Source organism: Sipha flava, unplaced genomic scaffold (assembly GCF_003268045.1).
Source record: "Sipha flava isolate LNK unplaced genomic scaffold, YSA_version1 107_pilon_pilon, whole genome shotgun sequence".
Lineage (NCBI taxonomy): Eukaryota > Metazoa > Arthropoda > Insecta > Hemiptera > Aphididae > Sipha > Sipha flava.
Window position 1 is genome coordinate 290,206 of NW_020271724.1, and position 144,179 is coordinate 434,384.

The 144,179-nt window shown below is 27.2% G+C and overlaps 11 protein-coding genes and 1 pseudogene across 14 annotated transcripts in view; 5 read left to right on the plus strand and 7 right to left on the minus strand.

Annotated features, from left to right (window-relative positions):
- Window positions 1-4,229: 4,229 nt before the first annotated feature.
- Window positions 4,230-9,085, plus strand: LOC112685621 (mpv17-like protein 2; the record flags this gene model as incomplete). Its single annotated transcript, XM_025557562.1, has 6 exons — window positions 4,230-4,329; window positions 4,953-5,383; window positions 7,744-7,982; window positions 8,536-8,664; window positions 8,739-8,799; window positions 8,931-9,085. Coding segments are annotated over exons 2-6 (756 nt in total), but the record flags the coding sequence as incomplete, so codon positions are not given.
- A 10,687-nt stretch (window positions 9,086-19,772) lies between these two features.
- LOC112685865 lies at window positions 19,773-22,100 on the plus strand. The gene has a single exon (XM_025557891.1). The coding sequence runs from the start codon at window positions 20,022-20,024 to the stop codon at window positions 21,621-21,623; it is 1,602 nt and encodes a 533-aa protein (XP_025413676.1). The 5' UTR covers window positions 19,773-20,021; the 3' UTR covers window positions 21,624-22,100.
- A 2,414-nt stretch (window positions 22,101-24,514) lies between these two features.
- LOC112685594 (ubiquitin-like modifier-activating enzyme 1) lies at window positions 24,515-28,212 on the minus strand. The gene is made up of 2 exons (XM_025557527.1): window positions 24,699-28,212; window positions 24,515-24,625 (listed from the first exon to the last, which is right to left on the minus strand). Exon 1 carries the CDS (start codon window positions 27,831-27,833, stop codon window positions 24,702-24,704), a length of 3,132 nt encoding a protein of 1,043 aa, XP_025413312.1. The 5' UTR covers window positions 27,834-28,212; the 3' UTR covers window positions 24,515-24,625; window positions 24,699-24,701.
- A 3,192-nt stretch (window positions 28,213-31,404) lies between these two features.
- Window positions 31,405-38,449, plus strand: LOC112685947 (DNA ligase 1). The gene is made up of 14 exons (XM_025558023.1): window positions 31,405-31,538; window positions 31,610-31,684; window positions 32,358-32,462; window positions 32,526-32,834; window positions 33,232-33,442; window positions 33,561-33,746; window positions 33,824-33,952; window positions 35,265-35,404; window positions 35,467-35,668; window positions 35,741-35,947; window positions 36,010-36,226; window positions 36,677-36,912; window positions 36,997-37,287; window positions 38,258-38,449. Exons 1-14 carry the CDS (start codon window positions 31,420-31,422, stop codon window positions 38,333-38,335), a joined length of 2,505 nt encoding a protein of 834 aa, XP_025413808.1. The 5' UTR covers window positions 31,405-31,419; the 3' UTR covers window positions 38,336-38,449.
- A 2,833-nt stretch (window positions 38,450-41,282) lies between these two features.
- On the minus strand, window positions 41,283-46,787 carry LOC112686003 (apolipoprotein D-like). Of its 2 annotated transcripts, none has more exons than XM_025558106.1 (5): window positions 46,240-46,787; window positions 45,801-46,180; window positions 43,947-44,080; window positions 42,251-42,453; window positions 41,283-41,976 (listed from the first exon to the last, which is right to left on the minus strand). In XM_025558106.1, the coding sequence occupies exons 2-5, from the start codon at window positions 45,951-45,953 to the stop codon at window positions 41,837-41,839; spliced, it is 630 nt and encodes a 209-aa protein (XP_025413891.1). In that variant the 5' UTR covers window positions 45,954-46,180; window positions 46,240-46,787; the 3' UTR covers window positions 41,283-41,836. The 2 variants fall into 2 exon arrangements, with proteins under 2 accessions (XP_025413891.1, XP_025413881.1); XM_025558096.1 differs by having other exon boundaries at window positions 41,837-41,976; window positions 46,249-46,787.
- A 1,384-nt stretch (window positions 46,788-48,171) lies between these two features.
- Window positions 48,172-51,835, minus strand: LOC112685736 (probable cytosolic Fe-S cluster assembly factor AGAP009023). The gene is made up of 9 exons (XM_025557707.1): window positions 51,681-51,835; window positions 51,529-51,624; window positions 51,032-51,175; window positions 50,843-50,951; window positions 50,442-50,600; window positions 50,125-50,373; window positions 49,840-50,056; window positions 49,611-49,768; window positions 48,172-48,496 (listed from the first exon to the last, which is right to left on the minus strand). Exons 1-9 carry the CDS (start codon window positions 51,792-51,794, stop codon window positions 48,264-48,266), a joined length of 1,479 nt encoding a protein of 492 aa, XP_025413492.1. The 5' UTR covers window positions 51,795-51,835; the 3' UTR covers window positions 48,172-48,263.
- A 338-nt stretch (window positions 51,836-52,173) lies between these two features.
- Window positions 52,174-73,658, plus strand: LOC112685995 (dynein heavy chain 6, axonemal-like). The gene is made up of 38 exons (XM_025558087.1): window positions 52,174-52,269; window positions 53,899-53,953; window positions 54,779-55,143; window positions 55,637-55,867; window positions 56,288-56,707; window positions 56,780-56,949; window positions 57,021-57,247; window positions 57,346-57,520; window positions 57,591-57,720; window positions 57,793-57,894; window positions 57,955-58,104; window positions 58,808-59,617; window positions 59,738-60,391; window positions 60,453-60,563; window positions 60,654-61,097; window positions 61,159-61,583; window positions 61,641-61,779; window positions 61,845-62,381; window positions 62,470-62,721; window positions 62,793-63,228; window positions 63,302-63,974; window positions 65,035-65,475; window positions 65,539-65,711; window positions 65,779-66,673; window positions 66,739-66,984; window positions 67,224-67,461; window positions 67,526-68,014; window positions 68,078-68,250; window positions 68,329-68,509; window positions 68,572-68,751; window positions 68,815-69,582; window positions 71,228-71,468; window positions 71,533-71,835; window positions 71,903-72,054; window positions 72,125-72,478; window positions 72,536-72,628; window positions 73,015-73,333; window positions 73,409-73,658. The coding sequence occupies exons 1-38, from the start codon at window positions 52,195-52,197 to the stop codon at window positions 73,636-73,638; spliced, it is 12,057 nt and encodes a 4,018-aa protein (XP_025413872.1). The 5' UTR covers window positions 52,174-52,194; the 3' UTR covers window positions 73,639-73,658.
- Window positions 73,659-74,231: 573 nt separating this feature from the next.
- Window positions 74,232-75,482, minus strand: LOC112685550 (RNA pseudouridylate synthase domain-containing protein 1-like). Its single transcript, XM_025557470.1, has 4 exons — window positions 75,254-75,482; window positions 74,879-75,125; window positions 74,471-74,747; window positions 74,232-74,403 (listed from the first exon to the last, which is right to left on the minus strand). Exons 1-4 carry the CDS (start codon window positions 75,422-75,424, stop codon window positions 74,271-74,273), a joined length of 828 nt encoding a protein of 275 aa, XP_025413255.1. The 5' UTR covers window positions 75,425-75,482; the 3' UTR covers window positions 74,232-74,270.
- Window positions 75,483-75,555: 73 nt separating this feature from the next.
- Window positions 75,556-76,114, plus strand: LOC112685566 (dolichol-phosphate mannosyltransferase subunit 3). The gene is made up of 3 exons (XM_025557502.1): window positions 75,556-75,813; window positions 75,879-75,956; window positions 76,024-76,114. Exons 1-3 carry the CDS (start codon window positions 75,676-75,678, stop codon window positions 76,075-76,077), a joined length of 270 nt encoding a protein of 89 aa, XP_025413287.1. The 5' UTR covers window positions 75,556-75,675; the 3' UTR covers window positions 76,078-76,114.
- On the minus strand, window positions 76,074-79,425 carry LOC112685556 (adrenodoxin). 2 transcript variants are annotated; one of them, XM_025557493.1, is made up of 5 exons: window positions 79,204-79,425; window positions 78,621-78,733; window positions 78,413-78,545; window positions 77,466-77,549; window positions 76,074-76,180 (listed from the first exon to the last, which is right to left on the minus strand). In XM_025557493.1, exons 1-5 carry the CDS (start codon window positions 79,293-79,295, stop codon window positions 76,174-76,176), a joined length of 429 nt encoding a protein of 142 aa, XP_025413278.1. In that variant the 5' UTR covers window positions 79,296-79,425; the 3' UTR covers window positions 76,074-76,173. The 2 variants fall into 2 exon arrangements, with proteins under 2 accessions (XP_025413278.1, XP_025413268.1); XM_025557483.1 differs by lacking the exon at window positions 76,074-76,180 and having other exon boundaries at window positions 77,116-77,549.
- A 5,333-nt stretch (window positions 79,426-84,758) lies between these two features.
- Window positions 84,759-86,461, minus strand: LOC112685630 (annotated as a pseudogene).
- Window positions 86,462-91,739: 5,278 nt separating this feature from the next.
- Window positions 91,740-144,179, minus strand: part of LOC112686015 (adhesion G protein-coupled receptor E2-like) — a 170,363-nt gene continuing 117,923 nt past the window's right edge. The window contains exons 1-4 of one of the 2 annotated variants that reach the window (XM_025558124.1): window positions 123,717-123,756; window positions 98,081-98,186; window positions 94,313-94,590; window positions 91,740-93,558 (exon numbers count right to left, since the gene is read on the minus strand). In XM_025558124.1, the coding sequence (XP_025413909.1) occupies window positions 93,066-93,558; window positions 94,313-94,590; window positions 98,081-98,164 (855 nt within the window). In that variant the 5' untranslated portion in view covers window positions 98,165-98,186; window positions 123,717-123,756 and the 3' untranslated portion in view covers window positions 91,740-93,065. Of the gene's footprint in view, window positions 93,559-94,312; window positions 94,591-98,080; window positions 98,187-123,716; window positions 123,757-144,179 lie in introns of those variants that run through there. The other variant, XM_025558117.1, reaches the window with a different exon arrangement.

The window sequence follows — 144,179 nt, forward strand, 5'->3', positions numbered from 1 at the left end:
TGAATGATTAATATCGATGTGTAATATCATAAAACGGATTTGATTTCACAGCAACTCAACATAATTCTTTTTATGTGACACACAATTTCAGTCGTCCTGTGATCAGTAAATATTTTATAATGAAGGTATAAAAATTCTTATATAATTACCATTACCATAAATGAAAACAACGTAATACGGGTGTGTTATGTACCTAAATGTTATTAGCTGTTCGATAGGTAATGCAATTATTTCTATGCGCTCTCATAAAAAAACTAAGTGTTTAATTTATATATTATACTAAAAATACTAATGATTTAAATTTAAACTTCAAACTGTGTAATGACTTTAATTTTCATACGATTTCAATAAAAAAAAAATATATATATATATATATTTTATTTTAATAATATTTTCTTAATATTTGAACTCACTAATGTTTGGTTAATTATCAAAAAATAAGTTAGTCAACATAAAATATATTTAGTAAATATAAGTCAAGCATGTGCAACGTTATCGGCTACACAAATAAAAAAAAAATTGTATACGATAATTATTTGATAAGAAATGTTAATATAAGTCCAATATTATTGAGTATTTTTACTTTAGTGTTAATTAATAGAAAACTTTTATTTTTAAATGTAAAAAGAATACTTTGATATTCGTATTTTATTATTAAATACTTTTATACAATATGTAGTATTTTAAATATATCTGCGAAGAGCTAATGAATATAATAATAATAATAATAATAATCTAAATTGATTGATGATCAAATTGTAGGAAATTATTTTATTATTGAAAATTAAAATTAAATAACTTTAACTATTTTACCAACATTTTATGAAAATTCATTTGAATAATACAAAATAACTATATAATTCTGGAAAAGAAAAAGATTATTTTTTTATGATAAGTAAATAATAACGATTCCATAATATGGTTTTGGGTTTTATTATCAGTTAGAACTACTTAAACAATTTAATGTTTTAAAGTAGGTACTTATTGTTAAAGTGTAAATTTATCATTTTAAAACGATAAAAGAACTATAAAATAGTAAAACAAAATATATTTATAAACATAAACTCACTTCTAAAATTAAAATATATGACTGTACACGCGTGTATACGTCATGAAATCTATTATCGATGTAATTTGTTTTTTGAACAATTAGTGATGGGCATATCCAAATTTGACAAATCCGAATCATAATAACAATTATAAGTTATATAAAAAGCAAATTCATGAATCCTGATAATCTGGATACTTCGACAAATCGGGATAAGAATTTTATTCATATTCGGATATTCGTATAATTCAGATCTTCGGATTTCATGCACATCCCTAGTGCCAAGGTCGGTGTTAGGAGGAGGCAAAACGGAGCATTTGTCCAAGGCCTCACACTTAAAATTTTAATTGAAAAATATTTTGTATGGAAATCTCATAAAATAAAACTTGAAACGCATGGATCACCTGGTGAGTGCGATTTTTTGAGAAATCCATTGGCATATAACAAAACAATAATATATTATATTTAATATGTCATAAATGCATCAACGACGATCCGTATGGCACGCCGCACGGTATGAAGGCGGAAGGTATGATATGGCGTGCAACTGTTACCGAGTCTGATTACATAATATCGTATTTAATTACGGTCTACAGGGCTACAGGTGACTATGATTATTGGTAGGCCTAGGGACTTATAGCTCTAAAAAATACATAAATATGCATTATAATATGCATTAAAAAGAAATTACCACATAATACACAAAATAAAACGTGTCCATCGGATGTAAATGTATCTTTAAACTCCGAAACAAAACTTTGTAGTAAGCTACTCGTAGACTCAAAGCCGAAACTAGACACTTTTATTAGGTCAGGCCAAATGAAAAATATAAAAAGTATTATTACATAAAATTAACTATTATTTCCTGTAATATAATTATAAAAATAAACGTCAAATGTCTAAATTAAACAATAACTAATAAAACCGATTATGGTATTTACTTGGTTATATTTTTAAAAATATATGAATTATTGAAAATAAATAGACCTCGTCAATTATTATTTTATGTTTTTATGGACAAATTGATGTATTAATAGTTAGTGACGTCATTGTTATTCTTTATTGTATCATTACATTACATTATCATACACAATCCAGAATAATTTCCAAGGTAAATATATAAAATAATTTAATAATAAGTACATTTTTATAAATATATTTTAGTAATTTAACATTTTTGTTAACAGTTTATAATTCAACCAGTCCAAACTGTGTCTATGAGTTAAAAAATTTGTAAAATTACATTTTGTTTCTAATAAATTTATAATTTTTTCAAGTTAAATGCATATTTTTTTATTTTTCGTGCTATTTATAGCGCAAATTTTAGAGCTTTTAAGTGCATATTTAAGAACTAAAAAAATAACATTATTAGTGCTACAACTTCCGAGCCCTGCTTATAAATTTATAATACTGTAATTCAATGTATCACGAAATAAAATAAATTAGCACACAGTAATTACTTACATTTAAAAACGTAAGTGGGCATAGGTTTTGTGTTAAAAAATCATACCAAAATAAGTTATTATTAATAAACTTCGTTGTAAATAGACAATTGTAAAATATTTATGTATAGAAACATAAAAAAAAACGGTTTAAAATAAAAATGACGAAAACAATATTGTCACGAATCAAACTTATCAAAAGTGATTGGAATAATAGTAAATAATTAAGGTACATAAAAAATATAAATAGTAAATAATAAAATTTACAATATGATACTCAATCGCTAAAAGTCCATAACAATGAAGATTTTGATGAGGCGTCATCGAACAGCAGGAAATAATTAACACATTTCGCCCAAATTTGAATTTTTATCATTACTTGTTTACAATTACATAAAAATAAATATTATGACTAAATATTTAACAGCATATCAATAATCAAAAATCCAATCCATCTCTTTTATCACTTATTGATAATTATGTATTTATACCTCGATGGTATTGAATGTTTATGTTTATGTGTACAGTTTTCGATTGCGTCTTATTATTAAAAATTACTTTATTTCTGGCTTACTCTGACGTTGCCACACACACACACGCATGCGCACATGCACTTCTCCCCGCACCAAACGAAAATTAGAATAGTATTGCTTCAATAAAAACGTGTGCGCAATAAACATTTCCCATGTGGATGGGTCCCAAATGATCTTTTCTAACTAAATTGGATCCAAAAAAAAAAAAAAAAAAGGTAGTGGGTAAGTTGAGTTCCGGAAAAAAAAGATTGTAGCTAAATAGAATCCCAGCACAAAACAAATTATAAAATACGAACACTTATATTGTGTTATTTATTTAATACGTAATAATCTTAATTAGAAGTCAAATCTTACAATTATGGAATAAATTGCGTATATTAATATATCATTATTATAATTGAAATAAAATATATCATATATTTTTTATAATATTCTTGGTAAAAACTTAAATTATATGGATTTATTAAACTCAAATCGGGTTATCGTATATTAGAGTATTTTGACTTTTGTTCTCTTAAATATTATTCTTTATCAAGCGCACTATTCTTTTTTCGTTTTGTACTTCGTAATTCAAGGGCATATTTGATTGGGGGGGGGAAGGAGGCATTCGCCCCTATAGCTCGTATTTTATTTGAATATAATACATTGCTTTATTTAAAAAATGTAATGTATAAATAATTAAGAATATAAATTACCAGTATAATATGATAATAAATTCAATACTATGTCAATTTGATCACGGGTATCAATTTATGTATATCTTCTTACATCATAACATTTATGGTTGTGGAACGAATAGTGTTAACTTCCACGGATATTGTTATGGTTTACAACCGTAATCGAGGTATTTATCAGATAGTCCTTGTGTTCCGAAAATCATCAACTAATCTAGCGGATTCTTCAGTGGATTGATTGGAGTTTAAGAACATCTTTTTGGTGCATTACGTTATAACAAGTTGGGTAATACGTTTGACCGCCATCAACCGCTATGATGTTAACAAATTATCAATTATATTCAAGCAAGATTGTTGATTGTTATGAATTAACTAATAAAGTACAAAATATAATTGAATAAAATATTAATTGAAAATTGTAAATTAAATATATTAAATATTAAACATATCTCATTACATATTTTTTTTAAATCATCTTTAAGAAATGAATACATATTTAGATAAGAAAAAAATGTTATTGTTAAATCAACTTAAAAATACTAAATCCCGTATTACTAACTTCATGTTAGTTACGAGTTTGTACAATGACAGACTTTAAAAGTCATTTAAGACTTAACAGGAATTCAGTTGAGGTAAGCATTTTTAATATTAAAATAATAATTCATTTTGAATGTTAATTAATTTTGTATTAAATGAATGGTGGTACGTCAATAGAACGTCCAAAAAACTTAAAATTCGAATAATTTTTTTTGAGAACAAATGGTGGGAAGAGATGAAACTTCCTTTCTCCGGATCTGCTACAGAATAGAATCAATCATATCTTTTTTTGACTATTTCTGATTTAGTGATTTTTTAATTTGATCATCACATCGTTCTTCTCTGTTCGTCTCTATCATATTCTGCCGTTCTTCAGCTCTTCAAACTTGATTTAGACTCTAATGTCATTAAACATCACATATTAATAAGAATATTTAAGGTGACGGTTATTGATTAAGAAAAAACTAATTTGGTAAATTATTATTACGCCCGGTTATTAAATATTTTCATTTTATTATTAAAAAATAAAATATCGTAAAAAACCAATGTCATCTCATAGATATAATGTTCTTTCCTTTAAGTTTGATGATAGATCAGGCCACTCGGATATTAAAGCCAACAACGTATTATTGTTTATCGAAACTTGCACATATGTACCGGCCCCGCCGAAATCACTACAGTTGCGCGGCACTGATCGCGTACCCCATGTATGTTGCAGTTGTTTTTGCGTAAAAATTGTTGATTGGGCAGACGGCCAATATGGTTTTGCGGCCGTTGGTCGAGCGAGGAAAAATCGAGGTGAATACGGACGGTCCGTCGTACAGATCGTGTGCGACAGCCGACCGATTTTGAACACAAGGACACCGATAAATATACATACCAACACAGGTTACGAATCGTAACCGACCGTCGTCATCGGGCCAGTCATTCCGGACACTAACCGATCGTCGTGAACGTGTGCACCGTATCGCGAGCCGATGTCCGCAGCCGGGAGAAGACTGTGCGCCGCGGCCGCGTACGTGTTGGACAAGCATTTGTTCGCGACCAACACGTTCAGCGGTTCCGCGATCATGTGTTTCGGCGACGTAGCGCAGCAGTGCGTTGAACGATACCACGGGCTGTCCGACGGCCACGACAACGAAAGAACAGGCGAGTAATATCATTGGTGGCGGGGGTTACGGCACGAGAATGGTTTCTCGGACTTTTTAACGTGCGCATAACCGAGGGTACTGCAACTCGGATTTTCGGGTCTTCGACCGTTGCAGTACACGAGACATATGGGTGTAAGATGTTGGGCTAAGTTCTAATTGAAATGTATACATAATATTTGCTTACATTGGTCTAAAAAATAGCGAATAATAATATAAAAATAATACCCACTCAAAATAATATGCAAAAACCTTTTTAACCTACCTATTTCTTTAACATTTACATTTTAACTAACAAAATTAAAATTTAATTTATTTCATAAATCGCCTATTTAATTTAATTTTACTAATATTGTTTAAAGATATCAAAAAAGGTAACTTAAATATGTATTATTATATTTATACTCCATGACTGATTAACAAATAAAATAGATATATGGGCTGATATGTTTGTATTTATTAGTTTATCAACAGTGGCGGATTTAAGGAAGGCCATATGGGTCTTGCCCTAGACCTAGGACAGGAGCGTATTTAAATTTTTTTTGGAGGGGTTGGGAAATTTTCTCTACAAAAAATTTCATAATTCAACCAATTTAAAACAAAAATCAGAATTTTAATAAACAATTTTAATTTTTATTGTATAATCATATAACTATTTTTACAAAATTATTAAAATTAAATTAAATGAAATACCTAATTATAATTATAATTTACAACATTTAAGAAATAAAATTGAAACAGTTTTTAACACAGCTAAAAACTACTAAAAAAAATTCCTAAATCGATTAACCACAAAATCTATTAATATCTAACTTAGCCAGCGAATTCATCTCAGACAACCCTCCACGTCGATTAAAAAGACATTGGAGTCGAAATCTCTTGTATCTCGACTTACATTAATTAAACAAGCAAACCTCTATTTCCCTCAAGTCGGAAGGTTTCCACACTGGTAGGCCTCCCTCGTCATGTCATTTCAAGTTGCTGTATACTAGTTTGTTATCAAATTTACTTATTGTATATAAAAAAATTACAAATTGTAAATACACTTAAATGTTAATAAAATAAATAAATAAATAAAATAAAATACCTACATAAGTACACTAGGAAACATGAACAATTTGAAACTAATAATTGATAAAACAATGATAATATGAACTTCTACGATTTACATTTTATAGGGCAAAAGCAGTCTTCAAATTATTATTTTTAAATTTCGGGGGGAGCCTTGACTACTCTTTGAACCTTCCCTCCCTCACAAAAATATTCAATATTATCACAATAATAAATAACCATATTATGTTCAACCACTTCAAAATGTCCGTAAAGGGTAAATAAAAGTATAAGAATATTTGAAAAATATAATAAAGTTAAATGGAATAATTAATAAAGTTACTTCATCCGAATTTGTTGTTAATATTAAATGTTAATGTGTTATACCCTGTCGGTAATGTCTGTGCACGAGTATGGTTGGAATGTCAGAAAAAAAGATGCATTTGCATCAAAATCCCAGTCCTATTAATCACCAATAATTTGTAATATATGTCGTAATTACTCATTAGCAGGGCTGGACGAAGGGAGGGCTGGGGGGGGGGTTTATAGCTTCGGGCCGCTAGTTGAAAGGGGCCACAATAAGCTACCATTTATTTTTTCATATAAAACTGCATCAAATAAATATGTTAAAAAAATAGTGTTTTTATAATTTTCAACAATATACAAATATATTAAATTTATTTTAATTAATATTTATTACAAATTGCAAAATCTTAAAAAAAAAATGGAATGGTTTTTTGTAAAAGGGCCTCACTAAAAGTAATAGTCCCCTAGTATTATGACCATAATCCGGTCCTGCTCATTAGGTTAGATACATATATGAATATTAGCAGTAATAATTATTATTAGTTTTATATCAAGTTTACTTCCCATTAGTAAGATGTGAATAGAGTCCTCATATGTATATGACTTGATCCCAAAGAGTGAGTTGCTTCATCTAACACTCATTACATACCTATATGTTATTAAGCTACCCTATTAAGCTTCCCTCCCTTCTCTATACGTCTATGAGTATCAGAACTTATTTTTTTTTTTATAGAATTCGTATTACTGACTTAAAAAATTTAATTTCATTCAGATATGCAAATAAATAAAGTTTACTATATTTTTTAACATTTCACTTATTTTCTAAGCTATCCTAACTCTATTATAATTAATAGTGTATTTGGTAGTAAACTAACTGCATACAGTAATCAGTAAATTTAAATATCTAGTTAAAACCTTTTTAGCATTTTTTTAACTTAAGTTTGATTTTCTAATTAGTTAATATTTTCTTTTGTTGTGTGTGAATGTATGCAAATATATGTTTAGCGCGAATTGCTGTTGTGGGTTGTATACTGGGATCAATACAACATTTTTTCTATCAGTTATTGGACAAACGGTATCCAACTAGAGACAATCTAACAATATTCAGAAAAATACTCATCGATCAAACTGTATGTACACCCATCAACATTGCGATATTCATTTATGGACTGGGTATTTTAGAAAATAAAACTTTTGCCAACATGAATGAAGAATTTAAGAACAAATCTTTAATGATATTTTTGGTAAGCTGGATCAACATAATTCCATGGACAAATAAGATTTTAATTATATATATTAATATTTATACATAATTTTTAATTAATATAAAATTAATTTAACAGTTGAAAATAATAATATAGTTGTAAAAGGTTTGGAGATTACACTAGTGGCCATTAATTATAGAAATAATATAATAATTTATTTTCTATAAAATAACTTAGAAATTTGTTTAGTCTGTTATTAAAATAAATAATACATAATTATTATAAAATGTCAAACATTTGTTAAGAAATGTACGTGTTTTGATGAGTGAACTTAGACTAATTAGAGTTGGCTAATATTCAAAACTATTTCAACAATGTAGTTTTATAATACAAAGAAGTTCCGCGCCAATTAACCGACTAATAATAACTTAGAAAAATAAATATAATTTAATTGATTTGTTCTTAAAATTTATTTAGTGAAAAGTTTGCATTTTTACTTTATAACCGATTCTATTTGAAAATTATTAATATTTTTCTTAAGATTTTTATAATTTTATATTTATCACTATTATCACTAAATGAACACTTTTAGGTTGACTGTGCTGTTTTTGTTCCATCACAATACATAAATTTCAAGTTTCTAGATCCAAAATATAGACTTCTATTCACAAACATAGTTTCTATTATGTATGATACTTTTCTCTCTTACATTAAATATACAGTAAGTAGTTAATTAAGTTAAATCTCTTAAATGTATGAAATACTAATTAATGAAAATATTTAAAATATTTTCAGCATGATATTCTCAAATCAATGGAAATACAAAAAAAATGCAAAAAAAATAAAATCATTCAATGTATGAGCAAACTGTATAATAAATAAATCTATTTTTAAATTCGACATAAATAATAGAATAAACGGAGAAAAAAATAGTATTAAACAATTATTAAATTTATAAAAATCTAAAATGTTGTATTATTAATATAGATAATGAACTCTTGAAAAAGTATAGCTGCAAGCCTATCAAGTCTGCCATGAAGATCACCACCACTGTATACACAACAATTTTGTACATGCTTATATACAATTTCATAATTTATACAAGCCAAATAATTAGGCTATTGTTTAAATATTTATACATCCAAGAATATTTTTGAAAAACAAACAATTTAAAATTAAAAAATGTTCAAATAGTAAATTTGATTTGTAAAATAAGTAAACTATACTTGTTTATTAACTAAAATGATTAATGTAGTATATTTCAATTTTTATTTTGTAATTAGTTTAGATAATTAAATTAATCATTACAATAATATATTAACTACCTATATGTAATATTCTAAAAAAAGTATTATTACCTTGAATGGTTATATTAAGGTTAGGTTCAGAGCCGTACCGAGCCATTTTTTATCCTGAGGCAGAACTTTAGAAATGCGCCCCCTTGATGGGGGGGAGGGGGTGACACACTCACAGTTTTTAATATTTTTCAATAAAATAATAAGATTAGGAAAATCAGTAAATTTTTAATTAGGTTTCGAGCTAAACAAGAAATTATATTTTTAGCCACAAGTTTATAATTCTCAACCTTATATTATAGGAAACAAATCAATTCAAATTTTACAAATTTATTTATAAGGTATTTCAAAATAATAATTAATAATAATAAAAATAAAAAATAATCATTATTTATAACGATATTTTCCTTGCTTTTGTGTCGGCAAATTTGTCAATAACTTCTTCGTAATCCAATTTACTAGCGATTTCTGTTTCTATTGAAATGATGGCCATGCTTGATAATCTCTCTTGAGCCATTGTAGATCTTAAGTACGTTTTTATCAATTTAAGTTTGCTGAAACTCCTTTCACATGAAGCTGTTGTAACGGGCATTGAAAGAAAAATCCTTATAGCAATTTTTATTTAGATACGATTCTTTAAGCTTATAATCGTGAATTATTTGTAATAAATCCAAAAACGTAACTGATTCAATACTTGGCAAAATTGATAAAACTGCATGTTTAAAATCTTTAATTTCTTCAACTATTTCCGCAGTATTTATATCTTCATTATATTTTAATCCTAGATCAGCAGCTGCTTTTTGCAAATCGTGTGAATTCATATTGGTTAATGAATGACCGGAAAGAAATTCAAAATCGTTTGAAATTTCCATAATTTTTTCATACCGCCATGTCATCTGAGTAAGAAGAATATCTATTGAGTCTATAATAGTAATTCGAAAGTTTTGTTCTGTAGAAATATTTATTACGTTATCATCTGTTTCATAAAGTTCTAATCTTTTTTCTTTTTTTTGTTCTTGATTCCTTTAAAGTTGTCGATATTTGTAACTCTTCTGCAACTTTTGTAGCATTTGTAAAATTGTCTTCCATGGTTGTGTCACGAATTTCCTGCAAAGCATTTTTAAGCCCGAGTAGCAAATTGGAAGCTTTTTCCAACGATAAGCTTTTGTTTTGTAAAGCTTGATTAACACGATCTATACTACTTAAAATTTGATTCCAAATATTAAGTAAGCAAAGAAAGTCAAAATTGATCAATTGAAGTAAATTTTTAGCTGCTGATTTTGTTTCCAAATTTAATTCTGAGTCAGAAATATTTTGTAATACCTTAAATACTTCTTTTATTTGGGAGTTCATGGCCTTAACAGCTTGTGCTTTTGAAGTCCATCTGGTATCTGAATGACCTTTCAATGAAATTTTTAATGTATCCATTAAAATTTTCCATCAAGTAGTTGATTTGACAAAATACGTATATATTTTCTGAATCACATCGAAAAAAAATTGTACCTTAACATTAGCTGATGCTGCATGTACGCCACTTAAGTTAAGGCAGTGAGCAGCGCATGGAATGAATTTGGCTAAATTGTTTTTATTTAATATGACTGCCTGAACGCCACGGTATTTTCCTGACATGTTAGCTCCATTGTCATAACCCTGTCCCCGTACATTTTGTACATCAAGTTCATCAGCTTTTAATTTTGTTAATATTTCCATAGCCAACCCGTCCCCAGTTTTTTCCTCCGTGTTTATGAAATCTATAAAACTTTCTTCAATTGTAATTTTTCCATTGTCAATATCAACGAATCACTTCGGCCATTTGTTCAATATGTGACACGTCGGGAGTGCAGTCAAACAGCAAAGAAAAATATTTTGCTTTTTTTATTTTAGATAATATTTTATTTCGAACTGTTTGTCCTAACAAACAGATAAATTCATTTTGTATTTTTGGAGATATATAACTGATAGCTCCTTTGTTATGATTTACAAGATGTTGTTTTAGAATATTATCATATTTACTAAGTAATTCTATTAAATTTAGAAAAAATACCAGAATGTTTATTTCCTACTGTTGTGCTCGATCCTCTAAATGCTAAATTATTTTTTGTGCAAAATAAAATTGCATCTAAAATTATACGAAGTATATGACGCCATCAATCTTTTTCTAGCAAAATCGCCTTTTGTAATTTATCGTCAAAGCATTGAAAGTTTTTTAATCTATTTTCAAGAGATTTCCATTGTAAGAAATGATTTCTATGATCAGCCGATTTCTCGTGATCTAAAATACGATTAATATTTTTCCAATCCGAAAAACCCTCGTTTGTACATGCAATACTTCCTGTTTTTAAGGTATTTGATTTAAATAAACAGCATGGAAAACAGAATACGGCTTTACTATTTTTAGAATAAATCAACCAATTTCTGTCTATAACTTCATTGTTCGGTAAAGTTTTTTTTAACCAATAAGGGGAAAATCGACGACCATCGACTGACATAGATTTGCTAAAACCAGCATCTTTACCTTAATCAGGTTCTTGCGTTACGAGGTAAACTCTAATGCTATCCGTAATTGGGGGCCAAGAAGGTGGATCGTTACAATTTATAAGTTGAAAAAATGTTTCAAAACTAGTTGAAGAAGATGTAGGTTCACGAATATCTTGAATTATTTCATTTGATTTTGTTGTAATAGAACTAACACAAGTTTCAATTTCTTCACCTACTAATATTGTCTTATTATTAAATGAGTCATTTGAATCACCGGAATTTTCTTCTGAAATAAAAATTAATGATTATGAATACTATTTATTTCTGAATAGATCTCGGTTTTGCAAACGTACATTTGGTACAACGGTTAACGCACGAGGAACAGACAACAGTAACAATTATTCACGATAGACAAATAATAATAAAATTGACATAATATAGATAATATATTATATAAAATCACCGAAATTGTAGAAATCGTTTAAATAATTATAAATACTAACTACATCTTTTCAGTGGCGGTTTGAAAAGGCAGTGGCGGCGCCTCACCTAAAATTTTGTAGCAAATAATACTCTAAAAATATATTTCTTGGTTCACCGACAGCAAACATTCGCTAATAATTTTTAACATTTTTATGATTTTATTTGAAAAAAATTCTTCTTTACGAAGTTTAATAATATGAATTATCATTTATTTTATTATAGTATAATATTATTCCGTGTTTATTACCAAAAATAGCAACAAACCGATAAGAAATGCACGAAATAATAATTACGTAAACAAACGCTCATATATCAGCTTTTGGTACTACTTTGAAGAAACCGCCAACCTGAGTAGTTTTACAGTTTACTACCTTAACTTTTAATTAGAAAATAAACTAACCTTTATCTTCTTGATATTCTTTCAAGTTTGACACTAATTCAGTCGATTTTTCATCTAAAACAGAACCTTTAGAAAACCAGTCTTTCATTTGTTTTGACAATTGTACGTCTTCATTTGCTTTTTTTTTTCTTAATACTTCGATTCTCTGCTCCACTTCGTTTCTTTTTATTATTCATTATTATTTTTTAATAGTTAAACTATCTGTATTGTTTAAAAACACATTAATTTGGTATAAATAATTTGTACCTGTTTCTTGTTCGAAAAAAAAATAGAAAGCTACACACTTGCCGAGTGATCAACAAATACTAAGTCAAATTATTAAAATAGTAATAATTACACAAAATTTGTTCACTATTTATAAACTGATGTATCGTACGTATATCAACTGATATAATATAGATATTAAGCATGTACGTCGATTGATTCGTCGATTAAACAGAAAATAAAGATAATATACTACTGTCTACTATTAACAAAATACCCATATAAGTTATAATGGTATACTATTCTTATCGGCGATCAACGTCGTCATAATTTCGGGGAAAAAAATAAACATTATGTTTACGGATTAGTGCGTAGAAATGAAAAATATTATTTTGACAATATTTTTTCATAAATTAATCATTTAATATTTTTGCGCCCCCCAGCATTAGGCGCCCAAGGCAAACGCCTCGCTCGCCTCACCCTAGTTACGGCTCTGGTTAGGTTATACTTAACTTAATTAAGCATGTCTACCAATATTCCAAATGGTAAATTAAATTGTTTAATCAATGGTTTCGACAATAATAAGCAATTTTTCTGGACTAATTTCAGTAAATATTTAAGCTTGACTAATATTTTTATTACCAGATATAACACTGGATTATTTATATCTGTTTGTTCACATTGTATACATATTACAACAACTGGTGATAATTAGTGATGGTTAACGGTGACTAAATTTGGTCACCGCGACAATGATGACTGCTACTTCAATGTCACAGTGACTTTTAATGATGACTGGTCACCATTCGTTTGAGTGATAAGTATTTAAGTTACTCAGTTATCATCATCGAGTATTATATTGGCTTAATTAGGGTGACCTCAAATGTGGTTTTGTAGTCACTAACTTACAGTTATTTTTAATGGTGAATCGACATTACCTATAATATTTTTTTGATAATTATAAAATATTATTGTTGCTAATCAAAGGCATAAATAGAGGACATAATATATATTCAGTTAGCTTAGTAGTTTACTAGTTACTAGCACCTTGAACATATTTTTTAATATACCTACGAGTTACGATGGCTACAGCTTATAAGTTAGTTTTATTTTTACTTTTATTAATATTCAGTTACTAACCACCATCGCCGCAAATAATAATATAATGTTAGTGTAATAGTCTTACCTGTTTGCTATTGTTCACGATTAAAGATAGTATTAGATTAGAATTAGGACTGATAAAACTGATAACAATCACCACAGTCACAGTTATTGATACATGAGTTCTAAGTCACCAAAGTCGCTAGTCACCATTTATTTTTGAAATTATCGCAGTAACTGACAGCGACACTGTTTTCGGGGTGACAAAGTAACGGCGATATGATTTTACACTCATCACTAGTGATAATGATGTTGCAAAATATTCTAACAAATTTCTTAAAGAATATTCTATTCCTTATGCATGTGTATCTTAAAGCAGCAACTGTATGAACTTAGAATGTTTCCCATAGATATTGAAAATACAACAGAAATTGAATACAGAATAGATATGTACCAGAATTAGATGATTCTTCATCAACTAAGCCATTTGTAACCTTCCAAACATAACAATAGGTACCTGATATAAAAAAAATGTATTATATTTATTAAAAATAAACCATAAAAGTGAAATAATTTGTCTACATTTATTTTTATGAATCAACGAATCAATCTTCCATCAAATTATATAGGTATCTATTGTCTAGCACTTTTCACTGTTGATCTAATATTTCCTGCTTCTACATTTTTTAAAGCATTCTGTAAGTATGTATGGCAAACATAATAATCATATTTCATATAATAGTAGTATATTTATTGATTTTTTAATACCTTATGATTTCTATGAGTCCCATAATCTTTATGGACAAAACACACAAATAAAGGGATAGTTGATGTCAACCATGTTTCAAACAAGTGAATCAGATGTAATGGATATAAGGTTGTTTTCGTGGTTTTTCTTATTAAGGAACTCTGCGATATTTCATTAACCTTTGTGTATTATAAGTTTATGTAGAACAAAAAAAACATACATTCATACAGCATACATGAGAATAAAGAACATACCTATAAATAATTATGATTTTCATTTTAAATTATGTATAACTATGATAATGTAAATTAAAATATTAGTTAAATAATAATATTAAATAATATATAATAATAATATTAAAACATTTACTTGTATATCTTTAGATATATTTCAACATTAAAATATAAGTTTTTATTCATAACTAATTTATTTCTCTGTTGTTTAAATTCTAGGAAATCAAATATTGCAAAATTATTTTCAAAAAATACAAAATATATATTTATCTAAACCGTGTATTAAAATGATATTACTTGAGGTAATGATAACTAATGATTATTACAGCTTTAGTAGTACTTAAAGAGCTTTGTAAATAAGGCTATTCTAACATGTTAGAATAGCCTTATTTACAGAGCTATAATGGTTTTAAAATTTAACTGCAGTTAAATTTTAAAACCATTACGAAAATTGAAAACAGTCCGGTTAATCTAAAAAGACAACTTTTCGATTATTTAAGATGGGCAGATTTCAATTCTTGAATTATTTTACTACTTTATTAGGTTATACTGGAAATATATTTTTAATTTTATTTTTTTCGTATTAGTAAATGACGCTTTAATATTGAAAATGTTTCAATTATAACATTTTGAATTTCGAGTTTCCGATTTTTTAAATAGAAATTGATTTCCAACACAACCTTGTTAAAAGCCCGACAAGCTATATCTTTTTACAGAATTGAAACGGACCCATCGTAAGTAGTCAAAAAGTTGTCTACCTATTGGGTTTTATATGTATTAAATAAAATAAAAACGTCTCTTGCGAGTGTCGCGGCGATGACATGTGCATGTGCGATGAGACACTCTATAATTCTTGGAATCACGAACGCTCTTCTCGACATTACGATAAGAATAATCCTAACAAAATCATGCTTACTTAGAATGATTGGATTTAAATTCTGTAAAAATATTTGAGCTTATTGACATACTTTCTAGGTTGTTGTGGGAATCGACTTTGATAATATTCTTTAAATATATGCTTATATGCTAATTTGTTTTTTCAAATTGTTTAACATTTTTAGATTTACTAATGAGTCTTTTTTAAGGAAGTTAAACACGTATTCAAAAATCGGCTTCCACAATAACTTAAAAAAATAACGATGAGTTCAAATACTTTTACGGATTTCCATATACTCTGAATTTTCGTACTTATGTCAGACTTTTAGGTTTAAATAAATAAAAATTAGTTTCTCGTTGGATCAAACAGTTTTATTGTATCAAACTCAATGACGTGTCCCACTCCAGGATACGGTCGAGAAAAAAAATTAAAGCATATGGGTATGTTTGAATTTGCTATAACTCAAAAACAAATAATGTTTTTGTCCACCATAGTTGACATGACATCATACACTCAAGAATTTTTGTCCAAATCACCAAGTTGAGAAATGTCAAGCCGTTAAAATAACGCTCATATGTTGCCAGTCTTAAGTAGGTAATCTGAAATTATTTCGTAATTGAGTATTCAGAATCTAGTTGTTATCGCCGGTCTTCCTCATCATCAAAAATCATTTACTACGCACACGTATGAAGACCACGAAGCAACAACAAGACATCTCCAATTTTTCAAAAGGAACAAAAAATTGCTTTAAAAATTAATAAATAGTTTTAAAAATTTACAAAAATTAGCTATACAAAAGAAAAAAAATTATGAGATTAAGCTATATAATATTATTCCTTACAACATCTTTAAAGTATTCATTTTTTAAATCAATATATTAAATATTTACTTTGTAAGAAATAAATGATATCATTAAACTCTTTATGTTTAATTCTGAAATCCAATCAATTTATTATAAATTTATTTTATTACAATTTATTATAAAACAAAATTAAAAATAACATAATTTCAGTCACTTAATAACCAATGATAATACTTTATTTGCATAAAATATTAAAAAACAAAATTAAAACTAACACATATTTATGCAGTGGTACCATACAACCAGATATCTCCGTTTGTACAAATCTCTGTATTTAATGATCGGATTTGTCTGGTTGTTGCACCAATCGCCGTAAAATATTTTTGTAATATTAAAAACTGAAAAAACGATTTTGCCAAAAAATGGAGATGTCTGGTTGTTGTTCCGTAGTCAATTCCAAATGAACTATGGTAAATTTACTCTATGATCTTTATGATTCTTCAGTTAATTAAAATTAAATTCAACATTTAAACAAAAACAAACATTTTTCAAAAATTGATGATAAATTACTAATGTACATATTCAAAATGAATAAATTGTGATTTCATGACGATTAAAATATCAATTAGTAATATAATATTGCTTACTTCGCGTCCTTTCCATCATTCTTAAACCATAAACTTACAAAATCTACAAAAGAAGGAGTAATGGATGAATCTCCCCGCCCCTTGTGATTTGGTTTTTTTAAATTTAATGGATGATTTGATAGTAAAATATTTTTCTGTTTTAACTACGGATAATATATAAAATTAACATTTTAATATCATTAATTTTATATATGTATTATACAATATTTTTTTAGCGGAAAATATTATAAATAATGGGCTAACGCTCTAGTTTTATGTCCAGTATCAATGTTTCCAAATATTCATTATATTGTTAATATTATATGTTTATTAGATAGCTATTAGTGTTGCTTTAGTAAGACGCATCTTTCCTAGACTTAAAGGGTACCTTCTAATTATAAGTAATGTAACTTTTATTTAAATTTAACTTTTAAGTATTCTATATTACTCAATAAACTTTAAAAAAAAATCTTAAACTTTAAGGTATATTAGTTTATATTATTATATTTAGTTTAATAACTAATAATTAAGTTGAACTAATAATTTAGTTTAACTATTTGGTATTTATACCTAGTGGTATATAATACAAATAATTTAAAAGTTTACTCCTCTAGTTTACTTCACTATACTGAAAATAAAATTATTATTTGTTTATATTATGGAAAAATAAGTACCTACATAATTTTCTTTGCTAAAGCTTTTTATAATATTCTTATATGAGTATTTTCATAAAAAATATGCATTAGTCTTACAAAATTGAATGATTTTAAGTAGAGATCCTATACGTACTGTATTTTATGGGGTTGACCTGTGTTTGAATGAAGTGTCCGGGTATCCCGACACAAGTTTAAAAATTATAATTTTATCCCATATTTTGAATAATCCTTCTCGTATGTACCTTATTTTAAAAATTAAATGTTTTCACATAATGTAGCTTTTTAAATTTTAAATTATTCATAAACTATAATATCTATATCAAATGATAACTAATAATATTCATTTATAAAAATAATTTGAAAAACAAATTAAAATCATGATTTTTTTATTATAGGAAAGTTACCTATCTTATTACTTTTTTTTAAATTAAATTTATATTTGTTTGAAGTATCAAATATTGTTTTTAACTTTATTTTATAGTATAATTAGTAACTGTGAGAAAAATTTAATGTTACATAGAGGCCAAATGTAATTTTAGCTACCAAATGTTTACAAAGAATTTGCATAACAAACATTTTGTAATATGGTAATATGTTAATTGCTAACATAAGTCCCCTCACCATTCCACATATTAACACCAATGTAAATGACAAGTATAGGTATGATTTAAAATGTCCCGTATTTTTAAAAATAAATCTGGGATCCCTAATTTTAAGTAATTCTTTGATTAAAATTTTTTTTATTTAAAATGTTCCAATGTTATACATATATTTTAATAAGCATGTGATTTACTTTATATATTTAGATTGAAGACATGGTTGAGATCAACAACTAGCGATGACTGATTAAATGGACTAGCACTGCTTTATATCCATAGACTATTTATTTAGGGTTGCTGTCCGTCCCGATATATCAGGATGGTCACCGTTAATGAGCTCTACGTTCCGACGTCCCGACAAAAGACTAAAATGTCCCGATCAAAACTGTTCATTGAAAATTTCTAATGTTTTGCTTTATTACTTACGAATATCCGATCGAAAATAAAAAATTACGTATGTTTTTAAACTTCTATTACTAAACGTATGGGTAAAAGTATTTTCGTTAATGACGACTTAGTGAACTGATGAATGAAATCGCCAGCTCCCAGAAACTATGGAGACAATTTTACAGAGTCAAGAACTCGGAGAATCTTCGGGACACTAAAATGTCTCCGATTCAAAAAGTAGTAAGAAATAAAGATGGACAATTGTAATTTTTTGATGAATTAAGGTTTTTATTATATTTAACTAGTATGTGCAGTGGATATTTTAACTAACATACTGGGCGACATTAATGTCGCCCAGTGAACATTTTTTGTCGCTTAGTAGATTGTAATATTAATAACTGGACGACAACAATTTTTTGGTAGAAATATAAAAAAAACGATAACACATCAAGTAATAATTAGAAATTTGGAATAATTATATTTATGTGTAATGCTATAAATTGCTAACATCACTATAAGTTGCCCATATACTGTCGAATATACACACCAGCGATCGGCTTCATTATCTATTTTCATTTATATTGTTTTGTGGGTATTTGACGACGTTATCGCGGCGCCGTATCGCAGCGTTGACGTGTGTAATAACATGTCTATTTTTATTTCAGCCAAATTTCTTAATATTTAATTTTGTTTTATCGTAAATATTCTGGTATTTTCTGGCATTTTTCCGGCATCCGACGAACATCGAGATCGAAGTGGATTAATAAAAATCATAAGGTAAGAAAAAGAATATACGTATTAACTGTAAAAACACTTATCTAATTTTAACTTTTTTAAGAATTTTATATTAAAGCTTAAGTTACTAGACTTAAGTATACTAAGTCAATAATTTATTTGTTTAAAACTTAACAACTTAAACGGATTGCAAACTAGGCGATTCAAATGAAAATTGAAAAATAAATTCCATCGCAAATGCGATGTATAGTAACAACTTGACTAGTAGTTTCATAACCTATCAATGTTTTATAATAGAAGTCTCCCGAGTTGGTATTTAGTAAATACTAATCACGACGATTCGTAATTATAGGGCTCTTTATATTGTATGCTACCTGGGCTTATCCGTGTCTGAAAATCACCCTAAATTAAACACCCATATAATGATGTTACTTGGTTATTGCAAACATTTTCTATGCTCAAAAAAATTAAATTGGGGAAGCGATCAGGATTAAAATGCATGGTTTGCTTTGAGCAAATTTCAGAAGCTATAAAGTTTTCTCGCAATGGGCATGTCCCAATAGCTGATGGTATAAGATGTGATGGTAAAAGAGAATTGATGAGGATTGTTGACCATTTGCATAGTGACGCTCATAATGCCGCTCGTAAAGCTGACGAGAATCAGCGCCTATGGCTAACACAGGCTGATAAACATCCATGGGTGAAAATTCTTAAAAACCATGAGTCGGAAATTATTAAAAATTTAATTGAATTAGCTGTCGATGTCCATAATGATAGCAAAGTATTGACATTATCTGCTAATTCTTGGCCATCTAGATCACTTTCGAAAATGCATGCTAATGCTCAAATTGCTAGTTATGGAGAACATGGTTTGGATTCTAAATTTGCTTCTTTTAAACAATCCTCTTCTGCAGTTCACTACAAAAATCCTGTTATATATCGTGAAATGTTAGATACGGTTGCTGAAATTACCATGGAGTCAGTTACAAACGAATTGAAAATTGCAGAATGTTTTACATTACAAGTTGATGGTTCTATTGATAAATATTCGATTGATAATAAGTTCATAACAGCCCGTTACCTTGATAAAAATAAAGTTATGAAAAATATATTTCTCGGAGAAAGCCATTCTTCTAAGCGTGGAGCAGAAGGCTTACTTGATTCGGTTATAATCGTTTTAAAAAACCTTAATTTAGAACACACTGCTACACAAAATATGACTGGATTAACTACCGACGGTGAGAGTGCCAACACTGGTAAGAAAAGTGGTCTCTGGGTCAGATTTCAAGAACATTTGAAAAAAGAGATACTTTGTATTTGGTGCGTAGCACATAGGTCTGATTTAGCGTTTGGAGATTTACAAACATCAATAGTGGAAGTAAAAAACTGGAAATCAAATGTGAAAGCTGTGGCTACATTTTACAGAAGCTCAGCAGTACGAATAGAAGAGCTCCAATCAATTTCTAAACAGTCAAAAAACAAGTATTATCGATCTCCAGAACATTTTGAAGTACGATTCGTTCAACATCTTATAAAATTAAGTGAATCAGTATGGAATAATTTAAAATCAATAAGAACACATTGGAATTCAATAATCACCAACACGAGTGGAAATAAAACTGAAAAATCTGTAGCTAAAGGATTTTTAAATCTGTGGAAAGAAGGCGGAGATCAAGAGTATTATACTGCATTAATGATGGATATACTTTACCAGTTTGAAAAATTACAAAAAGAAGGCCAAAAATCGATGACCACTTTATGTGATATAGAAACTACGAAAACGGCAGTACTTGCATCGTTGGATATAATTAAAACTAATTGTTTTCCTGGTGGAAAAGAAGAAGGTTTACAAAACTTGCAGTGTGATGTAGAATTAGAATATGAGGATGACAACGACAATAATATAAGAACACGAACGATAAGAAATTCTTATGTTTCGACAAAACGTTGTGTTTTAAGTGTTAAAAACGAAATTATCCTAAGTTCCATTGAATTTCTCCAACAGCGACTTAATTGTGAACAAAAAAGTAAATCAGTCGACTCAAATTATTCTTAAATGCACAGAATGGTACAGAAATGATTGCTTCTGTAAGATGTGATGTTGAAGGATTATTTAATAAAACTAACCTGAGTCAGTTCAGCGATGAAGTCATTGGGCTATATGCTACAGATAATCTCCCAGCACCACGCAGTATAACAGATTTTACTGGAAAACTTTATTATTTTTTAAAAATAAGTACACCAAACACTTTGTTTTCCAAACTCGTGCAGACATATATATCCCTTACTCCTCACAGTTGTGGGCCTGAACTCGCTGTATCTTGCCATACCATTTTAAAATCAAACAAGCAGTCTAATTCCAGATAATCAATTAATAGCCGTCTTTACATTGCTTTAAATAGCGGTGGTACAGCAAACTTTGATCCTAGACCATCAGTAGCTAGATTTTTACAGAAAAAAGAACGTAGATTTAAAATACCGGATGAAGAAGCCTACAAAGACCATGTCTTTATAAAGAAGTTCTTTGAAGAAGTGTGAAAAATAATTCATTTTAAAATATTGACAATTAAATTTGTTATTTTTTTTTTTTTAAATTATATACTTTTAAAATATGTTATGAACCATTATTTATATTATTATAAATAAAAAGGATACATTTAACTAACAAGCTATTTGTTCTTATTGATATATTACGGGTTTGGACAGTATATTAGACTCTAACAGTTAGAGTTTCCAAGGTTTGTATCTTTCTTTTTTTTTAGGCACATAAAAAATGATAGGTTAATGTTGATTTTATTAATTTTGCGTGGATTTTTTTTATGTCGCCCAGTGAAAATGTCTTAAAATATTCACTGAGTATGTGTGTAAGTGACGTTTATACACTGTATGGTGGACGATGTTGAGTGGTGACAGCGAATGGCAGAACCTGGGATAAATAACTACACTAATAAAATGTATTAATATTATATTCTAATATTCAAATACCGCAATATTAGTGCAAATGCAAAATCGTCGACCATTTTCTTATAAGTGTATATATTTTAAAAACGTTATTTATAGTAAAAATGAGTTACTGATGAATAAGTGTAATTCAGACCCGTATTTAGGGGTAGACATACGGGTAGGCACATGTCCGTTTTGACTAGAAAAATATATGGTCACCTTAATGATGGTGTCACTCAACAACACATTTTCATAATGATTATAACAGACGTTATATTATATAATATACGTTATGACAGAAGTTAATTTTCCTTGATCTTAGATTATATGTACAATATATTTAATTTATGCTCATGAAGTAATAAATAATTGCTGACAGTTGATTGGTTTGAATAATAATATTAAGCAACAACATAAAATAATTTTTATTCATTAAAGGTTTTTAAAATGTTGAATACTATTTTCTTCTTTTTTTACTAATAGTATAATATTTATTGTTAATTCATAAATAACTTAAATAAACAAAAATTTTTATCTATGAAATAATGATGACATCTAAAAAACTTAAATAAAATAAAATGTATTTACACATGTGTAAATTATAAATTTTCTTCTATTTAATATATAATATACTATAGTAAGTAGGAAATTCAAACAATGAACATTCAACACTAAAATGATTTTAATAGCCTTAGATTAAAAATACATTATACCCCTGTTGTGTCCATTAGTTGGTTACCAGTACATAGTTATAATTATTTGGATTACATTACACTTATATTAAACTTTAAAATTTAAGTATTTAATAAAGATTCGTACTATACATATAAGTAAATAAATAAAAACTTTATTTAAAAATTTAATTAATGTAGATCTTTATTTATAAGCATATTCAAGTCACTTAATTATTTTTAAATTATACTTAAAATTATAGCTAAGTGTTTAAGAAGTAAGTTTAAGAACCAAGAATTTTCCACGCTCAAAGTGGTTTAATCACAACTTTTTATTTTTATATTAGTATAACAAAGAAAATTAAAGTGAATTTTTCATTTTTAATGTTTCTATAGATGTTTAATAGATTTTTATTGTTACATGATTAGAAGGTAACAAATTTACTTGTTTGTATTCTTGAAAATATTAATGCAATTCATCTATTTTATTATATAAGCTATCATTACTTTTTATTACTTTACTATCATAAGCTTTTTTAGTTTATAGCAACTTGTTACATTAAAACTTATAAACCAATAACAGAAAAAAATTAAATTTAATCAAGGTTATCCATTATTAACTAATAAAACTATTAGATTAAGATTTAATTTAAATTTCAAAAAATACAAATTAATAAAATACTAATTTATATTTTATAAACATAATGACAAATATTAGAAAGAATTATTTTGATATTTCACAAGTTATTATTATCATAGAGTAGAGACAATTATAATATAATCTCACTGCTTACCAAACTTTTAATTGCATATATAATAGTGAAGATAACAATACCACAAGTTCACTTAAAATAAGTCTAATATTGTAATTGTAGGAATATATTAGAATTGAAATCCATTATGTATGTAATGTATTTTTTTTTTATATATTGTTATATTTATTTACATTAAATTTATTAATACACTAAGATTTGTATGCAAAAATATAAATGCCTCATATATAACATCATTAGGTAGACCAAACTTATTTCATATTACATTATTAATATAATTATGTGTTTTTAATAAATTTAAATATATGTAAAACAAAGTTTCTAAAAAAAAAAAAAAATGACACTTTTTTCTACATTATTCATTTATTAATACATAAATGTTATCTTTATAGTTAGACAGAACACCAGAGTTAGAAAAAAAATGATATATATAAATATAAAATTGTTTTTTGACATTTTGAAAGATAAATACATAAACTTATAATATATTTTTAATTGAATAAAAAAAAACACATTATATATTTTTTAATTGTATAATAAAAAAAACACAATGATTTTTAAATTATAAAAAAGTAATTACAATATAATTATAAGGCAATAAATTACTCAATTGGCTTGACCTTTTATAACCAATATATGCTTCAACAATTTAACTGAAGCTTTGACAAAACCTGAAACAAAAAGTAAATAAAATATTTTAGTCATTCAAAATAACTATTTTATTTTATTTTGAAATTAACTTACATTTTAATATTGAAAGTCTGATGGCAAATTGTACTTGACATAAGGTACCTCTACATCATCACCATCTGCGTTATTGCAACATATTTCAAAGACTAATGATTTAACGTGTGATTCAATCTTTTTCTTTGATATATTACGTACAATTTCAGACATTTTAGTGTTGATCCGTCCTTCTCTTTTTGCTTTTGGCATAAAAAAGGAATATAACATACAAACTCCTTGAGACAGCATAGTGATTTCCAATGCATGTTTTTCTTTAAAGTAATTTAAAAATTCATTTAATGTTAATTCGCCTTCCACTTCAAAACGATCCCATAAAGTCCATTCAATATCATAATATTTGGATTTTGGAGCCAATAAAGGTTCAGAAAAACCAAAGAATGGTAAAGCTAAATTTACAAATCCATTTTTGTATTTTTCCAAATCTTTAAATCCCCAAGCTAATTTGATAAATTCTTGGCATACAAGACCAGCAACAACTGAAGTTGTAGTAGCAATTGCTGGAATAATTTTTCCAGCAATAAGTTTACTTCGATGTCTATCAGCTGGTTGAATTTCATAATTAGTAGCTCTAAGATTTGATGCAGCTACAATAAAATCAATATGCAAGTTATTATCATCATCTTTTTCAAATTCTAAAGGAACTATTTTTATATGTTTTAATGAGTCAGCTGAAGGTAAATCCTTTTGCACCTTAGTCAGTTTACTTTGGTCATAATTTGACGATCCATTAGTAATTTGTGAATCATTTTCAGCAATTCTTACACCAGATTTAGGAATAAATTCAGGAACTTTAACCGAAGACACAACATTGGCAATATAGACGCGATCCCTAACCTGACTTATGTTATAAGTTTCTGCCCTTAAATTAGCTGCTGCAAAGATATAATCCAAATGTAATGGATTGTTCACATCAAACACAATTGGTTTAGGACAACGTTTAGGTCCCGACCAAAATGGTTGACCACTAGAAGTAGTTTGGTCTGGTGGAAAATTGAATAAAAGTTGTTTGATTTGATTAGTAAACTGATCTTCAAAGTGTATTCTAGCCCAAGTAATACAGTCATCAATATTTTTAGGACGTTCAGTCACACATACCCTGATGCTTTCCATAATTTCTATAGGTTGTAATCCAGGTAAGCGATTTGTACGTTCAATAAATGTAGGATCTTCTAAAAACTGTTTAACATTTTCTGGAGTTTGTTTGTAAAGTCCTTCAAATAAGTCTCTAGCCCACTGCAATGTATGTTCAATAGCATTTGGAAAATTTTTAAGAGTACAAATTGGTATACTTTTTTCTGGAGGATCTTGAGATGTACTATATGATTCAGTCAAATTTGGTATAACAACTTGAGTATTACCTTTTGTTCCCAATGTTCCAGATTCTAAAAGAGGTTTTTTATAGAAAACACAACGTCTGTCCATATATATACGAGCAGTAACATTATCCAAAGCATTTGCCACACCATCCAAATTTTCAAAAAAGGTATCATTATAAGTCTGTTCAGTTTCTGGACAAACTCTATTCGTCTGTGGTTCTACATTTACATTTGGATTCATAAGTTTTATAGCTTTAGCAGCAGTTTCAGATTTTGATGTTTGAACATCATGTGGTCTAAACAAAAACTGCCTGTTTAAATTTGATTTTTCAATCAAATCCATATCAGTAACATAAATTTTACCATTGCCGCATCCAACACCCATCATTGCAAAATTTTTCAATAATTCACATCCAATAGCTCCAGCGCCAACAACGAAATATTTTAAATTTCCTAAAATAGATTGGAATTTTTGTCCATAAATAGCTACTTGACCATCATAACGATTACCAATAGGCTTTGCATCTTCTTCTAAAATTTCTTCAGGCAAAGATTCTGTAGCATCAAAGTAAAGCCATTGGAAAATTGGACTAAATTTACCAGAACATGATTTCATAACTTCTTGAGCTACAATACCACCAATAAAAGATGTCATTGGATTAATATTACCAGCACAAACTTTTGAAAAAGTCTTCAATAATTCAGCATCAAGTTCTATGGAATTAGTATTTATACTTTCAGCCAATTTCAAAAATGAATTTGCATCATCAGAACTCCAAGGAATAGGCAAACGACCATTAACCGAAACAAATTTATGAAAAGCTGTGAAAGCTAAATGTAACTGGGAAGGTCTGTCAAACTTTCCAAAATCAGAAACTAGATATTCTGGTTCAGCTAATGCATTTTTTAGAGATTTGAAACATAATTTTTTTGCCATTTTTACTTGAGTAGCAATACCACCTTTAACATAATCTGAATAAGATGTAGTATCTCCAATGCTAAATGTATAAGGCCCTAATACAGTTATCTTTTTTGGTTTACAGCCATTAATTTCAGACATACCCTGTACTTCTTGAAATGTTACATAATCTCCATCTTCAAAACCATGGCGAGATTCATCCATACAAGTTACTACACCTTGTTCTTCTTTTGTTATACCAGCCACCATGACGGAAATTGGATTTTCACCAGTAGCATCAATTACAGTGAAATCTTCGCCAAAGTCACAGAATACTTGAGAGAACACACCTCTTGTATCAGCAACAATAAGAGCAATACCATTTGGATGAGTAATTTCCGATATACGCAACTGTTCATCCAATGTAGATTCAGTTAAAACAATTACTGTAAATTGTTTGATATATGATTCAGACAGAGGACCGGTGTAAGCGGTGACGGGTACATATGAATTGAGTTCAGCCAACTTAGGACAACTGACTTCAGCTCTGTTTTTGCCAATATCATTTTCGGTCAAATAAAATTGAGATGACAGGTCTCTGAAAGTGCATGCGACTGAGTCGTGTAATGTAACCGATTTTACGCCACCAAGTATGACGTTCTTGGCAACTTCGACACCCAAGCCACCAAGACCACTGATCAGAACGTCAGACGAGGCCATTTTTCGCATGGCATCGTGACCCAACACATACAGCTGCCGCGAGTACAGACCTTCGTCGATTTCACCCACACCGTTTTTAGACATTGTTAGATTGCTAGATACTGAGTCGACTGACACTGTAGACAATTCACCGGAAGCCAGTTTACGCTTCTTGGCCGGCAATTCACAGGTAGTGTCTAGTACTTCAGCACCAGACATCGGACAATAAAAAACCGAATCGTGGAGTACACGGCCTTTGTATTATTACGGTCAGTATGATAACGATGCACGCGTAGTGAGTATTCAGGAGTCCGATGACGTTTTCACTACAAATCAGATATTAACGCGAGGTAATTTAAAAATAAAAAAATTAATAAAAATAAAAACAGCACCGCCGAGGTAATGACAACGACGATTTTAACGATGCGAAATGTAAATAAGTAAATAGTTCAGCGGAATAAATCGCGACGGAGAAAATTAACCGCTCGAAAATCAGCGTTCATCGACGATGACAATTAATTTTATTGAAGACGGCGTAAATGACTATGATGATGACGGTGGTGGAGAGGTGACAATCGGGGGCAGATAGCGAGTTAAAAGTGAAACAGTATGACCCAAAGGCAGCGAGCAAGAGTGAGAAAACAATGGTGGCGGTGCAAGATTATCCGGCCAATGACGTCGCGGCATTCGGTTATCGGTTGACCGGCGCTTGTTGCCGTCGCCGTGCTAGTGTGTGTACAAAGAGACCCGTTCGTCCAATCGCGCTCGCTGTTACGAGCCATTACTTTGCCATGATCATGGTACTTGGTCACCGGTGTAGTGTCTCGGGAATATCGGTATGTGCAGTGTGTACCTCTCAACTGCTTCCTTGCTATAATCATCAGCTGACCACGACTGTTGGCGACACTGTTCTATAATATTTTCGCTATCGAACTCATAATTCCCCTTCAAAATATTTAAAATAATGGGCCTACTAATGTTCATTCTGCATATAAATAACTTAAGTTGTTTTTGGTACTTCTCAACAATTAATTATACGAAATGCAATTTTAAGCAACCTTCTAGTCTTCACAGTACAGTTTGGTTTATCATATGTCATCCATATGTTGATATGAATGGATTTCTTTACGTAAATAAAACTTTCTAGTGGTATTATATTAAGTTTTTAATAACACAATTACCACTTATTATTCCTTTTTTAGAGCTTTAAAAACAAAGTCGAAAATTAATTATTATATAATGATATGATAAATAATATTATAATATTACAATCATATACGAGTTTATGACTAGAAAATTAAAATTAAAATTAAAAATTATGTAATATGTAATACTCGTATAATTAAATTAATTTAGTTAAAAACAAACTTAAGTTTTTGCATTTTCTGCAAAAGAAATAGTTTCTGAGGCTTCAGAGAAAACCCCTTGAAACCATACCTGTCTAACAACGTCGAACCGTTTAAAAATTTCAGATTAGATAAGTTGGAGACTAGTTGTTCTGGAAATACAGATTTTTGAACTATTGACACATTTGGAGGACCTCCAAAATTAGGTTTACATTTACGTTTCTATGCCTTGCCAGTTTAGTACCATTGTTTATATTTTATGGCGGCAAATTAATTCGCTTACTCCATAAGATTTTTTGTTCATTAGTTGATGGAAATGAATGAAAGTTAGGGCCGTCCCAAATGTGGGTCTTGGGGGGATGTCTCACACCCCCCCCCACAACCCAACGAAAATATCAGTCGGCAGTCGGACTTGTTTCATTATAGCCTAGAAGAACCTAACTTTATTTACGGAAAACAAATATTACATATTTCGTCATACAGTGTATACAGGAATAAAATTTATATAACCAGTGGCGAAACGTCATAGGAGACAATGAGACAATGTCTACCCACTTTTAATACGGATACATAATTTGGTTTTATTATATTTTATTTATTTTAATATAATATATACTTCAATATTTATCATAGTTTTACTTTTGTGCCACACCGTATTAGTATTATTAAAATAGATTAATTGCGGATCGTGCACGGAAGCTGTCATCCGTTGTGGCGTAGTAGTTAATTTAATAAACATCCAAATACAGATATAAAAATTAATATTATGAGACGACCCGTTGCAGCATCTAGTTTTTCAAGGCACGGTGTGCAGGGGGAATACATAGACCTTATAAGGTCTATGGGGGAATAGGTTATTGAATGTGGATTACCATTGCGTTAAGAGACATGTCTCGCGTCCGTATTTATTATTTCATTTTAATGTACATTATTGTAACCGTCATTGCTTTTCGCGTTGATCCAGTGGCGTAGCCAAGGGGGGGGGGCTAAGGGGGCTATATCCCCCCCATCGGCCGTTTTTATGTGTATAATGTATCTTGACTATTTAATAGAATCAATGGATGTTCGTTTTAATCAAAATACTATTCCAAAACCGAATTCTGCTCTTGATTTATTTTATTGATTATCTTTGATATTGAGCAGTAATTATGACTTTTTTTAAACATTTTTTAACAAATGTACCTTTTCAACACTAAGGGGCTTACATTTTATCGTAATAGGTGATATTTGATGTGTCTGAAATACATTAAGTATTAAAATATGTAAACGTAATAAGTATAAATCAACGATCATGGAATTGATGAAGACAGTGGTGTATCAAGGGTATGGCTAACTGTGTTAACGGCAGGAGCGCGAATTATAAAGGAGTGCAAATTTATGCTAAAATCGTATTTTTATTCTATTATAAATCAAAGTTTTTCCATAATATTTTTTAAAATATGTATATGTTGTTTAATTGTACACACAACGATGAATTTAATGATGAAATTATGAAAATAACATAAGGGAATTTATATAAAAATTTTTTTATGAAGAAATTATTGATGAATCGAGAAAAGTAAATTTTAAAAAGTTTAAAATTAACATTGTAATAATAACAAACAAAGCCGGCGTGAAGGTAATGTGACTCAGGTGGACGTCTAGGGCACCATTTTCAGAGGGGCGCCGAAATTGATTTTTACAATTTTGCACATGTGTCGGTAATGTTATTTTTTTTTTTTATATATATATAAAATACCTATAACTTTGTATTGAAATATTGATAATTATAATGTTTTATAAAGTCATTTCGTTTAGCCATGTATTGAAATATTATAAGTATATTTTGAGTATATTTACTATGGTTACTATGGTTTAGCATAGAATGTTTTATCATATATGTTACTCTATAAATATAAAAATTCACAATTATTCGTTATCGTTTAATCGGGATCGCGTCAAGCCATTATGACTCGTGATTAAAAAATTAGACGATAACAAAATATGTACAAGTTGAGCATATTATATAATTTTTCTGTATTTCTGTCCATGAACAACATTTTTTTCTTAGAAATACTATATTACGGGTAGTTGTATGAAAAAAGGTCAGTTAGCATTTTGGCCTGGGGCGTCATTTAGCCTTACGCCAGCTCTGATAACATATAAATTGTATTCTTAAAAAAAAATAGTAAAATTAAAGGTTCTAAGCAATATCATAACATCAAATTTTTTATTGGTAAATAGGCATCAATTTCTAAGTTTGCCAATGGTGCTAGTGAGTCTTTTTTCGCCACTGGATGAAAATAATAAAATATGAACTCATGAACTAGGTAGGTACCTATTTGTTAACATTTCACGTATCTCGTTTGTCCTGAGATTTCTGGGTAATTAAGTTTAATATTTTTCAGCCAGAGCGCGTTTTGTACATTTTGAACCATTATAATCAGTGATAAAATTTAAACACCAACAGATTGATAATAATGAAAACATCATTTTGGCGGATTTTTTCTCAAGTAATACTTAGTCGTTTAGGAGGTTATGATATGAAATGTCAAAAGATTTTATTGATGAACAACAAAATGACACAAAGGTCGTTAATGTAAGTAGTTTTTTAATATATCATTTTTAAAACATAACAAATATTTAATTATCAAATAATAATTTGATTAGGTCTTATTTCGGTCCCTTAAATGGAAATAAAAAGGAGAATACTCAACTAATTCCATCAAATAGTACATCTCCAGAGTAAGTCAATATTTTGAATAATTAATACTAGATTTCAGGAATTAATTATGCTTAAAAATACAAATTAATTTGAACTGAAAACTAAAAATTTAAATAAAAAGTAATTAATTAATAAATAATATAATTGACTATAAATGGTTTTATTTCTATTTTTGTATTGGCCATGGTGTATATTTTCTACAGTCTATAAATTGCTCTAATTTATTCATATTAATTTAAGTTTTTAATTTTAATAACATAAATCAGGATGATAAAAATATTTTTAACTTATATAATCTCAATCGGGGGTCAGTTCAGATTTTTATATTGGTATTTCAAGCAAACTTGATGCTGGAGTTAACCAAATTTCAAAAAATGTATGTATGAAATAATTTTATATTTTATTCTGCTAAAATGAGCAAAACTCGAAAATTAAATATGTCAAACCAAAGTATATAACTGCCCTTAATTATAAAAAATGTCAAGAATTACTACTGATTGGAATAGTCAAATTTGATACAAACTACAATTACATTTTATTCAATTCTTATTAAACGACTTAGTACATATTATAATAAAACAATTTTTTTCTTTTGTAAAATTATTGTAAAATTAATTAATTTTTATCAGTCTAAACAATTTTGGCCTTTAATCCAAAGTATATCTTAGATTTGATCTAACATTTATATCTTAGAGGTCTAGATGTTGTGCGCGATAGTCCACTAAAAACCTATGGCAAAAGAAAGAAAAATACAGTCCTGTTAAGTGATAGCAGTGATGATGAGAATACTTTTGACAAGTAAAATTATTTTAGTTATAATTACTTATGTATTATTTTTGTATTTATATTTTTTTCAATTAGATTTAGTAAAAAAAAAAGTAAAGAAAATTCTCCAACAAAACTTCAGGTAAAATCTACTATTTTTGAAACCAGTAAATCAGATATTAATGAAAAGAACATTGGACCAAATGATGACAATACTAATAATAAACAATCCCCAGAAAAATCACCGGAAAAATCAAAAATATCGCCTAAGAAATTGTTTCTTGTTAAAGATGAAGATGAAGAAAAATATTCAGAATGTCATAATAAAATATCTGAAATGGAATATGATCCTTCGAAAAAAAATTACCACCCTATAAAAGATGCCTTTTGGAATCATGGTCAACTGTAAGTAAAAAGTATAAATTTGTAATTTTTGTAAGTAATTTTATGTAATATTATAATTCATACAGTTTTTGAAAATAGATAAATTATAGTACTAATTAACATATAAACTAAATCCATTTTAATATTTTTTCTAGATTATAGTTTGATGATTTTCAAATTTTTGGATTTATATATATTTTTTCTTGAATATATTATTTTATTTATAAGGAAAAATCTTTAGAATTTAAATTTACGTTTATTAATGTATTGCAATTAAAATAATTAATATTTTTACCATATATTTGACTTATAATATGGTTAGAAATAATAAATTTAATTTTGTTAAATTAAATTATAATTATTGAGCGATATTATATATTCATTTTACAATATATACTACACATTGTTCTTTTTTTAGGACTCCATACTGTGCGCTAACAAAAACTTTATTATGTATTGAAGAAATAAGTGGTAGATTAAGAATGATTGAAATACTTGCAAATTATTTTCGCTCAGTAATTGTACTTAATCCGAATGATCTATTACCTAGTGTTTACTTATGTTTAAATAAGGTTGTTCCTGATTACATGGGTTTAGAACTAGGTATTGCTGAGACTTCACTTCTTAAGGTATTTGTATAATTATTGTTACATATAAAATTATATAGTTATATTAAGTTAACTTACACTGTTTAAACTTTAATTCAATTAATAATATATATTCCATATTACTTTTTACATTAATTAGGCCATAGTGCAAACAACTGGAAGAAGTATGGCGCAAGTGAAATCTGATGTTATAAAAACAGGTGATTTAGGAATAGTTGCAGAAAAAAGTAAAAGTAATCAAAAAACAATGTTTAAACCTGCCAGATTAACTGTGAAAAGTGTTTTTGAAAAATTAAAAGATATTGCAGGAATGACTGGCCATGCAGTAATATTAATAAGATATACTTTTTTTCATGTGATAAAATATTTGTTTTTCTTAATTTTTTTTTTTTTAAATTATAGATACTTACAAAAAAGCTTGATAAAATCCAATCCATGTTTATTGCATGTCAAGACTCTGAAGCAAGATTTTTGATTCGATCATTAGCTGGTAAATTAAGAATTGGATTAGCTGAACAATCAGCATTACAAGTAAAATATTTATATTAGTAAAATTGTATTATAAACAATTTATTTAAAACCATACTTGTTAATAAATAGTAAAATTTTGCTTATATCCTTACATCCATACTTATCATCAAGGCTCGTGATTTCATGCTCTAAAATATGCATAAATAAGTATGCACTTATGCACTATAAGCTGGGAAAATATGCATTGAAATATGCCTTAAAAAGTTCAGAAATATACATTTATATTCACTAAAAATCTAAAAATATGTAGATTAAAAAATAAAAATACGAAAACTTTATAAGTTTATTAAAAGTCATACTTTATTAATAATAATAAAATCTTTAAACTGCGGATTGTTCAACTTGTTTAACGGAATATTAGCTCCTAACATAGCTTTTTAATTAAAGACTTTTAAAATTAAAGTCTAATTTTTTCGGAGTTGTAGTTATAAGTTATTGTAAATATTTTCTGTCCTTAATTTTTTGCAGTCCGTGAAGTGATGTTTTGTTTCTCAGTATTAATATGTTGCACAACACTAAAGCGTTTTACACTCGCGACTTTTACTTGCAAACCTTACAAAATAATATTTTTTGTCGGCCGAGAATATATTTTCACCAAATTAATTTACTAATTGTCTTAGTTTACAGGCTTAGATGACGGTTTTTCTTTCGGCATAATTGATAATTTCAAAACGAAGTTAAAAATATATAAGATTTTCGAAATATTGTTAAACTGAAAGAACGTCCGCACACTGTCACAATAATGACTTAAATATAGTCTAGAATAACTGTAAAAGTATCAAGAAGATAAGAGTAAAGACATATAACATAACATGTTTTCCACTAATTGCTTAATGCGGGCTACGTACTTATACGTTCGTATACGTACATTTGTACTCGCTTTATCTGCTCTATACATCTTATTTTTTATAATTTGATGTTGCAAAAACTCCCATATATTTTATACTGTGTCAAAATATAAATTATTGCATTTTAATCAAATTTCCATAAAAATATGCACAATAAAATAGAAAAACACATAAATATGCCAAATAGTTAAAAAACCTCTAAATATGCAAAAATATGCATCATAAAATTTCACATACTTAACCACAGTACCTTGAAATGGATTTCTATGTCACTTAGCATTAAATACGACTTAGCTAAATTGATATCCAAATGCATAAACTCATGAGCCCTGCTTATCACATATTTATAAAATTGTATTTATATTCTAATAATTGTGTTTCAGAACATATTATCATATACATACATACATATATATAAGGTATCTTAAAAATAGAAAATAAATATTTTATTATATTATTTTTAGGCTCTCGGATTAGCTTGTACATTAACGCCCCCACCTCAAGATTTCCCTCCTAAATTACTTAACGTTGCCAATAATATGAGTGAAGAAAAATTTAAAAAACTTTATGATTCAAATTCTTTAATCATTAAAACAACTTATTGGTAATCAAATCATTTTTATTAACATTAATATTTATTATTATTAATTTAAAATATATTTATAGTGAAAGTCCAAATCTTGACATGATAATACCCATTATATTAGAAGTAGGTGTCAGTGAATTACCAAATAAATGTAAATTAACTCCTGGAGTACCTTTAAAACCAATGTTAGCACACCCAACTAAAGGTGTACAAGAAGTGCTTAATAGATTTGATGGATTAAAATTTACGTGTGAATGGAAGTATGATGGAGAACGAGCTCAAGTACATTTTTTTATATACATATATATATATTTTAAACTATTATAAACCATTTAATTTTATTTAACTTTATAGATTCATTTAACAGAAGACGGAAATATTTATATTTATAGTCGTAACCAAGAAAATAATACTAGTAAATATCCAGACATTATTAACCGTTTAGATTCTGTTAAAGGTCCTAATGTTAAATCTTTTGTGATGGATTCTGAAGCTGTTGCATGGGATAGAGAAAAGAAAAAGATTTTACCATTTCAAATTTTAAGCACTCGTAAACGAAAGGTAAACTATATTAAAGTTTTTCTTAAATATCTAATTTAATATTTAAATGTAAATTAATTTAGAATGCCAATGAAGAAGATATCAAAGTTCAAGTATGCGTGTATATGTTTGATTTACTTTATTTAAATGGAGAATCATTAGTTAAACGACCATTTTGTGAACGCCGTAAATTATTACAAGAAAACTTTATTGAGGTCGAAGAACAGTTTTTATTTGCTACATCTTTAGATACTACTACAATGGAAGAAGTTCAAGATTTTCTAGAAGAGTCTATTAAAGGTAAAGAAAAAAATATTTGTATGAAATTAATTAAAATGCAATTTTAGAATTCTTCTTAATTAATAATGAATATTATATTCATTATTTTTTATTTATGATTATTAATAGTAAATTCTGAATTAATTGACAAATCATTTGAATTTGATGGTGTAAAAATATATGTTATGTTTATTTTGTAAATTTGTAATTTATTTTTATGATGATGGATTATTTATTATTTAAAGAACTACATTTTTATGATTTGTATTATTATTGTATAAGACATTTATATTTTATAAGACTTATTCATACATATTATAATAAAATGTATAGGTTATTAAATACATATATTAAAAATCAGTACTATTTATTAAGTTATATTCTAAATTTTGATTTTTAATATGTTGTAACAGCTTTTGCAATTTTAACTTTAAATAGTTAATTTAATGTTAAATATCTTTATGTTTAAAGGAAATTGTGAAGGCTTGATGGTTAAAACATTGGAAGAAGAAGCTACATATGAAATAGCTAAGCGTTCACGTAATTGGTTGAAATTGAAAAAAGATTATTTAGACGGTATTGGTGATACTATTGATTTAGTAGTTTTGGGAGGTTATTTAGGTCGTGGAAAACGTACTGGTACTTATGGAGGTTTTCTTTTGGCTTGTTATGATCCTGACAGTGATGAATACCAGAGCATATGCAAAGTATATTACATTTTTATATAAATAAATATTAAAGAATATGATTATAATTTAATTTTTTTATACGTAAATTAAATTTTATTCTAGATTGGAACAGGATTTAGTGATGAGGATTTACAAAAACATACAGATTTTTTTAAAAACCATGTTATTGAAAATCCTAAATCTTATTATCGATTTGATCAAAGTCATGAGCCAGATCATTGGTTTGAAACTGTTCAGGTGTGGGAAATTAAATGTGCTGATTTATCATTATCTCCAGTACATAGAGCTGCAATAGGTATTGTTGATCCTGAAAAAGGTATTTCGTTAAGATTTCCAAGATTTCTTCGTGTACGAGATGACAAGTCTATTGAACAATCTACTTCAGCACAACAGGTATCTAAATATTAAAGAATATATATATTCACGATATGAATAGACTTAATAAGGTTTTTAAAATATGAGCAATATAGATTTCTGGTCGTCAATATTTACAATTTTATTGTATTTATTTTTCAATATTTATCAAAATGAATAGTAAAATTTTTATTCATATATTAAACTGTATATATCTTATAAAGTTCCATAAAAATATTTAAAAAATATCAATAATTAATTGTTCATAGCTTTTATTGTATTTACATTAAAATATAAGACAAAGTTTTATGCTTAAATAATGTTTATGTTATACATACATTTTATAATTGTTACATTTTCTTAAATATTAATTATAATATAATTGTTCAACTCAAATAGTACATTTAATATACTATATGTATATATGCCAAGATACATGTGGGGGCTGCATGTTTTGAATTATAACTATTTAAAGATTATTTGAGACAGAAACAATTAATTATTTTGAGCAATTTAATTATGTTATAACTTGATGTGTATTATATGTATAATTGAATCATATTATCAGTGTTAAATATTCTAATAAAAATCCAATAAACAGGTGCTTATTTATCATTTTAATTTGCAATTTTATGTGTTTAAAAAATAGTTTATTTTATCAACATTTTTAATTTAATCGATACTTTTTAAATTATTAATAAAAGAAAGTAATGCAATTAAGATTTTTATAAATTAAAAATATATATTTTTGGTAAAAAAATCAATTACATTTTTTATGATTTAATTTTTGTTTATTCTGCTTTATTATTCTTTTTATTGTTAGTACACTTATAACTACTACTATCAATTTTAATACTCATTAATTATTTAGAAATATATAATAATATTTTATTTAATTTTTTAATTTATCTCATTAAAAATATAATTTCAATGATGTAATTTTTTATTTTTCAACACTTGTAAGTATTTTGCTATGCTTGTCTTAATATTATCACTTTATTATTTTCAGATTGCTGAGTTATATTTTAACCAAGCGCAAATTATAAATCAAGGAAGTATAAATCCAAATAGAGAAGACTTTTATTAAATTTATTTATAAATTTATTATATTGTAATATAATATTTATTCAAGCTATTGCATGCTAAATAGCACCAGTGTTTAATTAATTATTTTCATGTAAAATAAAAAATGTATCATTTACTTGTATTTATTTATTTATTATAATATAAAATAAATGGTAGCTTTTATTTATGTTTAATTTTGTGTGAGCCAAAAGTAATAAACGTGTTTTATTTAATTTTATTTCATACCTGTCAGATTAAATGTTATCTGCCTTGTTTCTATGGAACTTTAAATAGTGGTACATATACAGTTACTCGACCGAAAAAATAACGTTACATAATACGTAATTACTGTTACATATATTAATAGAAGTAATTATGATCATTAATTTTATTATATATGATATTTTATAATATTTTATAAAAGTCTATTATAAAATCAATGTATTTACTATTTTATATTATAATATAATTTTTATCAATGAAAAATTGCTGCAAGGCTCTTTGTGGCCACACTTCCAGCACACCTCTTACGCCGGCTCTGACTAAAGGTTTAACCACAAATTTTATTAAATTATATTAAGTTTTATATAATCTGTGGTTTAACGAAATCAATTGTTTGCCTATTGGAGGAGAGGGGAGGAATTAATGACACTTTAATATTGAAAAAAATGATTTAGATCAGTGGTTCTCAAACTATGGTACGCGTACTACTAATGGTACGCAAAAGACTACATGGTGGTAGAACGGATATTAAAAATTCAATATTTAACTCATATATTAATTTAAAACACTAATAAATTTGTAGTAATATATAAATAATAATTTTATTTTAGTATTTTACTGCCTTTTTATTTCAAATAAATATATTTAACTATGTGAAGTTTGTATGATTCTATTTTTAATAATTAATGGTACGTGACTGATAATATACACATGTGGTACGCGAAAAAAAAAGTTTGAGAACCGCTGATTTAGATTATCTTAATGTTATTAGTAGGGTGTGGATTTTTATCTAAATACATAATTTCATTGAATGTAAATTTTTTACTTCCGATTAAAAATAAACACATTTTATAATACCTTGAATAATATGAGACTTTTTATTTTAGATATTTTTACATATTGTGATGTAAATACATATTTTTAAATATTTTACCAATATACTTATAGGTATTTTGTAAGTATTTCAATATTAAAAGTATTAAAATTATTACATTGAAATTTAATTAAAGAAGTTATTTCAAATCTTAATTCAAATACTGAAATGGTTATTATATAAGTACCTGATATTATGCAAAATAATGACCTCAAAAATCATTTAGCATTTATTTCCACACATTTTTGTTTTTTGATTAAAGTAATAAATAATTGAAAATCTTGTTATAGTTGAAAATGCATAAATCAAATGAAATGAAGTTGAAGGAGAATCCGGAGTTATAATAAAAAATAAATTAAACTACGTACTCGGTAATGACGTTGGTTTTCAAATAATTAAAAATATTAGAGATATTTTTATGAATAAAAATGGCAATACGTTAAATGATATTGAAGTAACACCATCCGACATATATAGTAGAAAATATGTCCCATTATTCTCGGTCGATGTTGAATGCACCTTCAGTCGCTACAAGTCGATTTTGATACCTAACCGCCGTACATCCAAATTTAAAAATCTCTAAGTGTACGTTGTAACCAATTTTCTTAAATAAGATAACAATATAGATGATTAGATGAATAATTATTAATTAATAATTAAAAATTAATGTCAATTAACGATTTTTTTTGTTAAATATTTCACGTTTTTTTATACATATTTTGACAAAAATAAGAACATAATTATTTACATATTTTGACTTTTAGTGCCTAGGTGTCCTAGTTATTAGTTTTAAAGTTTAATGTGACCTATGATAGGTACTGATAGAAATTGAAGAATCCAGGACCAAAATTTAGTTTTAGCCTTTAAGGGTTGTCTGTGACAAATAGCAGCTCACCTTGATTGTGCTTATTATAATACTCTCGTGTCTATACTATACAGACGTGGATACAAGGAGGGAGGAGGCTATGGAGGCTGAAGCCCCCCTTAGACTTAAGAAAGACTTCGTACAAATCGACATGCGCAACGAATTATGGCAATAACTCAATTTACTAGTCCCCCCATTTTTCATTTCTAGATCCGCCCTTGCTATATATATATAATAAATATTGTAAATATGCGTAGGTAAGAATACTATAACGGTAAACAGTTATAATATTTCAGTGCTGTCACTTGATCTTGCAATTTTTTGAAGAACAGAAAGTGATACACAGTATACGTCGTATATGTATATTTCCCTTAGTGACTTGTCGTGTAATAACTTCTCCCATACCTTGCATGTCTAACTATTCACCAGTTACCGCAAATATTTTTTGAATAATTGATACTCATTTTTATGTACCTACTTATTCAACTTGACTGCGCTGAAACTGTAATACCAGCGATATCGTCATTGTTCAACTTATTTTCTTTGAAGCATGTACATCCTACTGTTCGACACGTTAACACAGTTCGCACCGGAAAAGGTTACCGGTACGATATAATGACGTATCCATTGGTCCAACTAGACTAAACGAAAAATTATAGGAGGAAATAATTAAATAGTAGTGTTTACCGAGTGAATACCAAATATAAAAAAATATGAAGAAGTACCTTATCGTAGTAACGAAGAAATATAATTGTGTGTAATAAATAAAATATGTGAACAAATATATTATTTATTACGATTTTTAATGATATAAATTTTTATAATACTACAAAACCGATGTATTTTAAATAAATACGTATGCTCTTGTTTTTTTTTTGTTTATGTTTTATATTTAGGGTCGACTGAGTGATTATGTACGGTATTAAATGTCGAATCGATAGACATAATTTGCTTTAATGTGCTACTTCCACACTGCTACTATGTTTGCATACAAAAGAAATTAACAAATTGAAAAATATTGAAAAATACTTTATTCAAATATCTATGAAATAAAAAAAAAATTTAATGTACAGTAGAAAGGAAAGCATATATTTTAAGCATAAATATAGTTACATGATTATAACCATCTCAATTTCGCTTTCTCAATACACTATATACAATTTAAATTAGGTACATAGGTTACAATATAAAAATAAATATAAGTAACACGGATTTCTAGTACTTTTATAGCTTTACATGAAAAACGACCAAGTTTTCGGCTCGTTAAATGAATATTACTAGAATGAACTATTGTATTCTTATTTCTTATTTAGGTACATTGCATTATATAATTTACTGCAATTACTAGCAAACCAAATAATTCGTATTATTATGAGAATTTTTTGAACACAAAATAACATTTCGTACGTTGTTTTTAAACTATTGAAATCGCTACGCATAAGTTTAGAATAGTATATACGCAGGGCTGCCATGAATCCTTTAGTTTTCACTGTACTGACTAGCATATTCAATATGTATTAAAAGTCAAATATATGTACTTTTTTTAAATAAAATATTTTAAATTAAAAAAAATCGTCACATTTTTCGTGTTTTGTCAATATTAGTCGATCGGGATTGATGTTCAGTTCGTATAATAAACCGTAGAGCTCGGCACGAGATGTCGCCGTGAGATCTCGCTCTCTTCCCAAAACCCAAATAATATCTGCAAACAATATTATTACAACTATATTTGACATAATTAAACACGTCAAGTTTCTACCCATATAGAGGGATGTACACATGTTGGGTTTGGAGGTGCACCATTAAGTTTTAAACAAGCACTATCAGAGATTAGAGTCCCCGAGTAATTTACATTGAAAATATATATACATATATTTGTAACATAATATTATTTTAGCACCCCTAAACACAAAACTTAATATGCGCATGTTTCTAAAATTTTATTGCAATGTATGTACCGGCATTTCATACGTTACCTGTATGGAAAAGTCCAAAACTCGTGCACGACCACAATATTGTGTAGTTATTGTAATCCGAATATATGATGTGATACAAACCAGTGGTCGGTAGCATACGGGAAAACAGACCGGGCAGTCGACTTTCGGCTCGATAGTTGAGCACAGATTTATTTTTCGACACGAGTGTGGCTACCCCAGAAAATATATTGGGATTTCCTGTTCTGTTGAAAATATACATATACATTAGAAATCAGTAATTACAATAATAATAACGCTTGATACCAGCAAATTTCACATATAAACGGCCTGATTTAAAGGTTTCGGGGAGCTCGATACGTTATTTATACATATATGACTATAGGTGTACAGTGGATACCGCTTAATGTGAACATGTAGGGACTAAACCATTTGTCCATATAAACCGATTTTAGTTTAAAAACATCAACGTTATTAATACCGAAAAGTTTTTATTTTGTAGATGTAAGAATAAAATTGGGGAAAAATGTTAAATTAAATTAATAGATAAATAAATATACAAAATAATAATTAATAATATAATCTCTGGACGTGTAATTTTTCAGCGATTTTACGTTGTTAAGTGCCTGGAGACTTCATTTTATTTAAAATCGCGATTTTTTTCCTTGAGGGGAAAATCTTTTTGAGACATCGTTAAAAACGTTCACGATCGTGTTGAAATTCACGATAAATCTGAAATGATTGTTGTCGAGTTAGAGGAAGAAAGCTGCAAGTTTATCTTTTTATTCTTTTTTTTTTTATATAGATTTTGATAACACTCCTGTACATCTAATTTAACTTACAGCAAAATCCCATTAGGGTATAAAATTATTTTTATTACTTTTGATAAATACAATCTCATAAATACGATAAAATGCAATTGTATTCAAGGGTGCCCATAGGAAAATTTCAAGGGAGGGACAACATTTTAATTTATCAATCTATTCTTAAATAGAAATGGCCCACGGTATAGAAAGGGGCTTACAATTTTACATTATACTATTACATTATATATATCAAACTAGAAGACTATAAAATAATAATTATTTAATCAATTTACCATAAAATTAATTTATTGAACATTTTATTTAATTAATAATATAAATTGGACACTTAATACATTAGTTATATTTATTAAAATATTAATTTACAAACATTATATAAATATTACACACACACATATACAAACCGTATTTCTGAAAATACACAATATTTTAAGAATTGATAATTATCCATAGAATAGAAACGAAAAAGCGTATTGTTATTTATAGTTGATAATCTGATTTTCCAAACTAAATAGATTTTTCATAAACAAATTATAGATTTTCATATACTAAATTAAATTTTTAAATTCTATTTAAATAAATATATTCTTATCATAGTAAACAATTTTCCAAGATTTTTGATATTTTCCAGGGGGGTGAAAAGCCCCTCCCTTGCCCTCATATGGGCGCCCTTTATTGTATTAATGCTATGATGAAGAAATATTGCCTACATAAACTGAACCATGGGCCCAAATTAAGCGGTTTTTTTTAACCTTGTTAGTTAGTATACATTGGTTTTGGAACCTATATATGATATTAAGCGGAATCCACAGTATATACTTTGTATTATGATTTACGTTATTATTATAATTTAACGTTGATTGCATGCAAATAGGTTTAAATATTTTCGGATGTTTTGAATAACAAATCCTTACATCCTATTTTTCGTTCCAATCTGAACTTTGAACGACATTCCGTCGGGACTCAAAGTGAAATTAAATGCAGTACAACTAGCAGTCATCTCCATCATGTAAAATGTTTTTTCCACTTCGTACCACTGGCCTTCGAACTGTACAAATTATAAGCATTCGGGTTATCAAATTTAACTATTTAAACAATACCTAATTATCTATGTACAGTGGCGTACAAATAAGGGTGGGTTTCTGGATAAATCTTCAAGGATTTTAACAAGCCGGTTTGATATCGAGATAGTAGTTCGAATGTTCGTCCTTCGTTGTTATTAATATTATATCGATAAATTCGAAAGGAATGATTAACTGTCGTATTAAAAAAAATAGTTCTGGACGAAGGTCGGTCTAATTATCATATGAATATATTACATTTTTTCATTGTAATATTTAATTATTATGAATCAAATTAGTCAAATGTATCACATTCACCCATTTAATCAGTATATCGTGTAATATAATAATTTTATGGGCTTGTATTAATATTAAAAATCTAAGAACATACGATTATTTATTTAAACATTGTATACAAAAAAAGTATTAATAAAAATAACTTTGAAATTAAAAAGTAATAATTTGTCTTTATTTAAAAAAAAATTAATTGTAGTATTATGTCATCATTATTTATAGACATTTTATCAGTGTTCAGAACGTTAACTTAATAATTTAACTTGTTCACGTTTACGTTTAATGCGTAAAAGAGAAACTTGTTCACGTTCAAATAGTATGAAAAAATGAACGCATTTATCTGGCCGTTTATTTAATTTTTTTTATTTTATATTTATGAATTACCTATCTGCATTATGCATAAATAGGACGCTTACAAAATGTATTAGGTATATTTTACTTTACGTACTTTAATCAATAATCATTAATACGTATATTTTTTAAATGGTAAATAAATTTGAAGGCCTCAAAAATCATTCGAATTCAAAATAAAAATGTCGTTTGCGTTCAAGTTATACTAGAAAAAAAATGTGTGATAACACGTGTCGTTTACAAAATATGATTATGAACACGTGAACGTGCGTTCATTTTCATGTTGTTTTTTCTAAACATTGTTTTCTACTGAATCGAATTTCTCGATTTTTTAACAATAGGTAAAATAGTTTATTGTTATTTAGATTTTTGTATTCAATTTTCAAACTATAATATGAATTATTAATTATTTAATAATAAAAAAAAAATACACACTTGATAAGCGAAAGTTGACATTATTTTCGGAAATATTTGAAATTATTCAATTATACTCATACACATACAGACGCTTTCGCTTATTTAATAAAATCTTCCCCAAAAGAAAATAATGAAATTACGCCACTGAACACGTGTTATAACAACAATTATTACAATCAATGTATATTGGTAATATAAACACAGAACCGGATTAAGACATTCTACAAGAGCAATATATTTTTCCAATCCCATGGGAATAAAAACAGTAAAATCGATATTATTATAGTTGAGATTTTAATTCATATCGATTCAATGGTAAATTTAAACAACTATTCATTTTTTTCAAAATCAAAGTTTAGATATTTTAAAAATGAATACATACGAATGAGACATATCAGTAAAATACATAAGAAATGTATGAGTTGTTATTTTTTATTTTCTAAGAAAAAGAAGAAGTGTTTCAAATCAAAGAAAACGACTCTCAAAAATGTACCGCTAATGGGAATAGAAGCTCATTTTGCACCTACATGTATTTAATCCGGTTCCGGGTATCCGTTACTAATATAAATATACAAATTTACCATACACTAAAAATTTCTGATCATAGTCAATCAGCGGGTAGAATCGGTAACAATTTTAACCTACCAATTTCGGGTCGAACGTCTTCATCGTCTCTTTTTTCGGGCACTTCCCTAAACTCTGACAGTTTGCGCGGTGCATCACGGTAAACGTAATAAAAATCAACAACACTCGACACATGTTCGCGCGAACCGTACCGGGTAGAAACGATGTATCCATTGGACAATTACGCGTACAGAATAGGAAGGTGTGTAATGGTGTACGCACGGCTCGCGCGCGCGTTAAGACAACACTAACCGTTCGTTAAGAAACATGTAGGTAAGGTCATCGGTCCATGTGTCTGTCGGTCGGTGTGCACGGAATTAGTCACGGTGTTTTCTCGTATGTACCCGTGTCGCGGCGGGCTCGGAATGCCTACACCTGTTCACGTATTTTCTGTATTACATCTGTAATAGTTACCATATAATATGTATATGTATATAATAATTATAAACGGTGTACATACGGTGTATACCTGTAGCTGAGCGAACAGGTTCTCAGAGCCAACGTTACGAACAATACAATAATATAATCATTCTCTGTTTTTCTGGCACACATTTCTCCTACCACACACGTTCTCCCGAACATTAAATTATTATATTATACATCAGCTGGTCATCAACCAAAAAAAAAAAAAAACTTTATAACACTTTCGCCAGATATCTCAGATATTATTATTATGGTTCTTTTCGCCTTACTCGACAGCAGTGGTTTTTGGTGAGAACTGATACACATACACACACACACACTATCGAAGTATTATTAGTAAGAGTTTTTTTAATTACGGTGGGAATATAAACAGTTTAATCATATCTCATAACACGTATGTAACAATTGCTTAACAATAGTAAGCAGTAATACTATAAAAATATATGTATACCTATTAAGGTACTCCCGGGATGTAATGTATAATTACAAAGAATAATGACATAATATCATAGCTGATAATTGTATTGCAATGAAAGGGTGAAAAACCTGCTAAATGGTAACTTTATATGATGATGAGTGTTTTTATTTTAGTTATTACACTTTTCTCGATGTAGAGATTTTAAAATGTTATTATTTTACAATATGAACTTTAAACAGGTCATTTCTTTTTATTTCTGGTTTTTCTACATTTTAAAAATTATAAAACGAAAATAATAATAAGAATTTTAAATTTATGGTAATCGAGTTTTAACAAAATAAAACTTGTAGTTTTGTTTAAATAATTATCGATCTTGAAGTTAGATTAAGTTTTTAAGTTGTACACAAACAATATAATCATGACGTAATTTTCAATAAAATTATATCATATTTATTTTGAAAATTTAAGTCTTTCTATTTATTTTAAAGTTAATAATTTTTATTTCTATACTTCAAAAGTGTCTTCTTCTCCTTTGACTTTCTTCCAACTATTTTGGGTCTACCATCCTTGTCCTAAACCTCCATTCATCTCGATTTTCTACATTCTCTAATTTAACCTAAGCACACACCAACTCATATCATTCTCGATTGAATCCAACCATATCTTTTTTGGTCTTTTCCCTTCAACGTTCATTTTCATAAAAACTCTTATCTACTGCGTTTGTTTCCTCTCGTCTCATCACATGCCCAAACCATTTCGTCTATTTTCTCTCATCTTGCCCACTATAGACGCTACAACAACACGAGTACTGTTTCTCACACATTCGTTCCTTATTCTATTTTCTCTTGTTACTCCACTCATCCATCTAAACATTCTTGTTTCCGCCTCACCAAACTCAGTTATACTCTCCTGTCAACTGCTCAACACTCTGAACCATATAGCATAGTCGGTTTCACTAAACTCCTGTAAAATTTACCTTTCAGCCTCATTGGAATTCTCTTATCATACAAAACACAGGCACTTCCTTCCATTTCATCCAACCGTACTTAATCCTATGTTATACATCCATACCAACTTCCCCCTCCGTTCTTTTGTACAAATTATACTAAATATTTAAAGTTCTTGACTTCACCTATCACATCACCACTTATTGTCATTGGTCTTCTCATACCCTCAACTTCTTGGTATCTTCTTCTAAAGTCATACTCTATATACTCTGTTTTGTTTCTACTAATTCTCAATCCCTTTTCTTCAAGAACTAACCTTCATTCATCCAACGTAAAATTCAAAAGTTTAATAATAGTTTATTCATATACCAGACGAAAAGTACCAATTTTTCTTAATATTTTATCAAAGTGTTAACATTTTAGAAAAATTAAATTTTTTTTTGTTATAAAAAAATTAACTGTATTATGTAATTTGATTGATTTATCAAGTAATTATTACTTTATGAATAATACAAATGATAATTTAAAAAAAAAAAAAAAGGAAATGCTTTATTTTAAACAATTATTAACTGATATTTTATTATCAATATTATAATAAACTGTACATAAATAATAAAATATTTGGTATAAATATTGATAAACAAATAAAATATAAATGTATTCATATACTGCTTTAAAACTATTGTAGATATTTATCTACCATTTGATACTCAATGGCTGATCATTCTTTTTAATTTCTCGATATGTTGTATATAAATAGTCATTTTTATGGTTTTCATCTAACCAGTTGGAATATAAATATTTAACACTGTTATTATTTGATGGACTACCTTTAGGTAATTTATCATAAGTATTTTCTAAAATATTAATAAATTCTCTATTTGGCTTATATTCCACTGGTTTCATTTGAGCACCACCATTTAGACAACCTATTAAAACCAATTTAACAGTAAATTATTATAAATATAAACATTTTAATAAGTATTTTAATTTTTTAAGACATATAATTCAAAGTAAAGTATAATACACATAGGCGTGCGCACGGGGTATGCAGGGTATGCCGCTGCATAGTTTGCGGCTTCATGTGAGGGGCCCATATTTATTATTAAGTTAAGAAACTTTAAATTTAATTACCGCCACAGGAAATTTAATTCAATTAAAGCTTGATAGTAATGATATTTCAATGTTGAAGGAAAAATTTAATTTGAATACTACATTTGAGTCTGAAATTAAGCTCATTACAAATATGTCTGATAGAACTTCTATTAGAGGGTCATCAACTAAAACAATTGTAGTAGGGCTGAATTGATTATCAAAAAACGACCGGAAAACAATATTTTCAAACTTCAATAAAGCTTTAACACAATTTGCAACAATACCTATGACAAGCTGCTCGTGTGAAAGGGCCTTTTCCAAATTGTCTATTGTGAAGTCTAAACTTAGAAACACTATGTTACAAGAACGTCTTGATTCAATGATGTTAATATTTATCGAGCAAAAGATGGCATCAGAAATCAATATTGAAGATGTAATAGATGAATTCAAAGCATGTGTGCCGATAAAAAGAAGACTTGAACTTTAGATTTTAAGTACTCTTCATAAAATAACAACATTATAAATATGTTAAAATTATTCAAAAGCATTCAATATAGTACATACTTGATCTTAAATAAATAATAAATTTTTTTTTAATAAATATAAATCAAATTTCAAACAACTTATTTCTATAGTGCATTGTTTAATATTCTACTGTAAAACTATGTGTGATTTTAGATTCTGAGGCAAGCAAAGAAGCTAAGTAGTATATATGCAAAAACTTAGATTGTAAATCTTATATGCGTTAAAAGAAAATACAAATAAATTAAGGGAAGATTAGAAAATTTATTTGTGAGGGGCTCTATATTTCTTATTGCTTAACCTGAGAATAAAGTCTGCGCACGTCTATGATAATACATCCATAAATTTATATATATATATATTAATTATTAGTATATTACTAATAGATTGAAATAAGGATAGACTATAAAAACAAAAACAACTTACCTGAAGGGCATGCCATTACTTCAACATAATCATATGGGCATCTTTTATTTTTTAATTTTTGTACTAGGTTTTGTATGTTTCTAAATCCATTAGCTATGGCAAAACGTAGTACAACAATTCCATCTACTTCTAAAGTAGCTTCTTTCATATCAACATTCCTATTACAAATAATTAAAGAAATTGATAAAATAATAATAAAGAGTATACAATTATAGTATTAAATACAAACCTGAGAGGTTTAAATTCAACTTTATCAATATTTATATTAAATAATTCTTGAGCTGCATAGCAAAATATATGATGTGCGTATCCTCCAGATCCAGAACCATTATTTGTAAGTAACTTAAAACCATCTTCTGGAATATTATTTAGCCCACTATCAAAATTTTCAGGAACTATATTATTGAAAACAATGTTTTGTTTTACTAATAATGCATCCACTTCAACTAAAATTTAAAATGAAATAAATAATAATAATTTAATATCAGCAATAATCTTTTGAATTCATACATACTAGATGTAATTACACAATCAACATCTTTAGTTTGAGTGTCTACATCAAAAAATTGTTCTCTGGAGGCTTCTAACTTTTTGTCAAAACAAGGCATAACAGTTAAATGATATATATCTGTTCTAGGTTTATTCTTGATTTTTGAAACATAATCTTTGATAAATGAACCCATTATTTGCTGAGGAGATTTAACACAACTAATATATGGTAATATAAAATTTCCATGAGTTTTTTCTGCATAACATACCCAACCTATAAATTAAGTAAGTTAATTTTGAAACAATATTTGTCTGTCAACATTCAAAGATTAATTACTTTACCTGGACATGAAGATGCTAACATAGGTAATATTTTTTGTAATTTTGAAGCCTTAGCTGATTTATATCTTTCAATAAACTCATTTTGAGATTCTAATAATGCTAAATCTTCTGCAAATTTTAAGTCTAATACCATATCTGCACCCAATTTCTTGAAATATCCTGGTAAATATTTAATATAATTCTTAAATTAGTATAGTAGAATAATAAGATATTAGTGTAAAAATTACAGAATAAATATGTTAGGTTATTATATTCACAATAAATAAAATTATAAAATGTTTCTTGTTTAAGTCTAAATCTTAGCCTATTCAAAGTAAAGTAATTCGTTAAATTCAACTTATATTACTAAAAGAAACTTTTATTGATTAGCAATATATATATGAAAAAAAGCTTGAACTTACCACATAATTTTAAAGCAGCACATTCAACAGTGATATTATTGCTAATTGCAATTGATATACAAGATTGAATAGAAATAGAAACAACTATAAATTTTTTGTTATCAAGATCCTAAAATTGTAGAGGAATTAGTAAACAAATTGAAAGAAAAACTACATATTATGTATATGTAAAAGAATTAAAGCATTTACTTTCTGAGCATCAAAAACTCGCATCATTTCATCAGTACTTTGTTGTTGAACAAGAACAGTTTCAGCTGAAGTTATGCATCCACTGCATGCTAAACAATCAGTCAAAGAAATTTCCACCTGTTTCAATTTTTCACTTTTGCCATTCTGTTAATACAATATTAAAATATAAATTTACAATTATTTGCAATTAAATTCAGTTCCATGTTGTATGATCTTTTTTATATTAACTAAAACTGTCAGTAAAATTTGCCAAAAGGTTTTTGATATAAACATTGATTATAGTTACAAATTACCATTAAATATATAATTAATGATTCTACACAATTCTGATTTAAGTTTTGGTGTCATGCATTCATGAAACAAATATAATAATTTTAGTTCTAAATACAAAGCAATGAAATCATTTAACTCATCAAAAATAATTGAATTTTAAGTGGCTTTAAAAAATGTGTAAACAAATTGGTTCTTTATTATTATTATTTAACTTATACAATTACTTTAGATTCTTGAAAATAAGAACCATCATCTCCAATTTTTATCTTGGCTCCTGTTCCGAGGGTAGACTTTTCGAATTGAACAGGTTTAATACACTCCTATAAAATAAAAATTTTTTAATGATTTAAATTACAAAAATTTAGCATAAAGTTACCTGAGATGGTGTAATAAAATCGTCTAAATCTGTTAATTTTAAAGCACCACTGAAGCCTGAAGAAGTCATAGTAGATATTTTAAACAAAAATATTACATTAATATGAAAAACCATAAAAAGTATTAATTTTAAATCTTATTTATTATTAGTGATAATATTGGTACGTGATAAACTGATAACACTAAATAGATGTGATGATAACAAGGTATGTAATAGGTATACTCGTTTCCACGAGAGAAAGGTACCAGCCGCCGACCGAAATTGGCAGTTGCTCCTCCACAATTTTTACCGTATGAGTTGAGCCGCTGATACGAACCGTCGCAACGCGTCGACCGATGTCGTTTATTTACACGTGACATACAGAGTCGTAATATTAACTTTTAATTTAGACGTATTTACAGTGTAAATTATTTTTTTCATGCTTAAAACTTTTATTGTTGTTAAAACTTATATAATCATATTGTAATTAATAATGCTATTATTTTATATTAAATTGTTTTAAAATGTTTTGAGTATGGATGGCCAAAATTGTGGTTCAGGAGCTATTGCAGGTGTATCGCCGATTAAAAAAAAAAACCAAAAAGGAAAGGTATATGTGGTTTTGAAAGTTAATCACTTGAGCACGATGTGTAACTGGTAAACGTTATTGTTGAATGTCGTCGGCGATTATGTAGAAGGGATTTGACGGCTCAGTACAAATGTTTAATGTTCATTCTACCTAATTAATGTTTCTAATTTGTATATAAAATTTAAATTTAAAGTTAAAAGAAAGTACAAAAATATGAATATTTCCAAGTTCGAAAGTACGGCTAGAACCTGATTGAGCACGGTTGCAATTAAACAATAGGAACCAAAAAAGAACCCAAAAATCACACGATTGAGCCCGAAAATGGGTGCGACGTTGCCGCTTTGTTCCGTAGAATATTATTCGGTGCACCGTATTACTGTGCGTGTAAGATTTTTTTTATACTTATTATGTAATTCAATTTTAGATTCTTAATGATAATTTCATAATTTAAAATTTTTACGGCTCAGGTTTCCCAAAATAAATAACTCTTCAATAGAAAAACGACAAGACACCTTTTTTTTTTGCATTTTTTATATTGTTGGTGTATAGAGCTCGGTGCGTCCATATTATTATTACAAAATAAAGTAAATTTGAATATAATTATTTATAATTAAAAATCTTTTATTGGATTTTAATCACATGTTATAGTTACATATTTTTTTTTTGCTAAAAAATAGCATTCGTACAATTATCATGAAAGAGGTAAAAATTTAAATTTTTTTCCCCAAATACTTATTTCCAACTTTTAATAAGTATTTAAGTAGGTTGTCAGAATTTTTAAATTCAGAGTACTCACGATAAGCCCTTATGGCGGTATTTTTAACGCACGGTTAAGTCAAGGTGCACGCGACAGTTTTCGAAATATCGCGCCATAATTTTACTGTGCGACTCTCGTGTGGCGTTGTGCTCTATTCATTTTAATGTACTTTAACAAAACGCGCAGTAAAATTACGGCGCGGTAAAAATGTTGCGCGGTAAAATAACGCCAGTGTGTTGCTAGCGTAATAGTTTTCAATCTGATAACGTTGTACACTATCTTTTTTTTTTTACCTTGCTCAATCTCGTCGTCAAAAAGGTCGGCTGATAACGACCGTGCACAATCGGGTATCACCGGAAAGTACAACCCTTTATGATTCCCTAATAATAACATAATAGTTGTACAAGTTACGGAATGCGTACAGATGCGTATCCTTAGTAACGACCCCATAACCATTGAATCAATAATATATTATTACCTAAATAAAGAAAGATTAGAAAGCCTATTTTATAAAAACTTGAAACTTATTAGTAAATCATAGTAGTAGAAAGCGATCTACAATAACTCTAAAAATGTGTTTTCTAAAAATTATCCACAAACAAAAACCTTTTGAGATTTTTTAAAAGTGCAACGCTTTTTATATGATAATGAACGTTAATAAATGTAATAAGTATAAATATTTTATGAATATTTTCTAGTGATTTAAAAAATATTAACACGTAAAATCTTTATATTAAATATATAAAATCAAATTTGTTTAAACAACAGCAATCTATACTATTGGTATGAGTTTTAATTTAATTAAAATTATTATTAATACTTATAATTATTTTATAATAAAAAACTTAATAAATTTAAATTGAATCTTTAAATTTTGAAAACATTGTTTACAGACTGGCTATTTACAATATGTGAAAATGGAAGAAGTGATTTCGAATAATGACGATTGTATGTATTTCATTTTCAATTTTGTTGAACATTAATAATTTAAAAGACGTTTAGAGAAATCTAAAATTTTATATTTGGGAAGCTTAAAATTATAAAATATGAATTAAATTGTTATTTTTTAAAAATATTTACAATCAAATATCTTATATTAGAGAAAGTATACAAAATCGAAACATATAAATATGACTAATTGTAACGATAGTTCAATACTTATTGTATGTCTAAGTTCAAGTATGCTAATGAGTCATTAGTAATGACTAATGATTTATACTTAAATCATATTTAATATATAATTTAGTTAATATTGAGTTGTTACAGCATAATTATTCATTTTATTTTATTGAAACAAAAACATTTTGGTGTAACATAAAAATATCACTTAGGTAGTTTAAATTAATTAATTGTCTGGTTATTCACATTCAAATTATATTTATTATTTATATTATGCATTGTATTTATTTATATTTGATATTATATTATTTATATTTATTATTAATTATATTTTATTGAAATTTTCTTTATTTTTTAGATATCTGTATGAACATATCATATTTTAATAATATATTTGTTTATGTTTTTATTACTAATTTTTCATTTTATAAATAATATCTAATTTTTATAGGTATTTAGTGTTATAATACAAAATATCTTTAGTATGGTTGTAAATTATGTTTTATAAAATTGTAACATTGACTCACAAGGTAATAAGCTGATAACATGTGTAGGGTATAGGGATAAAATAATACACAAGAATCTTTATTAGATATATAAAATACAGTTATAATTGTAAAATAATAATTTAATTATGTTGGGTGATATGTTTAGTAATTGAATCGAGCATTATAAATTCCAAATCTAAAACGGGTTATAAATCAGACCAAGAAAATACCATCTACAAAGAAGATATGTGTGAAGATGACTCTCTCGAAATATTCAACTTGGAGACAGCTTTAAAATATTTTAAAACAGCGAGAGAATACAAATTTATTTATTTAGTTTACTCTGTCAGCAAAGAATCTAAATATTTTTCACCATATAGCTTCAAAACTGTGAATTTCAAGAATATCGATAAAAATTGTTTTTTTACTTTAAGTAACAAAGGTATGATGTCAAATATTCAAAATGAAGTAACATTCACACCTTTGGAAAAATTCGAAGAAGATTACAGTAACTATCAAAAACTTGTAAAAGTAAGTCAATATGAACATAAAATAATAATTTTTTTTTCTTGTTTTATGGTCTTTCGGACTACACATTCAAACTTAACTGTCTCCACCAATTACGATTTTTCACTAACATACGCCAATCATCATACCGGTAGAATTCTGCTATATCCTTCTTGATACAATTCTCCCCTCGCAATCGAGGTTTTCTCAAAGGTCTTTTTCCTTTTGGATTCTCTTGTAGAACCTTCTTTATCATGGCTTCAGGTTTTCTTCACTCGTGATCTGCTTATTCCATGAAATAATTATAAACTAAATAATTAGTTGGCTAACATTTTTGTAATAAGTATCATATAATATAATAATATTTGACAAAATATGATACTATGAAGTCTTTACATTAAGCTTAGGTACTATAGTTTTAAAACTTGATTAAAACCAATAAAATATAATTTATTATGATATAACGAATATTTAATGAAATAGGAATTTCCAATATGATTGAATTTATTATTTACAGTTGCGTCTATTTAAAAATTATTTACTTTGGAAATGCTTTTACTTTTGGTACAAGCACATTTCAAGGAACAAGTTTTATTGGGCTCGAGAAGAACTACTAATAGATTATGATTGTATGCATCATGCTACAGTAGATATTTATAATGTCATACTCGAAACTACAGAAATTATTATAATATATGATGGTTCGATTACTGAAGAAAACACTCTGCAAAGTTTTAAAGAACAACAGGTTAGCCATGATTACATTTTATTCTCTTATAAATATACAAATGAATGTAATATTTTTGTTATTTAAAATTTAAAATGTCAGTACAAAATTATTTCTGTTCTATCCTTAGTATATAACTATTAAAATATCACGAATGATCTGTATAATAACACATTTCTATGAAAACACATATATTTTCTAAATTTGTATTGTATATTTTTATATTTTTGTATTTATATTATTTAAGATGTTTACATATCTTATCGTTTATTTATAGAGATATAAATACAATTTCGGTAAAATATATATATAATATAGCTTATAAACAATAAACTATATTATAAAGTTAACAGATAACGATTTATCATTTTTAAAATTTGATGAATTTGAACTATATCATCTAATATGAATTATTTTTATTATTAAACACGAAACTTTTAGGAAAAGAGCACTGAACTAGCTATTCAAAAGTTAAAAGACTTGAGGCAAACAATAAAAGGTCTAGTATTAAATGCATGTTTGAAAGCACTCAAAGAGTCTGGCTTTACTGTAGACGACTCCAATTTGTATATTTCTAAAATGACTGAGGAAGCGAAAATAGAACGTTATAGGGATACTATGTATGCAATGCCGTTTGCAAAACAAAGGGCCAAACTCAAATGTTGCCAAAGAATCTGTCGGTTTATCATGTCAATTGACTTAATTTTACAATCTAATTTACATAAGATCCTACGAAATCAGATTACACGTTTTGAGACCGACGTTCGGAATCATTTCAAGTATATTCCTAGCAACGATTTACTAAACGATACTAACGTGAAAACCATACTAGAAAACGAGAGATTTTCGGAAGATCCTAGGGTATTTATATATTACCATTAAATGTTTTTTATTTAATGTAAAATAATTTATTTTTATTTTTACTCCAATAAGTTACCATTATTTATACTAGAGGTTTCATTAACAAAAACTGGTATTGAGTTCAGTAGTACACAACATGATTTTAACACTTACATATCGTTTTTATTGGAAAGTTGGAAATGGAATATGGTTACACACTTTCCTCCACTTTTGAGCGACGACGAGTTTAAAAGTTTTACTCAGTAAGTTTAACTTTTAGTGATATAAATAAGTAAACATGCTTTATTATTTTTGATAAATGATAATAATTTAGACCAACAATTTGTGGTAAACAAAAAAATCGTATATGCGGCAACGGTACATTATTACAGTTCATGTTTGATATTGACGATATATATCAGAGTTCTACCGAGAAAATATTAAACTACTTTAATGCGAACTATGATGCGATTTATAAATATTTAAAACGTCTAGAATATGTCCACATTATGTACAGAGAAAACGAACACTTGAACCCAGGAACCATTGAGAAAGAAACAAGTAACTATTCGATACATTTATTTACATTTACAAATTATATTAATCGTAGAAATGAAAAATATTATTACATTTTAACATATATTTAATTTTTTTTTTAGATATAATTAATTTCCGAAAAATGTTGGAAAAATATAGATGTCAAAGAAATGATGTGGATAAAATTACACCTGCTCAAATGATAGCTATATTCTATTTAAAACTACATTCATTTAAAAGTGTTGCTAAATCGACATGTGAAAAATTATTGGAATTGGTAGAAAAAACAATGGTTAAGTATGTTTATTCCTTCAGCACTGTAAATATATTGATGATATTAATTATTTCATCGGAGATACATTTTTAGAGTTGGGAAAAATTTGGTTAATGAGCTGTTAAATGAAATAAACAACTCTCTTAAATATCTTTACAATTCCCCATCAACTGCCGCACAATGTGTTGCCTATAAAAAGTTTCTAGAAAAATGTTCTGAAAGGGTTTGTATTAAAATAATACATTTTGTAAAAATGAAAAATCTAATTTTAATAAATATTGTTTCAATATTTTAGCTAGAAGAAATAGATAATATTTTGAATTACATTAGAGACCTTTATGATCTGGCTGATGAATTTGAAGTACACGTTTCTGAAGATGATATTGAAAATTATAATGTAAATATTATAATTACTAAATAATTGATAATTGATAATTTAAATTATATTTAATTTTAGAAATGTTCGATTGTGTTGACTAATTTACATACAACATTTGATGAAATTAACAATGAACAAGATAAACTAATTAGCGAATTTGTGAAAAAAATTGATATTCATATAACAGACATACTTCGAGATGTTAATCAGATAAATATTGAAGCAAATGTAATAGTTAACGTTTGTTTTAGATTTTTGATCATTCAAAAACAATTTTTTTTTATTATTTTTATACCTGTGTTCGGCTATATTTATTTATAATATGTATACAAAATATACAATATAGTAGCAGTAATAGTCTATCTTTTAGTTAAAAGCTTTATTAAATGAAGAAGTAGTATTTTAAAATTATTTTACAATCTAAAAGCAAGTAACATTTAGAGATACACTGAAAAATATTTTTAGGATAAGTGCTGTATTTTTTGAAAATACTTTTTAGTATGACTATTTCCTTTGGACCGTGTGTCGAATCTAAATCTTTTATTGAGATTCATTTTATCAGAAATTTCAGTCATTATTACTAATTGTTTATGCAGAAAAATATGACGGAGAGTACGATGATCTAAAGAATGAATATTTGTTATTAACTGAAACTCAATCGTCTATTTACATAATACTATTATCTAGTTTTGACAATGTGTAAAATAATAAATATGTTACTTGTTCATTTATTTATTTATTATAATCACTATTGAATAATGTATTGATAATGCTCAACATATGTATAAAAATACTTTTTAGAGTTAAAATAATATTTTAAAATTATTACATTTTTATTATAACTATAGTATTATAGTATACTATATATTATTATATTATTAAATAGAATACATAACAATTTTAATTGTAAAGTATTATTAATTTTGTATAGGATTCATGGTTAACTGATATTAATTCAAATAAAGAAGAAGTAAAATTGTTCTTATTTAAGCTTAATAACCGATTAATGGAACACCAGGAAGAAGCAAATTTATATACATCTTACCAAAATTTTTTTGGCGTAGAGGTAGCAAAATTTGATGTGTTGAAAAATGCGAGTGAATCGGTTCGACTTAGAATATTACTTTGGGATTGCTTAGATGAATGGGAAAAGAAAATGTCTGTTTGGGAAGAAGATAATTTTCATAATTTGGATGTGGAACAAATGAATACATTTCTAACACTTAATTTAAGATATGTAATGGAGTTTAAAAAAAGCCTCCCAGATTGTGAGCACATTAGTTTTATAAATAACAAAGTAGAATCATTTAAAAAAAAAATGTCAATAATTACAATACTAAGGAATCCGGATCTTAAATCTTATCACTGGATTAAAATAGAACAAAAGCTTGGGATAAAATTTCCAACTAATAAGTCTCTTACTTTAATTATGCTCGAAGAATTAGGTGCGTTTAATCATGGTCTCGAATTGATGGAAATTTCTGAACATGCAAGTTCCGAAGCAACATTATTGAAGATGTTGAACAAAGTTGAAGATTCGTGGAAAAAAATTAATTTAATTGTACTTCCTTACAAAAATTCTGATGATGTTTATATTCTTGGTTCATTGGAAGAAGTACAATTAACATTAGAAGAAGCAAATATAAATTTAAATACTTTAATTGCATCAAAATTTGTAGTAACGATCAAAACAAGAGTTGAAGATTGGATAAATTCAATGAATATTATGAATGATATCCTTGTAAGTTATCATATCAGATGTAAATGCTTTTTATTTTACTAATGTATGAATTATAAAAATAAGAGTTTTTTTTTTTTTTATGAAAATACATGTAATTTTTAAATACATATATTTGTTTAGACAGAGTGGATATTGTGTCAGAATAATTGGATATATTTAGAGTCAATATTCGCAGCTTCAGACATTCAAAGGCAATTACCAAGTGAAGCTAAATTGTTTAATCAAGTAAATAGCTCTTGGAAAAACATAATGCAAAATGTCAAAAAATATCCTTTAGCTATAAGCACATGTACTGAACCTGATTTACTAAAAGTTCTTATAAAAAATAATCAAGAAATAGAACAGATCTTATTATATTTAGAAGCATATTTAGAATCCAAACGAGTTGTTTTTCCGCGGTTTTATTTCTTGTCTAATGATGAGCTTATTAAGATAATTACTCAAGCTAAGTATGTTAGAACTGTACAACCATATATAAGTAAAATTTTTGATGCTATTTGGAGAATACAATTTGAAAAAGATGACGATGAAGGAAATCCATTACAGTCAGAAAATGAAGAAGATAGTTCACCTAAAAACATCATTGCTATGATATCTCACGAAAGAGAAATCGTTAAATTATTGTCACCTGTTAAAGCTCAAGGAAATGTTGAATTTTGGCTATCTAAAGTAGAAAATGAAATGATGAATACACTAAAATCACTTATGATTATAGCTATTGAAGATTATGAAAAAATTCTAAGAAAAAAATGGGTGTTATTACATGCTGCTCAGGTTACAATATTCAAATATATATTTAATAAAAAAATGTGCCTAATTAAGGTTTTGTTTATAGTTAGTACTCACAGTTTCCCAGTTAATGTGGTGTCGTGATGTACACCGTATTATTAAACTTGATACTAACGTACAAAAAGCTTTAGTGGAATTTGAACAAAAATGTTTTAAATTAAGTATCTTTGTCAACAAAACTAAATTAAATTATATAGAATAATTATCTAACTTAACTATAGTCTAACTTTTTTTTTTTTTATTGTAGGATTTGAATGATTTAGTGGTTATGGTCCGAGGAGAGTTAACTAAACTTCAACGTTCGGCAATATGTGCATTGATTACAGTCGATGTTCACGCTAGAGACATAATATCTGTAATGGTTGAACGTCAAGTCAATAGCGATACAAATTTCGAATGGCTAAAACAGTTGCGCTATTATTGGAATACTTCAATGGACAGTTGCATTGCATACATGACAAATTTTCGCTGGTTATATGCATTTGAATACCTCGGGTCTTCTCCTCGACTAGTAATCACACCATTAACTGACAAATGTTACTTGTGCTTACTAGGTGCACTTCGACTGAATCTAGGTGGTGCACTGGTTGGGCCAACTAGTATTGGTAAAACCGAAACAATTAAGGACTTTGCAAAAGCATTAGCGACACAATGCGTTGTATTTAACTGTTCTAAAGATTTAGATTGCAAGGTTTATGCTACCTGCTTTGATTTGTGAAAAAATTATAAGTAATTATTAATTATTTTTGTAGACGATGGGTAAATTATTTTCCGGTATGGCTCAGTCTGGAGCATGGTGTTGTTTTGACGAATTCAACCACATAGAGATCGAAGTATTGTCGGTCATTGCACAACAGTTAATTACTATTATGAACGCAAAGATGAATAATGCTAACAAATTCATACTTGAAGGTCGAGAGATAAGACTTATTAAGACATGTACAGTATTTATAACAATGAATCCAGGCAATGCAGGAAAGAGTGAATTACCAGATAATTTACAAGCACTGTTTAGACCCATGGCATTAATAGTACCTGACTATAGATTAATTGCTGAAATCGTATTGTATTCCGAAGGGTTTGAATCATCAAAAATATTGGCTCATAAGTTGGTAAAAATGTATAAATTGTGTAGCGATCAATTTTCTATTCAGTATCACTACGATTTTAAGATGAGGTATAATTAATATATTTTTGAATATAAAACATAATCAATCAATTATTTTAATTGTAGAGCCCTTAAAAGTGTTTTGGCAACGGCAATTTCTTTAAAACGTGAAAATCCTTTCTTAAATGAAAATATCGTTTTAATTAAAGCATTAAATGATTGTAATTTGCCTAAATTATTAAATGATGATGTTCTATTATTTCAGGTATTATATGCAAATTATAATATTATAAAATCTATAAAATATAATTAAATAATTTAAATTTATAGGGCATATTAAATGATCTTTTTCCTGGTGTTGTCTCACCTGATCAAGATTATGGAATATTTCTTTCGACTGCTAAAAATGTAATGACAAATGAAGGATATACGATCGAAGAGTGTATTTATATTAAAGTTTTGCAGTTATTTAAGACAATAATTGTTAGGCATGGTGTAATGACTGTTGGTCAAACAGGTGGCGGGAAAACTACCGTTTTAAAAATACTTAGCAAAACATTAAAAGAGCTTTACAACAATAAAATAGAAGGACAATACTATAGACCAGTAAAAATATATCAGATAAATCCAAAAGCTGTTTCAATGAGTGAACTTTACGGTGAAGTAAACCCCCTCACAATGGAATGGAGGGATGGGTTACTTGGAAAATGTATTAGAGAAACCGGTAGAACAACAAAAGAAGAGTTTCAATGGGTGGTGTTTGATGGCCCTGTAGATGCAATATGGATAGAAAATCTTAATACTGTGCTTGACGATAACAAGATGTTGTGTCTAGCAAATTCAGAGCGCATCAAATTAAGTTCATGGGTAAACATTTTGAATATATATTTAAATAAATGAATGTATAACACAGTTTATATTAAGCCAAAAATTAAATTTATTCCATAATTTTTAGGTTAGACTGATTTTTGAAGTTGATGACTTATCATATGCTTCGCCTGCTACTGTTAGTAGATGTGGAATGGTATATATTGATGCTGATGAATTAAGGTGGTTACCATACGTACAATCGTGGGTAAATAAATTTAAAAATGAAGTAATTAGAAATAGTATTGAACTGGAAAACTATTTATTGAAATTATTCGAGACTTATGTTGACGAAGGTTTTTCATTTATTGCCAGACATTGTATAGAGTCTATTAAACAGGTATAATTACGTAAAATATACTAATCTACAACATGTGTATTTATTTTAACATTTAAAATATTATCTTTTAGACTAAAATTAGTAAAGCAACTATGATGTGTGCCATCTTTAAATCTCTTTTATGTGATTCTAATAGTTTTGATGCAGAAACAGAATATACAGAAATTAAAAAATACATTTGCCGGTCCTTTATATTTTCATATCTATGGGCTTTGGGTTCGAATTTAATCGAATCTTCTCAAACTAAATTCGAGGAGTTTGTTTTTAATCAATTTAAAGTCAATTCTGAAGCTAAAATATTACCAGAAATAAAATTATTTGACGTATATCTTAATACAGTCAATAAAACATTTGAAAATTGGAATTCCATTGTTCCCGATTTCGAATATAAAACAGAGACGTCTTATTTTAAGTTATTAGTACCTACAGTAAATAGCATACGATACACCTATATAATACAAAAATTAATTAAAATGAACCAACCAGTAATGTTAGCAGGCGTATCGGGTAAGTTATGAATAACTGTTTTTAAATTATATATATATATAGTGTTTAAATGGAAAGATAATAATTATTTTAGGGGTAGGTAAAACATCGGTGGCTAATTTTGTAATGCAAAATCTGACGATAACAAATGATTGGATCACTAAGATGATAATTTTTTCCGCACGAACCAGTAGTAATAGAATCCAAGAAATATTGGAAACGACATTGGAAAAGAAAAAGCGAAATAGTTTTGGTGCACCAGGAAATAAACAATTAGCAATTTTTATTGATGACGTTAACATGCCTAAACCTGAAGAATATGGAGCTCAACCTCCTATTGAACTGCTAAGACAGTTTTTAGATACTGGTGGCTTATACGATCGTAAACAATTCTTTTGGAAATACGTAAATAATGTAATTCTATGTACAGTATGTACACCTCCCAGAGGAGGTAGAAACGTATTGACTTCAAGATTCACTAGACACTTTTCTATAGTATTTATTCCTACTACGACAGAGAATGCCATGCGTGCTATATTTACATCAATTTTGGATGGATTTTTTGCAGAATTTCCATCAACTATAGCTAATTTAAGTAAAAATATAGTAAAGGCAAGCATTGCAATTTATTCACATATTTCAGAAGATCTATTACCAACGCCAGAAAAGCCACATTATGTATTTAACCTTAGAGACTTGTCAAATATTATTCGAGGTATTTTGCAAGCAGATATTGTCACAATATCAAAGCCAACGCATTTATATAGGTACATATAGTTAGCTTAAAAACATACACATACCACATACATATACAATAGAACCTAGATTATCTGTCAGTCTCGGAACTAGAGCCTTGTTGGATAATCAAAATATGGTTAAACGAGAAATGAACTTTTTATACATACATATTATTTATTATTTTTCAATAATTATGACATTATTGGTTATTTTTTTTTTAATTTATTATACATTGATTTAATACGCATATATCCGTGTATTTAACAATTATTTATTATATATATTTACAATTATAAGATTAAAGTCTGGTAATTTTTTTTGGTTTAATCATACCACGCGAGGTTAAGCATCGAAAAACTCCACAGGGCAGAACCAGAAGCGATTACCTGGATGAAAAACTTAAAATTGCGCCTTTAGATCAAGATGTACTGAACTCATCACTGTCACATCCAGTAATCGTAGTCCGACCACCTTGTTCATTGTCTCATCTTGTATTTATTAATTTTCTAAACTTGTGCAATAACTCATTCATTTCTATTTTTACCTAATTTTACAAAATTTTACCTATGTTATTGTGTTGTTAATCTATTTCATTTATTCCATATATTTTTACATTTAGTTACCTATTTATATACTTATATGCTATTAGCCGAAATTACGTCTTATGCAATAATAATAATAATAATAATAATACCACGCGTTTTTTTTGGCTGTTATATATTTTATTCTTTCTGCACGAGTAGTGGCGTTTCATCGATAAAGACGGTTAATAGGGGTACAGATAATCTAGGTTATATTGTGTATTTATATTTATTGAGTATAATTCAGTGTGTCAATGAGAGAACGCACTGTTTGTTGACCAAAATATGTTCGGCACTGCGAATCCTTACCATCACTTTATTCCGCTGTCAGTTGTAGTAGATCGTAGAGTGACGATTTGACTTATCCGCTTATTATTTTCCCTATCCACACTTAGAGAAGATTTGTTGAGTTGTCTGTTGGAGTCAACCATGGTATTTAGTATACTTGTGTAATAGCCGTGCTTTCTATCGCTATATATTAATAAATTTGTACGTGTTTTTTATTCAGGCTTTGGTATCATGAATCATTACGAGTGTATCATGATCGTTTAGTTTGCCATGAAGACAAATTATATTTTCACAAGCTTCTTAAATCCGTGTGTGCTCAGTTTTTTGAAAACACTGAATTAGAATTTTCTGAATATGATGAAACAGGTGCTCCAATTCTGCTGTTTGGTGATTTTATGAATCCGATTTCCAACGAGAATAGAATTTACAATGAAATAACAAATATTGAAAAATTAAAAATCGTGTTGGCTGAAAATTTAATGGATTTTAATACGGTTTATAAAAAAGATTTGCAAATAATATTTTTTATGTATGCAATTGAGCATATAACACGTATAGCAAGGATATTGAGATTAGAAAGAGGAAATGCTTTACTCATAGGAGTTAGTGGAATGGGCAAGCAATCTTTAACTAAATTAGCTTCACATCTTAACACTTACAAGTATAATACATTTATAAGTATAACAAATGTATTTATTTAATTAATAATATGTAATACATACAGATTTTTTCAAATTGAATTTGCAACATCTTATGACTATTCTTCTTTCCGCGATAATTTAGTGACTCTATATTATAAAACTGGAGTTGAATTTGAAGACACAACATTTTTATTCACTGATAATCAAATTATAAAAGAAGAATTTTTAGAGGATTTAAGTAATATTTTAAGTTCAGGTAAATCGATATATTTTATTGAATTCAATAATGTAATATAGGTAAAATAATTACAGTTTTATCTTAGGGGAAGTACCAAATTTATTTAAGCTTGCTGACTTAGAAAAAGTTATAACTGCATGCCGGCAAGCAGCTATCAATTCAGGAATCAATAGTGACCATCGAGACGATATCTTTAAATTTTTTATACAGCGGGTACAGTCGAAACTTCATCTAGTCGTATGTATGAGCCCAATCGGTGATTCATTTAGACGAAGATGTCGTTTATTTCCTTCGTTGGTAAATAATTTGACAATTGATTGGTTTGATAATTGGCCAACAGAAGCGCTTTTATCATTTGCAAATAAAAGCATAGATATACTTGAACAATCGGAAAATTCGGATATAGTTAAAAGTCTACCAAATGTATGTAATAAAATGCATGAAATAGTTATGCATTATACACACAGGTTTTATGAGCAAATAAAAAGGTATAACTATGTTACACCGAAAAGTTTTTTGGAATTTTTAAAATTTTATGTGAAAACACACGAAATTCAAATCAATAAGATTAAAAATAAATCGAACAGAATTTCAAATGGTCTACAAAAATTGTATGAAACTTTTGATATGGTTGGTGAAATGAAAACAAAATTAAAACAAATGGCACCAGCGTTGTTAGAAAAAAATGAAGTTACATCAAAATTAACCGTAACCTTAACAAAAGAAAAAGCAAGCGTGGATAAAGTACGAGAAATTGTAATGACGGAAGAAGCCGCGGCAAAACTAAAAGCCTCTGCTGCTCAAGAAATAGCTGAAGATGCGCAAAGAGATTTGACCTTAGCAATGCCAGCAATGGAAGCTGCCATAAAAGCATTAGAATCTCTAAACAAAAATGATATTAACGAGCTAAGAGTATTTAATAAGCCTCCCAAACTTGTCCAAATTGTTATGGAAGCTGTATGTTTATTATTAGCAAAAAAGTAATATAAATAAATTATGTATTAATAATAATTGTTATAGTAATATCGTTTTAATATTTCTATAGAACGGATTGGACTTCCGCTAAAGCCGTACTTGGTGATGTTAATTTTCTAAAATCTCTACAAGATTATGATATAAATAATATATCTGATAAAATGATAAACCAACTAAAACCTTATATAGAAAATCCCGATTTTAATCCACAGAAAGTAGCTACTCAATCTAAAGTTGCTAAATCAATGTGTATGTGGGTCCGAGCTGTTCACAGTTATTCTTTAGTATATCGAATTGTAGAGCCAAAAAGAAAAAAGTAAGAATTTATCTTTCATATTTTATTATTTGAAATTCACTACGAATCATTTAGATAATTATCAACAAAGAACTAACGGTTGATCACAATAAAACAAAATTTTATCCTAACATAAATAAATCTCAATTATAAAATCATTCATATATAACCTTTCATTCGATTGAAAGTATAGTTTTTTACCTTCAGCAAAGTTCTATGAAGATTTTATATTTGAATTCGATTTTACATTGTGATTTTAGACAACAAGAAGCCGAAGATGAACTAAATGTAGTATTAAAAGAACTAAGAGCAAAGCAAAAATTGTTAGCTGACGCCGAAGAACGTTTACAAAAACTTGAAGATATTTATGATCAAAGTGTTGCGGAAAAAAACAAACTTGAGTTAAACATTGATAGAACGCAAGCGCGATTAAAACGATCCGATTTACTGGTTGTTGCATTGAGTGATGAACAACACAGATGGGAAAAAAATATTAAAGTACTTTATTTTATTAATTGCCAGGTTGTGTTTTTTAAGTTGACGATATTTTTGTTTTATTTAGATGTTTTCTCAATGTTTATCAACTGTTGCCGGTGACACTTTAATAGCCGCAGCAAGTGTTAACTATCTAGGACCTTTTACGGATAATTATCGTAAAAAAATAACTCAATTATGGTTTGCACAATTGACCGAGCATGGAATAAAATATTCCCCTAATTATTCACTGAGCTCTATATTAATCGATTCGTTTGAATTACGGTCGTGGAATATCTGTGGCCTTCCTGTAGATTCTGTGTCAACGGACAGTGCCATAATTGTGACGAGAACAAGTCGAAGGCCTCTTATGATAGATCCTCAAGAACAAGGGAGTAGCTGGATTAAATCATTAGAAGCTGACAATTCGCTAAGAATATGCAAAAGTACGGATTCGGACTTGATGAACGTAATTGTTAATGCAATTAGACTAGGATGTCCAATTTTGATGGAAGGTCTAGGAGAACACATTGATCCTACACTGAGACTAATATTGGAAAATAATATAAGAATACAAGTAATTTAAAATCATATATAATGTATAAGCTTAAAATTATAATATTTATTATTTAATTATTAGGACGAACGAACTTTAATGCGTATTGGTATCATAGATATAGAATATGATAGTCGATTTAGATTATATATGACAACCAAATTAGCAAATCCATATTACCTACCAGATATATGTATAATTGTTACGTTAGTAAATTTTACAGTGACACCCTCAGGTTTAGAAGATCAATTATTGGCGTAAATAATCTCATCAATATTTTAAAAAAATTAAACAACTTTAAATTATATACTATACAATATTAATAATACTTATAGTGATATTGTACGATTAGAAAAGCCTGACTTAGAAGATCAACGAACTCAGACAATTGTTAATATGAATTATGATAGTAATTTATTAAATGAAATGGAAGATAAAACGTTGAGAATGTTGTACATGTCAGAAGGAAATATCTTAGATGACGAAGAACTCATTGAGACGTTAAACAATAGCAAGGTGGACTAAATAGTTACTTATAATATTTATAATATTTGTTTATTATATTATATCATTTTTAGGAGACGTCTATGATCATTTCTGGACGTTTAACAGACGTAGAAGAAACGGAACGAAGAACGCATAACGAACGAGAGCGTTATCGCGCGGTAGCAAAACGAGGTTCATGTCTTTATTTCGTTGTTGCTCAACTGTCTGAGATTGAGAATATGTACCAATTTTCTTTGAAATATTTTAAATCCGTAAGTTTTAACCTTGATTACGTTAGCTATTTTCTTCTGGTAAACAATTACATTTAATTTTAGATATTTTGTAACGCGATCAAACATAGTAGTAATAAAAATACATTTGATGAGAAAATAATGACCATGGTTAAAAATATAACTGTGGATGTGTATACGAATGTTTCTAGAGGCTTGTTTGAACGTCATAAATTGATATTTAGTTTTCTAATCAGTGTAAATATTAATTTACAAGAAGGTAAAATTACGAATGCTCAGTGGAATTTTTTGCTACATGGACCAGTAGGGACTACAAAACGAGATAATAAGAAGGGGCCGGTCGCATTGTCAGAAGAAAAGTGGAAAACCGTAAACTATATGGCAGACATTTTTCCAAAATTTAAGGATCTTCCCGATCATTGCACTAATTATATAGAAATCAAATTAGGCGATTTTATTTATAGCATTCAATTAGACCGTGAAAACAGTGACACTACAGTGAATTGGAACTCATTGTTAAATTCATTTGAAAAACTTATGCTCATTAAAAGTCTCTCAGATGAAAAATTAATGATCGCAATCGTTAATTACGTGAGCATAGAACTTGGAAAATCGTTTATCGAAAGCTCAGACGTTTCGATTAATTCGTTGTACAAATACACAACATCGACGATGCCACTAATATTCATTCTAAGTCCAGGCTCGGATCCATTTGGAGCATTCCAAAAGTTTGCTGTAGAATTCGGAATGATAGATAAGCTACATGTAATATCAATGGGTCAAGACCAGGGACCTAAGGCAGAGAAACTAATAAAAAATGCTAAAAAAAAAGGAGACTGGATATTCTTGCAGGTATTACCTAATAATATTTTATATATTTATTCACTAAAACATTATTAAATTATATTGTACTTTTTTAAATACTCATGGGCCAACTAAAAATTAAAAATATAACATCCCTCAAGTTTTCAATTAGCCTCCATCATTAATTATATTAAGTATGCCAACCGATCCCATTATAAAAAAATTATGTTTCTTAGGCAGGGTCGGAACTAGAAGTATTGGCTCCTTCCTCTCCAGACCAATTAGTATGAGTAGAAGTAAAATGTTAGTAGTAAAGTTTTTTAGTGAGCTTAAATCAAATTAGTATGTATTTAGCATTATAACTTAGTATTTTATTAGTGCATTTTTTGGAAAGGTTTTTTTTCGTCAAAATTAGAACTATTATATTCTTGCAAGAATATAATAGTTCTAATTTTGATCTTGGCGATTTTTTTTTCTTTTTGAAATTTTTTTCGGGAATTATATTATTTCACGGCGTCATTGCCTATAATATAGGAATATTATAGTATACTATATTATGTATACTATCTACTTATTTATTAAGACAATCAAAGAACGCAATTCATTGAAAATAACTAATAAAAACCATTTATATATTTATATATTATGTACAAATTAACTAAACAAAACATATGAATATTGATTACCTATTGACTGTAACTTGTTAGTTCACACATTTGAAATTACACAGCAGATCTTTCGTAGCAAGAGCTCGTCGAAAACAAAAAGTTGTGCGTAATTGTTTGGCAACTATCTTTGATTTACGACACACCACGGTATTTTGGCCATAAGGTCCAAACGGTTTTTACGTAATCGTCTAGTTATATAAATTTATTTATAAACAGAATAATATTTTATGAAAATAATTATTTCGAACATCTATATTATATTTTATTTACACACACAAATGCGGTGGTATGCAGTATGGTTCCATTATTATTTTTATATCAAAACTGGCGGTATCGATGCAGTATAGAAGTAGAAAGCACAACTATTATGTTCTAATTTTCTGTAGATTTTTAATGCGTATTAAACCATAGTGAAATCCAACAAAGAATTAATACAGTTAATAGATGTCTCTTCGCCCTAAAACCTGTTTTCAATTCTAAGTTTGTCTCATTTAAAACAAAAACTATATTGTACAAAGTAGTTATACATCTAATTGTTTTATACGCGAGTGAAACATGGACTACTACAAAAACAGATGAGAAAAAAGTAGCCACATTTGAGAGGAAGGTGCTAAGAAACATATTTGGCTCATAAAAATATCACTCAACCAGCCTGTGGGAACAACGGACCGATTTAGAACTTAAGGAATTATTCAGTGAGGCAGACATAGTAGCGACGCTGAAAAGCAAACGTATTAGCTGGGCAGGACATATATGGAGGGCACAAGACCAGATAATTCGAGAGGCAACAAAATGGATCCCCAGTGAAAAGAGGTCATTAGAAAAGCTAAAACAAAAAAAGGTAAACAAAGTTAAGAGTGACTTAGGAATAATACACGGGGAAGAGCTAGCTAAGGACAGAGAAGGATGGAGAGTATGATGGTTGCGACGAATGGCCTACCTAATACTTAGCAAAAAAAAAAAAAAAAAAAAAAAATAGTGCGAATATGATGTTTAATGTAAATTATATTTTAAATTATTTTTAGAATTGTCATTTAGAATCATCGTGGATGCTTCAAATGGAAAATTTAGTCCAAGAATTGATCGGGAATCCATCATGTGTCAGAGAAGATTTTAGACTATTTTTTAGTTCAATGCCATCAAAAAAATTTCCCATTTTTGTACTTCAAAATTCATTAAAAATTGCTTATGAACCACCAAAAGGTTTAAGAGCAAACCTGAAAAGATTATTTGTAGACATGAATGTTGACTTTTTTGAAGATAACGGTAAATTATGTGATTTTACTTTAAAAACACACTTTTTACGACTTTTTACTGATTTTCACGACAGCTTTTAAATCCGATTGGAGAAAAATGATATTCGGGTTGTGTTTTTTCCACGCCATCGTGATAGAGAGAAAGAAATTCGGATCGTTCGGTTGGAACATATCACATGCATTTACCGACATCGATCACGAATGTACTATGCTCTTGTCACACATGTATTGTTTGACCGCGAAAGAAATACCTTGGGATGTCTTGCAATATATCATTGGAGAGGTCGTTTATGGTGGTAGAGTCATCGATTCTTGGGATCGAAACATTATGAAAGCGATACTTAAAAATTTCTTAGGTCCACATACTCTCGAGACAAGTAAAGAATATAAGTATAACGAACGATTATAAGCTTAGCTTAAACTTCAACTTTATTTATTTGGTAGATTATAAATACTCGAATTCAGGTATTTACTTTTGCCCGGAATCGATAAACTGTACCACTATCGACAATTATCTGATATTTATTGATCAATTACCAGTAATGGAAGATTCAGAAGTATTTGGAATGCACGAAAATGCCAATATGGCTTATCAAGTATAGATTTTATTATAAAATTAGTTTCAAGTGAAAACTATTTCCATACTTAATAATAATTTCATTTAAGGCTAAAGAGACCAAAGATATGCTGAAGACAATCATTGAGATTTATCCAAAATCACAAATCATACATGCTACTAAGAAATCTGATGACGAAATTGTTTTAGAAATTATCATTGATATTTCTGAAAGACTCGTAAAAACTATAATGATCGAACAGGTACATTTCACAATAATGAAAACTGACGAAAAAGGACGATTATTCCCGTTATCTACAGTGTTATTACAAGAGATCAGTCGTTATATAGAATTACTTGACGTCATACACAGTTCATTGCACGACTTACGTAAGGCAATCAAAGGGTCCGTGGTAATGTCTACAGAATTGGAAGAAGTTTACTCATCGTTAATGAAAAATAGTGTAATTTACAGTGCATCCTTTTTTTTATTTCGATTAATAAATTATAACAATAAATAGGTGCCAAAAACATGGCTCAACAAAGGATATCCTTCATTGAAAACTTTGGGTAGTTGGATTAAAGACTTAGTATTAAGATTAGATTTCATCGACGTAAGTTATGTTTTATTACAAACAATTAATTTTAGCCTTAATTGATATTAACTGAAAAGCAAAAAATAAAATAATAGAACTCGCGTCGTATGCTATACTACTGAAAAATGTATCTTCCACAATTGTTTGTTGGCGTTGTATGTTTTCTACAATTTTCTACCACGCATTTTGTAGATTGTAGGTTTTGTCTGGGCATGCAATAGATTTTATTATTGATGATTATATTTATACGGTTATATCTGCAATAACAGTTTTCGCACAACGTAGATATCATTCAAAAAGTAAATACACAACGCCGATCAAAATACAGGTAGATAGCAAACGACGCGAGTACCTAAATAATAAATATTATTTTACTTGTTACGAATTTATTGAAACTGTCTTAGATCTGGATGAAGTTTGGAAATCCTCCTTCTTACTGGATATCTGGGTTATATTTTCCACGAGGTTTTATGACTGGTTGCCTACAGAGATATGCCAGAAAACATAGTATACCCATCGACAGGGTACAAATGGATTTCAAGCTTACCACTATCGTGTTGGTTCAAGAAGAAATTGCCGCTATACGTGCGGCTAGCTTGAAAGAGGAACACAATGATTACAAAGGCCTAACAACACAAGATGATGGAGTTTACATACATGGTCTGTTCTTGGAGGGTGGACGCATTGATTTAAATACTAAACGTCTCGTGGATCCTATTCATGGTAGAAACTAATCACATTGTGAATTATCAAATAATAAACCAAACATTAATGATAACCTTAATATTTGATTTGAAGGAGATATGAATCCTCTGTTGCCCGTCATTCAACTTGTGCCTGCTGTTGATTTGGATGACAATGGTTCGCGATATAACTGTCCCATGTATATAACCGGTAGCAGAGCTGAATTTATTTCAATGACAAGACATAGAAATAATTATGTTATTTCCGTTTTACTACCAACAGATTTCCCAGATAATTATTGGATCCTTAAAGGAACTGCTCTTATCACTCAAATAACAAATTAATATAAATACTAATAGTTGAATGTGTTTATTCAATTTGAGATTTTTTCTCTACAATAACTAAATAAATCTTAAATTTATTAAATAACTTTACACAATTTACAAAAACAAAAAAATAACTAAGGTATTTTTGATTTTCAATTTAAAATTTTTTAAGTCCTAACTACAACAGACAACATTTAATCATTTAATAATTGATTGTATTTTTAACATCACTTTTATAATATATTTAGGTTTATTATATTTTAGTTACAGCAATTTGTTGTTAAAAAAAAAAATTAAAATATTTTCCGGTTCAAAAATTATCAATGATATACATATTTAGTGTTAAATATGTTAGTTTGTTTCAGTATCACAAAAAAGTGTTTCAAGAGTTATTAATGATTATATATTTGTTTTAAATTATGATGATCACAAATATAACTGAACAATGAAAAGTGAGCACATACATTTATTTCTAAATACCTATGAAAATATAAATATTATATTTAATTTATCTTGATAATTTATTAGAAAAAATAATATATGTAAAATGTATCAACAATGATAATTAATAAATTAAAAACTTAATTAAATTATTAAAAATACATTAGTTATACATTGTAATTCTTACAAAATAAATTAATAATAAATTCTCAACTAAACAGTTCAAAGCAATTTTCTCCTAATTTGTTGATAAATTCTACAGGTATCCATAAACCATTAAGTTTATTTCTCGTAAAAGGATCATTTGTCTGCACATTTATATTTGCAACACCCAATTCTAGTCTAAAATGTATCAAACAATGTTATTGAAAATAAAATATTTCCATTGTTAAAGAAATTCAATAAATACCTATATGAGTGCAAAAATGTTCTACTAGGACTTGTATCTTTGCGATCACTGTATGTATAATCCCCAATAATGGTATGACCGATGGTTGAGCAATGCACTCTTATCTGATGACGACGTCCAGTAACTAACAACATCAGCACTTTGGTTGCTGGATATGACATGTACAATCCACGCTCCAACACCACTAGTCGTGTATGTGCATTACGTGGGTTGGTGCAACATTCATGTTCTGCAGTGCACATTCTGTTGTTTCCATTAATTTCTTTTGAACAATACCCTAGAAAACAAGGAATATGACATCATATAAACAACTGTAGTTCTTACAACAACAATTATAATTTGTAGTTTTCTCTCAAGTCATTTACAATCGTCTATTGATATGATATTCATTGTTACTTATATAATTACCTATTGGATATATTAAATCCATACTGTTCGTAGACATGTGACCTCTGAGTAATGCTATGTAGTACTTTCGGGATGTTCTTTTTTGCATAGCATAGGATGCTGCACTACATGCTTGCTTGTTAAGTGCAATGCACAGTACACCACTTGTTACATAGTCCAAGCAGTGGACGAAATAGAAACCATGTTCTAAATTTTTATTCACTAAATGTGGATACTTCTTTCCTAGCAGTATATCTAAAGATGGTCTCTGCAAAAACAAAACGCATGATTTATTTTACAGTTGATCGAATACCAGATGTTTATCAATAATATTAATACAGAATAGATTAAACTATTAATCTATTTTGTGATATTAATGTCGATGGACAAACTGACTTCTTTGTTATGATTGTTTATAAACACGTCTTCGGGTTTGTTGACAATTATATAATCATTAGATTTGAATACAATGTCAAGGTTAATGTTGTTTTTTGATTTATATAAATTAACACATTTGACAAGGAGGTATAAAACTGATTTAAAGAAATTAATTAGACAATAGAACATTGTTGCATAAAATATTCAAGTCGCTGAAACGACTTCATTCTTATCACTCATAAACGGTATTTTTCATAGATATAAAAAATTTAATTTAATTTTTATCATTATCAGAACATATGATAAAAATGATTGTGTTAAATTGATACCGAGCAAGTGAAAAACACGAGAGAATTAGCGGTTTAAACTTTAAAACTGCAAATAAGTACATACATTTCATATTTAATTAATGTTAGTGAGTATACTACAATCATTTTAAAATGAATAAATTATCACAGTGGATTTTCGGTCTTAACATATTATGTGTATTATGGTTCAGTTTACTAATTCACCAATATGATAATGAATATTTTTTCATTATTCAATTTATTCCAATAATTTTACTAATTGTTTTTGGGGTAAGTACACAATAAGATTATTGACTGGTTATATAGTTTTCACAATAATCATATTTCATGTTTAGGTAGTTTCATTGGGAATTATACTGTACAGAGTATCAGCTTTCAATGATTGCAAATCAGCTGCTTTGGAGTTACAAATGGTAAGTTTCAAGTTTAATTGGTTTATAGAATTAAGTTGTTTGATTGTAATCAAATTTTGTTTTATAGGAAATTAAGGAAGCAAAAATAGCACTTACAGAAAAAGGATTTAAATTTGATTAACTAACACATATATACTTATATTTACTTGCAACAACGAAGTTAACATTCCATACATATATAACATTTATAGCTAAATGTAATTTCACATACATATTTTTAGTCTCTGAAATAAAAATGTGTTTGTGTAAATAAACATGTATAAATATACAAAAATCCTATTATATGCATATGAAATAATAGTTTTAATCAAAACTATCTATAATTCTATGATTAATTAATGAATTGTCACAATAATTATTTAATTTTTAAACATATAAAAAAATATTATTTTCGAAACTATTTATATATACTTATTTAATATATAGAATATAAAAATTCTAAAATATTGTCATTATTATTTTTAATATTTAATTATTATACTCATACATATTAATTTAAACAATTTTTGCAAAATGTAATATACATACATTTTTGTTAATTATTAAAAACAATACATGATGTGTGGTGGCATATCCAGGAATAAGTTTTTGGGAGTGTACTGATTATTTACATATCACATTAGGAAAAAATTATGATAGCAGCAACATAAGTATTAAATATTTAAAAAAATAAAAATCATGTATTGTGTGATCAAATTAGGCTATCAAAATACCATTTGGTACTTAAGTATCAATTATTATTAAAATATAAAATTAAAGATCTCCCAAAATTTTAGGGAAGAGTTTCTTTACTAGATATGCCATTCACGAACAATGTTTATATATTATTGGTCAGAACTAAGATAAAGTCATTTTAAAATAATATATATTCTTTAACACAATAAAATAATTTAGTCATACAATGAAATTTAAAATGTATAAATACATTGATCATAGGGATATTATATTAAGTCTAATGGTTTATATTTAAATAAATTAGGAAAGCTCTTTTTGCAAACATGTCCCAATTTCTGATTTCTAAACTTTAAAAAAATTTGAAAACTTGTATAAGCTTAAGTATCAAAACCTAAATGAATCAAATATCTTAATTTTTAAGAAATTGTTTTTTTTTTTTTTTTTTTTTTTTAATATTAGATAAAATTTAATATAAATTAAATGTTTATATTTTGATAATTTTATATTTTAATTTATAATTTCAATTTACTATCATAACTATGTATTGGTAATGAAATAAATGGACACAACTGAGATATAAGGTTCTTAAACCTATGTTTAAAACCAAATAACTTGGTTTTGCATAATAAAGATAAAAGAATATTCTGAGATGTTTTTACAAATATTATTAATAAGCCTATTAAATACATTTAACTACAGTTCATTTTAGGTAAAAATGTAAATTCCTTGTTCTATTTAGTTCTGACCCATGTTAATAGAAATAATAATAAAAATTTGTAACTTAACATTTTATTATATAAATGTTATATACATGTTATATTAAATTAATTATACCTAGCATCATTAACTGTTGCTGGTACTTTGACTTCTAAACCATCTAATTTATCTTCTAATATTATTTGACATCCTAATCGAGATCTGAAACAAAATTAATCAATTTTAGAGATAGAATACCTAATAGTAAATTATGACTAACTTATTGTAATAAGAACATTTTATATTTTATTTTAACCTATTTGTTAGTATTATGAGTTATACAAGAATTATAAAAATAATAAATTAATTTTTATAGAATTATTTATTTAAGTTCAGAAGGAACTATGTATTAAATTGTTGTTAATATAGGGCATTACAAAAATTTGAATCAGGATTGTGTTACAATTCATAATCTACTATATATTTAAAAACTTGGTTAGTTTAATTATTTTTAATGCTAAATAATAAATACATTTTTTTATAATTAATGTCCACTATATTTTTTTTGAAAAGATGTTTTTTAATCCTAATTTGAATTTTGAAGACATTATTACACAACTGTCTGCAGAAAAAAAAACCATTTTTATTGTAATGATAAGTATTTAAATTTCTAATTTATTTAAATGATTACTTTTATCTCATATTCTGAAGCAGAATATTTATTATTCTAATGTATAATACATAAAAGTTTAATATTGAAACAGCATTAATTATAGCAGATAATTATTTAGTGTTCAAATAAGGGTAATGGAATGTCAGAGATACTTAAAAATAAATATAATATTAATCAAATACTGATAGAAAAGTGGGTCATTCATATATAGCCATATATTAACCAACTTTATGTACTTTTTAACTCAAATTAATTTATTATCGGTTTTCTTTTTTTACATAAAAATTGCTTGAACAATATGTTGAAGTAATGTTAATAAATACGAGGGTTGGTAATTCATTTTTTTTTTTAATAATAAATAAATAAGTTATAAAATCTTAATTTAGTTAAATTGATTTAACTATATTCTTACGTATCAGTTAAATTATATGCTAAATCTAACATATCTAATTCTTCATCTGATGGTTTTTCAGGTAATGAATCATAATCTTTTTGATCTAAAATAATATGACATGTAGAACATGTCAATGTACCTTCACATGCCCCTGAAAGTAAAACATTGAAAAGCTTCAAATCAAGTTTTTAGCAAAGATTACTTAATGAATGCTTTATAATTATACCAAATCCATCAAAATCTAGGTTATTATTGACAATAACGTCCAATAGAGAATCTCCTTTTTTCCCTTCTGCAGTGATTTTGTCACCATTAGCTTTATTAAAACTTACTCTAATTCTGAAAATATAAAGTAGATATTTTATACATAGGATAAAATATAATTGTATTTTTAAGTACACAAATTATTTATAAAATCATAAAAAAATTATAAGATAACAAACATATTATTAATCTAAAGATCAGAGATAAAATTTCCAAGTATACAAACAGTAAAATATTAATTATTTTTATTAATAAAATATTAGAAATAGTTGCAAAAAACAATCAGTTAAGTTGATAATTTTAATAGTAATATTTATGGTTTTCTATAAAAATTCTAAAAAATTCAAAGATTTTACTCTTAAACATTAAACCATGTCATGGTTTTTAGTTTTTAAATGTTCTAAATAATAAAAAAAAATAATTCTGTATGAAAACAATTAAGTTTGATAGTAATAAGGGTATTTATTTTCTATGACATTTAGAAAAAAAAACTTTAAATACTTGTACATGGACAAAAGAAAAACTCAAATGATGAAACTACTTACAGTTTTTCGTTATTTGTAGTACTCATAAATCGCATTACTGTTCTACTATTTAAACAACTATTGGTAATATATTTGAACAGTTTTATAGACATCCTTAAGACTATTTAATAGGTAGGTGATCGGATATTTTCAAAAAAAAGAAATCAGGAATACTTAATTTCTCGTTGGTATAAGAAAAAAAAATGTTTCCTATGAAAAACTATAAAAGTTATCAATGCACTTTGAAAATATTGATAACAACTTTTTTATTGTTATCATGTTTCGGAATCGTTGGCGCTTCAGATATAGATAACAGTCAGGTCATTTTACATCATAGACCATCAAGATAGATAAACAATGCCAAATCACATTCCATGCCTTTGTGATAGTACAAATATATATATATCTATATTAAATTTCAATATTTATATAGCTAAGCATTAAGTATTTGTGTAATTATGGACTTAGCCAAAAAAACACAGGTATTATTATTTAACTTAACCTAAAACAAAACCACATAAGATTATAGTTGAACAGTACTAGTTTTATTTATTATTTATTTATGTTTTCTCTTGTAATAAAATATTACATTTATAAATAAAATTTGATGAAATCGCTATATGCTTAGGTATATTTTAAACACTCGTAGGATATTTGTTTACTTATACATAATTCTAAAAAAAATAATTTTACAAACAATTAGAGGTTTTCACACAACGCAGTAATTAGGAACTTTAAATCAGATTTATTTCAATTAGGTGAAAATTTATCAATTTAGTAAAAAATCAGTATATTGCTATAAGGACGCTAAAACAGACAACATTTTATAAAATTCACAATATTAAAAATTAGAATAGCTAAAATATTTCAATTATAAGACAAATACATGTAAAAAGAATGACTAACATTTACTCCATAACATAAAACAAATAAATAAATATTTCAATTAAATGTACACAATAGGAATTAAAAGTAACAATAGATTGGATTGTACACAAGAACATCGAATAAAATGGCTCTAACATTTGTTATACAGTTTCTCGATGAACCTAATTGCTTTTAATAAAAAAATTACCTCTAGTCTATCTATGGGGACTATTTCATAATATAGTTAGTTTTATTATCTTTCCTTATTTTGTTTTATTTAATTGTTATATTAAAGAAATGTGGTGAAACTACACATATCATCATGAATTATACGATATTTAATTAGAATTGTATGATGGAGCGGTCATCAGGACGGTTAACTTAATTTTCTCCAACATCAACTACATAAGAAGGGGATGGGGGATGAAACCTCATCATGTTAAAATCATAGTTTGGGCGCAAGAAATTCTGAACAACAAAGTTCGATTTTATATAGTGTAGAGTAAAAGATCATTTTAATGTCAAATATTTGTAACAACTTCAAACGACGGCAACAAAAAATGCCCGAAACAAAAAATTGATTTAAACATAGATACATCCATTTATAAACTAAATAAATCTTTAATACTAATATAATAATTTTTATATTACATGGAAGAAATATTAAATATTATCAGAAATAAAAGAAAAATATAAACTATTAGATGCAAATGTATTGACTGTTTTGATATTAGGAAAAAAAGTGTCCGGAAAAAGTCTCGGAAAAAAAGTTCCTGGTAAAAAAGTCCCACGGAAAAAAATTCCCGGAAAAAAAGTCTCCAAATTAATATTAATTAATAATATAATAATAATATAATATCTTAAACATATATAATAATATTATTTAAAAAATATAAGAGTGCAATTATTCAGATATAAAATATCTCTTTCTTATATTTTGATCTATTTGCTTAAAAAAATCAGGAATATCTGCAGATTTTTTCTCATCAAAATGCTTACATAAAATGTTTGAAATTAATACAAAACTGAATACATATGATAGATATATGTATACCTTATCTACAGATAAGATTTTTTCAACCAAATTCATTTTATAAATAAAATAACAAGGATAATGAAAATATCGTTTTATTTATACTGTAACGAGAGACTTTTTTTCTGGGAACTTTTTTTCTGAAGGACCTTTTTACCGGGGACTTTTTCATCGGGGACTTTTTCATCGGGGACTTTTTTTCCGTTTACCGACTGTTTTTTATTTATTTTATTTATCATCGTATTTTTTTTTCCTATGCTTTGGCCTGCTGGATTTTAATTTTCTAAAAATTGGCCCTCCAGTAACGTTGAGTTGCCCATCCCTGATTTATAGTAAAATAAGAATGTTTTTTGATCTGATTCAGATTTTTTGTAATTTGAATATGTTAAGCTAGTTTTGTATTTCTCTTTTTAAATTACATAAGTATGTTTAATAAGCATATTCAGTCAACCAATATTTAAATATAGGTACATGATATATGGTATTTTCTGTGCTAGAAGTACTTAATAACTCTTTTCAGAAAATAAGTGACATATATTGAATTTTGTTTTATTCATATATCTTAAAACTATGAATAATAAACTGTAGATTTTCTCAATAATTTAACATAATTTGTAATTTGTAACATTGATTATTTTTGACCAAAAATAACCTTATGCCATACTTAGCTAAACTTAAATATGGTTTAAACGATATTAATTTTATATTAAAAAAAAAATAGTAGTTTTTCAACTTCATTTTTTTTTTTAAAATAGTGGAATACTTATCGGGTGAAGCCATTAATACACATTAATAATATTGTACAATATAATTTAATCCACACAGCAACCATACTCTTAAATATTTAGATATTACCAAATTGCTGACATGACATTACATCAAAATCAATCAATTTTAAACATTCCTGAATCAGGGCTGGATCTAGAGGGGGGAAGTCGGGGATTTATCCCCGGGCGTAACATTTTAGAGGGTGTAATTTTCGTAATTATTAACAACTAATTTGATATTTTTAACTTCGTTAAATACTGATATTAGGTTAAAACTCAATAAGTACGATTGTATATTGATTATAAGAACACAATTTATTTGAGTATTTGTTTATTAGTCTATGGATAGGGCGTAATTTTAATATTTTACCCGGGCGTAAAAATTCCTAGTTCCATCTCTGTTCCTGATAGCCAGGTAATAATATAAATACATTGCATTATTTGAAAGTCGCTGCTAACAAATTATTAAAGTATTTGACTATAATGAATCTAAAAATCCTGTGTGGTACACAAATTAGTTAGCACAATATGAAATAATACACAATGTCAAAGTGGAGACCGAAAAAGTGACAATTTCATGAAATAATTTCCGCTCGTGCAGATATGGAAAACATGAAAGTTTGGCGAAAAAATCGAAGTTTCTGGAAAGCTCTTAATAATTTTCAATGAAACATAATTGAAATTTAAAAATGTGTATTAAAAAACATTTAACAAGTTCACGACCACGTATCAACTATAGTAGACTTACGGTTCTCTTTAGATAAATCTATGTCAAGTGTAGTTGGTATGGTGTCCATTCATTTGTATACATAATTATTTGACTCTAGTTTATTCTAATAAATATTATGATAAAATGGTTTTTAAACACTTTTCTGTGTATCGATTGGTGTATTGTTTTAGAATCCGACAACTGGATAGCGATATTAGTAGTGTTTATTGTAGACATAATATTTTTCTTTTTTAAGAGTGACCCTGTATGATTCTTGCATATGTTTACAGTTTGATTTTTGACAATTTGTAATTGGATGGAGTACATTCAAACCCTCCATGGTTTTTGATTATAATAATATTATGTTAGATATAGACTGAGCAGACCAGATGATAAGTTACTACCCGACTCTAAGGAAATGCTTACGTTGGTACATTAAAGTTTTTTTTTCATGCTATGGACATATGCTTATGGAATGTTATTTATTTTTACAACAAGTAAAAAACAAGTATGCCAAATTTAGATTGGTAAATGGAAAAAAAGTCCCCGAAAAAAAGTTTCGGAAAAAAAGTTCTCGGTGAAAAAGTTTCCGGTAAAAAGGTCTTTCGGAAAAAAAGTCTCTCGTTATAGTATAAATAAAACGATATTTCCATTATCCTTGTTATTTTATTTATAATTAATTTTTTTTATAATTAATTGTTATTTATATTTAAATAAATTTGGTTGACAAATCAGGTATACATATACCTATCATACGTATTCAGTTTCGTATTAGTTCCGAACATTTTATGTAAGCATTTTGATGAAAAATCTGCAGATATTCCTGATTTTTTAAAGAAAATAGGTCAAAATATAAGAAAGAGATATTTTATATCTGAATAATTGCACTCTTATATTTTTTAAATAATATTATTATAGATGTTACGATATTATGTTACTATATTATATTGTATGTTATTGTATATTATATTTTGTTTGTGCATAAAATAGGTACTGAATTTAAATCAAATATTAATTTGGAGACTTTTTTCTGGGAACTTTTTTTCCGTGAGACTTTTTTACCGGGGACTTTCACAGGGGAATTTTTTTTCGAGATTTTTTTTCCGGTTACTTTTTTTCCTAATATCATTTAGATTTTAGAAGAAATATTACTTTAGTTGGTCCTACGAGTACAGTGTAATAATAACACTAGATAGCCAACTTCGAATACACCACCACAAAATAATCTGAAACACGACGCTATATGCAAAGAAGATAACTCGATAAGCAAACGTTATCAATATTGGATTATTATCATTTATAGCAATATTATAGATTTATTATTTATAAATGAGAATTTGCCTAAATTTTGTTATGTCTCAGTTCTCTGTTTTATAATTAAGTAATATATTTTATATTATTACACCGAATAATGTTTATCTGCTGGCCACGGTGTATCAAAAACTTCAGAAAGAAACCCTGGCTCTGCAATAACAGATGTCCAATGCCGTATAGCAGATATATTAGGCAAATTAAGAATGGATCTATTTAAAATTAAATAAGCAAAAAAGTTTGTTCAAGCAAATAGCAACAGTAGTATGATTAAATTATGCACAATTAATTAAATAAATAAGCAGACAAGCAATTTACCGGCAATAAGCATAAGCTTTTGGTGAGTAATAGTGTAACGTTAGTGCAAACTGCTTTATTTTAGGAGAGTAGCGACGACCTTTGGCCGTACGTGCTGCATTTTTAATTTGGTTTTTAAAAATATCACTGTAATTGCCTTCAAACATACCAAATAGAATATCCTCTGAATCATTATTCAACATTTCTGGTTATTTATTATTGTATGTAAATCAATAAATAAGTATACATAGGTGTGATATTCTCTTACTTAAATTATTAATAATTAATAATTTAATAATTTAATAATTTAGAATAACTAATTATTAGTTATTCTATAGAATACAAATATAAAAAAAGTATTTGTTAGTAATAAACTTAAACTATTTTTTTTCTTTTTTTCTAACAATACATAATTTATAAGTAACTATTTTGTTAGAAGGTTACTACTCCAGGTCAAAAGCATAGCTTAAAGGAGTAGATTTATTTTGTTTTATTGTATTTCTATTATTTTATGTTTATTATTGTTATGATAAAAATAATGTATTAAATATATATATATATATATATATATCAAAAGCATTGCCTTAGAGTATTATAATCCACCTTTTAATATACTTATATTTTTTAAATCATCTAAGAGCCCTTTCATATTTCTTATTGAAGCTTCTCGTCTCCTTAATTTTTGTTTTAAGGGACTTATTTGTTTTTTGTACTTAGTTGGAGTACTAGTTTGAACTGTTGGTGACACAGGGAAACTAATTTCTGAACACATTTTTTTTGAAGAAGTAATAAGTACAGGGAAACTTGCTGCTTTCAAAATATTATTCTCTGTCCATGACTAAACCCAAGACTTGTTTTTACTCTCATTATCTCTTGATGATAATAAAGGTCATTTTATTGTAGGTGTAATTATTAAGTCAATAGACATTGGTGTATTTATTGATGTCGTATTTAATACACCTGACTGATGTAAAACCAATTCACTGGATATTGAAGCTGTAGATAATATACGATTTTTTTTTTAATTAACTACATATGCATAATAAATGTTTTAAACATTTTTTTTACTTGGTGCTACAGGTCTACCAAGAAAAACTTATGGTACTGTAGATATTAGGAAAAAAAAGTAACCGGAAAAAAATTCTCAGAAAAAAGTCCCCTGTGAAAAAGTCCCCGGTAAAAAAGTCCAACGGAAAAAAAAGTTCCCGGAAAAAAGTTTCCAAATTAATATTTGATTTAAATTCAGTATTTTATACACAAACAGAATATAATATACAATAACATACAGTATAATAAAATAACATAATATCGTAACATCTATAATAGTATTATTTAAAAAATATATTTATTTAGATACAAAAGATATGTATAATATGTCTTATAATATTATTTAAAAAAATATAAGAGTGCAATTATTCAGATATAAAATATCTCTTTCTTATATTTTGATCTATTTGCTTTAAAAAATCAGGAATATCTGCAGATTTTTTCTCATCAAAATGCTTACATAAAATGTTTGGAATTAATACAAAACTGAATACATATGATAGATATATGTATACCTTATCTACAGATAAGATTTTTTCAACCAAATTTATTTTATAAATAAAATAACAAGGATAATGGAAATATCGTTTTATTTATACTGTAACGAGAGACTTTTTTTCCGGGAACTATTTTTCCGAAGGACCTTTTTACCGGGGACTTTTTCACCGGGGAATTTTTTTTTCCGTTTACCGGTACTGTATAGGGTTTAAGTCTTTACTTATAACTACCTCCTGAACTATCAACAAAATTTGTTTTTAAAAAATGGATATTACATACACGGCTAGACTTTTTGGGTATAAATCCTGAACCATTTATAGCCAACAGCCATTTTTATAAACGAATTTCATCATTAATTGGAAACCTAAAGTTATAATATTTATAATATTATTTTAGTTATAATATTTTTATTTTAGTTATAATATAAGATTTCAAATTTCAAATTTTGAATAATTTCATATTGTCGTTGTCTAATAGGTGATAAATTAGTGATTATGACGTATTTGATAACATTTGTTTATCGAGTAGTATTCTTTGCAAATGGAGGCGTGTTTCACTGATAACGGGAAGACGGCTATCTAGTGTTATTATCAAGGCTTGGAAGTTGTAGCATTAAAAATGTTACTTTTTAGCTCTTAAATATGCACTTAAAAACTCTAAAATATGCGCTATAAATAGCACAAAAAATCAAAAAATATGCATTTAACTAAAAAAATTGTAATTTTACAAATTGTTGGGCTCATTTGACATAGTCTGGACTAATTGAATTATAAACTGTTAAAAAAAAATGTTAAATTACTTAAATATATTTGTAAAAATGTACTTATTATTAAATTATTTTATATATTTACCTAGGAAATTATCCTAGATTATTAAAATGTTTGATAATCTAATGCAATGATATAATAAGAGAATAACAATGACATCACTAACTCTTAATACATCAAATTATCGACGAAAACATAAAATAATATTAGATGAGGTATATTTATTTCCAATAATTAAAATATTTTTTAAAAACATAATCAAGTAAATACAATTATTACCAACAAAATTTGATTATTTCCTATATTATGTCAAAAATATATCCGAAAATAGCACTATAAATCCTAAATATGCAAAAAATAGCAAAATTAAATTTTGTTTATGGTATCCAAGTAGTAAGAAACATATTTGAATTTTATTTTGGATGTTCAAAGATGAACCAAGAAAAATATGCTTATGTTAGAACTTCCGAGCCCTGGTTATTATATATCTGTGGTTACGAGCTTCGACCATATAAACTAATAGATACGGCATACCCAAAGTCTACGAGTATTTTTAGTTGGTATATAACTTCATAGATTATATATTATCCATAAATTGTATATAATTCTAAAGATATTATATAACTCCATACATTGTATATAATTTCATAGATATTATATAATCCATAGATCGTATATATTTCCAAAGATAATACACAATTCCATAGATATTATATAGTCTATAGATTGTATATAATTACAAAGAGAATACATAACTTCATAGATTGTGTATATTTCCAAAGAGAATACACAATTCCATAGATTTTATGTAGTCCAGAGATTGTATATAATTCCAAAGATAATACATAATTCCATAGATATAATCTGGAATTGTATACAATCTATGGATTATATACAATCTGTGGAATTATATACAATCTATGGAATTATATAATATCTTTGGAATTAAATACAATCTATGGAATTATATAAAATCTATGGAATTTTATGAATTTTATGTTGTGGTTTTTTTTATATGACTTTTCAAATTATGGGGTGGCATTGAACGTGTTAATGAACCAAAATAATTTAATATTGACAGTGATCAAACATTGCGAAGAAGTTAATGGATTGACAAAAACAGTGCTGTCAAAAGTAAAACGGAATGAAAAAAAATATATATGTTTGGAAAAAGTTTGACGTCGAATTCCATTTGTGCTCTAGAAAATAAAAATATTTTATTAGTAAAATACAAAATTATTAAAAATCTCATTTATTAATCTATAATTAATGATTGACTATTGTTGCATACAATATACTGTATATAGAATAACATATTGATGATACCCAATACTTATGTCTTGTTAATCGTTTAATATTAGTTTGACTTGTTTGACGTTACAATATGGATCGTATTACAAAAGCTCTTAGTGAAAAAGGTAAACCGTTATTAGTTCTTGATGAATGTAAGTGAAATGGTGCTTTTAAAATGTTACCACTTTGATCATAACCACGAAGTAAGTATAAATATTAATAGACAAATTGTTGCTAATTCGTTAAAATGAAAAGTAACAGGCCAAGTTCCAACACGTCCACTAAAATTAATTCGGAATGAAGTGCAAACAAGCGCGTTAGATTTTACATTAAACGATGTGCATTCTCTACGACGAGGCGATTATCGTACTCGGAGAAAAACGCTATCACCTTTACCGAAAAATGTAACCGAAGTGCATCATTAAATAATTTGGATACGAATACATACAAGGATGAGAATTTATTGGTTAAAAACGAAAATATGTTGAATATAATATGTTATTCTATAAAATCAAATTTAGAATTTTTATGTAATTGTGATAAAATATTTGTCAATGGAACATTTAAATTTCGTTCTAAATATTTTTATCAACTTTTTGCGATACATGGTTAGAAAAATGGGCACTATATTCAATTTAATTTTTCTTTACTTCTGAACAAGCACATACAAGTGCATACGAATATTTATTTAGAGTTTTAATTAGTAAATGTGCAACATTCAATCTTGATTTTAATCCAAAAACAGTCGTTGTTGATTTCGAACAAGCTATACATTTTGCAGCTAAACAAGTCTGGCCTTCAATTTTAGTGGGATGTAGATTTAATTTATTATACGCTTGGTGGACTATAAACAGTGTATAAAAACCTAAAATGTTTAGAGCGCAATTGGTAAACTCGAAAATACATTAGACATATTATTATTGAAAAAATAACAGGTAAGTATAAAAATGAAATAGCTAGGTAATTAGAATCATTGCATTATGTACACATACTCGTATATCAGAAACAATATATGATAGCTAAAAAAGATTTTGTACGACCTCTTAAGTGTACAAGTTTTTTTATTTTTACTTTAAATGAATATTAGATACTTTATGGTGATAACAAAATATCACCTATTTGAGACCTACGATTAAAAATATATTAGTAATATGGGCGAAAAAGTATAATTTTTGACAGTTGATATTTGTAAAAGATAATAATTTTCCATTAATGCACAATTTTATTGTTAGCCATGTACTTCTTTACATTTCATAGTAATACCTTGCTGTTAAGATAATCATAAGATTTTTTTAACGAATTTATAGGTTTTTTGGATGACTTAGATACCCACTGAATATTTTGTTGTATAGAAATATAAAATATACATTTCAATTTGTCATATTTCAATATAACATATTTAGTCGTGTTTACATTCGTAGATTGTATAAATTATTATTATAAATTTTTTCGATTTTGGGTAAATAACTATGATTTATTATGTGTAAACGTAGAGTAAGTAAATACAACACAAGACCACATTCATCTTTTATTATAGACGTAAATGTCAATATTGTTTATAGTGCCAATTTTTTAAAATTTAAATTATTTATTACAATTTCATCATCGTTACTTATTTATATTAATAATAATAATTCTACATTTAATAGATTTTAAAGTTTACAATATTATACATAATACATATATATATATATATATATATACTTTATAATAATATTTAACGAAAAAAAAAAAAAATAACAATATATTATGTAACGAAAACCAATATTTTAACTATTAAAACTAGATTATAATATAGTTCTTTGAATATGCATTGTAATTTATAATGTTTACGATAATACTATATTTTATTCACGTTCAACATTTTCTTTTCGTTCCGTTTATTCTTTGGTATTGCAGCAGTTGTATTATACACTATAAGATCAGTGGTGGTGCGTCAGGGGAGACTTTGAGATGGCGTATAACATGGCCATAATATGGCAAAACAAAATTTTTCAAATATTTTCATATTTTTGTGTGATCTACTTTTTCTATCTACAATATTTACTGTACATATATATGTAGTTGTGAATAATTATTTATAAGGTTATTTCGGTTAGATGATACTACCGATGTTTCATGTCGATCACAAATTAGATTAATATTTCAATATGTTATAGATCAAAATATTATAGAAAGATGTTGGGTTTTTTGATGTTTCTAAAGACAAAACTGGATTGGGTTTGTAGAAGTGATAAATGCTGAAATTATAAAATGGGAAGTAGGAAATAAAATTGTAAACTAAATTTGATACTAAATTTGTCTATTTATTAATATTTTTTAATAAAATATTTATTTATACTGATCATGTATTTAATTTTTTATACTTTAAAAATATGTCTGATATAAGTGGATGTGTTAATGAAGTTCAAAAGCTAAAAAATAATTTGTCAATTTTAAGAAATGAAGAAATTGTGGATAGTTGTTGTAAAGAAGTAAATAAATTGAATGATACTTTGATTTATGATTGTAAACTGAAAGCAACTCTTTGTAAATATAAATATAAATTTAGTTTTATAAATGTCGTATAAAGTATTGGATTCTTTAATTATTAAAATTTACATAAAATTTAAGGATTTTTCAAATTTTGAATTTGTTGAACTAACAAACGAAAAAAATGTTCAAATATTATTCAAACTATTTTCTTGAGGTTAACTTTTTGAAGTTAATTAACCAATATTCAAATTATTTTGATGAATATTGTTTATTTAATGAACTGCAAGGAGTCTACTCAGACACAGAAAAACATAAACCTCCTCATGAAATGTTGGATGTTTTTTTTTTAAAAGTTTGTTAGTTAATAAATATAATTGTAAATTTGAAAATAAATTTAATTAATTTTTAATATTTGTTTTCAGACGATATACATGAAATATATTCTCAGTATAAATGTCAGTTGATCTTATCAATACTTACCTGCTACTATAGCATCTAGTGAACGATCAATGCGCACGTTAAAACGCGTAAAATCATTTTTAAGAAACACTGACCAACGAGCTGCTTTATTCCTTATCGACATTCACGATCGAAAACAACTGTTTGGAGTCATGGTAAAAGACGTGATTTGTTGAAGACGTATAAAACGATAAATGAATTCGCCGAAAAAAAGAATGAAGGCTTGAATTTATTTATAAAAACATATAGCTGAAATTATTTTCAACTATATTTATTGTATAATTATTTTTATATTTTTTATTTTATCAGTTTTAATTGTATCCATGAAATTAATATTAATTAATTTAATTTATATTTATTTATATGTTTAAACTTAACGTAATATTTTATAAAAGAAACGATGCAATATTATCAATATTTTTTTCAGAAGCTTAAACTAATTACTTATAATGATGTTAAATAATTATCCAACAAGAATATAATTAACAATGATCGGAATTATTTAGCCAAGTTAATCAGTGATTACGGCATATATATAAATATATATATTAAATAATATACTAATATTTCAAGTAAAAATGTATATAAATTGTTAAACAAAAATTAAAAGTCTCCCCGTACATTTTATTCACGCACCGCTACTGTTTAAGATTTATTATTATTAATATATATCTGTTTTAGTGGTCTATGATACATATTAAACTGAATACAATCCACTAAAATATAGAATATAACACATACGGGTAATTCATCTAATACATTAGACGTGATGTTGACATTATCCGTCTAAAATATTCACCAGCTTTGCACTGTGATATGTGATTTATTATGGATATTTGTGAAGAGTATGATGCTTGTTATTTGAAAACAATGAAAAAAAAAAAGTAAAACATTATGGGGCATGCAGAGGTATAGAATTAACTAGGTCTTTAAATTCGGTGGAATGGAGATGCTGATTTTTTTTGTTGAGGTTATGATTTAATAATAAACCATTTTTGTATTCATAAATATTGTTTGAAATAATAATAGTAAAAATGTGTGATAATATTTTTTTTCTTCGATAAAATGTGTTTTCTGTCAGAATTATTTTGTAATATAAAAGAAAAATACGTGTTTATTAACTGTTTATATACTATGAATGAGTACATATTTTTAAACAAGTAAATAGTTTTTTTTTAATGAGTTGGGAAAATATCAGAGTGGTCAATGATTTTCAAGTCTTTTTTCTAATTGTTAAGACTTTGTACGAATCCATGTTAACGATAAATTTGGACTAGTGACTACGCTTGATATGACATATATGTATATATGTTGTAATTTTTACAACTCGGCATTACGGTATTATGATAAATTCTTAGCCGGATGAAGTCTAGTCGCGAAAGTGAAAGAGAGAATTAATATTACAATATACCGATTGTCGAGTACATGACGACTAGAAGGTCGTGTACCTCGGATAGTTTGATGTCGATGATTTTAGCCGATCAACGCATGATTTTCTTCTGTTAAAACCAAACTTTGCCTCTAGTTACGACGATTGGAGCTTATTATTATAAACATTATTTAAAATAGTGTACGATACATTAAAAATTTAAATATACTTTTAATTGAATAAAAATAATAAGGTGATTCATGTTCAGTAAATTGAATACAACTTTATTCTAGTAATTCACTCGTTCATTTTTAGTTGTCAACCTCTCAATTGATTGATTAAAGCTATAATTGGTGTCTAACCTGTCTAAATTAGAAATCTTTACATTTCTATCATAATTGTTTTAACGTTCATATAACATAAAAAAAAAAAAAAAAAAAAATACACTGTGTTGTAGTGATTTATGATTTTTTTCAACTAGTGACTACGAACATCTGAGAACGGAGGTTGTTGTATTGAAGGAAAACCCATATTAGGCTATCGTAAATGCTGGTATACGAAAAAATGGCGGGAGAGTGACGTACTATGCAAAAAATCACACGCTATTGCTGTAAAGCGATCGACGACTAGGATGAGTGTAGAGACCAGTGATTACTATCGTAAGATCGTACGAGGGTGCACAACACAAGCTTGCGAATGAGATGCGTTCCCGGAAAGTGTGGGAGGGAAGAGGGGTCGTTCTAAGGGGTTGGTGACCGAGTGGCGGCCGTGGGAAGGTTCCATGCGGTATCATGGTGCTTAAAAAAAAAAGGATATAATGCACGCGGCCACAGATGTGGCCCGATCCGCTCGACCACCACTCGGCCACTGGGGGCTACCGCGGGTTATCCTCGTCGGACACGGTGTCCCGAACTCTTATTGTTGTTCATTTAAAATAATTTTAATTTTTGTTCTTCCGACGATTTTTTTTTTTCCCAAATACCGCCACTATCTAAACGGGCAGCGGAACGGGTTCCCACGTGAGGTTCTGCAAGTACGTCGTGTCGCTAATGTCGCTGTCGCGTTTGTCGAACAACGCGGTGGCGCTGCCGTTGCGCGGCCGCCGCCGCCGGCGCCGCGAGAACGATCTCGTGTAGATCTTCAGCACCTGGCAGTTGCACGTGACGGCCAACGCGACTAGTATGCCTTGCAGCGAGTGGCCCACGTTGTACGCGATCCACGCGACTGGGTCGGACGAGGGCGACCCGTTTCTGGCCACGCACCCGAACACGTTGACCGCGAACAGTAGCGTGGCGATCTTCACGTACAGGTGCAGCTGTAGCGTGCGCTTCCGGTGCATCTTCAGCCGGGTTTTCTTGTCCACCTGCAGGCCGACTGTTGCCCGGGCGGTCAGCCAGCTACGAATCAGCGAGTCGGCTATTGCGGCGAAGCAGCACAGCGCGGGCACCGCGAACGTCACGTTGTAGATGGTCTTCTCGAAGAACCTGAAACATGAGCACGCGCGTTCGGTTAGCCGATCCTCGTCAGGGGCGTATTTTAGGGGAGGGGACCGAAGGGGCGATCGCCACCTACACATTAATCTTCATCTAAGGAATCGATTATATGTGTCGCACAAATTTCAAATTTTTTTAATGTGGATAATTTTATAACGAAATCAAATAACGCGTGGCTGTGAATACTGAATTGGGTTTTTTGTCGGGTCCATACTTAGTGAAAAATAAAATAAAAAATAAGCGTAACTTTCAAGACACAGACAGGTGTTAAAAAAGAATTACACAAAAGTCGATTCTAAGTGGATTCGGCATTAGATTAAAAAAAAAAAAAACCACAAATATTAAGGATTCACCAGATTTAAATATTATCGAAAATTTTACTTCTCAATTTTGAGTCTGAATTAGAGAAAAAAAATTTAAGTTTCCCCCCTCCCACCTCCAGAAGTAAATCTAAATACGCCTCTGTTTCACGTGGGATCCGAGAACCTTTTCACAACAAGGGGCCCGGAAATTTCCCCATGTCTTATCCACTCGGTGTTCACACTTCCTGCCCCATTCGGTTTTTTTTTCACACCAGTAAAAGCAACAGATTTATTCACACGTACGTGCAACCACACGGGTGTGACCACGGTAAAGTAAAACTAGCAATGATTTTTCTACGCTAAACGATTTCGGCCGTTTCAATACCGACAAGAAATACAGGGCGTGCGAACGTAGGTACATTGCGCGTGTATTCAATACTGACCAACAGTTGTACGGGTTAAGATTGTTCACGGCCTGATGGTTCACGGTCACTCGCATCACGCTGGCCGATATCACCGACAATGACGGCACGCCCCAAGCGAACACACTGTACTTGACGAATCTCGATATAAGCACGTTCACTGGTTCCGGTCGGGGGTTGAGATTCACGTTGTTTCGGAACGTGATTAGCATATCGTACGTCATCACGCACAACCAACTGATGACGGCCAAACGAAGGTAGTGTATTCCAAACGCCAGGCATAAACAAAGATTATCCTCCTGTAAATATCGATCACTACTTTTAATGATAAACATATTTTTTGAAAGAAATGCCTTTAAAAATCTTATGCGGATTGGGCTGTAATAAAATCAACTTTTTTCTAAAAGTCGATGAGTAAACTGCGGCAAGAAAAAATTTAACATTATACATTCTACGACAAAAACGATAAGATACACTATACAAGCTGTGACTATTTTATTTACCTATGATATTATATACTATATAATATGTAATATGTACCTATGTGTACTTATGTACGCATATCGATAAATTTATGTTATATTGTCACTTCAGTGCATAGGTACACATAGGTACTTATTACATACCATATAGTGTATAATATCGTAGGTATATAACATGAAGCAGCTTGTATAATGTATATTATTGGTTTTGTCGTAGATTGTAAAATCTTAACATTTTTTTTGCCTCAGTTTACATATCGACTTTTTAAAAAAGATTAATTTTACCGCGGTTTAGCCGACTACACATTCCGGATACCTACATTGTGTTATATTTCGATTGTTGGCATATTTTTATGTGATTAATTGATATATATTCAAATAAACGCGCGTGCTTTAGTTTATTAAAATAATATAATGTTCGACTGACATCCATTTAATTTTAAAGATAATGTTTTAAAATACTCGTTCAAGTTATTGATGATTTAAATTAAGTTAACTAATTTCTAAATAATTTAAGCGATTTAAATTCCAAGCATTTATTTAGTTTGCTTCTTTTACTTAAGTCTTAAGAAAGTGTGATAAAGTAAAACGGATATTAAAATTGCACCAAAATGTAAACCTGACGTAGGATTGCAGTGTATATATAAAGTATTACGAGAGCCGTTGCGTGCACTGAATTTCAAATAATTGTAGGAATTTATAACTGGTACCGACTATCCATCAAATATGTGCTTTTGAATGTGACAGTGCAAAGCTTCCATACTTTTGGGGCGAAAATGTTGTACTGCCATCTTAAAAAAAATACACGATTTTAACTATTTATTATTACTATTTAGTATTACTATCATTTATAAGTTTAGTAGTAACCCTTAAGATGTCCATGACCCGAATAAATATTTCATAATAGAGAGGTAGAAACCGCTACTTAGCTACTCCTGAATGCTAGAATCCTCCTGGGTTGACTATTGAAATTCAATGAGATTTGAGGCTATAAAAATAACTTTGTAGCCGTGCATTATGCAAAATGGTCTCTCTCACGTAAAACGTATGTCAATGTTGCACTTATCACTCGATTCATGGTACCCAAATTATAAGCCCACAACCGAATATTTTTCTTACTTTATGTGTGTTCATATATTTAAGTCACTGGAATAATTAGAATTATCTACTTATTTATTTATTTTATATACAGTTTTAAAATAAAAATTAAACTTACTTAGAAATTAATTTAAAATTTTCGTAGATTTTTCTAGTTTTTCTACTTGTTTGGAGAAAATATATATAGAAAATTTAAAAATAAATAGCCAAATAATTTTTTATTTTAAATTTTTGAAGAAATAAAATGATTTATGTTACACGTTACTATAATATGTATAAGCCGTTTATAATAATCACACATTATATAAAGTTAACCATGTATTGTTATTAAAATAGTTTATTCCAAAATGTTTTGTTTGTTATAAACGTACATTTCGTGTTATCAATTGGCTATTGTTACATGATTATATGTTATTATTATTAAGACAAAAATTGGTACTTAAAAAATAAAATTCTAGAAATAATTGAGTAAAAAATTTGATTATTTTTAAACTTTGTTTTATTCTTAATTTGCTTAATAAAACTATTTTATGGTAACTATATTACTAAAAAATTAAATTACATTTGAAATTGATAAACATAACCTAAATATTTTTTGAATCCTTGTGAAGTTATTCGGGTAAAATCATGTCTTAGTATAATTAGTCTATCACTGACCAGCGGTTATCACTTAGTTAGGGTTTATTGCTATAGAAAATAATTATATGGTAAATTTTTTTGAAAAACCTTATTAAAAGCTAACTATTGTTTTTAACACATTTTTCAGTTAATCACAAAAAAATCTTAGATAATGTCTAAAATGTTAAAACTATTTGATGCGGATTAACTATTTAATAATTATATGAAATTCAAATTCATTAGGAATTATAATTTTGGATTTTTTATCCCGATAATTATTAATTTGTGGCATGTTTTAATCGGTTATATTTCTATAATTTAGATACTTTAGATACTTAGTTTGGGTGGATTTTAAAATTTTAATGTGATGATAAATTATCATTATTAGTTGAAAATATGTATAATAGTTGTTTCATTAACTTAAATTACGTATTCAAAGATAGTACGAATTAGAAATGTCAAGTTTGTGAACGAATAGTTCAAATTAACTATTCACTTTGGTGAACTATTCTGAACTGTTTCAATACCTGTAATCTAATAGTTTACAGATCAAAAAATTAATCGGTTGCGTTGTGTACTCTAAACTGTAATATATTTCGTGAACTTCATATTATGTCTTTATTATTTGTTATTAAGTCTATTCAATTTGTTGTTAAAAATCTCAAAACGGCTATTTGCAATGTTTGCATCATAGTAACTGTTCAAGAAAATAATTTTATCGGATATTACCATAAAATATAAAGAAATAAATAAGAATATATATATTAATTAACTAATCTGTAAACATAGTGTGCTTTTGATATGTTTCTACATTGAAAAGTATTTGATGTAATTATTGATAATAGATATTTTAATTGACTATTTGTAGGACCTACAAATACTAATAGTGATAAGAGAAATAGTTCAATTGTTTGTGAAATTAAATAGTATTAATCATTTAAACTAGTGAACTTGGTGAACTATATGAATTAAAGAATAGTCCATTTGAACTCTTAATTTTGATAAACGTGAACTAATGAACATTTCCTTAAATTGAACTGGACTTTCCATCTCTAGTACGAATCGTTATAGCCAATTAGATACATAAAGCGCCATCTAACTTTAATTTTTTGAACTTTTAAGTATTGCATTTTGTTATATACGAGTACTTAGGACAAATAGTTTTGTAGAACAAGTAAAATCATAAGGAAATATAGTATAAATATTTAACATATTTATAACAATTTTGTTGGAGTAAAATATCGATGGAGTTATTCATTTACATATGTTATTAAAAGTTTAAAGAAGATTAACTTTTTATAACTTAAAATTATTTTTTATCTTTTATGATTAAGATAGGCAGTTTTTAAGAATTTAAACGAAAACTTTATTATTTGTTTAGTTAATTTTTAACTCTGAAAATAACAATATAATATTTTATGGATATTTTGATGGAGGTAGATTTATATGATTAATTATACTTGATAGAAATAACAAAATCATGGATATGTTAATATGTTAAATGGAAACATATACTATCATTGATCTTAAATACATGGAAATAAACAATACAATTTCAAAATTAATTACGAATTAAATAACGAAATATTACCTGAACTCCGCCGACACCAACTACATAAAATAACTGCGTCAAAAACATATTTGCCAACATGTACATTAAAGCTGTGCCAGACATGGTCCTGAGGTCGGAGAACAAACTGAAACAACAAACACATCCAATTTATTCTTAATACAGTAATACAATAAGTGTTATCGGTCTTGATTTAAAAACGTAAAATATAATAAGTACATCCTACATAATCTATATATGATGATTTTAACAGTTTTACATCTCTCGAGAAAACCTTTATGTTTAGGGAGCCATATAGTTCTATCACGAATGCATAATAATGCATAGAAATGAGTTGTGAAAGGGTAATAAAGTGCCATTTGTCAAAGTGACAGTTTTGTGTTGACAGAGATATTCTCTACGGCTATACGTCGCAGTCGTCATCATTATTGCCAAGTCCTTGCTAAGACTACGTTTCGTATTCTCCGTTTTACTAAGGTTTCATCTTACTCTACCACCTATCATTTAACTTGGACTTCGGCATTTTTTTCATGTCACAGTAATGATAATACTTTTTGAGTTTTATTGTTTAGATTATGACATCCATTTATTGAATTTGTAAGATTTCAGCGCAGATATGAGCGTATATATCAATTTTTCGATGGTAGAATTCAAGAATGAAAACTTATTTTATTTCAAGAAACGGAAAACGAAGAGTGGAGTGTTTAAAATATTATAATCACTATTATACAACTGCCTTTACAGTGTATGTATAATACATATTGTATATATACATATATATAATTTTATGGGGCATATAAATATGAGACGGAAATACATTTTTTGTTGCACTCGTATATTATTCCGATAACGCAGTTTTTAACTAAATTAATTTTAGCACAGCTGATTATAATAATAATTAAAATAACAATTAATCAAATTGTTGGTATCTTACAAAAAGAATCTATTTTCTTTCAGTTTAACTTCTGAATTTACGTTATTTCAGTTTTTGAACTTTTTTATCTATATTAATTTATTAATTTTAAACTTTTACATAAATTGTGTATTTATAATCATTTATATAGGGATTAAAAATCAATAAAAGATGAATTAAAATTTATTTGGGAATTTTAGTTTCCGAAAAAATGATTCAATATAGTTTGTTGTATTAGTTTCCTTAGTTCTTCGTTTTATGTTTGTTTAATGTTTAACTTATTTGTTACAAACTCGATTGCTAAATCATTTTGAATATTATGTTTATAACTTAATTTTAGCTTAGAAATAAAATGTGTTTATTTTAATAACGTGAAAAATTCTTTACTAGAAATAATACTGGTCAAATGTTGGCGTAGGGAATGTGGGACTCCCATCGTCCAATGCACTTACGGTGCATTGCAGTAAACATTCTCTTCTTACTTTAATTGGTTGGGAGGTCTATTAGGTCTTCCAGATGTAGGGGTTAATCGACGGACTGATGACCTGTCATGGGAAAAAGCTATTGTTATAAAACCAAACACCACAATATAGAAGGTCAAAAGAATAGCTATATTCTACATTTTTACGACCAATATTGACGTACGGATCTGAAACCTGGTCGGTGCCTAAGAGAGACGAGGAAAAAATTAACATTTTTGAAAGATAAGTACTACGTCAAAAGTATGGCCCTTTAATTGAGAACGGAGAATATAGTAAGATAATTTAACCAGAACATTTACCAAATGTTTGATGAACCCATTATTAGTTCGTATCTAAAAAGTAAAAGATAATGGACCATATTTGGAGGTCTTAATAGGTAGCAAAAATTGTGATTACTGGAAGACTAAATGAAAAAGACCCTGGAGTCGATCGATACAAAGATGGTTGGAAAGGGTGAAAACGAATCTCACAAAAATCTCTGAAGAAGAATTGAAGATAATGAAGATAAAAATAGGTGGATAGGAGTGGTTGAGACAGCGAAGGTCTTAAATGGACTGAAAAAGCTGAGGAAAAAAATAATAAAAAGTATTGGCCAAACTTTTCGGTGAGCAAGCGTATGATATATGAAATACTTAAGTCTAATTACTTAAGTGGTAAAAATATAATAGATATGTTGTATTAATTTTACAATTGTTAGTAAATTTTAAGTATTTAAAAAGTATATGAATATACGATATAAAAATTGTAACACTTAGAAAGTTAAAAATAATATTTCAAAATGTAATTATTATTTATTAGATATTAATACAAACATTCTCAAACATAATTTCTTACTCCTTTAAGACAGAGTCACATTAAATATTAAATTGTTTAGTAAAATTTACAAGTAAAGTTATTATTCTTGTTTATTTTTCTTCAAGATAAAATATTCATTGATTTTTTTTATGTAAATTCTCTCACTCTATTGCCAAAAACTAGAAGTTTTTTATTATTTATTTTTATTTTTAATTTTTAATTATATTTAAAATTATTTTTTATTTAACACTGTTAAAATTTTATTAACTGCAAAAAATAACCTCATTCTAGAAAATGTTAACATATTTCTGACCATGAAATCATATTTTTCAATTAAATAAACATGTTATTAAAATATTAATATTTGATGTTCAAGAACTGTTAAAAACATTTCATGTATTATTTTTATTTAATTATTATAATTTTTTTGTTTAGTTGTTGTTTGATATTACAATTTTTAGATGTGCTATCAAATTTTGTAATAATTAATCGAATAAATTATAAGTTCTATAATTTAAAAATAAACAAATAATTTAAAATAAGTGTTAGGTATTTATATTTTTAATTTATTTTTGCACAAGGTTAATAATTGTATGTATTGTATTAAAATTTGAAATTAGTGATAAGCAAAGCTTATTCAAAAACACTTAGGAGTGATATTTATTTTATTAATATTCATGTTTTTAAAACTTGAGTGTGGGTTTTTCAAACCTATTATATATTGGTTAGAATATTTTGTAATTATTAAACTTGCATTAATATTTTAAATTATGTTACCATAAGCTACGAATAAATTTTAAATATTTTGTGAAACAATAAATAATAACACGTTTCTATTTAGTCTGTTATAATATTTTAATACCAAGATTTTTTTTTCAATTTAAATGATGAATACGATTTTAGAATATTTTATAACCTAACTTATATTTAAACTAAAAATTTTAACGATTTAAAGGTAAATATTTTAGAAGATGACTAAGAATTAAAAAAAAGAAAGTTTTTTGATATTGTCAACCATATCCATTTTTCTATTGTTCAAATACCATTTGATATTGATCGTAGTAGAAACCGTGATATTATTTTTGCTGCCCAAAGGCGAGTGATTACGGAAATAAAAACTATTCACTAAGCTTAGAACTAAAACGATGTCACGCGTGAGACTATGATATCTAAATGTATAGGCGTATGTGAAATTAAGGACCAAGGGGTGCATATAATTATTAATTTGTATTCCAAATAATGTCGAAGAGTTATTATTAATTTGAATATAGAATACTGTATATAAATATATCGAAGTTGGTCTGATTGAAAATAAAATTCAAATATTTACAACTTTTATATTTTAAAACGTAAAATTTAATTTTATTGATCGCAATACGTCATGTACAATGCCAAACCATGTTTAAGTTCTTAAGATACAATTAATAAATTCCACTAAAATACAATAATTAAAATATATATTACATGGCCGTCTTTGCTAAGTAAGTAATCTTGAACGATATTTGTCTTATATAAATATATTACCTAGAAATAAAAAATAATGATGTGTATTAGCCTATTTTATTATTTAGATTTTATTAAATTTTATTATTGTATTAAAGAATATTGTTTCGCCAAGGGTACCAAGTTCTAGTAACCTGTTTATGTGATATTATGGGCTATATATTAAATTTTGGGTATAGTCGTATTGGAATGTACATTGATTGTTGCTATATTATTTACTAGCAAAGCATTACGTTATACATTTAAAAGAAACAATTTGGTTTAAGAAAGAATTTACAAAGTGGGTTTAATACTTTATCTTATGCATTTAAGTCGTAAATCTAATCACATATGGATGTTATAGAAAAAGTTATTGAAGTCTAGTATTTATTGTTTGATACGATTTATCCAAGGGATATTGCGAAAACCTACCTAAGGAAATATTTTAATTCTGTTCAAAATATGTACTTTGGACAATAGAATTCACAACTTACTTGAACTTTATGTATTTTCAATAATATAAAGTTGATTTCGAAGAAAAAGTAATCTGTTGACTGTATTAGAGTAGCTGTATAGTTTGAAGAGCACAAAGATGCCAGACAAAATGTTGTTTATAATTTCATTATTTTTTTTTTTTATATATTTTAACCTACCTACTTCCCTTAAGTACAATAATTCAGTTTTATACCTAATTATGTTTTGGTTTAATAATTGGTTTTTAATTTACATAATATATTTAATAATATTAAAATTAGGGAAACTAACTTTTCTACCATGTTTAAATTGAAACAGAAATTAATTAATTAATTGAAGGTTAATCATTTCTAAATGTTGAACGATTTTGACGACTTATTTCTTATAAAAAGTATGTGACTTCGTTATAAGTTAAAATAAATTCAAATTGAAGAATATCGTATAACAATACCTACTTAAAAGTTCGAATTGCTATTCACATTTTTTTTTTTAAGAGCAAATCCAATTACATTTCAAATGCAAATTACATACTTGTTTATTCATTTTAGTATCTCAAATCGCTGGATTTTAATAATTTTGTTAGTGCATTTAAAGTCAAGTATTTTAAATATTTGTGTTTCAAGGAGCCAAAAGCTTTCAATGCTTAGCCTTACTTAAATTTCATAAAATGTAAATTAATGTGTTTGGTCTGTGCGAAAAGACAGGGAATTAATATCTATTATTTGATATTTACCAAGTTACGGATAAAATCTGATAGATATGATGTAGTCTAGTGGTCTCAAACAAGTGGCCCGCTGTCCTTTCGATAAGGCCCGCAATGAATATTTATTTCTTCAACAATTTTTATTTTTTTTTTGTTTTGTAAAATATATTATATTTTGACAGTCTGGTACAAAATTAGAGATGTCAAATATCAAGTGCTGCTCGAAAATAAAAATAAATTATTATTATTATGATTATTAAAAAAAAAATTAATATACAGTATAATATCCAACTTTTTTTTATAATTGTAGTAAATAAAAGAAATACATTTTATCTTAATTTATTTAGTTCTTTTTAGATTTAATATTAAAACGAGTTAAAAAAAAGATGTTTTGCCCGCGAATCTTTGATGTAAATATTTTTAGCCCGTTGGTAATTTAAGTTTGAGACTACTGATGTAGGCTTTTGAAGCTGACATGCTTAGTTTATATGTATTGTACTCATGAAAATATATGATTATTAAAATATACTTATAAATGTTTAAAGTATTATTTTATTTACTTGTATGTTAGGTTAGTTCTTATTACGTCAAAATATTCAAATACCATTTGGCTGTAACTGATTTACATTTAAAAAAGTTGGTTGAAAATTCTTAGAACACGTACGTAAAAATTAATATCGCATCGTCTTTTAAATTTTGTTACCAATTTTGTTCTTTAAACTTTCCTATATTTTATATATAACAGAAAATAATAATTTTTATTATTATTACTATAAAAATTAAAAAAAAACATTTTTGAGATAGGTTTTACTGGTATCGGTTAATATTTTAAATTTAATCAAAACTATACAATGATGAAACTATTGTAACATATTTTGTTGTTATATTTCCAAATAAATATGTGTACAGTAATTTTTACACGCTTAAAGTAATGATTTTGAAATTTAATTTGCAATCTCAATGTTTAGTGTGGTTTTGAAACATAATATATTTACTATAAAACAATGTAATACAAAAAAGAATCTAATTACTGTAGCACGATAAATGTATTTTTAAATCCGCTTTGCAGATTACTGAGTGTATTATCCAAAACTACTGAAATAAACTATATATAAATGATTATATAAAAATTGTATAAATTAATCGATTATATTCAATGATTCTGTTAAAATATATTTCCATTTTTGTTTCAAGTAAGAAGAATGACGTGTTTTTATTATTTAAGTGTAAAAAATTCGTATTCCTTCGTTTTGTTTAGTAAATTATATTTTATGAAACGTTGGTAGTTTACCTGGACAGCATTATTTACAAATATTTTTGTTATCGAAGTGTAATATTTACTCACGTAGTTTGATTTTCTAAGAAAGCTCTTAAATCATAAGGGAAAAAGCTTATTAAACTGTGCAAAACACTAGCGGTTCGTTGTTATTATTGCTATTATAAAAAATAAAAATGTATGTATTATATATATATATATATATATATATTTAAATATGTAAATTACAATTCATACATTTGTCATATATGTCAATTAATAATAATGTTAAACAACCGAACAATGGAGCTATCGATATTTTTACTATACACGATTATTATTTTTAAAATGTAATTATGAGCGTGATTTTTCTTAATATAGGTTGTACGTCTCGATAAATTAAATTCCAAATTTTTTGTTTTATTAATTTTAATTTAAACGTATACAATTTATATTTTACAATGTTTTAATATGATGAGTTTGAGTTACGATATTACTTATTTATTAAGTAAGACATTTTATTTTTGGATTGAAATGAATCATTAACGCTTTCAAATTTAAACAAATAATGCAATACTAACAATCAAAGTCACTTAATTTTATATTAAAAATTATGAAACACCAATGAATTGTAGACATAACAAAGTTTATACACAGTCTTACGACAAACGTAGAAAGTAAAAAATTATCGTTTTTCTTTATTCATTCTAAACCAGTATAAACTAATAAAAAATATACACATTCAGAAAAGGTATAAAGCAATATTTTTTTGTAAATTAAAATTGTAACGTATAAGTTATAAAATGTATTTAAAAAATGAAATACCATATAGCATTATAGTATTAATTGTAAACATAGATTATTTAGTAACAGTTTATTGGATGTTTAGAAGTATAATATTATTATGGTTAAAAGCCATATATTGCATAAATAATTATTAATCTTTTGGTAAGTTAATTTAGTTGACAATAATATTTTTCTGTTAAATTTTGGAATCTAGATATAAGAGCTCTATTTTATAGATAATTCTTTATAAAAGTATAGACCATTGAACATTTTTTATTTAACGAGCTGCGAATGTTAATTTTCACATGATAATATATAAATTAAATGCAACTTTTCAAATGGCCTATAATTATTAAAAATTGTTATTTACCTTTAAGAACGCGAAGGAACTCAAAAAGAAATTTAATTTTGTAAAAGCTATATACTTCTCGTAACGATTATTTATTTAAGTTAGTTCAGTTGTAGAGAAATTGTACTTATAATGAATCGCCGTTTCATGTGTAACAATTTTATGTGAAAGCTCTAAAATCTGAAGTTATTGCTGTGTCAATAATTACCAGCATTTCACTGTTTTCCACCATATAACCAAGAATTCATTTTGTACGACACAGTCTTATAATGTAATATTTGTCACTCGTGTCTTTGTGGGTATATTTTAAATGTTTGAATTATTATTTGTTTACAAGAAAAACGTAGCAGAGTTGTAGAGAGTATATTTAGTAACAATATTTATGTATTAAATGTTTGGTTTTTGATAATTCTTTGAATATAGTATTATCATATATCACCAAAAAAATATTATATAAAATGTTAATCTCATTTTTAAAAAAATTTACTTTATATATTAACGTTGAAAAAATGAATTCATCTTTAAAATGCATCTTTAAAGTATTCAATCGTCTGCTCTTAAATTAACATTTATATTGGCAGTCGACAATCTGTCGCAATCAATATGATTTCATTATTAACTTTTTTCATTTATATATATATATATATATATATTTAAAAACTCGACATTTTTTGATCACTTAAAAATAAAAAATCTATTTCAAAGGTAATTCAAAAACTTAAAAGCAGTTTCTCCATTTTAACGCCTATTTAGGTCGTTAAATTGTAATTCCAACCATCAAAGTTAGTGAACTGATACACAGAGGAATGTTTACACTTGACTAAAATTCTAGAATTTAAATCGAGAGGTATTTTTTACAATTTATTTTATTAGTTATATTTAATTTATGTATAAACAATTAGGGTACTGGTAAAATAAGTTTAAAAGGATACGATTTTCGTTTAACAACAAGAAAATTTCCTAATAAAATGAAAAAGTTATTCGATATTATTTATAACATATTATCATAGTAGAAGAATATTTCTTCTTGATTGTTTTCTATCATCAAAATTATTTTTGATGATAGAACCTGAACAAAAATCTTGTTATACTTGTTTCTCTTTATTTAAAACAGATTATTTAATTTAATTTTTTTTTTTAAATGTTTTCTCATAACAGCGCATATACTTTATTACGTTGAAATCCTCGGAAACGAGACAGCAGACATCTACGCTAAAAAACCCATGAACTCTCCTGATGCCATTTCAATCAAAATTTACTCTCTGAGTGACATCAAGGGAGCCATACAATCTCTGAAACTGCAATAGTGGTAACACTGTTAGTCGTTGTCACAAACTTAACTTAACGAAATTAAACTTTCTATCAATCCTTGGCCAACATTCCTCACTAAAAGAGCTGCATGTCCCCAGCCCTCCCTACCTCGGACTTTCGAGTTCAAATTTTTACAGTCGCTTGTGCTTCGTTTGTGCTTTTATTCCCGTCGTTTGTGCTTGACCTGTTTCCGAGTTATCGAACTTTCAAGGTGGGGGGGGGGGGGGGGACATATTCAGCCCCCCCACTACCTTAGACTTTCGAGTTCAAATTTTTACAGTCGTTTATATTTCGTTTGTGCTTGTTTGTGCTTTTATTTCCGTCGTTTGTGCTTAACTCGTTTCTGAGATGTTAAACATTGAAGGAGGGAGGGGCCTAAGGACATGCTTAATAAATTAAAAATATATTTAAACAAACTTTTAGTGTATATTGTATTATTAACACATTTTATAAAGTAAATTAAGTATATGTAAGTAACCAATTTTTTATTTATTATTGACCTGTTCGTTTATTCGGCTACTCTTAAACTGCTGTACTTTCGGCATTACACAATGTAACATAATATACGCGTACAACGTTTTACGTATGAATTGACGTTGTGTGGTTGCGAGACGCAAAAACAACGACGGATAATGATCGACTGAAGTGAAAACTTAACAAATAATCTATTATTCTATATCTAATATTATCTTTATCGATATCCGGTTGATATCCAGCAGGTTATACGGTCGGGTTATAGTATTATTTATATTTAAAAAAAAATTATAACGAGATACAAGAGGTAGTTTACAGATAGTATATAATTGGAAGTATTAAGTCCTCTAAATACATTTTTTTTTCGATCGGTTGAAATATGTATCTATAGTTTTTAATTTTAAATTTGAAAAATTTGTCAAAGTATGTAAAATAAGAATAACAATTTTATAATATGCACTCTCCTGCAAAATCTATCAAACATGCAAAAAAAAAATAAATATATATTTATATATATATATGTAATATATGCAATATATTACTTTCAAATTTTAGATCTGATATCATGGCACCGAGGAACGAATTTATTTTGCACTTGCTATATTTAAAAATAATATAAAAAGTATGTATATTTATCTCTAAATAGTCAGACATGTTATAATGATTGTTAAGATCCATGGAAAATAGTAACATAATAAGTACCTATACTGGTGTACAATATACTTTTGCATTATATAGCATAAAATTAAAAAAAATACTTGGATTTGTATTCAAATACTTGGTGAGTATTCGTAAATTACATTTTATAATAGTATTTTAAAAGTATTTTTAATACTTTTTATTCGAATACTAGTATTAGTATCTTAATATTTTTTTAAAAGTATTGTTTACAAACCGTGTTTACGGTTAGATACGTAGGTATGTATAAGTTTCAATGCAAATTCGCAGTAGCCTATCAGATCTAAAATTCTGTGGCCGGATAAAACGGTAGCTTAAAAGTCTACCCAAATTTAAAAATGACAAAATAAAAAAGGTTTCATGCAATTTTAAAAACGTGTTATGATATTATTATAGAAGTTTTTTTCAAAATGAAAATTCATCAATAATGATTATATTTCTTCGGGGTTTTGGAGATAAGAGCTCTTATTGTTTTAAAATACACGTAAATATGTCGAATATTTAAATTTTTGTACGCAAATTAATTTAAAAAAAAAATATAAAGTGGGTCATTATAAAAAAAATCCCAAGTAAATCAGAATTTTCTGCTGAAGTTTGATCACGAATCTGGAAAAACGTGGAATAAAGGAACAGATCAATATGAAATAAAAAATTGGTTAATGGGGAGGCTAAGTTCTTAGGCCCCTCCCTTCTTCAATTTTTAACCTCGGAAACGGATTAAGCACAAACGACGAGAATAAAAGCACAAACATGCACAAACGAAATACAAAAGACTGTAAAAATTTGAACTCAAAAGTCCGAGGTCGTGGGGGGGCTGAGCATGTCTCTAGCCTCCCCCACTTTGAAAATTCGATAACTCGGAAACGGATTAAGCACAGACGATGGAAATAAAAGTACAAACAAGCATAAACGAATACAAAAGACTGTAAAAATTTGAACTCGAAAGTCCGGGGTAGGGGTGCTGGAGACATGTAGCTCACTAAAAGACGACATGAAGTCGTAATTATCAGACAAAGAATCGGGCATATTTGGTTTATCTATCGTTTCCTCGTGAAACGCGAAGAACTCGATCAATGTATATCCTGTGGAGAAGCATTAACCGTCAAACAAGTCCTCCTATACTGTTGTAATTATGCAGATATTAGAACAGCATTAAATATACCGGATCACTTATACTAAGCACTGGGACCCGATTAAGAAAACTCCAACAAAATCATAACCCTCTTAAAAATAACCAAACTGTATAACCTTATCTCATTATTTTCTAATTTTTTATTGTTACTCATTTAAGCCAATTTTATTGATACATTACAAAAACTTTATATAATGTATAATGTAATATAATAATAATAATAATAATAATAATAATGTAAGCAATATAAGCCAATAACTTTAATAGTTGAGACTTTAAACAAAAAAAAAAAAAAAATTATTACGTAATTTAACTATGAAATAATTACAGTTGACTCATTAATAGGCATATAATTATTTGTATCATATTACGTTAGAACGGAATCGGGTATACTGTTTATGATGTAGTATTATATATTCGTAAGAAAAAAAATTTAAAAAAATTGAATTAAAAACAAATTATAGTTTAAATGGTCTTTTCCAATGAATAGAAACTAATAAATAAGTAAAAATAAATAAATAAATAAATGTTTTAATTTTAATTTAGTTTAACTTTTAGTAAACATTTTAAAGCTAATAAATTATATTTAATAATATATTGTTAAATATTGAGCACTTAAAAATATCATAATAAAATATATAAAATAATAATACAAAAAGTTATATTATAGAGCAACTATTTATAAAAATATAATCTTAACTTACGAAAAGGAAAAATACAATGTATTATATTAATTAAAACAAACACTTTTAGTGGTTCACATCTCATAAAATAAAATATTTTAAATACCTTAAATGATTATAAATTATTTGAAAATTATTTACAAATTTTTTGGAAAACAAAATAGAACTTGTTTCATTATAGTTATTTTTATATTTATATTCAGCCGAAAATTTCTCTACACTGATTATCCTCTAGAAAAAATATTTCCTCATAACGATAGTTTTAATGGAAAGTAAAATCAAATCTTTATTGGATGTACCTTCTGCTTTATGCCTTAACAGAGTTTCATTCAACAACTTGTTTGGGGTACTATTAACATTATTTTATACATTTTACTTCTATCTTTAATCTTACTCGCTCTTTGTTTATGTGCCCTAACTTCTTTTTTCTGTTTTATGGATTTATGACCTTTTTTACATTGTATATTTTACGATCTATACTATTCATCAAGGTATATATTATTTCCTCATAAAATTTTATGTATTAGGTCAAAAAACAACTTAGGCATCTATTATATCCGAAAAACTTTTTTTGTTTTATCTATGGTTAATATTTGGCTAATTTCTTAATGATGGTGTATTTCCATTTATTTTTAAATTACTCGTAAATTTAGTCATGCTTATATTAAAATATTAAACTAAAAGAAAAATAAACGAATAAGAATAATCTAACCTATAGTGAAGCTAATTTTATGAAAATTTAGAAAATATTTTACGATTAATATTTTATAAAGGTTATTAATTTTTAGTTTGTAAGTATTCAGTCTTCCAAGTTTTGCCATTATTTTTTGTAGTTGGTAGAACAAATGTTATTTATATTACATCGGGTTAAAATGTTAGTCTGAAATGTATGTATCATTTTAAGTGCTGCATATAATACAGGTAACGAGTACTTACATAAGTACATATAACTATAAAAGTACGAAATTATATTTTAGTTGTTTAATAATTCGTTTTTATTATTAATAACAACTATTTAAAACCTGAATTTTTTCTTTCTAATCAATTTAAAAATATAAAACTATATTGATTTTACCATATAGGTACTTTATGTAATTTTCATGTAATCAAGATAATCTTTAAATAACAATAAATATTTAATACTAATTTTAGGAATTTATATAAAAAAAAAAATTAGTGTAATATAACTTAACTTATACTTAACTAGTATTTATGTCGTTATGATTATCAAATAGAAAAAAATTCATTGGGTACATATAAATATTATTCCATGAATCACTTATGCAATAGAATCCAGCCGTTGTTTTATTTATTTGTAAAGTTATTTGTAGCTTTTTGTGAAATATTAAAATTAATTAATTTTTACTGAGAAGCAGTTGGTAAATTTTAATTATTAACAATTTTTATGCCAAATTAAAAGTTATGGTAAACAATTTCATTTTTAGACAGTTAAATATATTTTAGACAAATATATGCAGTTTGTTATTTCCAAAAACCACATACTAAATTTTTCTAATTTAAAAAAAAAAAAATTCTCAATGTAAATATAGATGTATTTATTGTTTTAATTAACAGATTTTTATTAACTTGTATTGAAAAAACAAAAGATATTTTTTCCATACGAGTAGTTTATGTTCTTATATTATAGAATACTCGATTTGATAAAAATATATATTTATGTGGGGTGTAGTGAAGTTCATAATATATATTATATCTGAGTTCAATAGCACTTTTTTTCAATATATTTTTTTAAATTTCATTTAATAAAATTCACTAGCTGATGAGCATTTTTAAACTTTCATTTTTTTTTAAAAATAGTAATTGTACATTTTATAATTTTATAATTCGTGCACGAATTTGGCTTCTAAAATGTTCTTAAGCATAGTGTTTCATTTAATTAATACCATTAAATCATAATTGTAACTTATTTATATAATTTATTAAATCATCAATTTTATCAACGCAACTAAAGTAAGATACATACTATATACCAAGCCTGTTCAAATTATTGATAATTTTTAACTCCGTTAAGTTCACTATTTTATTTAAATTAAATTTGTTGTCAAGTTAATAAATATTTTTAGCTTAATTTAATTTCAATTAATAAGTAAAATTAATTGAAAACTAAAATGGTTTTATTAAGCTTTGAATCAAGTGATACCTACATAACAATTATAAAATAACTTCATAAACATTAATTATAATAAAAACGTGTAAAAATACCACATTTATAAAGACTTTTTAAATTATAATTACGGGCCATGACACTAACTACCATGACAATTTTGAAAAAAATGTTCTTTCTATGACAAACATTTATGCAGATTTTTAGTTATTATTTTCTCATTTTTACTTACATTTTATTTATAACTCTTAAATATTAGCAATTTTTTTAATAAAACTATTATTACAATTGAATAACATAAATTAAAACTATTTTTCAATTTAAAATAAAAGTGGAAATTATCATCACTTTAAAGATTTAGTGCAGGTATATTAAATTTCCATTATTTTTACATTGAAATACTCAAATGTCATATTTATATTGATATATGTGCCGTTTTGTTCATTTTTTATACTTATAATATATTAATATATTATGAAGTAGCAAATATAAAAATAAAGTATACATCATGCAACAATGACTAAAAAATTAAATGATTATTATACTAAAAAGTTAAATTTCAATTTGAAACTACACACTTCAACATTTTAAATTGTGCGACAAAAAATAAATGTACAAGTGAAGAAGTGTATAAAAACTGATCGCTGCAGTCAACTTTTTAAAAATTCAAAGATAAAATTATTCATATTTTTTTAAATTTTATTATTTTATTCAATTTTAATAATTAGCAACTATTAATTAATCTTGGTTCTGTAAATAAAAATAATATTTTGCTTCATCTTAAATTAATTTCAACCAAATCTTCATTTTTTCTTTCTATGATCAATAATCTAAATTTGAATATTCAATTTTCCATACTATTTGATTTTAATTAGTAATTAAATATTACGATTTTTTTTTATATTAAATACGATAAATAACCGTTAGCGATATATTATACATTGGTCACTATAGGTCATGCATTTAAATTGGAGGAAATAGCAGGAAATTACAGAAACAATTATTTTTTTATTAATCTTTTCACTTCGAACAAACAGTATACTTTCACTATCTTTTACCCAGATTTTAAATTGTTCTGCTTTTTTTATTTCCCTGTTAATTTATAAATATTTTAGTAAAAAGAACTCTATGCATAACAGTATTGAAAAGGGTTGTATGTAATTCAATAGTATTGACTTTCGTAACAATTTTATTATAATATATTCGTTAATATGATTAAAAAAATATATATAATAAAAATAAAAAGTATATTGGTATATATAATATTTATAATATTATATTTTAAATAAGAATTAATATAGAATTTTTGTATGTAAAATTTTTTTGAAAAATTGCAAGAAAAATAAATGTCAGTATTTTTCGAATATTCGGTTGTATGTCATAATATTTGGCATCACTTCAAATCAATCAACTCAACAAAATCCTACAGTAGCATATTATGAATATTACAATTATTCGTATAGTCTAAGCAGGAAAAGATAAGCTAACTCTTTTGACGTCAATTCAGGTTGTGGAACGGTGATGGATGATTGAATGAAAAATGAAACGGCCGTTCATTTCGATTTATCATTTTACTTCAAATTCTGATACACAAATGGAAAACCAGAAAATACAATTCCATCAAAAGATACGAGAAATTGTGTAAAAATGTTATGACTCAATCATTTAAATCGCAGTTATATGTTTTATTTATTTATCTTTGAGAACTGCGAGAAAGAGATTGCATTTCAAAATGATGGTTTATAATTTTACATTGGAAACATAAAATATTGTCAATAAATAAAATAGTTAATTAGGATAGTAGTCTTCAAGAAAATTTATATTTTAACATCTAGTACATAAAAAAGGATGTAGGTAAATCACTCAAAATTTCTTTATTTTAATTATATTATATTAAAATGGTTTTATTATTAGTTTTTGTTAACCTAATAAAATGTTTAAAACTGTGGACTTAAAATAATCTTTTATGACATTTTTTTCATTAAATGATGGATTTGTATGTTTTGGGGATCTTACTTCTAAAAAAGTATCACCAAACCCTATTGACATTTTATACATTTACAGTGTTTTCTAGATTGATATCGTAACCTAAAAATCAGAAAACCATTATCGAAATTAAAAAAAATAAAAAAACATTTACGTATATTTAATTCAAAGTCAGGGTTAAAAAATACAATTTGACACTTTTTTAACGAACTTAATGTAGGGATAATTACACCAGTTTTATAATAGTTTTGTTTTCAGTAATTTGATATATCTTATATCTATCCAAACAATCTTCAAAAGGTAAACTATGACAAAATATATTATGCACTGATTTATGCGATGAAACGGGTAAGAATCTATTAAAAATAGTTAAAATATTACTTGAAAAATAAAATAAAAAATGGCCTACCTATTGAATATAATATAATAATATTATTATATTCATTTATTTTATTTATAAACTGGGACAAAATATTGTTAAAATTATATTATCTTAATATATGTAATATATATATATATTATATATATTATTAATAATAGATGTAAAATAGCTTGCTTCTTTATAATATTGATAAATTAAAATTTTAAATTAAAAAATTAAAATTGCTGATATATGAATGTTCGGATGGTTCAAAAAATGACTTTTGAGTCTGTAGTAATTATATTATATATTCAAACATACAAAAATCCCTTAACCATACTTTTTGTGTTACTTTTTGTAAACAATTTCCTTAAAAAGAAATAATATCAATTATAATCATACAATGACAGTAATAGCATGAATATTTGGTAATGATATTTATATCGATTACAATAAATTAATTTCTAGAATAAGTATACAATAAAAAATTATCATTGTTATAATGTTATCATATTTTTGTGAAGTATAATAAAAAGACTAGTTATGTGCAATGTTAAAAGAATAAAATAAAATCTATATGTGACATTAAGTAAAATTAATGTAGTAGCTGATTACATACTTTATGGCTCGAAGGAAAATTGATTTATATGAAAATAAATGTGTATAATGGATCATAGCAATCCGGGTTTCATAATACAATTTGATGAAACATATACGAGTATATAAAAGGGCTCATAAGAGTAGATATTCAATTAATTAGGATTTATATGGATAGAAATGAATTGTTCTTAATTTACGTCTCGGATATCCACTTACAGTTTTATTATTTTTATAATTACACGTACACCACGTACTTCACTTATGTTCAAATACATGTGGTGTTATTGTATTTAATAGCATTTGCTAAGACACAATTATGTACCATTTGACAAAAAAAAAAAAAAACCAAATAAGGTTTATTCACTTATGCTTATTGGATAAATTGTATACAAAAATGATATTAATAGTTGTTAATAATTTCATTCTTAGTTTTATTTATATAAAAAGATTAATTTGGGTTTAATACTTCAAATTGTCATATTATACTGCTTGTATTAAACATTTTAACTATATTAATAATAGTTTAATTACAATTTTAAAATTTAAATCATTGAAAATGTTTAAAACTGATTAACGATTTTATTTATGAATTTGGTGTTTTTGTTTATAAGACTGAAAAAAGAAAATATTTGGAAATTTTAAACTATTCAAAAATTTTGTTGAAAGACGTTGATTGATAATTGTTTTGCTTAACTTATAGAAAGGCGAAATTCCGTTTATACCTGATTATATTCGGTGTGATAATTTATCTATAAATGTTTATTATTTATCCAAGTGACTCATTTTATTTTTCGGTACCACGTTATTCAAAAAATATATTCGACTGGTGTGTCGCTTGGATTTCAAATTAGTTCAAGTTTGTATAGTATTTTATTTCGATTCATTTCTAACAATTGGTAGGATAAAAAAATTTAATGCATTTCAAGTAAATTTTGTTGCATCTATAGTAATGAAACAATATTTGCGAAAAAATTAAAATTGGTAATATATAATATTACACACATACATACATATATATGTATGTATATACAACAACATGTTCAAGCTATACCTCTGGATTTTGTTGACTTAAAAACGTTATTTTATATCTGTTATGTACATTAAAATTCACCTTTAAAATTGAATAAAGCTATAAAGTACAGAGCACAGTGTGGTGGGCATGTTATAATACCGTTGTTCTATAATGAATAATGTATTACAACCACAATTGCCAGCTAAATTATTCTATCATACCCCATAGTGTTGATTTACGGTAATAACTTGTGCTGTGCAAGTTTTTATGAGACTGTTTAAAGGTAACAGTAGGCCTTATCCATATCATCGAGAGTTGAAAGGGAACTAATATAGAAAAACTGTACAAATAATCCATCATGCCTGCTGAAAGAATATGAAATACGTGCATCGAACGTTAAAGCTCAAAAATTGAATTCAACAGTTATAACCGTTGTCGTAAGTATAGTTGAAAGTAAAATCGGTTTCATTAATCAATTACGGTTTTCTAGAAAGAGAAATCATTAATGTAACAAGTTTGATTATCTTTGTTGAAAACGTAACAAACTTTTTGTTCAAAAATTATGCAGCCACTAAACGCCATATAAATTCATATTAATTACTTATTGTTGAAAATTGTATCTTTACGATCAATAATAATATATTATACGTAATTACACAATTTTTGTGATATTTTACATTTGTGTTTTGAATTTATCATAAAAATATTCATTCCACTTTTAATCAACGATCTAATTAATTTGCAAAAGATACATCATTGATGGAAAAAACAGTTTGTCACACAAAACATAACAAATAGGTGATTTTGTTTAAAAAATGTTTTAAATTGTTTAAAATTTTGTTTACTTTTTAATTATTTATTTTTATTTTTTTGTTACAAACATTACAGTTTTAGAAACAAAAACTTTTTTGTAACAATGTGTAGCTACTTCATATTACAATTGCTGATACACGTATTTAAATAAACATTTACATACCGAAAAATATGAAATAATTAATATTATATTATTGTGAGAATAAGGTTAAATATGGAATAAATGATAATTTAACATTAAATATAATTACTTTCATCATAATTAGGAGTAGCAACATTTGTTTTATTTTTATTTGAACACAAATTTTTAACCAAGTGAAATGAAATATGAAGGGTTTAAAATATATAAACACATTATTCGTCCGAATAATAAACTATACTATGAAAATCGATTGATTGAATACTAAAGTAAAAAAAAAAAAAAAAAATTAATAATTAATTAAATTTTTTTAACTAATTTTGTTTTCAATAACAAGTATTATTATTTGAATTTACATAGGTAGTCCTTAAATCTGAGGTTATTTGATTTTAAAGGTTAACCTTTATTTAAAAAAAAAACACATTTACAAATTTGATCAATCAAAAGTTAATTGATTGAATGTTTTTTAGCATGTGTGTATTAGTAATTAAAATAAAGTTTCAATCAGAATTATTTTGTATTTGTAGTTTTGTCATCAACACATTTTTGTCTAATTGTAATTATCATTTTGTTGAAAAAACAATAAACACATATAAAATAAACAGAACACAATTATATATCTATACTATACCGTCAAGCACATAGTCCCAACAACACACTCATATATTTTCGTCAAAAAATTATCTTAATATGGCATACCATTGGAATTCTGTTTCACTAATTTACATATTAAAAACTATCAGCGGCTCAGTTGAACAATGATAAGTAGCTTTAAAGTTTAAATGACATTAAATCATCGCCATTATCAGGATAAGAATTGACCACACCTTTATCATAAATTATTTTTTAATCAAAAAAGATCTTATAGAAAAGATTTCTAACAAGTTAAACACGTATTATAATAAAAAATGTCTTCGAGGAATGTTTAAAATACGAATCAACACATTCAACGTTCAATCTCCTTAGAAACATAAAAAAGACCAAACCACAAAAGTAATTTATTTTATCTTAAATTGTAAACTTCTTAATCATTTTTAGTATTTTAAATATATTATGTTGTTGTCAAAAAAATTTAAAATAAAAAACAAAAATTAAAAGTAAAATCGCATAATATACTATTATGAATATAATTGCGAGGAAGAATAAAATATAGTATAGTACAGATATGTATAGTAATTAAAATTATTTAATGTATAGGTGAGTAATGGAAGGTCAATGTTAATTTTTTTACATTAAACTAATTGTGATGTGTTTTTACGAAATTTAATAAAAATGAAATATTGTAATCAAACCACATACCTGTAGAAAGTCATTATTTGTGTCAGGCTGAAAACAAAACGTTGATACTAATGTACATTTTGATCATACAAGATATGTGTAACTATAATTTATCATTGAAGATTGAATAGTTTATGTTTTTGACTATAGTTGTACAAGAATATATTTATTTGAACAATGGTTCAATCCACTATTTCATTTATAAAGTCTATTGTGAAACTCCGTTTATGCTATAGGTGTGAAATGTATTTGATAGAATAAGTTGCGATACGTTTTTGTCCTGTCATAATTAGTCGTGGAACCAGCAAACAAGTATAAAGTTTTTTTTAATTTTTTTTTAAATGAAACTTTTTATTGCGAATTGTTTAGTTAAAGCAGATTATAAATGCATTTTTTTTCGATTTAATGCTTAATAAATGGTCTAATGAAATACAATCAAGAGTTCACAGAGTGGAGAACTCATGAAAATAACAGTTTAATTTATGTATTTGATTGGGAATGTTAAGGATGATTTTTATAATGAAGTTACAGTGGAGATACACCTTAACAAATAAATTGACTACACTTTGAAATAGAATTTAAAAATAACTTAATATCTAGAAAAAATTATGTGTTCACAATATATTTTGTATTTCCATTTAAACAAATTGTTATCGTTAATTGATGAATCATGTTATTTAGGCTATCGTATGTTTGTTTGTCATGAACAAATGTTATATTGATTTATTTTATCTATCATTTATATTCCAATTAATTATTCATCAATTAAATTGTTTTAATATGTTAACAATATGGGTAGAAAATCTGTAGTTGAACCATCAATTGTTATTGAAGCAATTTAAATTTTCAAAGACGTTTTATGTACTGATAATGATGGAAAAACAAGTAAAACTTTATCAAGATTCTTCTTTATTTTAAACAAATATAAAACATCTGTTTTAATCGCTTATCGATGACTTTCTAGGAAAAAGTTATAATTAACCTAAACTGTAAACATTTCTCATGCAAAAGTTTTTTTCTCAGATATCATAAGTACTTATTATTTATAAAAAATGATTATAAATAAGATTCTTTTTTATTCTTCAGTTATTACACTTGTTATTATTATCATACAGATATGTATATGTATATATTATATTTCGGTTTACGCATTCTCTAGAATTCAGTTATAATATGCCATCGGTTATAGGTAGGTACTACAAAAGTAGCAATCACATGAAACCATCATTAGAGATGATAAACGATTTTCTTAGAAGTCTGAAATATTCTCTACATCTCTATGCCATCCGCTACTTTTATCATTCCGGTTCTCTCGTATTTCTACACACACACTTAGACGTGCACGTAAACTCACATAATCACCAGCGAATTAGATGGAGTGTGTGCATGTGTTACGCATGGATGGTAAACGAAAAACATAAATGCGCATCATAATGTATATGATTTCACCTTGATTAGTTTTATTCTCTAACATTCCAAATATTGAAAATATTCGTAAGATGATACAGTATTTTTAGAATTAATACTATAGGATAGGTTAGGTTATATACTTATTCTATTATTGTATGATATAGATACCGTAATATTAATGAGTTCAAATATTCGTATGTTTCCTTGGTCATGTTTTTTCAAAACTGCCCTATTTTAATAAATATTATAGGATTATGTTGAGAAAATATAATATTTTCCAATTCATCTAAGATAAATTTACATTGAAAAATGTCATTAATTTACGTACTAGATGTCACTTTAGAATTGATTGAGGGTACCTTATCAATTTACTATTAACTTATGAACGAATTTTAAGGTTAAAGACCGATTAAAGCCTAATTTATAGTTTTTAATAGTGTTAAGGTACTGCCAAATATATCATATGTAACATATATCACCACATAATATAAAATCATATTTTTAGATTTAATATTAAGAAATATCAATCTAAATAGTTTTAACATGAGTTTTGTAACGAGTATACCACCAGAGGCCGCTTGTGACACAACGTAATATACCACTTATAGTCACTACGCACCGCCACGACGCGTCGTATTCATATTTGACTGTGAATAAATATAGAACAAAGTACCAAAAGAGAGTGCGTTTAGACGCAATCGATTAAGTGTGAGATGATTCGGTGAAAGAGGATTCTTAATATATGGAACTGTAAATATATAACAAGCGGAAAAGAAGATCAAAATCTGTGTGCTTATGAAAATTAGGAGAGGAAATTATTAAGCGGGAAAGTATATAAAGATAAATCTGCGACAATAGGAAACGGAATTCGGCATGTAATCGGCACCAGTGTACATACAGTTAAGGCCACGTTTCCGGAGAGAAGAACAACATAATCCCAGTCCTTGTATTAGTATATTAAAGGTCTAGAGCTCTGGGAACGGGGAAATCCGTACTGTCAGGCTACCTAAACCTATATACTTCTTCCTACCTACAACATCCTACCTTGCTGTGTATCTACCTATTGCTCTGGGTACGGAGTAATCCGTACTGTCGGGATGATTAGCGTAATATACACACCAGAATCCATCTCCCTATGACATCTTCATTTTATATCTAACACATAGTGTAGTTAGTGACCATCGTGTCGTCCCGTACATTTTACCGCAGTACGCATCACCATCACTCTATTTTTATTCTCATCGTGCGTGCTGCCGCAGTTCATATCAACGTGGGTATTGTTAAAACAGTGAGTCAAACGAAACCTTTATAACTATACATGTGTATATATGTGTCTATGTGTGTATATCAATTTACTTCTAAATTGTTATTTTATATTTTTATTATTTTGATTATTATTATTATTATATTCATTATATAAATATATTTATGAAATATATGTTTACCTGTTAAATGTATTTAATAAATAAATAAAGTAATGTGCATCAATAAGAAATAAATGTGTTGAGTTCATTACAGTTTTTAAGATTATATATAAATATGTCTTTCGTTCACCATACTGAAACTAAATATAAATATAAGTTTCAAAATTTACGATCAAGTTGAATTTATAAGGAATAATAAAATTATAATTTATGGTCAAAATGGTCAAATGCAGATAATTTTTCATTCATTTTTTTCTCATTTACATGAGTTTCAACAATTCAAATGATCTTAATGCGTTCTGTTAATCAAGTGATTTATCAATAACTTATAGTAACATATCTAATGTATTTTAATGTATGATTTAAGTTATAAAGTGATACATTGGTTTTATAACAATGTTTTTTTTAAATGTTTCCAAATTGTATATGGTCAAAATTGTAAAAAGTTAGAGATACTTAATTCTGCGTCGTAAATATTACAAACACAGCATTTGTAAATAAAATTGAATCTAATTCTTATTAGTTAAAGAATTTTTCTCAGAATGTCCCTTTGAAATATTATTAAAATATTATTAAGGATTTTTAAATAATATAGTAGAATAATAAAAAGCAATAATAAATAATATGTGTACGGCGTTAAAACGGTTTGTCGTCATAAATGTACCTAAATTGCCTATACATAACGCCGTTTATTATTATTGGCATGATAGCTATTTTTTTTATTTTCTTTGGTTTTAAAATTTATGTTGATTAGTCGTTATAAGTTATACTATTTAATTATTTCATGAATTAATAGTATATACTGTTGTATTATTGATTTTTACACCATAAAATTATCAACATTTGTAATGTCTATTTGAGCGCACACACTAGATACTGCTGTGATCATTCGAACTCAATTGATTAAAACAGGTTTACAGATATAAAAAACTCATAATCTGTTTTTATTAAGTTCAATGTAAACGTGATTACAATGTTAAATAATGATTGGGTACACGTAGTTGTTATAAATTTTAATAAACGGATGGTGTATATAAATATTCAAAAATAAATAATAATAATAAAATAAAATAATATATAATATTATTATAAACTTATAAAAAATTCTAAAAATCTTTATGTTCATCGTCGTCCACAGTCAAAGTGAATATATTTAAATATGTCTCTGATATAATAAGATAAATTTTTGTTTTTTAACTTTTAACTTACTATGGTATTCAAAGGAAAAATAAGGTATTGAAATTTTTTGTCTGGTTCAATGTATAAATATTTGAGAATCAATTAAGAGGAGTAAATGAAATTTAGGTCCCTTAAGTTTTTTCATACCTGTTTATGAGTCGTAATGCTTTATAATAATTATAAATTATTTAAGAGTTAATAAAATTGTAATTATTTGAAAATTATATAAAAATTAAAAGTTATTTTTATTTTAATTGTATGAAAATGTAATCAACAATGAATTATTATTGATAATGTTCTAATTTTGGACAAAGAAATTTAAAATTTTGCCTACGCGCTTGGATATATACGAGTATAATGTAAAATAACGCTGCAATAGATTTGCATAATACTATTTTATTTTTATCCAAGCAACACTTAACAACAAAATGAACCGTTTACGGAAAATCCTTGTATGTAGTTAAAAACATAATGTTATATGATATGATTATTGCATTGCCTATGATTGTATTTATCAATATGGAAAAATATAATAACAATGCATACTTATTTAAAAAGAACAATTTTATATTCCTGTCCAAATATATGAACATCACATGAAGTCAATTTAATGAATGCACTGTATGTGGAATTAAAATATTGTAGAGTGAATCGTAATGATAAAATAAAAACGATTAACTTAGGTATTACTCTGGATTTTGTTGTATAAAAAAAAGTATTGCACTTGACATCGTGTATAAACTATGGGTTTTTTTTCTGTCCCCGTGAGTGTGAAACGAAAATCCCGTTTCCGAGATGAATTTAATGAGATTTCTCATTCTCTGATTTCAAATCCCGGTTTTTCGACAGGATGAGTGTTTTTTCATTACTTATATACTTGTATGTATAGGAGGAAAAGAAGTGTCCAGTAACAAAAAAAAAAAAAAGAAATAAAAAAAAATGTCTTTCATTGCTCAGTATATTTGTTCATAAATGACGGCTTTGTTCACTGTCGCTTACTTTTCGGATATGAAACACAAATAAACGCATAGTTAAACAAAAACAAAAGAAATTAATCTGTTTTATGCTTAGAGCATATTTAAATATATTATATAATTGAATATGTAAATTTTTCATATTTTTTGTTTAATCGAAATGCAATAAATAATGAGACGCGTGTACAATATTTATGTGTATTTAAAATAAATAAAACTTGGATGTGTTAAAATCCATTGTTAAATTAAATTGCTTATAGTTTTTATTTAAAATATGTTTTATATATTTTTTAGAATACGAAATAAAAGAGACTCATGGTCAATATTTAAGGAACATTATTTTATTTATATTTAGCATACAATACGGGCGTGAGCCTAATTTACATTAATATTAATATTTATAGAATTAATATTAATTCATAAATACTATGTGTTTATTATATTATACAACATATGTTTAAGATATTATAATCAATATTTTTTGTGTTGCAAATCATCGGTGGATTGAAGTAGCTATCAATTTTGTTATTTTATCCGTTTTTGGGTACACTGAATATTCCAAAAGTTTTCGAATGGAAATTTTAAATTCTATATTAAAATTTAGATATGTCATTTTTAGAATCGTTCCATAGTTTTGATAAATTACCAATAATGTATTTAAATATTTCGATAAATAACTGAATGATTATATTTCTGAATAAAATTACATATCCTACATAAAATAATATAAATAATTCAAAAAAAATTATAAAATCATATATCATTTTTGACATTTATTTATTATTCAATAAATATTTTTAATTTATCTGAATATATTATTAATTATATTTTTTTACTACCTTGAAAGCGTCTGTTTACTCCATCATTAAAAGTAATTACCTAAAACAAACAAAATTATAATAATTGAATAAAGAATTATGATTATGGTGCACGTACAATAAATTAGTCAAAATAGTATTAAATTCTACAACAGATTTTTTTTATAAGTGTTTACAGAAATTACGTGTTTAATTGGAAATCATAGCTATAAAAAATTATTCATCTCCCATGTACAAGAATAATTGGTAGTTAATAAATGTTATAACTATTTACTGTAGATAATAACCGAACTTGCCTCATTGTTAGCGGTTTAAAATTTAATCGCTTAATTTACAGTAACCGTTACTATTTATAAATTCTTTAATATAGTTGGGAGTAAATTAACTCAATATGTATCCAATTGTTTTTATTGATATGTATGATAGTAAACATTTTAAGATATATTTCAAGCGTTGAGTTATGATTGACAAAATAATACTAAAAAAAAATATTTGGATCACAAAAAAGATGAAAAAAAAATATTGTAATAATAAATAAATTTATAAATATTTAAATCTAAATAATTCAATGCCTACGTAAAAAAATTAAATAATAAACGTTTTCAGAAGATCACGCATATGAGTTAAGTACTTTTTCTTCTTTTGTGAAAATATAACTTAATAATATATTTTTCGTTGGGACAATGATGTGAGCATGTAAATTTAATTTATGAAAAAATCGTTAAGTTAAATGAATATCGTAGGACTGACGTGGAAGGATATTAATTTTAACATGTTAATAATATAATATTATGTAAAACATTATGTGGCCTATAAACTTGGCGTTACTCCCGAGTTGTAATGTGTATTGTGACTGTTAAACAAACATGACAATGTTCATTTTTTAGAATATTAATGAGCGAAATACATAACAAAAGGTTTTAATATGGAAAGATTTAGAAAGTGTTTAAAAAAAATATTATTCAATGTTGAAGCCTATCACTGATGTTGCTGATATGCCTAGAAAATTCTTTTATGCTCAGGTTTCGTCCGTTAGGGAAACTATGTTTAATTATTATTTGGCAGTGATTATTTCCATGGTTGTTTTAAAAACCTTTGTCAAAAGCACATTTTCACGACGCAGAATTTCATTGAATCCCTACGCCGCCTTTTATTCGGTTTGTGGCACATTATATTAAAACGCACCAGTCGACTCGTCACGTACAGTGGATAATATTATGTTATATGCATGGAGCGGCGTAGCCAGGGGGTGGTTATAAGGTTTTATCCCCTCTCACGAAATGTCTCCCTTGTTTTGTAAGATATACAATAATTTTTAGCCATAGGTATAATATTATATCATGTCATCATCAAAAAATTTTCACAGTTTCAACAAAATAAATGATAACACATTTTATATTTTAACTAACCTTTAGTGCACTTATTAAAATTAAAACTTTGGTACTTAATTAGGAGAGAGAATTGAAAATTTAAATTCCCTCCTCCCTCAAAATATTTTTCTAGCTATGCCATACTATGCATGTAAATAAAACAAAATAATTATATATTATTATATAATATATATAATAATAATATATATATAATTATATTTTATATTATTATATATAATTATTTTGTTTGGTAAATGTCATATAGATTCAATTTCATCTCAACATAAAGCGTTTTGTCTTTATCCTTAAACAATATAATGTAACTGTTATCTTTTATTTTAAAAAATATGTGGATCATCTAGTAACACGAACTTAAGTAGCGATGTACGTTATTCTAAAAATATGATTTGCATCTGACCAGCGAGCAGTATTTTTTATTGATTTTTAGCGACGCATGTAGGAGTGTTTGACTTTTTATCCTGAAGTTTCAAAATGTTAGATGGTGTCATAAGCACATTTTTTAGTCGTTCGTATTGCACTAGCGACATTTTTAATGAATATTCATGGTTTGTCCTTTGGAATGCATCCAAGCATTAGCAGATGTAATTTTTGTTACAAAAATGTATGTTTTGATGTAATCTTTTTATTCACTTTTATTACTTGAATTTTTCTAAATTCATTAGGATATTTATACGTTGGAAACGAATATTTTCATAACAAAATAAACTTATAATTGATGTGTGTATTTTCAAATAAAGGAATAGTAAAATCATCATTAAAGTCATTCGTATTATTTTCAACGAAAACAAATTATAATAATACGATTAAATAATTCAATAATCAAGGAAATGAGTAAATTCTGACACGTCATAATAAGAACAAAATAATTATATTTAAATAAAATACGTGTTTTCGCTAAAAGCAATTACAATTATGAACCTGAATGCTGAAAGATCTTAAAAATTAATAAAATAATCGTGATGAACAGATAACATCAAAAATAATATAAATGTAATAACTTTTGAGTCCTTGCTAAAAAAAAGATATTAATGCTGTTATAATTTGATCATCCCGAAAATAAAATTTAAGAGTAAAAGATTCTGAGTAAAGAGGATAAAAAATATCAGGAAATATTGTCGTAGATTGACATTTTTTCTTGACATTTAAAAAATGTAGAGCTTTGTCAAACATTTCGATATGTCTTTGGATTGAACGATGTGGCTTATTTAATTATAACAATTTAACAATATTTTTTTTCCGTATTCTAGCCTCGAAGTAAAAAAGTTTTTGTACCAGAATAACTTCATTGAAAATGGTTGCTTCTACTTTAAAGTGACAGGCATACAGACTAGCCAACAAAATATTCTTATTAATTATTATATGTAGTAAACGTAGTCATAATAATATTCATATTTACAGTATTTTTACGTATTCAGTTAATATTTTATAACCGATATCGAATAATTAATTAGTATTTATTCTAGACCATAAAAATAAAAATTATATATATAATCTGCATAAATATTTTCGTCAATACAATATATGACTTAAATTTATTTGAATAATAATTAAACTTTTGTTAATATACATCTTTGTAAAAAAAAAGTAGTAGCCATAAGTTAAATTAGTGTAAAGTCTTTAATCAAACTTATTAATTATTAATATTATAGTACTCGTATAAGATGTATTCAACTTCAATATAAAATTTATTTTTATTAACTTATTAAAATAAAAATAAAATATTAAAATATTAAAAATAAAAATAAACTAATTTATATAAGAATATTTTTTTAGATAAAATAATTGAGGAAAAATCATTGCTATTAATATATAAATGAGAAGTATAAAATAAAAATGTTTACATTTTCCAATAGGGCAAATATTTCGATAATTTAATACTACTGAAATTTCTTTAATTTTAGAAAATGAGTAGTTAATGATGATTATAATTCCGAGAATTGATTTTTATAAAATATTGTTTGTCAAAAAATTAAAATTAAATGCATGATTTCAAGTCTTGATTTGTATGAATAAAGTTCACATTATTTTTATTACGATTAACGAATTTTTAACTGTTATTTTTGTGCCTTTACAATTTTGTTCGATTTTCAACATGTAATTTAAATTTAACCTTGATGTGGAATAGCTGTTTTCCTGTTTTTTTCTCGAGCGGTATTAATATTTTAAAAGCAAAAACGACGCGCGAACACTACTATGGCAACTGACCTTTTTTCTACGACAAACAAACCGTATAACGCACCTTTATAATACCGAAAATATCACCAGCTGAAACGAAAAGTCGGAGTTAGATATAAAAATTAAATATTTATTAAGTTAATAATATAACATAGCGTTTGTAGATGTTAAAAATAAACCACGCTCAGATAAATTATATATATAGCAGCAACAATAACAAGTGGATTGCTGTTGATTATGCAAGCAACTTTGATTTAATGTAAATTTTTAAATTTATAGTATTTTTAAATAATTATCGTAAAAAATTGAAAGACGTAACGAAAAGTGTAATCAATTTGATGTATAAACATCATGTAGGGAACTGAATTTTTTTTTTAAAATCTTTTTCGTATTATTAAATCGATCAATATGTCGAATGGTCCAAGGATACAACTTAGTTGCGATCCATGAGCGTAGTACAAAGATTGAATATCAAATTTTCAATCAAAATGATATTCGAATATTTAGTATAAATAACTCTTGAGTTTTGTGCTCGATTTTTTCCAACTATAAACTATTTAAGAAAAGTACTGTAATATAGTTTTTATCCGTAAAAGAATCCCGTTTACAATTATAGGTAATTTTTTTTTTCTATAGATAAGTTTCCTACTCAAGTTTTATTTCATTTAAAGGATTCGCGTGAATTGATCATTGATAACTTAACATTTTTGCTCACCGCACAGGATGATAGCTATAATAATACTTATTACAATATTTGCCATGACGAGCTTTACAATCATATTTGTTACTTTGCCATGATATGTGGTACGTGACGTCCTCTGCGTCCATTTATCAATCATCAGAAGTTTTTCCGGTGACATCGGCAAGGGTAAAATTGAAATCGTACAACTAAAAACACGACTACCGATTGTTGGATGAGTATATGTGTGTATGCGTGTACATATGTCCGAGCCTAAGTTTTTTTTAACTCGTATCACGATTGCTGACATCGTAACATTGTAATTATTTATTTCTATTATCAGTGCGCATTGCACAACTTTTATTTATGCGACTGTTAAGCGCTATTTAAAAATGTGTAGAGGTTTTTTTTTTTTTTTTATTAAGAAAAGAACATTTACAATCTATACAATTTTTTGTACAGTAATTAGATTTGATAAAAAAACGAAGAGAATATAAAACTGACGACGAATATTATGGTTAGGAAGTTATCCATTGATAACAACCAGCATTCTCTTTTCAGCATTCTCACCCATTTTCTTATTAGTTTTCGCCGAGAGTCATCGGGTAGTGTTTTAGATGATAATTTTTTTATTAGTGAGTTAACTTACTTAACTTGATTACTTAATTAATTTGAGTTAATTTTTTTGTTAGTGTGTGATTGGAGTTTACTATGAAATCTGGTGTAGTATGTTTTAAAGATTTGATTTAAGGTTTGTATTTTAAAATCTTTGTGTAGATTAGAATTTGTTATGTATCAAGGAGCAGAAGAAACTAAACGGAGACAGATGGATTGGAAGGTTTGTATTGATTTGGTGTTGGAACGTTTTGTGGCTCCCCATAATTGGATGCCGTAGGTCTATAGCGGTCTATGTAGAGACTTGTATATTGGTAATTTGGTGTTAATGTTCATTTTATATCTCAATAATGGTCTTAGGAGGTGTAGACGGTAATTAAGGGCTTTTCGTTTATCAACTATGTGTGGATTCCAGGTTAGTTTATTGTCGAAGGTAATACTAAGGTATTTTACTTGTGTGCAAGTGGGGATTGGAATGTTGTTCATTAAGACTTGAGGACATATTTCTTTTTTTAAGGTAAACGTTATAGAGGAGGACTTGGATTCATTGATTTTGATTTTTCACCTCTTAGTCCAAAGGTGTATAATACTGAGGTGCTTTGTATCATATTTGATGCTATAATGAGATTTTCATTGGATGCTATAATTGCCGTGTCATCTGCGTAGGAACTAAGTTTGGTATAGGAGGTTATAGGAATGTCGTGTGTAAATATATTATATAGAAAGGGATCAATATCGCTACCTTGGGGAACTGCAAGGATGTCAAAGTAGTTTGAGTAATTTGAGTTCTGGTGTACGATGAAAGTACGGTCACTAAGGTACGATTTTATAAGCAAGTTATAAGGTGCAGGCAGAAATTTATTTAGCTTGAACAGTAAGCCTTCATGCTAGACCCTATCGAACGTTTGTGCTACGTCTAGAAAGATGGTAGCACAGTAATGTTTTTTTTCAAGTGATGAAGATATAGTGTCGACTACTCTGTAGAATTGATGGATCATTAAGTGGTTTGGTCTGAAGTCGTATTATGTATCAGAGATAATTTTTGTTGTGATAGCCAGAGGAATGAGCCTTTTTAGTAAAATCTTTTCGAATATTTTTAATAGAGTTGGTAATAAGCTTATGGGGCGATATGAGGTAATTTTTTTTGGAGGTTTGTTGGGTTTTGGAATTAGTATTATTTCGGAAAATTTCTAGGTTAGTGGGAAATAGGATAATCACAACATTGCGTTGTAGATATAGGAATGTAGTAGAATTATTTTGTTTGGTAGATTTTTTGGCGGTGAGATTTGTGATCCTGTCGTAACCGGGAGCTTTATTGTTGTGAAGTTTTTTAATAATACGAAACTCGTAAACTCGATTTTACCAGGACTAGTGTGTTTAGTTGGGAGTGATAAGAATAATGCAGAGTCTAATGATTGTGTGATTATTTGGATTTGAGTGTGATTTAGTGTTATATAGTGAGGTGTGAAGGTTTTAGATAGATGTTGGCCTAATAGATTTGTTTTTTGGTATCGGAAATAACCCATGTGTTATCTTCTTTCCGAAGAGGAAAGGGAGCAGCTGAGATAGTTTTCAGAATTTGTTTTGTTGCTTTCCAGAGAGAAGAGTATGAGTTGTTAAGTCTTGTATGTATTGTAGTTAGGTGCTGGAGTTGTGTTGTAAAAGTGCTTTTCTTAGTTTATTGTTTAGTTGATTGTAGGTTTGTTTATCGATGGGGTATTTGTGTCTTTGCCACCGGGACCTTGCTTTTCGTTTTTCTTGGAGAAGAAATTTTATGTGATTTGGAAGTGAGTATTTTTCGGGGTGGGTTGGACTAGGAAATGTTGCCAAGTGCGTTTCTTGAATATCTCTCGTGAGCTTTTGAATTGTATTATCAATATCATCGCTTGATTTTAAAGACGGGTTGAGTCTTGTGCGAATTTCAATAAGATTTTGAAAAAGTCTAGGCTAGTCTATTTTTTCGGAAGTTTGGAAATTTATGGGAAAATTTGCAGAGGGTATTTTAAGCTCAAGTATAACAGGTGAGTGTTCAGATGATAGGTTATTAGAATTGGTGATAGTATTAATGCCGTCGTTTGGGATTTTTGTGATGAAGATATCAAGGATATCTGGATGTCTGTTCTGATGAGAGGGCCAATAGGTGGGGTGAGGGGGAGATAATATTCTTATATTGAAGTTTGCTATTGAGTTGTGGAGGGTTCTACCTCTTGTGTTAGTTAAAAAGCAACCCCAAGAGGAGTGTTTAGCGTTTAGGTCACTAGCAACGATAAAATATTTTCGAAAGGATTCGAAGAAATTGATGAAATTATTTGAGCTAATTTTAGGTGCTGGGGAGCAGTAGGTGGAAGAAAATATCAGATCAATATGTTTATTTACAGGTACATAGATACTTATTGCTTGGAGGTATGTTTCAGTGATTAAAGGAAGAGAGGAGTGGATTGTCATTCTTAACAAGTATCAAGGAACCAACGTGCGCCGAGTTGTTAGGGTGATTGCTTTGATAAACTTTATAGCCGAGTCTTTTAATAGATTTTGACGGAGCAAGATGGGATTCGGATATCATGGCTATGTATATATTAAGATCACTAAGGATTGTCTGTAGTTCTAATTTGTGCGGTGTAATGCCGTTTGCGTTCTATGTGAGTAGTTTGAGTTTAAAACTAGTTTCCATTGTTTGAGCTTAATTAATTTATTAATGAGGTTAGAAGGGTTATTAGGGGATTGAGAAGTGTTATCAAAGGATAAATAAGTGTTTTAAATTCGGAAATGAATGTTGTTAGTTGATTTTTAAATTTTTTATTTGAAATAGGGTCATTAGTATTTTTTAAATTTTCATTTTTCCTGATTTTTTTGATTTCTTACCTATTACTGCTTGTGAGTATAATGAGTGCTGGGTGTTAATGGATTCATTTTGAGTAGTTGTGGGTAAATTATTGTGAAATGGAGTTTCTTCTTGAAGAGGATGGCTGTTGTATTGGATTTAAAATGTGAATGAGTTTTGGACTATTTATCTTGAGATGGTGTTTGGTTGATGTTTTTTTCGGAGATTCTAAAGATCCTTATGTACCGTGCAACCTCTGTAGTTCGCCGGATGAGCATTACTGCAAAGTGCACATTTAGCAGCGAGGGCTTTGGATTTGGAACATGATTCTGAGCTGTGTTTTCACCTCATCGAATACACTTCGGTTGGTGGTTACAGTATGACTTGGTATGGCCATACTGTTGACAACGGTGGCATTGTACTAGATTATGCCTGATGTGAGGAGCTTCTATATTTATTTTGGTGAAACATAGTTTTTAAATTGAAAATATCTTGATTGTTTGGTGCAAGATTTTTATCACCGAAAAAGAACGGGAGGGGCTCTTTAGTTTGCGCTTTTAGTATTTTAGTAATATTTTTACCAGGAATCCGTGATTTTTTATTTCTTCTTTGATGAAATTAGTTGGGATTGAGTGATGTAGGTTTTTCATAACGACTTCATAGAATTTTTCTTCACGTGTTTGGTATATGTGGTATTCTAGGTTGTTTTCATGAAATAGTTTTATAATAGTACGGTAGGAATTGGATGATTGGAGATTTATCTTAATATTTTTTGCTGTAGATTTGCATATGAATCCTTCATTTTTAGTTATTTGTTTTAGGTTTTTACATAGTTCTATGTAGTTAATCGGAGATGCTAGGAAGATTGGTGTTGGAGGATGTGGTTCCTTAGGTTCGATGTTTTTTTCAGTGTTTATTTTATCCATATTCATTTCGGTGTTCATTTCATTATTATCCTCCGTGATAGGAACAATTGGGGCATAGCGATTAGGAGTAATGAGTTGTTTTGACTCAATTAATTTTTTTATACGGGGTGATACGATATTATTAGGCGACTTAAGGAATTTGTTTGAATCAACGTTTTGCCAGTCGAGTTTATCATCTGAACCGTCGGCTGAAAATGATACTTCCGTCACGTGTTTAATTGGTGTCGTAATAACTAGCGATGATAAACCTGTTTTTGTTTTACTGCTTGTCTTACATGGTAGCTTGGTGGTAGAACTCAAACGCGATAGAATGAACCCTGACCACGCGTTGCAACCGGTGGCCAGCGAATTAGTGTAGACGAACGTGATGTAATTTTACTTTTTTTTTTTTTATTAAATAACTTAATTACTTGGAAGATTTACATAAACCGAGACGTTGTTAGTGAAGTTAAATTAATAATAGGTAGAAAAAATAATTAATTTTGGTAATAATCATTAAGTATAATTGTCACGATAAGCACGGAGCGATAACAAATGTGAATATCGAACGGTTGTCGCAGAGTGACTGAAAATGTGTAGAATTCAACATTTAATTTTACACCTACACGTTCCCAGTGAATTGATGAACGTGAATTTTATGGTATCATTTACCACTAATCGATGAGTATTTCTTTATTTTTTAAATTTTTTAAGTAATTTCAATATATGGCAATTAGGACAGATACAGATAATCTCAAAGGCATTGTTTATATCGATAATAATCGTTCATTACGTACGTGAAATTAGCCCCCCACCACTTTGTCCTATCGGTTTCAAACAAAAAACGAATAATTGTAAATAATTGTTATTACAATTTTGGAATTTTTAAATTCTCAGAGAACACGGAAAATAAAAATAAAATTATATTATTATTATTGTTATGGGTGAACTTAAATCATATGTATAGTTAGCAAACATAAGCAAATTAGCTTTGATTATTAGCAAATTATCAATAATTTTAGAACACAATTTTATATTACTTATTATTTTATATGAAAATCTTGAAGAATTAGAGAAAAATGAAAAAAGCTTATGTCTATTAGAAATATTTTTATAAAATATTTTTACCAAAAATCGTAAAAAAATGATAAACAAAAAAAAAAAAAGGAATAGAATACCTGCATATTATCTTTTTAAATTGCTAAGTGATGTTATGTGCTTACGTAAAGAGTTAATTAGCTAACTTAACTAACCATCATCATAAAAATCATCATATCAATCATATAAGCTCACTTTCAATCACCTTACAGTATTGCTACATCTGCACCAGTAGAAATAGATTACAAACAATGTATCATAATTTGTCAATGAATGCAGATAGGCTTGACATTCATCATTTAAACAGCATTGATACTAACACAAAACTATTTCGAATTTCACGATTAAGAAACGCTGTTCATATAAAACAAATATCCGGAAAAATGTAATAAACCAATATATAATATATCCAGTGACTTACCTAAAAAACATTTTACTAAAATGGCTACTGATGAATCATATTTAAAAATCATCAACGAAAAATACGTTAGAACATAATTTTATAAAAAAGGTTACGGTGTATGAAAAGTGAATTGACAACAATGAAATGATTTGAATGCACGTATTTTTTATAATATTTATTTGCAAATATGTTGTGCTTGATATCTTATATCAGCGATTCTCAAACTCGGGTCATCATCATTTATTTTTTGGGGTCGTCAATATATAAAATAACTAGAAAGGTGTTTTTGTAAATATCATCATGATAATCATTACTGAGAATTGATATCGATAAAAGCTTAGGATTGTCAATAAAAATGTTATATTAATTATATTTATCATATTAATTTATCACTAATTTTTAATGCTATCATAATTTGTAATATTGTATCATGATTTTGGATCACACAAAATCTTAGTGACATTATAGGGGGTCGTGGCCTCAAAAATATAGAGAGTCACTGCTTTACATAGTTCGTCAGCGGTCGCTCAAACTCAAGAAAAATAATCAATATGGGAACAGCCAACAGGTGAGCGTGAAAAACAAAGAGGTTCGAGTATTTGTTATTTACTCCCGATACAGTTTTCTATTACCAGACACAAGTTGTAACAAGTCGAGTGAGTTTAATAATGTACGCATCAACGGAGAAATTAATTCATTTAGAGAAACCATGTGCTTGCTGTGAAAAGTAGTCATGTTAAGGCTTAGGTAGTTTTTTTATGTTATATGTACGTTATTATTATAAAAACGACCCATGAAATGTTATTCGATTCATCAATTAGTTCAAGCACATAATATGGTTTATTATTTGTACGGATGAGACGATTGAGCGAGAAAAAAATCTCGTTGATGTACTGTAATCTATAAATGTGCATGGAAAAGTTCATTACTCACGAGTGTCTAAGAAAATAATGAAAAAACAATTTCAGTCTAACAGGTTTTTTTATTTTTTATTTAGCTAAGTTACTAAGAAATCAAGACCTTTCGGATTTATTGGATTGTGCTTAAATATATTTTTTATTAACTAACCATTAATTTATTTTTTCATTATTCCTTATTCTCTTTTTGCGCACAGTATTAAGTAAGATTTTGGGCTTAATGGAAGTTGATAAATGGACATTTTCTACATTTTCAATATCAGTGACAAGACGAGGCATCCGAAACGCTTTTATAATAACTTAATCTGTATATATAATAAGTAATTTTAGTGGAATTTTTTGAAAATAAAATTGATGATGATCTGTTTTAAACTCGTGTAAGATTTTTAATTTTGAATCATGTAAAAAATTATTTGATTGTTGATATAATACACGTATTACCCATTTCCTTTTATTTTCGTGGCTTAGTATACATATCAAGTACGAATAACTGGCCTCTTATCGACGATTACGATAGTTTCTTCATGAGCAAGGCAAAATGAATTATCGTAATTGTTTCGATAACACAATAGACGATAGCATAGTGATGTATTAATGTTTTATAATTAAAGTAATTATAGGAATTATGAACGACATGGTAATATATTTGCATAATACTAATATATTTAAATAAACAGTTCGTAGTTATTTTATGTTTGAATTTTGAATCTTACATAAATTAAAATGTAATAATACGGGGAATTTATTATGAAATATATTTATATATAATCAATAGTACTAATTATTTTTTTATTTTTATTTATATCTACTAGTGTAAAAATATGATAGCTCAAGAATTAAAAATAGTGTTTACAAAAAATATAAATTACAGGTATTTTGTATTTTAAGACCAGCTTCCAAAAATCCAGAGATTATAATTTTAATTGCATTTTCAGATTTTGAATTGAGTATGGAGTGGAGATTAAAATAAATCGTTATATTTTTAATATAATTTTCTAAGATTTAGTTTTTTAGCCTATAGAGCAGGGCAATAAAATAAAATACGTGAAAGATTACAGAGATATTTATTTAAATATAGTGTACAAAATTTAGGCCGAGTTTAAATGAGTGACTAGGTAATAGGTTGTGTTCCATATGCAAACCATTAAATTAGACAGTATAAGATCTATGAAAATATAATTATTAAACCAAGTTTTTTTTAAGGATGTTTCGAGTAATATTCTTATATTTCAAGGCAAACCCGCAGATAGATTATTCCAATCGGAGGACCATTATATCTGATATGTATCTTTTTATTAAAGGGGTGAAATCAGATTCAAAAAGTTAATTAAAAGTAGAGCAAATTAAGTACTAGTTGCTAAATTATATGATTTAGATATACTATAAAAAACCGTATTTCCTTGGTGATCTTTATGATTTAATTTATAAGGTTGGTATTTTTTGAGAATATCTTGGTGTCTGATAAGACCTAAACCAGAAAATATAAGGATATAGTAGAATAGGTTTGATGAATGTCTAAGTATTTAAGATATATACCATTATGTAAGGTTCCAAAAACGTTTTACGCTTAAATCCGAATGTACGTGATGTTTTTTTTTTTTAAAAAATAACTAGGATTCTTATTATTACATTCATAATGTTAAATTTAATTTATGAATGTCTTATTGTTTTTTCGTTAAGATTGAACGGCTTATTATAGTTATGTTGTTAGATTTTATAATTTAAGATAAGAGTTTAATGACTTTTATGGAGTAACAGTTTTGATTTTAAGGTTTTTTTTTTTTTTTTAATTTGCCTTTATTCGCACATTACAGCAGATTTTAAGTTATTTTTCAAGTATTTACCTGCTAGTGGATAAAGCGAATTTCATTAAATGTTTGAAATAAATATATTTTTTATATAGTTATGAAATCAGTGACATTTGTTTAGTATTAATTAATTATAAATACGATTAGCATACAACATAGGGTGTTTGTATAGTTTGATAAAAATACTTGCCATTATATTTCGTTGTAATGTAAAATGTGATGTGAAATTGTATTGCTTATTTTTATTTTTCATTTGGAGATTTAAGCGATTTCATAAAAAAAAAAAAAAAAATGGTGATTTTGTTGTCATGTTAAGATATTATTATCATTTTTAGATTTAACTCCATATATTTATCGTACATATGACTTTCTTAGTAGATATCAACTACTTACAAGAAAATATGATATTATGACAAATTTTAGATAAAAATATTGAACCATGAATATTATTTAAAATGTATTAAAAATAATAATTAAGGGATTGATCTTCGTTTTATGTTTAGTGTAGAGAAAATTAAGCCTAAAGTTTATAAAGAAGACGAAATGCGATGAAGTACTCCTTTAAATACTACGTTAAAATATATGGTAAATGTATGCGTATTATTTTTTCCAATGAATAAGTTATGGAGTTTGTAAGTCGATGTACCATATCAGATGTAGTGTCGAATGTTTACTACAATAAGCTAATTTATAGTTCGTGGAATTATTTGTTGGAATTCTCTGATTTAGCTTATACGCCAGTGAAATAGGATTTCAAACAGTTTGGAAAAGCAGAGCAGAAATATATCTACTCGTATTAGGCGATAAGAATAAAGAGCAAGGGTAAGGTAATTTGTATGGTTTGTACACTCAATTTATCACTAAAGCATTCTTCTTCAGAAGTAGATGTGCCTCAAAAAATTATTTGATATAACTAGTAAAATAAGTGAGTGATTTCTTAGATAATCGATTAACAATTTGATAGATTTCATGATCTTAAATCTATATAAACAGTAAAGCTGTTGTTTTAAAATTAAAACCCAATAGGAAGTTAACGTTCAATAAAAATAAAATAATTTTATTAACGGTGCCAATTTTATGATTTTCTGTACTTGATTAAGAGATATTGGAGATATTTTGTCAACAGATAATACTTAGACTATAGTTACATACTTTTACATTTTTTTTCTGTTTATTTTAGTAGATCACAACACCATTGTTTTTTTTTAATTCTTTTGAAGATTGCCTGGAATGGCTACGGATGATAGTTGGGTTATAAGGGGGTTCGGGTGATCATTTAGTTGGGACGCTTGTAATATAGTTTGACTAATTATGTAACAGTTGATATTTTTAAATCAGAGTGGAGGGATTTATTAGAGATGTAGAATGGAACTTTTGAAATAGTACGAAAAATGTTTGATTGCAATCTCTGAATACGATTGGTATTTATTATTTTTGCTGCACCCCAGATTTGGATACCGTATGTCCAGATGGGTCTTAGGAGTAGTTTATAGATTAATAGTTTATTAAGAATTTTTATTTTTTTAGAGGTTAACAAGGGTCGTAGAAGACAAAGGCGGTTATTAAATGCGATAATTTTGTTTTTGATGTGTGGTGACCAAGTAAGTCAGTGATCGATGTGAATTCCAAAATATTGTATACATTGGGTATTAGGTAAGGTCTGATTATTGAGGCATAATGTCGGGAATGTGCCATACTACAGAGTAAAAGTACATCGGGTAGACTTGTTTTAATTTCCCATTCTCTATACCATGTTTTGAGAAGGTGAAGATGATTTTGAACATAGAGAGAAGCTAAGTTAGAGTCTGCGCTATTAGCAATTACAGCTTTGTCATCTGCAAAGGTACCAACTAGGGTTTGGTTTGAGTTAGGTTGATCAGATATGAATAAATTAAAATGTAATGGGGCGGTATTTGCGTCTTGTGGTATACCAGCATTAATTCCTGCTGGAAGGGAGATAGTAGAACCTATAAACACGGAGAAGAAACGATATTCTAAGTAAGATTTTAAGATTAAGCAGTTGTGACTGGGTAGTAGATGTTTTAGCTTATAAAAAAGACTTGCCTGCCAGACTCTATCGAAAGCTTGAGAGACATTGAGGAAAGTTATAGTACAATAAAGTTTTTCCTTTAATGCGAAAGAGATTTTATCAACCACTCTATGAGCTTGGTGTATAGTTGAATGGTTATTGCGAAATCCAAATTGTGAGTTGGGTAGTATATTTGTCTCATTGACAATGGGTTGGATACGTTTTAATAATAATTTTTCAAATATTTTTAATAGAATTGGTAGATTTATTGATCTGTACGAGGAAGGAGAGTTTGGTGGTTTATTAGGTTATAAAATTAGAATGATAGTGGAGTATTTCCGTAAGATTGGGAAGTAGGATAGTCTGATCATTGAATTGTATATTTGATTTAGGAATATAATAGTCTTTTTTGGTAGATGTCTAATTATTTCAGCAATAATCAAGTCAAAACAAGGGGATTCTTTTAGAGGATTTTTTTTTTTTTTATGATAAATTCCACTTCACCGGGAGAAAAGGCTCGAAGAGGAAGTGACATTTGGAGAGGAGAATCGAGAAAATGTTCAACGTTTTTGATTTTATTAGGAGATAGAATATCATGGTGTGACTGGAATGTACGAGCTAAGTGTTTTGAGAAGATGTTTGCTTGATCTAATTCGGATGTAGCCCAGCTGCCATCGTCGTTGCGTAAGGCAGGTTTGGGGTTATGGATACGAAGAAGTTTTTTAGTAGCTTTCCAAAGATTACTTTCTTTGTGACAGAGTGATGATAGATGTGTGGCATATGATCCGGACCTGTGGATTGCTAATAGGTGTTTGCGTTTTAGTGCAAGAGTATTATAGTGACATTTATCTGCTGGGTGTCTTGTGATTTGCCAGACAGCACAAGCACGTCGTTTTACTGAGATTAATGTCCTTATATAAATTAGGAGATTGTTGGGTGACTTTTTATATGGTAATAATTTGCGTGATTTCCATATCGAAGATTGTATGTTATGTGTATGTAAATTAACAGTATCGTCAATATCACTTATTGTTTTTAAACGAATTTTTAAGTCAGTTTTTCTCGATAGAGATATATCATAATTGTTCGAATCAGTTTGATGATGGGATATAACTGTGGTGTTCAGTTTGTCGGGAGGTTGGCAGTCTATGATGAGTAGAACCGGAGAATGGTCTGAACATGAGTCTAGGAGGTTAAGAGTTTACGTATGGAGGTTATTAGGAATCTTGGTGATAAATATATCCAATATATCGGGGTTTTTATGACGGGATATAAGCCATTATGTATAATTAGGAGGAGACATAATGGATATGTTGGAGTTTGATATAGGTTGTAGAAGAGAGTTTCTCCTAGGGTTTGTAGTACGGCACCCCATTGGATATGTTTTGCATTTAGGTCAGCATCTACAATAAATACAATAAATAAATTATAATACTATAATAATTATAATTATAATACAATAAATTATTTAGGGTAAATAGGTATTCGTTGAATTGGTTAGTAGAGATTTTATGTTTTGGTGGATAGTATGTTGCTGCTATTGTAACAGGAATATGATTAAAAATCAAGGATATTGCGCATGATTGGATATGAGTTATGAGAAAATTGGGAAGTGGGATGAATAGTGAGCAAAGATCTGATAAATACGGTTGAATCTGCACGAGCGGTGTTATCTGCGTGGTTTGCACGATAAGCGTAATAGCCAAGAAAGTTTATATAAGATACATTAGTGAAATGAGTTTCAGATAAGAGTACAATATATATTCATTTTCCTTGAAGGGTGGCAAGGAGTTCTTTACTGTGATTTTTAAGGCTATTAGCGTTTCATAATAGGATGAGAAGAGAGTTGGAGGTATATAAGTTATTAATAATTTTTTATTACTGACAATTTAGATATTACTGCAGTCAGATGAGTGAGTAGAGGGTTAATCATAGACTTAAAATCATCTAAGAATTTAGAGATAACATTTTCGAGGTTAGTGGAAGGAGAATCAGCATTTTTATTTTGAGTAGTATCGTTACCTGTTACATTTGAATAAAATCTGTCACGTGTGTTTGTGTATAAATAATTTGTTGGTTGGCTGTTGGGCTGTGTATTGAGATGTTGAGATGGCTGTTGGTTTTTTAGGAGAATATGTTATGAATTGGATGTCTGCGTCATTGTTGGAGTTCTTTATAAATGGTGCATCCCTTATAGTTGGCAGGATGACTGCCATTGCATAACAGCAGGAGACTCACCAGGTTTGGTACACGATGCTGTAAGGTGATCTTCCGCCACATTTGACGCATCGAGGTGAATGAGAGCAGTAGCTTTTTGTGTGACCTTAGAATTGACACTTAATGCACTGCGGAATTTTTCGCAGCTTGTGTGGTTCTTCTATTTTTATTTTTAGTGTAAAGTATTGAAGTTATATCAAAAACATCATTATTGTTGGCATCTGGCTCGAGGTCAACGAAAAACAGAGGTGGTGAGTTCTTGGTTTGATAGTGCAGGGTGTTAGTTACTTTCCTTACGGAGTGACCAATTTCTTCTAATGCTGAGCTAATTTCGAAAACGAGAGTTGACGGATGAAGATTTCTTATGACTACCCTAAATGCTTTGTCAGATTGCAGTTGATATGTGTGAAAATCAGCATCATTTTCATTTAGAAAATTAATTATTTTTCTATAGTTTTCTGATGTGTTAATTTGGATCTTGTAGCAGTTGATTTACAACTAAAACTATCGGGACCAATTAAATCTGAAAATGCATTTCTTAATTCAGAAAAGTGTATTACACCCTTGATGAATATAGGTGGTAGCAAATCTTTTTTCCTTTGTATATATGAGGCAAAGTGTTGTGACCCCTGAATTTGCGCATCATAATCAATTTGATTATCATTGTTTACATAAGTGTTGACGGTCGGCACCGAGTAAGGTTTCGGCGAGGATAGAATATCGATTAGGAGAGATAAAATATTTTGTTTTCTTCGAAGTGGTAGTGGAGGCGGTAGAAATAGGAGTTTTCGGCGATTGTGTTAATGACCGTTTGTTTTCAGACTGCGATTAAGAATTATGTTTATTTTTATTCATGGGTTTAGTTTTAATTATTTGGTTATTAATTATCTTGATAGATGATACGGTTTGATTCGATTTTATAGTACTGTTGGCTGGTATAATGATTTTATCTCATCCTAGTCCAAAAGTCATCGTACGTGACGGTGCCTTGGGAAATGTTAAATTTGTTAAATTGATTTATATTATATTATAATAATTAATGATTAAAAATTAAAATTATTCCTCGGAAAGAAGACGTACGTCGAATGGAGAATGCTAGGTACTTAAGTTGCCTTAAAAAATGTGTTGATAGGTATGACACTCAAAAAATTCTGTTAAGATTAGATACGTTAAACTGAACATTTCACGGAACAGCAGTAGCACGTGCGCACTGTACGCTGGTCGAGCGAGGAATGATAAAAATAAAAATAATAAAAAAAATTTAAGTGTTTTTGAAAGGTTAAGTGTATAATAAAGGTAATTTAATTATAAAAAATACAAAGCGGAAATTGACGGGGTGTATAAAAATATATCTGTACATTTTTAAGTTGTGGTAGAAAGTTAGATTGTCAAGTTGAACTAATCAAGACAATTGTATTTAATAGCTATTTTTATTATTTTTAAAAAAAGTATTAAAATAATATTATTATAATATCAATATTATTTTAATATATGTATTTATGTATAACGTATTGTCTAAAAATAAGTTTATATGTAATTTTTAATTAATGAATTTTCATATATTTGAGCAGATTTTTCATATTATTAAATTAAATTGTTAGTATTTATTTCTTTACCTACTTATAAAATATTTTTTAGAATTAGACTTATCCCCGTTGTTCCTTAGACTTTATCATTTCTGAAGTTTGCTGACCACCGAACTAATATGAAGGTTAATAAAGCTTTTGGATGTAAGTTCATTTTTGAGAAGTATTTTCCAATAAAATAAAAATATACTGATTAAATTAAATATATTATGCTATGAAAAATCTACTAATCAAAAGCATATCAAAGTTAATAAATCAATAAAATAAACAAGTATTTTAAGTTAGAAAATTTTATTAGATTCTTAAAATAATTATTTGTAATTAACAATAAGATAAAATCTCATATTTATTTTTAATCATAATGCTCTTTCATAATTTCCAATTAGGTACTCCATTTTATAATTAATGGATCATATTTCATCTTTTAAAATGGTACCTACGAAAATTGTACATAAAAGTCATAATTCAACAATCTGACTATATAATTAAAATTATTAATATTGTTACTAGTACTCTTTGTACTATTCAATACTAATATTCCTTTTTTATGCCCCCAAATAAGTGTCGCGGGTTTTAAGCTATTAATGACGTCAGGAGTAGAAGAGTTTACGTTGCGGTTGTATCCGTTATTATTATTGTAAACATTTCTTTACTCGCATTTAATTTATCCAAAATATTTGTTGAAAAATTTTTCATTTCACATCCTTGGAATATCAATAAAAATAAAACGAGTATGTAATAGGCACCTTATTAAGGTGGTCACAAATTGTCTACACTTTTATTCATATTTCTAAATAAAATGAAATTACATATCAACGTTATGTTTTTATTTAAGTTAATATTATTATAAATATGAACGCTATAAATGTATCTAAAAAATAGTTACAGGTATTTTAATATTTATAATATTCTCACAATTTTGTAATAAAATATTATATGTCTACATTAATTATGTATTCAATTAATTTTATTTTATTATTACTTTTTTAAAGCCAGCCCAGAGAAATTTAGACCATTAATTATTATAGATTTACAACTATTGCTAAGAATATTTTTAATTATTATTCACGATAAAATTTAAGCTTTACGTAAGTTACTACTATTATTATTTTTTTAGTGGAATAGACTTTAAGTGAGTTTATGCCAATATATATTTTTGTACAAGTAAGAACCAAAATTATTTATCAGTATACAACTGATCATCTGTTGTGGTTACATGGTATTTTTAAATATATTTTTAAATTATTTTAACTTTATTTTTATTATTATTTAACTTTTAATTTGTCATAATATAAACATTTTTTTTCATGTTTTTATTTTTTTTAACGATTTTATGGCAATTATAGTTTATATAAAATCAATAACTGAAATGCTGACGTTGGAATACAAGTAATTATAACTTATCGCTAGATTTTATTTTATTTTGGTAATTTAAATCGCAATGATTCCAATTTAAAATATCTATTGCAAAAAATAATCAATTATAAACCTTGCTTCTTTCAATAGATAAAAATATTTTTTATAGTACAAGATGTTTATATGAGTTTTTATTTCGTTTTAAATGTTTTATAAATACCTTTTTGTTTTTATAAGTAACACAAATCATTTAGCGTAATACGTATAGTTTTTACAATATTGATAGAAGAAATTATACATATAATTACGTATTGGAAAGTTAATAAAATCTACAATTTTGTTTTCCAATCAAATATTAAAAAATAAAGCTATATCATAATGTTAGATATTTTTAAATAAAAAGTATAGACTAATTTTAAAATTTTTTTAAACAAAAATAATCAGAATTTTATATTTATATATTTTCTAGTTAATATTAAATATT

Excerpts from the sequence above, each read along its gene's own strand:
- LOC112685995 (XM_025558087.1), top strand. The coding sequence starts at position 52,195 with ATGGATGGCCAAAATTGTGGTTCAGGAGCTATTGCAGGTGTATCGCCG. Across the intron at positions 56,708-56,779 it reads GATTTTCGGAAGATCCTAGG|TTACCATTATTTATACTAGA; the intron begins GTATTTATATAT and ends TACTCCAATAAG. Across the intron at positions 62,722-62,792 it reads GTATAGAGTCTATTAAACAG|ACTAAAATTAGTAAAGCAAC; the intron begins GTATAATTACGT and ends ATTATCTTTTAG.
- LOC112686003 (XM_025558106.1), bottom strand. The coding sequence starts at position 45,953 with ATGGATACATCGTTTCTACCCGGTACGGTTCGCGCGAACATGTGTCGA. Across the intron at positions 44,081-45,800 it reads AGACGTTCGACCCGAAATTG|TTCGAAGGCCAGTGGTACGA; the intron begins GTAGGTTAAAAT and ends TAATTTGTACAG. Across the intron at positions 41,977-42,250 it reads TTTTGGACTTTTCCATACAG|ATATTATTTGGGTTTTGGGA; the intron begins GTAACGTATGAA and ends TATTGTTTGCAG.
- LOC112685550 (XM_025557470.1), bottom strand. The coding sequence starts at position 75,424 with ATGTTCTATTGTCTAATTAATTTCTTTAAATCAGTTTTATACCTCCTT. Across the intron at positions 75,126-75,253 it reads TAAACAATCATAACAAAGAA|AGACCATCTTTAGATATACT; the intron begins GTCAGTTTGTCC and ends TTGTTTTTGCAG. Across the intron at positions 74,404-74,470 it reads ACATTTTTGCACTCATATAG|ACTAGAATTGGGTGTTGCAA; the intron begins GTATTTATTGAA and ends GATACATTTTAG.
- LOC112685947 (XM_025558023.1), top strand. The coding sequence starts at position 31,420 with ATGAAAACATCATTTTGGCGGATTTTTTCTCAAGTAATACTTAGTCGT. Across the intron at positions 33,443-33,560 it reads CTGAGACTTCACTTCTTAAG|GCCATAGTGCAAACAACTGG; the intron begins GTATTTGTATAA and ends TACATTAATTAG. Across the intron at positions 37,288-38,257 it reads AATCTACTTCAGCACAACAG|ATTGCTGAGTTATATTTTAA; the intron begins GTATCTAAATAT and ends TATTATTTTCAG.
- LOC112685566 (XM_025557502.1), top strand. The coding sequence starts at position 75,676 with ATGAATAAATTATCACAGTGGATTTTCGGTCTTAACATATTATGTGTA. Across the intron at positions 75,814-75,878 it reads TTTTACTAATTGTTTTTGGG|GTAGTTTCATTGGGAATTAT; the intron begins GTAAGTACACAA and ends TTTCATGTTTAG. Across the intron at positions 75,957-76,023 it reads CTGCTTTGGAGTTACAAATG|GAAATTAAGGAAGCAAAAAT; the intron begins GTAAGTTTCAAG and ends TTTGTTTTATAG.
- LOC112685556 (XM_025557483.1), bottom strand. The coding sequence starts at position 79,295 with ATGTCTATAAAACTGTTCAAATATATTACCAATAGTTGTTTAAATAGT. Across the intron at positions 78,546-78,620 it reads CCTAGATTTTGATGGATTTG|GGGCATGTGAAGGTACATTG; the intron begins GTATAATTATAA and ends TTTTACTTTCAG. Across the intron at positions 77,550-78,412 it reads GCATATAATTTAACTGATAC|ATCTCGATTAGGATGTCAAA; the intron begins GTAAGAATATAG and ends ATTTTGTTTCAG.
- LOC112685736 (XM_025557707.1), bottom strand. The coding sequence starts at position 51,794 with ATGGTTTTTCATATTAATGTAATATTTTTGTTTAAAATATCTACTATG. Across the intron at positions 50,952-51,031 it reads GAGTTTTTGATGCTCAGAAA|GATCTTGATAACAAAAAATT; the intron begins GTAAATGCTTTA and ends CTACAATTTTAG. Across the intron at positions 50,057-50,124 it reads TGATTGTGTAATTACATCTA|TTGAAGTGGATGCATTATTA; the intron begins GTATGTATGAAT and ends TTTAAATTTTAG.
- LOC112685865 (XM_025557891.1), top strand. The coding sequence starts at position 20,022 with ATGCTCAAAAAAATTAAATTGGGGAAGCGATCAGGATTAAAATGCATG.
- LOC112685594 (XM_025557527.1), bottom strand. The coding sequence starts at position 27,833 with ATGTCTGGTGCTGAAGTACTAGACACTACCTGTGAATTGCCGGCCAAG.